We start from the raw sequence: 144,179 nt of genomic DNA on the forward strand, positions 1-144,179 counted from the left end.
ACCAAACCAAACCAAACCAAATGAAACTCAGCAGAAAGGGGCTAGAGGTCTTTTCAGGAGAGAAAATAATGAATAGTCAGGAAAGTTGCAGATTACTTTGAGATAGTCATCCCAAATGCATTAGAGGCACTATAAAAATCTGTCATAAAAGAATGGGGGTTATCTATTGCCACAGTCTGTCTGGGCACAAAATAACCAAGCCGCCACACAGCCTTGTAGATTCAAACAGCAACCTTTATTCCCGAACTCTCATGGGCACTCTACACACACTTCCCGGGAACACACTCCCTCCACCGGGCTCTGCGCACCAATTCTCCTGGAACCCCAGGAGAACTCAACAGGAACTCCAAAGTAGCAGGGGCCCAAGGCAGCAGGATCCGCCCTAATCCTGGAGCCGCCCTAATCCCAGAGCAGGGTCACCTTTCAACCATTCCCTCTGGCAAAAATGCCAGGCCTCATTCTGACTAAACTGTGGCTCTCAACAATCTATAGCCAGAAAAGTGACTGCAGTTTAAACAATACACCCTTCTTATTCAGGCCTCACAGCCATAGTTTGCAAAAGTACAACTAATAAACTAGTTGTACTTGGAATTGAATCTAGTGTCAAATAGATATACAGCCCTGAAGTTGTTTTTCTTTGTCTTTTTGTGGTACTTGGGATTGAACCCAGGGCCTCAGTATTGAACCCAGTATAGCATACTAGGCAAGTGATATACCACTGAGCAATATTCCCAGTCTTTATTTATTCCTAATGTTGAGACAGGGTCTCACTAAATTGCTCAGGCTGGACTTGAACTTGGAATCCTCCTGTCTCAACCTCCCAAGTAGTTGGGATTACAGGTGTGTGCCACTGCTCCTGGTTTCTGAGGTCTTTTATCTGCCATACTTTTTTGTTTGTTGCATTAGGCATATTGCCCTGTAAATTGTGGTGGTGATATCAGGGCTAAACAATTTAGGAGTTTTAACTTTTCAAATAAAAGATGATGCCAAAGAGTCTCTCTCTCTCTCTCTCTCTCTCTCTCTCTCTCTCTCTCTCTCTCTCTCTCTCTCTCACACACACACACACACACACACAAACACACACACACACACATACACACACACACAAAGCAGGGGGGGGGTCCTGGCCCCTTGGCTCATGCCTGTAATTCCAGCAACTCCTGAGGCACGAGGATTGCAAACTTAAGGCCAGCCTGGGCAATTTAGAGAGACCCTATTTCAAAATATAAAATAAAAATGAGGGGCTGGGGATATAGCTCAGTTGGTAAAGTGCTTGTCTCACATGCACAAGGCCCTGGATTCAATCCCCAGCACTACACACACAAAAGAAAGACTGGTAATGTATAGTGGTAAAGTGCCTCTTAGTTCAGTCCTCAATCCTACACACACACACACACACACACACACACACACAAAAGGCAAAAACTAAAAAAAGTTAATGACACAGCACATACTTCACAGGAAGGGTTGACCCATTATGTTCCATCTTCCTATATATAGGTTATCTTTTTTTTTTTAGAATTTTAATATTTATTTTTTAGTTTTCAGTGGACACAACATCTTTGTTTGTATGTGGTGCTGAGGATCGAACCCAGGCCACACGCATGCCAGGCGAGCACGCTACCGCTTGAACCACATCCCCAGCCCCTATGTGCGTTATCTTTAAAAAATTTGAAGTTGAGCTAGGTGTGGTAGTGCATGCTTGTAATCTCAGTGACTCAGGAGGCTAAAGCAGGAGAATTACAAATTGAGGCCAGCTTCAGCAACTTGGTAAGGTCCAAAGCAATTTAGCAAGACTCTATCTCAAAATAAAAAATAAAAAGGGTTGGGCTTGTAGCTCAGTGATAAAGCATCCGTAAGTTCAATTCCCAGTGCAAAAAAAAAAAAAAAACCTCAAAAGAAAACATAATGAAAAACCCATAACTGTAAACTGAGTTACAAATGTATCATTTATGGTCATTTTAAAATAAATATTATGCTTTTAAAGTTCTATTCTTTTTAGAAGTTATTGGCAAATGATAGAGTATTTGGAAACATACACATTTCCTTAAGGAATATATATACATGTTATATACATAATACATAGAATATGTAAGTTCTAGATTATGATTTCCAACATATTTTAATGCAACTGTGTCAATTTCATTGAAACATTCACAGAATTGAAAATCTTAAGCTAGACTCTACACAAAATAATCTGAAAGTAGAGCACAGTCAATAAATAATACTTTTTTCCTCCGTACAATAATGCTGCAAGAAACTATGGATTCATTCATCCAATAATTAACTTTGGCAGTCACTATTCTAGGACCTAGGGATACAGGATGAATAAGGCAAACACAGTCCCTAGGAGATTGATAAGAGCGGGCAATTAGAGCCAGACTGCATGTCTCGAATCCTCTCTTTACTAGGTGTATAATTATTGACAATTCAATGTGTCTTCATTTTGTCACCTGTAAAACAGAGATAATAATAGTATACTGAAGGGTTTGTGTGCTGATTTGTGAAGGGGCAGTGCTCAGTGAATGTAAGGTTTTAATGCAATTCTTGCCTGGCATGGTGGCACACACCTCTGATGCCAGTGACTCAGGAGACCCAAGCCAGAGGATCGCAAGTTCTAGGCCAGCCCTAGCAATTTAGTGAGACCCTAAGCAGCTTAGTACGTCCCTGTCTCAAAAAATAAAAAGATCTGGAGATGTAACTTAGTGGTAAGTACACCTGGGTTCAATTCCAAGTATAATGTGGGGAGAAATGGATGAGAATATTTGTCTGAATTTTATGGGTAAAGAAACCAAGGTTCAGGGCTGGGGATGTGGCTCAAGCAGTAGCGCGCTCGCCTGGCATGGGTGCGGCCTGGGTTCGATCCTCAGCACCACATACAAACAAAGATGTTGTGTCCGCCGAAAACTAAAAAATAAATATTAAAAATTCTCTCTCTCTCTTAAAAAAAAAAAAAGAAACCAAGGTTCAGAAAGGTTAAGTAAACTTCCTAAGTCAAATAGATAGTAGGATAGAGGTGAGACTTTGTTCTCTGTCTCAATTGACTTCAAGGCCACTATATCTGTCAAACTGAGATGGCTGTTTCGTTCCATTTCTTCTCAAGTGCATTTTCCATGACAAAATCCTGTTGGTGTGGGACAGAGTTTTTAAAAGGTTTTTATTGGAGGACTTAGAAAAAATTGGAAGAATGCATTTTATAAGTCTCCAGGGTCCCTCTTTATCTCCAATCTGTACACGGAGAAGTTTAGTTTCTGTTCCTTTTGGATAAAATAGTAGATCTCTCACATCATCAAACAAGGCATCTGAGCTGGGTGTGATGGCATGCCTGTCATCCCAGCACTCAAAGTCAGAGCCCAGGAGTTCAAGACCAGTCTGCGCAACACGATGGACTCCTGTCTCAAAGAAAGACAAAAGTAAAATGAGCCATCTGGAAGGAATTAAAAATGAGTCCTAGGAAACATGATGTAGGCAGGCCATGTTGCCTTAGAGTCAACACAATACAAATTGGTCTTTTATTGATTGGTTTTAAGTTTTTATGCTCTGGGCACTTTTCCTGGGATGAGGATATCAGGGCAAATATAATGATCTCTATCTCCTTAGTTAATAGAGTCACATGCACGAAAAAAAAAACCAACCAGAAGTTTCTCTCTAAGACTAATCAGGCCCTCTGTAGCCAGAGAAGGGGAAACAAATTACCCAGGGTCTGAATAAAGCTCTGGAGGTCTGAGAGGGAAAGAGAGCTAGACAAAGGGATGGGATACACTGTGCAGGAAGGACCTCTGTTGCCTGCAAGAACATGGAGCTCCCAGAAGGCAGGAACTGTTCTTCACTCGGATGCCTGCACCTGTGCTCAGCTAATCCCCAGGGACTACTTGCTGGCTAATTGAATGGTAAAATCCTGCATCTTCACCATGAGACTGATTCAGTAGGTCTGTGTATATTAGCATTGTGTCACTATAACGAAAGGGTTCTTATGAAATAAAGAGAGGTTTATTGTGGCTGACTGTTCTGGATTAGGCAGCCCCATTGGATTAGGCCTCAGGTGAGGGCAGCACTTCTTGGTGGAAGCAAGAGTTGCCATGTCAGCACAGTTGGGCGTGTGAGAGCAAGTGCTCACACCTGGAGCCAGGAAGCAGAGAGGAGGAGGATGGGCTGGGTCCCACACTCCTTTTGAGTGCATGTCCCTAGTGACCTAAGGAATTCCCACAAAGCCCACTTTCTATGAATCCACTGAACCTCCTAATACTGCTATCCTGGGAACCTCACATATGGACCCGTTGGGGAGCATTCATATAAACACGGCCATTTGGAATCGGGGGTGCGCATTCATGTTTTAAGAGTTCCCCAAGTGATGCTCATGTATTCCAGTTTGGAGACTGCTGGACTAAATGAATGACCTGGACCAGTGGAGATGAGAAAATTTAGATTTATGGTTTTCTGTTGAGTCTGATGACCATACTCTTTGAAACCCTCAAATGAAGTGGAATTTTCCTATTTTATTGTGAGGAGGAGGATATAATGTGAACTACCAAAATTTTATTTTAAAATAACCCTGGCAGGTAGAAAAATATTAACAGAATCTATCTGATGGGTTATAGAGATGGATATATACAATTTTTTCAATTCAGATATACCTTTGAACATTTTCTTAATAAAATGGCAAGGGAACATGAGCTTGAGCCAGGGATAAAACCTACTAATTGAATCTCAAAGAGAAATGGATATAAATATGACTGTCATTTAGTCCAACCTTCTAAGAGGAAGCAGAGGGAGGCAGGAGAGGAATTCCAGGTAGGCCAATGGTTCTGAAAAAGAAGCAGGGGACTTCACTGGCAGAGCCCAGGATGTGTGTGGAGTCAGCTGGGTTTAATTGACTTAGAAAAGGGGCTGGGGATGTGGCTCAAGCGGTATCGCGCTCACCTGGCATGCATGCGGCCTGGGTTGGATCCTCAGCACCACATATAAACAAAGATGTTGTGTCCGCCGAAAAAACTAAAAAATAAATATTAAAATACTAAAAAAAATAATTGACTTAGAAAATTGGTCTACTGTCTCTGCACATTGGTTTCCACATCTGTTAAGTTGAAGCTATTAGACATTAATGGCTTTTTTTTTTTTTTTTTGGTAGTAGGAATTGAACCCTGGGGCACTTTACCATTGAGTTATATCCCCCGCCCTTTTTAATTTTGCTTAGGGTCTTGCTAATTTGCTGAGGTTGGCTTAAGCTTGCAATCCTCCTGCCTCAGCCTCCAGAGTAGCTGGAATTAAAGGCATGTATCACTGAGCAGTAGCTATTTGAAGTATCAAACTCAAAGCCACTGTGAAGATCAAATGGTATAAATCAAATGTTTTTGATGTGATGGTGGTGGTTTGGTTTTGTTCTGTTTTTTTTTTTTTTTGTTGTTGTTGTTGTAGTTTGTTTTTTGTTTTGTTTTGTTTTGTTGTTTTTTGCAGTGCTAGGGATTGAACCCAGGGCCTGGAACCTGCTAGGCAAATTCTCTGTTATGGAGTCATACCCCAAGATACTATCATACAGTTTTTCAAAGACATAATAGCTGTGGAGTGGAGGTTGGAGATGGGGTGGCTCTCCTTGAAACTTGGTGAGCTGAGGCAGGAAGATCACAAGTTTGAGACCAGTTTTAGATGTCAGTTTTCATATGCAATCCTACTAGAATGGAGGAAAGACTGGGTGTGAAGGTGTCAAGCAATTTTCCTTTCTCAGCTCCTCTTTAATAAACACTCTTTTCCCATTGATTCAATAAGAAGACATATTTGCTGCAATCTTATTCTTGTACCTTGCATCGAGTGCAAACACCTTCCTGGCTCAAAAAAGATTCTTCAAAAATACATAGGGTAGATGAAGCCTCTTCTAGTCCAGCCCATGCACACTCAGAATATAGCTTTCATTTCCCCCTGACTTGAACACATCCAGTGAAAGAAAGGAGGGGCATCCAGAACAGGTTGGTCCTTGCTGAGATGCTCTGAATTCAGTTACATAGTAGAGTAGGGTAGGGACACGATGACAATTTTTTTTTTAATATCTATTTTTTAGTTGGACACAATATCTTTATTTATTTATTTTTATGTGGTTCTGGGGATCGAAACCCAGGGCCTCCCACATGCTAGGCAAGCATTCTACCGCTAAGCCACAACCCCAGTCCACGATGACAATTTTTATTTAACACTCTCAGTCTTTCTATCCTCTGATTATTGTCAAAGAAACTGAACTGTCACTTCTGAGTCTTGTGATCACACACACACAAAAAGGGGCAGAAATTGGTTGGAAATATTAATTTCCTTTATTCCATTTAGGAACAAAATTCTCATTAAGTTTCCCCCACCCCATTTGAACTCAGAAGTGGAGATGGTTGTCATGGAGATGTGTTTTAACATGTTTATTTGAATAGAAAAATGCAGTCAGATCCTTTTAGACAGAAAAAAAAGTTTGACTTGGTCCATTGGTTTGACACTGAAGACTCACTTTGCCACTTAGGCGTTAGGTGAATGTCTTCTGTAAATCCAATGAGCTAAAAATACAGCACCAACATTTTAAATAAAATATATTCAAATCACAGTGGAAGGAAAATGCTTAGTCAAGAATGTTATTACCTAAGATATTTTGAAATTGATAATATTTTAATATGCTTACTGTTTCTGAATAGAGCAGTTAACCAGACTGCATTTAGGTGAAAAAGTAACAGGTGCAATTTAATAATTGCCTGATAATCTTGAGAAACGTGTGTGAGTGCGTGTGCACATGCATAGTACTGGGGATTGAACCCAGGATTGCTCTACTACTGTGCCACATCCCCAGCACTTTTTATTTTTAATTTTGAGACAGAGTCTCACTTAATTGCTCAGGTTGGCCTCAAACTTATGATCTTCTTGCCTTAGCCACAGAGATTATAGGCATGGGCCACTATACCTGATGTAGAAAAAGCTTTATTTTGATTAAAATGAAATTCGGAAAGTGAATGACTCTCACAACTGGACAATGAAACCTTTTCTAAAATGCTTTCTAGTTCTTTGGTTGCAACAGAATATTCAGTATTCTTGAAATATTAAAGTTTTAGCCAAAAGACAACTGATAAATGAATTAAATTTAATTAATTAATTTTTGGTACTGCAGATTGAACACTGGGGTTCAATCCCCATCCCTTTTTTTGAGGCAAGGTCTCACTAAGTTCCTTAGGGTCTCATTTAAGTTGTTGAGGCTGGCATCAAACATGTGATCCTCCTGTCTTAGCCTCCTGAGTTACTGGGATTAGAGGCGTGCACCACCACACCCAGTGACAAATGAATTTCAATGATAGATCATTCTGAAGTTTTTGGAATGTAGCTTGGATGATGTTCAAAGAAGTGAATGACATTGCTATAATAAAACTTGTATTTTTATCCTCTGATTTACACAAGCAAGGTTTCTCAACACTTATAACTATGGAAATAGAAAATAGAGTAGAATTAAGCTGTGTATTTTGGCACATATCTATAATCCCAGAAACAGAGATGTTGAAGCAGGAGGATTGTGGAGTATATTAGGATGATCAAGAAAAGTCTTCTTTGAGCTAGGTTTGGTAGTGTAAGCCTGTAATTCCCGGGGTGCGGGAGGCTGAGGCTGGAGGATCTCGAGTTTGAAGTCAGCCTCAGCAACAAGTTGCTAAGCAACTCAGTGAGACCCTGTCTCTAAATAAAATGCAAAATAGGGCTGGAGATGTGGCTCAGTGGTAGAGCACCCCTGAGTTCAATCCCCAGTACCAAAAAAAAAAAAAAGAAAGAAAGAAAGAAAGTCTTTTGTGAACAAAATTATACCATAATAAAATTTAGGGGAAGTGAAGCAGAAATGTTGGTTCAAGGTGAAAAAGCATTAATGTAAAAATTTGGCTGTCATAGAAGAACTTGCTAATATAATTTTCTTATTTATTTATTTATCTAATTTATTTTTGGGTGCTAGGTACCAAACCTAGCACTAGGCCAGCGTTCTACCACTGTGCTACATCCTTAGCCCCTGCTCATGGGATGATGGTGGCTATCAGTTTGCAACCTTCCATATCTGTTTTTTTGTTTTTTGTTTTTTTAAATTTTTTTTAGTTGTTGATAGACTTTTATTTTATTTATGTATTTATATGTGGTGCTGAGAATCGAACCCAGTGCCTCACACATGCTAGGCAGGTGCGCTACTGCTGAGCCCCAGCCCCAGCCCCAGCCCCAGCCCCAGCCCCATATCTGTGGATTTTTGCATTCATGGATTCAAGCAACCTCAGATGGAAAATATTTTTTTTTAAAGTTTCATCTGCACTGAACACATACAGACTTTTTTTGGTCATTATCCTCTAAATAGTCTAGTACAATAAATATTTACACAGTATATACATTGTATTAGTTGGTATAAATAATCTAGAGAATTTAAAGTATAACGGAGGATGTGCATAGGTTTAATGCAAATACTATAGCATTTTATGGTTATTTTTTACTTTGAAAGTATTTAACTTTAGAAATAGAAAGTATTGGGGCTGGGGTTGTGGCTCAGCCATAGAGTGCTCATCTTGCAAGCGCGGGTCCCTGGGTTTGATTCTCAGCACCATGTAAAAAATAAATGAGTGAAATAAAGGTATTGTGTCCAACTATAAAATAAATATTAAAAAAAGAAATAATAGAAAGTATTGCTAGGCATCTTGGTGCATATCTATAGTCCCAGCAACTTGGGAGGTTGAAATAGGAGGATCTTAATTTTGAGGCCAGCCACAGAAACTTAGGAGGCTCTAAGGAACTTAGCAAGACCCTGTCTAAAATTTTTAAACATAAAAAGGATTGGGAATATAGCTCAGTATTTCAGACTTAAGCTCCTGGATTCAATACCAGGTACAAAAAAAAAAAAAGAAAAGAAAAGAAAAAATAAATAGAAAATATTTTGGAAGAAAAAAAAAGTATATGGGTTTCTATATACATGTATGAAAATACCACAGTGAATCTCATCATCATTTACAGCCTCAAGACTGGGATCCTAATTAGAATAAGATATATTTTATGCTGTATGAATATATCAAAATAGATTCTTCTGGGTTTGGGGTTGTGGCTCAGTGGTAGAGTGCTTGCCTAGCATATATAGGGCCCTGGGTTAGATCCACAGCACCACATAAAGATAAATAAATAAAATAAAGGTATTGTATCCATCTACAACTATAAAAAAATAGATTCTTCTTTCATATATAACTGAAAATAACTAAAAAAAATAACAAAAATGTATATAGGCGAATTTTTACTTTAAGACCTTCTTAAATCCTCACTTGTTCACCAATCCACAGAATAAAAAACTTTGTCAAAAATATTCAGCCACCCCTTTTCTATCAAGTTTGCTACACCTTTTATTGTTGTTGTTCTTTTTAGTTATACATGACAGTATAATGTATTTTGACATATCATACATACATGGGATACAACTTCCCATTCCTGTGGTTGTACATGATGTGGAATTGCACTGGTCTTGTATTCATATATGTTTGCTTCATCTCTTAACCAGCCAAATTGAGTTCACAAACTGAGAACTTGGCTCAACAAACTGCATTTCCTGATCCATGATTACCAGCTCAGCTACCACTTGAGATGCAAGAGACAAGTAGCACAGGAGTGGAAGGAGGAATTTTTTTTTTTTCTTGTTTCTTTTTTTTCCACTAGGAAGTGACTCCAGGGCCTTACATATGCTAGGCAGATGCTCTACCACTGAGTACACATTTCTATCATTTTATGGAAGGGACTTGAGAATCTTCGAATATTAAGGGATGACTATATAGATGACATTTACAGGAGTGATTTAAGTTTTGATTTAGAATGCCAGTGTTTATAGTGTGTCTAGAAATTATACCCCTTGCACCATTTTTTGTTTATAATGTACAATTTTAACAATGTCAAAACAGGTCATGGTTATGTGATTTTAAATTATTTTAAGAGGCACTGAGGCACAAAACTTCAAAGTTATATGTGAAAAGAATTCCTCTTCCTCCTCCTGCCTTAGTCATAGATCCTGGAAAGTGATGTATCATCTTTTCTTCTCTTTCGCCTAATACCAATTTATGCTATTTCTTAGGTAAAGCTTATATTCATATTTTCTCTTTTATCTCCCCTGCCACTGTGTTCTATGTTCAGAACTTTGTGACCTGGCATGGTGGTGCACATCTGTACTACCAGCAATTTAGGTAGGTTTTTTTTTTTTTTGTGTGTGTGTGTGTGTGTGTGGTGGGGGATTGGGGATTGAACACAAAGGGGCTTTACCACTGAGCTATTTATTTATTTATTTATTGCAGGCTGAGATCAAACCCAGGGCCTTGCACATGCTAGGCAAGCACTTTACCACTGAGCTACATCCCCAGACCCTCTTTTTACTTTTTATTTTGGGACAGAGTCTTGCTAAATTACTGAGGCTGGCCTTGAACTTGGGATCCTCCTGTCTCAGCTTCCCTGCAGCTGCTGAGATTACAAGTGTGTCCCACCATGCCTGCTCATACCAATAATTTGGGGGGCTAAAGCAGGAGGATCCCATATTCGAGGCCAGTCTCAGAAACTTAGTGAGACCCTGTCTCAAAACAAAAAATAAAAAGGACTGGGAATGTAACTCAGTGTAAAGCACTCCCAGGTTTAATCCTGGTAGCAAAATTAAAAAAAAAAAAAAAAATATATATATATATATATATATATATATATATATATATATATATATGTAAGGGTAAAAGAAATTGAAGTTAAAGCGTAAAAGTTAAAGGGTAAAAGACCGGGTGTTGTAAAAGTTTCTAAGCTGCAAGGTCTGAGTTAAAATGTAAAGGAGGTATTGTTAGGTTTCTATGCTACCTGCAAAACCTGAAATTTCTGTAGCTGTTAAGATAATGCTTAGAACCGCCCAGTAAACATTTCCCCTGATTGTCTGGTTGTTTAATAACTGAAGGGGTCTGTGTGGTTGCACGTAGGCCTTGCAGGGCCTGAACCAATCAGTTTGAATGTGTACTCTCCTTAGGAATGACCTATCACTCCAGCCTGACCTGTTCCCGCCAATGAATGAACTAATCATGTTTAGGAGTTGTTGTTCAATTTTCCTGCGCCTCATGATGATTTGTTCTGATGTATACAAAGCCCTCCGCCCTCCCCAAAAAGTGTACTTAAGCAGTGCTCAGCCCCTGCTCCGGGCTCTGGGCTGCTTTCCCTTCTTGAGTGGGCACGGAGCCCCAGCATGCTGGTTCAATAAATCCCCTTTTGCCAATTGCATGAGTGGTCACTTGGTGGTCTCTTTCTCCGACGTTTCGCGGGACCCTTACATATATATCTTTACTTCCCTTCTCTCTCTCTCTTTGTTACTAGGGATTAAAAGCAGAGGTGCTTTTCCACTGAGCTACATCCCCAGTCCTTCTTATTTTTTGTTTTGAGATGGGGGTCTCACTAAGTTACTCAGGGCCTTGCTAAATTATCGAGATTGGCTTTGAACTTGTGATCCCCTGCCTTAGGCTCCTAAGTCATTTGTGTTAACAGGAATGAGCCACCACTCCGGGCTTTCTTTTTTTTTTTTAAGGCGTGTGATACTGGGGATTAGAACCCAAGCCCTTGTGCATGCAAGGCAAGCACTAACTGAGCTATATACCCAGCCCAATTTTTTTTTTAATGTGGAAGAAATAAGTTTAGTACAAAATTCCCGTGGAATTTGAAGCATACATTTTATTCTTAAAGTCTAGCTAATGTGGAACTCCCTCTTATGTTTTTTTTTGAACAGTTTCCTGGCAGAGTTTGTATGTGTGTGTGTGTTTAGTTACTGGGGATTGAACCCAGTGGTGCTTTGCACACTGAGCTACATCCCCAGCCCTTTATTATTATTATTTTTATTTTAAGACATGATCTTGCTAAATTGCTTAGAACCTCCTTAGATTGTTGAGGTGGGCCTTGAACTTGTAATCCTTCCTTGAACTTGTAATCCTTCTGCCTCAGCCACCCAAGTACTAGCATACCTGCCCTGGCAGAGCCACTGAAACTACTTCTGAACCTGAATTCTTCATATATGATAATATATACCTGAGTCAATGAAATCCAAGGCTCTTGACAACCCTTCTGTCTTCAGGGCTGACTCAGTGTTCAATGAATGCTGTCAAATGAATACATGAGGCAAAACCAGAAAGTGGGATTAGTCTAGTTTCCAGTGATTAGTTTTTTGTTTAATTTTTTAATATTTATTTATTTATTTTAGTTTTCGGAGGACACAACATCTTTCTTTGTATGTGGTGCTGAGGATCGAACCCGGGCCGCACGCATACCTAGTGAGCGCGCTACCGCTTGAGCCACATCCCCAGCCCTCCAGTGATTAGTTTTGAGGTGGCTCACCCTCTACACCAATCCTAAATGCTTCCTTACTTATGGATTTCCTTTTACTTTAGACAATAAATTCTTTCTTGCTTGAGTCAGTTCAGTTGGATTTTCTTTTGTTTGCAGTTAAAGTGTCCTGACATAGGCTCACAATAAAAATTAACCTTAGCTGTAGAAAAATTTCAGTTACAATTTTTTAAAAATATTTTTTAGTTGTCATAAATATTTTTTAGTTTATTTTATTTATAAATATTTATAAATATTTTTTAGTTTATTTTATTGATTGATTGATTGATTGATTGTGCTGAATGGAACCCAGTGCCTCACACCCACCAGGTAAGCTCTCTACCACTGAGACATAACCCCAATCCTAGGTACAATTTAAAAAAAATTTTTTTTTTTGTAGTTGTAGATGGACAGCATGCCTTTGTTTTATTTGTTTCATTTTTATGTGGTGCTAAGGATCAAACCCAGTGCCTCACACATGCCAGGCAAGTGCTCTGCCACTGAGCTATAGCCCCAGCCCCCTAGTTACAATTTTTTATACATCATAGTTGAAGAGTTATTTTTCTTTCTTTTTTCTTTTTTCTTGTGTGTGTGTGTGAACCCAGGGATGCTCTTCCAGTGAACTTAATTTAATTAATGAATTTAATTTCGTTAAATTGCCCTGACTGGCCTTAAACTTGCAATCCTCCTGTCTCGACCTCCTGAGTAGCTGGGTTAATAAGCATGCATTACTGTAAGCAGAAAGACTAAGATTCTTTTTGCTTGACTTTTATATAATCTAAAATGAAAGTTGTTGTTGCTATAGTTGTTTTTTTATGGCAAATTCAGTAATTAGTAATTTGTACTAATGTTGAGTAAAAATTACAGGAGTTTATTATCTTGGGTTGATCCCTATTGCTGAAAGTTCAGTCTTTGTCCCCAGGCCAATCCAATAACAAGGACAGGGTTTAGAGAAAAAGAAAAAAGATGGTTTATTGCTTTGCTAGCAAAGGAGAAACACAGGGGACTACTGTCCCCAAGGCTGTGATTCTGCCCATCAGCAAGTTTTCTGTTGGTGTTGTCATTCACTTATTAATTTGGGAGACTGTCATTTCTGAGATTTTCTGGTGACATTCCCCCACAAGTCTGGATTACTTATTCCTATGGTGGGTGTGTACTCAAGGACAGATTAACTCTGTCTAGGGTGGGGAAGAAAAGTAATCTTGTTCTCTGATATTAGGGATGGAGAGATTAAGGAGGAGCAGGGAGAGAGGAAGAGAAGGAAACATGTCCATTTTAAAAATAAATTGTTGTGGTAGTGCAGCAAGGGTTATATTCAAAGCATAAAGTGTAATAAGGGAACCACTGTTACTTCTGCTGTACTAGGTCCCTACAGACTAGGCAAAAAATCCAGTGGAGTCACTCAAACTAAACTTCCATGTCACACACTGGAACAAAACAGTTTATCTGACCTTCTGAGAAATCTGAATTAGATACAGCCAACTTTTCCAGATGGGACAGTTTGTATGCACATGATAACCAAGTGCCCTCTTTCATCCTTACACAAAAGGAGTGGCCTGAAATGACCCCATAGTAACCATTTTTTTCCTATTTTCCTGTCCCCACCTTTAAAATAGCTTTAAAATAACCAATACATTTTTGTTTTTACTTCTGATTTCTTCCATCTTTTTCTGTCTAAAAAGCCTACTTAGAAGCTGGTATGCCTATAATACTAGCTACTTGGTAGGCTAAGGCTGGAGAATCTCTTGAGCCCTGGAGGTGGAAATCAGCCTGGGCAGCATAGTGAGACCCTGTTATGCTCAAATTCGGGACCCCAAAAAGACCACCAGAGACCCAAGATCAATGTAAGCAGCAAAGAGGTGTTTATTGCGAGCTAGCTCGGTCCTCCGCGCGCGCACACACAGCAACTGGTGACGCTGAGAGGCCCCAAGCCCAGGGTTTGCAGCAGTTTTATACACTCTTTGGAGAAGGCGGGGACTTCACATACATCATAGCATCTCTTAGCAAATCATCACACACCGCGGGAAAATCAAATAACAACTCTAAAACATGATTAGCACATTCACTGGCGGGAACAAGTTGGGTAAGGGTGATTGGTCAGTACAAAAGGGGTATTCATTTGAACTGATTGGCTTAAACCAACAGGAGTGTTTGTGCTGAACTACATGGTTTCTCAACACCATAAACTACTGGGAGGGTCATCTGGCATCCCAGGTATTTCCCTGTCTCATGCTGATTGGTGGCTGCTAAGGGGTTGCTATGGATCCCCACCTAGCCTGACTGGGTCAGGGACACCTGGCACAGCAGATCTCTCCTGTTATTTGTAGATAAACAACTTATCAGGGTGGGAATGTGCCTAGGAGCGCTCTGTGGGTCTTTCCAAGGACAAAGGTCATGTCCCTTCCTTGGACAGGCTTTGCTCTGAGCTAGAGGCTGGTTTTTCAACCCCACGCCAAAAAGAAAAAATAAATAAAATTGTTTGCGTGCCAAGAAAGACTTGTTGGTGGACCAGATCCATTCTTGTGATATGCTCCATTCAGGGGTCTTGCCATTTCTCTAGGTCCTACCTGGAAAGGGATATAAGCCTTCTCTGGATTTAGAACTTCCCAATTTATGTACTGTTTCTGTCTTCCTGCTGAGTCCCAATCCTGGAGCATAAACATCATAGGACAAGACGGGTCCTTGGCATATGTGACAGAAAAGAATTTCAGCATGTTCCATGCAGTAACACAGATTTATTTAGGAAAGAAAATACACACTTAAAGGAGAATATGGACTATCTCGAGGAAAAGACATCTTTGGAGTAAAGTAAGAAATTCACATTCAAAAGAAAATGCCAATGTCGCATGTCTGTAATCCCAGCAGTTTGGAAGGCTGAGGCAGTAGGATCATGGGTTCAAAGTCAGTCTCAGCAAAAGTGAGGCACTATGCAACTCGGTGAGACCCTGTCTCTAAATAAAATGCAAAATAAGGCTGGGGATGTGGCTCAGTGATCAAGTGACCCTGAATTCAATCCTTTGTACCAGAGAGAGAGAGAGAGAGAGAAATGAATGCTTGCCTTCTTGAGGGTGAAAAACTTTTAGAGTAAAACACAGATGCACATTCCAGGGAGAATGCAGGCCATCTCTAGAGGGAGAGACAGCAACCCCTTGGCATGGGGTGTTTACAGAGGGACAGTAGTTAGGGGCTGGACTAGAGGTGCAGTTAGGGTAAAGTAATGTCATTTTGCCCCAGTTTTTCTATCACTCAGGCACTGCCATCCTGTTATATTTCTTTGCAGACAAGGGTATGGGTCAAAGGCAAGGGCCAAGGCTGTGGATGTGGGCTGGGTTGCTCAGGAATTCTTGTTTTGCATTTCAAAGGTTCGTGGGCTGTTTCCAGCACTTCAACAGCTCATGTGGCCCTTCTCTTTGACTCAGTGTGTCTTTATTTTTTTATATCCTCAAATTTCTATCTTATAAACATGCATGCAGATCTCCCCCCCCCGGGAGTCATTTCCACTTAAATTCTCTTCACAGTCCCTTCTCCCTAGTTGAGGGATTTTTCCAAGTCAAGGATGTGAGAAGCAGAAAGCCCTAAACCATTCACAAACTGCCAGGTCAACTGTATTGCCTAAGTACCACATGTTTTCCACGTATCCTATAGGCCTGGTCTAAAAGTAAAAACCAAGATTAGACTTTTGGGAGAGGGTAGAGGGGTAGGAAAGACAGTGGAATGAGATGGCCATCATTACCCCAAACATGTATGAGCAAATGTAAGCACGAATGCTGTGACTCTTCTTTGTGTACAACCAGAGACATGAAAAATTGTGCTCTATATGTGTAATATGAATTGAAGTGTATTCTGGGGTCATATATAACAAATTAGAATAAATAAATTAATTTTTTAAAAAAAGAACCTGTGTCTTGGGCTAAAGAAGAACTGTTTGCAAATGCTGCATTCAAGACTGCAGCACCCACTCTTGGCGCCTCCTGTCAAACAGACTGACACATTCACTTTTGCTTGCTTTGCTCTTCTTGTCTCTAGGACCATACTGAATAAATATTGAAAATTTAAAAATAAATAAATAAAAAGAATAGACTTTTGGTTTCTTTTTTTCTGCTGTGTTATCTTGTCCTTAAGGAAATGGTCCTGTTACCAGAGTTCTAGGCCAGAGGCCAGAGAGGATCCCACAAATCAGGTCTAACCACTCACCCCAAAAACCAAACAGAGAAGGTAATAGCAAAAAACATGAAAGGAACTTTAAGCAGCAAGCTCCACCTGGAAGACAGGGGACTCACATCTTTAGTCTTGTCATCCTTGTGGAGCTGACAATGATATTGAGATTTTGTAGAAAGAGAAATGGGGGCAAAGGTGTCGGGGGAGTAGTCTGCATAGCTGGAGGGATTGCTTAGCTGCCACAGCAGGTGATCTGGACCGCTTATGATCTGTCCTCTTTATCTCCAGATTGGTCAGGCAGGCTCTGTCCCTAAAAAGAAATTTTCCGTTTGCCTGAGGGGTAACTTGCACTGAACACAAGATGTTTATCAATCAAACCTTGTTCCTAGAAACCAAGGTTCTGGGATTCTTCTGGAAGCAAAGAGATTGATGCAAAATGGAGGTAAAAAGCTAAGTCCTTTTTTTTTTTTTTTTTGATAACAGGGATTGAACCCAGGGGTGCTTAACCACTGAGCCACATTTCCCAGCTTCCCTTTAAAAAAAAAATCTTATTTAGAGACAGGGTCTTGCTAAGTTGTTTCAGGTCTTGCTAAATTGCTGACGCTGGCTTTGTACTCATGATCCTCCTGCCTCAAACTCATGAGCTGCTAGGATTACAGGCATGTACCACCAAGTCCTTAATCCTGCTTTTAGCCACCCCTCAGACATTTGCAGGCAAAAATAAAGAGTCTAAGTCCTTGTTACAATCATAAAATTTCTTAGCTGCTTCATGAAGAGGGAGGAGAATCACAGGGTGAAAAATGGGGAAATACTAACCTGCCATACAAGGAATATATCCAGAAGAGGGATTTTTGTAGTTGTTGTTTCTGATACTGAGGACTGAACTCAGGGATGCTTTACTCCTGAGTTACAGCTGTAATCCTTTTTATTATTTATTTTGAAACCAAATCTGGTTAAATCGCCTGGTCTGGCCTCCAACTTGCAATCCTCCTGCCTCAGCCTCCTAAATCCCTGGGATTACAGGCATTCACCACCAAACCCAACTGCCTTATTTTTAATTTTAACATAGGGTGTCACTAAATTGCTGAGTTTGGCTTTGAACTTAGAATCCTCAAGCCTCAGCCTCCAGAGGAGCTAAACCAGTTTCTATTGGTATGATAATAAAGTTCCCTCTGCTATAATCTTACACAAAAGGATTACCCATGAAATAATCTGATGTCAGTTAGTCAGTTATTTTCCTATAGTCTTGTTTTCCTATCCCCGCTATACTAAGAAAGTACTTTTAAAATGACCAAATTTCTTTTTGTTTTTGACTTTGTTTCTGCTTTCTTCAGCCATTTTAGATGAAATCAATCTCTTCTTGCTGAGCTCATCAGAGCACCCTTTCCCTGTCCCCTAAAACTGGGGATTGAACCCAAGGGTGATCTCTGCTAAACACAAACACAGTCCTTTTAATTTTATTTTATTGGTACTGAAGACTGGACCAGGGGCATTTCACCACTTGAGATACTCTCCAACCCTTTTTATATTTTTGTTTTGAGATAGGGCCTCATTAAGTTGCTTAGGGTCTCACTAAATTGCTGAGGGCTGGCTTCAAACATGCAATCCTCCTGCCTCAGCCTCAGGAGAGGCTAGGATCACAAGTGTGGGCCACCCCACCAGACTCAACAGATTACTATTCTACTTTACGGAGTGAAGTGATGCCAGATTCTAGAATGAAAAAATAAGCCAACTCAAATCAATCCTGGTAGCCAGGCATGGTGATGAACATTTATAATTCCAGAAATTTGGGAGGCTGAGGCAGGAGGATCCAAAGTTAGAGGCCAGCCTCAACAATTAGCAAAGCTTCAAGCAACTTATTGAAACCCTGGGGAGGTAGCTTGGTGATAGAGCCACCCTAGGTTCAATTCCCACTACTCCCCGGCAAAAAAAGGAAAGAAAGAAATTACCATTGTGTTGAGGCAGAGCCCTCATAGATGGGTTGATAATGTAAGGCTAATTATAATTTTCACAGCCTTTATTTGAAGACCAAACTTAAAAGGTTCCCAAGGGTGGGATTCCTTTTATTAATCCAACCCTAATGAGCTAAACTTGGGCAGAATAAACCCAGTATTCAGTTCCAGTTCCTTCATCCAGCTTGGGTAGTAAGAAAGCTGCATTTCTCCTGGCAGTTAACTTTGTACAGTGGAAAGATATGTCCAAACACCTCTGATTTCCAGGTAAGTCTACTAACCCAAGGCGACTTCTAGAGAGTTCTGCTATTGACTGCCATTGGGAAGATGAGAGAAGAGTGTTTGTGTTGTTTTTTAGTATTTCACATTGAAAAGAGCAAATGTGGGCATTTAACATCCTCAGCTCCTTCGTGCACCTTTGAAGTAGTTATTGTAGGAAGGGGTCCCCCTCCCCCCTTGCCTTTTCTTTTTCAATAATGGGGATTGAACCCAGGGTACTCTACTACTGACTTGCATCCCAGTCCCACTTTTTTTTAAAAAAAGTTTTTTATTTTGAGACAGGTTCTAGCTAGGTTTCTGAGGTCGGCTTCAAACTTATTATCCTTCTCCTAAACTTCCTAGATGCTGGGGTGATAGACATGTGCCACTGGTGTACCTGGCTTCTTGAAAAGATATGCAAATAGTCTGTTACTCATGCAGAATAATGGACCATACCAAATAAATAGGAGGAATGCTTATTGAGGAATGCTTATTTCTTTCCTCCCAGTTTTTTCTTTTCTTTTAAACTTTTTTCTGTTTTTGGCCTGAGAAAACAGACTTATAAAATAAATGCTGCTGCTTCTTTTCAATACTGCTAAGATATTATAGGTTAATAACTGTGTAGGTTAATAAAATTTGGGTTTAAGATGATTCACCTTTAAGAATGCACTAGGATATGTATAATATGTACATTCTACTAGCCGGCCTGGTGGCATACACCTGTAATCCCGGTGGCTTGGGAGGCTGAGACAGGAGAATCTTGAGTTCAAAGTTAGCCTCAGCAATGGCGAGGTGTTAAGCAACTCAGTGAGACCCTGTCTCTAAATAAAATACAAAATAGGGCTGGGGATGTGGCTCAGTGGCTAAGTGCCCTAGGGTTCAATCCTCAGTACAAAAAAAAAAAAAAAAGAACAATGACATACTGTGGTACTATGGTCACAAATATTACCACATCAGGCATCACCAGTCCTTCATCTACCATTTATTCTTCTCATTACACCTTTTGGTTTTTTAAATATTTTTTAAGTGCTTATAGGGAGAAAGGAGCATGAGCACACTAGGACAGATTTTTTTTTTTTTTTGCTTAGCATCTCGCCATTGCTGAGGCTATCTTTGAACTAGAGATTTTCCTGGCTTAGCCTCCCTAGCCACTGAGATTACAGGCATGCACCACTACGCCTGGCCAGATCTCCTTTCTTTTCATTTTTTCCTTTTTTTTTTTTTTTTTTTTTTAAGGTACTGGTGATTGAACTAGGACTTCACACACACTAGAAAAATACTCTACCATTTAGTTACATCTCCAGCCTTTTTTATTTTTACTTTGAGTCAGGGTCTTGTTAAATTGCCCCCACTGGCCTTGAACTTGCCATTCTCCTGCTTCCACCTCACAAGACTCTGCAATTAAAGATGTGTGTCAAGGTGCCCAGCTAGCCTTCATTCCATTATTTTCTTTTCTGAATCTTGGCATCTTAAGTCACTAGCCTTTCTCTTATCTGTCCAGAGGAGCTTCACAGAAAACAAAGAGAGAAAGATCTTCCCTTATTTGTTCAACTGTCAGCCAGCCCTTCAACTCTTGCTCAAAGCTCTCCACACTCTGCATTCTATCTTGTGCTGGTGGAGGCCATAAACAATGAGATGAAGTCAGCATGAACAGAGGTGTGTTTTCAGCTTTCCGTTACTATAATAAACAACTGAAATATCTGGGCATAGTAGTGGTGCAGAGCTGTAATCCCAGCTACTTCAAAGGTTGAAGCAGGAGGACTCCAAGGTTGAGACCAGCCTCAGCAATTTAGGGAGATCCTGTCTTAAAATAAATAAATAAAAAGGGCTAGGTATATAGCTTAATGGTACAGCATGGCTGGGTTCAGTCCCCAATATAAAAAACAAAAACAAAACCTCTCAGTAATTTACTGAGTACCTTCCAAGCACCAGGGAACCTATTTGGTGCTTTGTTATAATATTATCTTATTTATTCTTTGAATTTCATGAACTTAAACTCAGAGAGGCCAAATAATTGGCCCATGGTTAATGGAGGGATGATGTTTATAATTGAATGCTAATTATATGCTCAGCACTTTGCTTAGTCCTTCATATTGTGGTTTCATTTCAGCCTCACCACAAGTCTTTGAGGTGGATATATTTTTTTCCCTTTTACAAATAAGCCAACTAAGACTCACAGATATCAAGGGGCTTGCCCTTTATATTTTTCTTTTGAGACAGGATCTTACTAAATTGCCCATACTAGTCTTAAAATTGGGATCCTCCTATTTCATGCTCCCAAATTGCTGAAATCCCAAGCCAGTTCCAGGCTCCACCAGAATCAATTATTATTATCATCTTTGGTACTGAGAATTTAACCCAGGGGCACTTTACCACTGAACTATATCTTCAGTCCTTTTTTAATTTATTTTGATTTTGAGGGTCTTGCTAAATTGCTGAGGGCCTCCCTAAATTGTTGAGGCTAGTCTCAAACTTCCTTCCTTAATCTCCTAAATCATTGGATTATAAGGCCTTGGCCACTGCACCTGCGTTACCACTGACTGCATCCCCAGTCCTTTTAATTTTTTATTTTGAGACAGGCTGTTGCTAAGTTGCTTATGGCCTTTGCTAAATAGCTCAGGTTGGCTTCAAACTTGGGATCCTTCTGCCTCAGGCTCCAGAGTCACTACAACTACAGCAACTTTTGTCACCACCTCTGGCAGCAAAAATGTGTTAGCAAGGCCTCCAAGTGATTCTGATGCATGCTCTCATCTGACAACGCTGCACAGAATTACCTGACACATGTTATACAACGTATAGCAGAAAGAAAAGGGAAAATTTAAGCAACACTTTCTCCCCCAGAAGCCCTTCTTCCTCTTTGATGCAGTGAAGGGCTGAAGGCGCTCAGTATATGGTCTAGAACACACTCTGAGATATATTAGGAGTTTAGTCAATGGTACAAATGCTGGTGTAAAGGTTGGTGTCCTGGGTATGGGGTTTGGCCAATTCTGTGCATTGGAAGAGGAGAAGGACTGTGTGGTAGGATACAAGGCAAGCTCTACCCCTTGTCCCACCGCAGAAACAGAGCCTCCAGGAATTTAGAGAAGGTTCTTCTTCACAGTGTAGTTACCGGGTCCCTCACACTCTCTTGAGTTACAGGTACTGGCTCTCAGAACTCTGCAGTGGATTCCCAAAGGGCAGGAGGCCTGCGGAAGGAAGAGCAAGGAAGGGTCTAGGTGGAATGCAAAGACATATGGAAGCCATCTCTGCGCCCTTGCTGTAGATTTTTTTTTTTTTTAAAAAACTTTATTCTGCAGTGGGAAAATAAAGTATTGATTTTTTACTTAAGCAATATTTTCAACAACTGCATGGAAAATAGAATGGTGCGAAAGATGGAGAGTTAAGGGATTATGGTACTAGTTAGGATGGGAAATTGGAGGGCTGTGGGTAAGCTAAGAACAGAATGAAGAAAATATGGATGGGGATGTGCGGAGAGCTGCGCACAGAGACAGCTTCCATTTGAGTTGTGGGTTGGGGCCAACATCTTAGATACGGAAATCCTTGGAATCAGTAGCCATTGCTCTAAGTTCCTGAGCACAAGTAAGTGACGTCCCCCTTCTTCTTCTTTCCCAAGGCGCTCGGGCTTTGGAATATGACAAGGGTTCGAAATTACTTCTGGAACATAACTGCTATGCGCAGTGATTCGATCACTTGTTCATGGCTATGCCCCAAGCGCCCAGAAAAGTGTCTGGCACATAATAGGCGCTCACCAAAACACTGTTGAATTATGAATAAAAGAATGAACTGCATCACGCCAAGACTCCTCTCCTCATCTGTACCTGAAAGGTCGTTGAATAATGAAATCACATAGCTTCAAACTTGGCAAGCAGTATACGCTCAACAAGTTGTTATTTTTCCTTTTCCTTCACAATAGATCCTGGGCAATACAAAAAAAGGGGGTTTCTTTCTCTTGCGTCGTTTCCACCTTCTTTCGCCCCCGCAGCCCCCACTGGGTCTTGGGGAGCACGTGAGCCTGGGGAGGCGGGGTGGGGAATAGAGGGGGCGCCGGCCGGTGGCTAGAACTGAGCCGGTCTCCCCGGCTTACGTAAGAAGCGATCCCGCGCGGCCGGCCTGGGCTCGGAGACTGAGCAGGCGGAGGCGGCGCCGCCCATCGGGATCCGGGCTGGGTGTCTCTGGTGGCGCTACTTTCAGCAGAGGTGTGTTTATTTGCTTTTGGCCGAGAGGCGCGGGGCTCCGGCTCTGCGCCTGGCCCTTGGCTGGGGAGCGCATCTGCCAACCCCGGGCGGAGGTGGGCCCCTCCAATTGCGCGCGGGCGGCGGGCAGCGGCGGCGGCGGCGGCCACAGTGACTACAGAGAATGTGACAGCCTCCCGGGAGGGGCAGAGGTGCGGATACAGGCTGCCCACGTGCAGGAATCGCGCAGGGGCTCAGTCCCAGGATGCCCGGAGAGTCGGGGCGGCGGGGGCGCGCTTTGAGTCACCCGCTTATCTCGGTTTCCCTAGCTAGTCCGAGACTGGTTTGGGGATGCCCGGCCACACGACTCCCTCCTTGGACAAGGCGTGGGAGTGAGACAGCGGAAGAGATCGAGATTGGAACTGGCGGGGCCGACCTCCGCGCCCCCGAGGGCTGATTACGCTGGGCGGGGGCACTGGAGTTCTCCATAACTGCTGCCTGGGGGCGAGGAGGTGGCGGAGGGCGGGGCTGAGGGGAGGGGTTGTCTTAAAAGTCTCTCCTTTCCCCAGTAGGGGCGGCCGGAGAGTCCCCGCGTGAGCAGAGGGTGCCTGAGGCAGGGGCCAAGAAACAAAGTTCCCGGGGCTGCCTCCGGGGCCGCTGTCTGGGCTGCCTGTTGGGCCGCTCGCCGCCTCGCGAAGGCCATGGCTTCCAAACTCCTGCGCGCGGTCATCCTAGGGCCGCCTGGCTCGGGCAAGGGCACCGTGTGCCAGAGGATCGCCCAGAACTTTGGCCTCCAGCATCTCTCCAGTGGCCACTTCTTGCGGGAGAACCTCAAAGCCAACACGGGTGAGGGGCTGTGGGGGGAGGGGCGGGGGTGAGCCGAGCGGGATCGGATTAGGCGGGGGAGAGACACAGCCCGAGAGGGGCCGGGTCTTCTCGGTCCCCGGCGCCCTTCCCCCGCCCGCGTGTGGCGGTGCAGGCTCCTACGTGCAGGAAAGCATGCAGCGGCTGCCCACTGCCGCGCGGCTTAACCGCGCCCGGGGAGGAGGCACCGGCTCTGGGGAGGATAGTAGGAGGGACCCGCAGCTCCTCCTGCCTGGGTGGAAAAGCCCGTGACTACCGGGCTCAGGGAGCCAGAGCCAGGCAGCAGAAAATCTTGAGCTGCCCTTTCACGCTGCCTACTTGGGCGAAGCGGTCCCTCAGCCCCTGGGTCCCCTCGGGCCCATCCCCCAGGTCCCTAGTGAGCCGCGCGTCTCCTTCCCCAGCCGGAGCTCCCGGGGCCCAGCGCCGCCCACCTGTGGGAGTCCTGCCCCGCTGCGCGCTGGGGAGCCCAAGGCTCCGCTGGGCTTTCTACCGAGCGCCGCTTCAGCCCCTCGGCGTCGTCTTGGGCCTCGGGGCAGAGCGCTTGGTGGCTTTGAAAGGCCTATCTGTTCGCTCCCCTTAAGCTGAACTCTCCCCCACCAACTCCCTACCCCCCACCCGCCAAGCCGAGGCCTGGCCGCCAGGAGACTAGGGAGACTCGTTTTGTTAAATTACATTTTGAATCCAGCCTTCTTGGAAATGGCTTCTTGATTGCCTCCCTCGGCTGGCTTGGTGAAGCTGGGGATATAGATCACCTATCTCCTACGGTAGTCTGACAGTGGTCAGCTCATCCCTTTTGCCTTCTCCCACTCCACGTTCATACCAGTTCCAAACAAATTGGCATTAAAAGGCGAGAGGTAGTGCTGGAGGTGCTGCCAGGTACACAACCCTTCTGGGATGCATGGTGCTCATAATTAGCAACTCTCCTGGAAACGTGTTATTGCAGACGGGTCCTTGACTCTAGCCCGCAGTTCTCATCTTGTCCTAGGTGGTTATTGTCCATTACGGGCTAATTATCCAGGGATCTGCATTTCAGAAGCAGAGATTAGTGTGAAGAGGAGGGTGGAGGACAGTGCTGGGAAACAGGAGCAACGCTTAAAAGCAAGGAATTGAGAACATCTGCAAAGCAGTTTATTCATTACCTCTTAAGCAGGTTGTAAAAGCAAGCTTTTATTCCCAAGAACACTCTTCTCGCCCCCACGTTTCAGATGGAAACATTATGTTTACCAGATTACACTTTGAATTTTCTCCTGTGGATATTGTTGCCTCAAGCGGGCCTATTTTAATTTTAATACCACATTCAAATGTTTCTTATACTTTCTGTATTTGGAATGCAGTTTGGGGGGAGGGGAGTCAGAGGGTTTTTTGTGAGGCTTCTCCTTGGTGGGGAGGAGAGTGAGGGACCACAGGGTGACCCGGAGCCCATCCACAACACCCTCTAAACCTGAATTGGTGACTTATTTCCTTCTGGCATGAAGGTCCTCTCACTGTACCTCCTGGGGCTGGGCTCCTAGCCTTTCTTTTTAAAAGAGCATTTGATGGGAAATGGCTTCTTTCTGCAGGGTTTTGAAAACTTTCCACTTATATTCACCCTTCCCTCCCTTTGTTTTATACCATTTTAACTTTCCTCTCCTGAATTTTATTCTTTCAGGTATCTTCATTCTTCTACCCCCATCCTGTCTTCCCTTGGAGTAAGAAGTGACTTTGAAAAGTTGAAATTTTCTTTTTCTGGGTACCAAGTTTTTTTTTTTTTTTTTTTTTTTTTTGCATGAAACAATTAAAAAATTATCAGGAAAGAAGAGGCCAGCAATTTGTTATGGACTTGGGGCCTGTGACCTGAGATTATTTTTCACACTCAGAAGGTTTAAGTGAGGCTGGGTATAGTGGCATATACCTATAGTTGCAGCACTTGAGGCTGAGGTGGGTGGATGGCCAAGAATCCTAGAGACCCACTACCTGGTAAATAAAAAAGCATTCTGTGGGTATTTATTTTTATATCTGTTACCTGCTGTTTGCTTTTTAGCTAATTTCCTGATAGAGAAGCACAACAACAGTGTATACGTATGCTTTTGTAGTTGAAGGTTTGAAGGAGATGATGAAACACAACAAAACCCCAGGAAATAGAACCTTTGTTGGAATTTGAATTGGAAAGTAGCTCAGGCCATCTGCTGTAGCCTGGATTCAGGCACACTCCAGGCTGCATGGCTTTCTCCTTCAGCCACTCCCTGATGAAAGGCTGCTCTTCAGGAAAGGGCCACTCTGACATTGCTTCTGCCCTGGCAGAATCCGCTTTTCCTCTTGTACATGCATAACCTGTTGTTTTTGTTGCTGCTGTTGCATATAGTTATAGCAACATAATAAATGCCTAATTCATCCAGTAGATATTTACTTAGTGCCTGGAATGTGTCAGTGTTCAAGGTGCTGGGGGCAATAGATATCATTGTTTTCTTTTGCAATGCTGGCAATCTAACCCAAGACCTTTTGCATGCTAGGCAAGCTCTCTACTACTGAGCATACTTCCAGCCCAAGTATCAAGATAATCTTGTTGTGCTCCTTGTTGCCCTTTCTACCTATACCAGATTCCAGTTCCCACTCTGAAACTGGAGTCTGGCAGATTACCCAATGTACTACAGAGGGTTCAGTAAGTCTGTGTTGAAGGCATGGGACACTAACTCTGTCTACATCTTCCCCAGAAGTCAAATAGCAAGAGTCTATTCTGTTTAATTATCTCTGATCTATGGGAAAAGTTTGTATTTGAATGGATCTGAGATTAGCTTCCTGATAGCTGTCCCTTCCAGGGCTGCCCGGAGCAGTACAGGCTGAGGCTTATCAAATACCTTTTTTGGAGGCCCACCCCCAATCTTTGGCTTGTTTGAATTTTCTTTAGCACACTGAGTAAATAGAAAGGGGAGTTACCTTAGATTGCCAGGGACTGGATCTTACTCTATCACAAAGAATGTTACTTTTTTCTTTCCTTGTGTGTTTGTGTGTGCATTCAGGTAGGTGTAATGAGTACATGGACACACAGGGCTGGAACTCTATAAAATGACTACCATTAAAAATTCTAACATTTAATATAACTTCTTTTGCTGGGTCATATCTGAAGGATATGAAAATCCTTTTTCAAGTATTGGACAAATAGTGGTATTAAAAAAAGTCCCATTGTTCTATACTTGATCTGCTATCTCAAGTGCAGGGAAGCTGGCAGGTTTCCATTTGGGAGCATGTTGGACTTGATTGAGAGAAAGGATATTCAAACCTGTTTCTGCTCTTAATTAATATTAACTGCAGCTTTTACTGGAGTTTTGCAGATGGGACTAGCGTGTCCAATTAGACTATGGGCTGAGTCTCTCTGAAAAGATGACCTCGTTCAAAGGGCTTAGGGTTTTTGGGTACTCATTAAGTGTAAATGTGTGTTATGTAAGAGTGAAAATTTCTGAGGATTGGAGAATAGAAAGGTTGTATTAGACTTGAGTCAGACTTCAACAGTGCATCTAAATTAACTTGAAATGATTAACCTTTTTGCAGATCCTACAGGGTCTTGGCTCATTACAGGATCTCTGGAGCACACTATCTATATTCCATTTTTCCTTCTAGTTTGGGAAGATCTGAACAAAGCCCAGGTCCAGCAAAGATCTGACCAGTTTTAAAGCATCTCTCTAGTCCACAGGCTCACTCTACTTCAGCTTTTTATTTTTAGTTTCTTTGAGGATTTTCACAAGAATTTGGAGAGCACTATTTCTGACTTCAATAGTAAGCTTGCCTTAGCCTCTTGCACATCTGAATCTTTGTGTTCTTCCAGAATTATCATTTTGTTTAAAGCAGCCTTTTCTTTCTTGCTCTCTTTTTAAGTTTTGTTTTCTTTCTTTCTTTCTTTCTTTCTTTGGTAACGGAGATTGAACCCAAGTGCACTTAACCACTGAGCCATATCCCAGCCCTTTTTTTATTTTGAGATAGGGTCTTACTATGTTGCTTTGGTTGCTCAGTTGCTGAGGCTGGCTTCGAATTTGTGATCCTCCTGCCTCAACCTCCCAAGTCACTGGGATTACAGGCTTGCTCCACTCAGTTAGACTTTAGTTTTCTTGTGGTATAGTATTGGGGATTGAGGCCTAGGATTATTTTACCTCTGAACCACCCACCCCACCAACACACCTCAGCCCTTTTTATTTTTGGAGACAGGGTCTGACTAAATTGTATAGGCTGGCTTTGAAATTGGCGATTCTCTTGCCTCATCCTCCCAAGTCCGAAGACATTTTTTTATATCTATGTAATATTTCTTTCATTCAGCAGATATTACCTATTTACATATCCCATTGTTCCTAAGAGGTGAGAATCCATAAGGGGGTTGAGCAAGTAGAAGATAGGTACCTGTTGAATAAATAGAGTAGTATGAGAGGTGAGGTGTGTGTTATGAAGGAAATGGAATGGTAATAACTAGGGTTAGGGTGGCTGTCTTGGGTTGTGTGATTGGGGAAGGCCTCTCCAGGGGATGAATATCTCCCTTCATACCATACCATGGGATGATCTAGGAGCAGAACGTTCCAGAGAAAAAGAACAACAAGTGCAAAAGTCCTTAGGTGAGAACATGCAGAGTTTGAGAAAGAGAGAAAGAAGTCTTATGAGCAGAAGGGATACAGAAGTGAGTCAGATCAGAGACTTGAGCAAGTGTGAGATCAGGGAGAGCCTTAAGGATTCTGGTGAAGACTGAATTTTATTCTAAAGGCAGTGAAAAGCCATTGAAAGGTTTAAAGTCAGACAGTGATCCAAGTAAATTTACCTTCTCAAAGCTGACTTTTTTTTCGTGCTGTGTAGAGAAGTGACTCCAGATGAGCAAGAGTGGTACCAGGGAGCCCAGTGTAAATGGGAAGAGTGGCAAAGTCAGAAACAGAGGGAGATCCTTTTGAAGGCAGAGCCCACTGGTCCCAGTAAGTTGACTGTGAGAGGTAATGGGGAGAAAGTCTAGAGGGAGTTCCCAGGATATTGGCCTGAATATGTGCCTTGGTAAATGTACCTTAGATGGCTGTTTAGTCAATTTTGTATGGAGTGTTTGCATTATTTGCTGTTTAAGAATGCTCTTATGAATGTTATTTTATATAAATCACTAGATACATATACTTTCTTTGGAATATTTCTAACTACTGTTCTGAAAGTTTTTGAACTACAGGGGAGTAACAGAGTTTTAAGTTTAACTTAAAGATAATCCAGTCAAGTTCATTCTTTCTTTTGCTGAGCATTGAACCCAGGGCCTTGCACCTGCTAAGGAAGCACGCTCTACCCTAGAATTCTATCCTCAGCCCTTCAGGTGACTTCTTGGCAGCTTATTGGTGCTACTTTATTCATGTACTTTGGGGCTTTAAAAAAAAGAAAGAAAGAAAAAGAAATATATGGTTTTTTTTTTTTTTTTTTGCCGGAGTGGGTGGGTGGGGGTAACCTGGGATTGAATTCATATGTGCTTACTCACTGAGCCATATCTCCCGCCCTCTTTATTTTGAGACAGGTTCTCGCTTAGTTGCCAAGACTGGCGTTGAACTTGGGATCCTCCTGCCTCAGCTTCCCAAGTCTTTGGGATTACAGGCTTACATCACTGTGCCTGGCAGTTATTAAAGATTTAGGAAGCTAGAAAAGGTGGAGACAGTTGTTTGTATTCCACTTTCTGGAAAAGATACAGTTACTTTTTTGTAACTTTCTGGAATAACTACTAATACTTTTATATACAGTTTATTGTTGCAGAATGTTTTTTAGGAATACATACAAACACACCCCCCATATACAGTATGTAAATTTTGAAAATTGCTTGCTTTATTTAACACTGTGGTATTTAACATTTTCCAAAGCTGTTAAGTATTGTTCTTTAATATGAACTCAATTCCCATCTACTATATTCTAATATGATTTATTTCATTTACAAAAAGGTAAGGCATGCAAATGATAAAACTTTCAAGTACACTAGGATTAGAGTAGAAAGTTTCCCTCCCATCCCTGGCCTTTGACTCTTCTGTTCCTCTTGAACCTGTTTTTTTTTTTTTTTTTTTTTTTTACTTTTCATGGATATTCATCCAAAAAATTTGCATACATTTACTGCATATATATATATATATATATATATATATATATATAAAATGTATAGCAATGACTTTTATATAAATTAACATATTTTTTGTTTTACAATTATAAAAATATACAAATGTTAAAAAAAAACCAAAAACCCACCAAACTGTTGATTGTGGATACCTAGGGGAGGTGCGTCTTTGGGGGCGGTGCTTCTATGTTAAACTTTCTATATTTAAAATGTTTCCATAGATAATTTTTATAACTACATAATTCAATAAAGTTAACACTGGTAGAATATTATTAACTAATCTATAGGCATTATTTGGATGTCAGCAGTTTTTTCATGTTTCTGGTCCAGGACCCAATTTGGTATTGTACATTGCATTTAGTGCCATGTCCTTCTCATCTTTAATCTGAGAATTTATCAAAAAAAACCCTTGTTTTCATCTTGTATGACTTTGACCTTTTAAAAAAGTTTCTTAATTTATTTTTTTTAGAGAGAGAGAGAGAGAGAGAATTTTAATATTTATTTTTAGTTTTCGGCGGACACAACATCTTTGTTTGTATGTGGTGCTGAGGATCGAACCCGGGCCGCACACATGCCAGGCGAGCACGCTACCACTTGAGCCACATCCCCAGCCCAAGTTTCTTATTTTATATTTTCATTTTTACTTTCTTTGTAGAATGAACCATAATTTGGGTTATTTGGTGTGTTCTCATGATTACATTGAGATTGTGTTTTTTGGTAAGAATACCATGGAAGTGCTGGGCACAGTGACACATGCCTGTAATCCCAGCTATTGGGAGGCTGAGGGAAGAGGATTACAATTTTGAGTCCAGTCCGGACAATTTAATGAGACCTGGTCTCAAAGTAAAAAGTAAAAAGAACTGGGGATGTAGGTCAGTGGTAGCACTCCTGGGTTCAATCCCCAATATGGGGAAAAATACAAAAGATATCATAGAAGCAATATCCTTTCCTCAGGGTAAGGTAGCAATTTTTCCATTTGAAGGAAATACTGAGGCTGGGGATGTAGCTTAGTGGTGGAGCACTTGCCTAGTATGTTGGAGGTCCTGGGTTTGATTCTCAGCAACACATACATACACACACACACACACACACAAAAGTACAAAATTATTCTTTGTTTTATGCTTTGTGTGTGTGTGTGTAACTAGTGTTTGAACCCAGGAGTGCCCAACCACTGAGTTACACCTCAGCTCCTTGTATTATTATTATTATTTTTTTTAAGAGAGAGAGAGATAGATTTATTTATTTATTTATTTATTAGTTTTCTGCGGACACAACATCTTTGTTTGTATGTGGTGCTGAGGGTCGAACTCGGGCCGCACGCATGCCAGGCGAGCAAGCTACCGCTTGAGCCACATCCCCAGCCCCCTTGTATTATTTTTATTTTGAGAAAGTGTCTCACTGAGTTGCTTAGTGCCTCACTTTTGCTGAGGCTTGCTTTGAGTCTCCTGTCTCAGCCATCCGAGCTGCTGGGATTATAGGCGTGCTCCACAGTGCCTGGCCTGGTTGAAGTTTTGAAGACTATCCTGGCATAGACAGGTATGTAGTTAGAGAAAGAGGGGGCTCATGGAACCCTGGTCCCACACAGGTCTTCAGGCTGTATTCTGAGGTCTACTGATTTACCTGGAACCCTTGATGGGAATTGATGTACAAAGCATTCTGTACTAAATACATCTTCCATTACTTTTTTTGGGTGGGGAGGGGTGTTGCTGGGGATTAAACCCAGGGCCTTATGCATGCGAGTCAAGCACTCTATCAACTGAGCTATATCCCCAGTCCTCATTACATGTTTGAGTGCCTGGGAATAGGGGCTTGTGAGATGCAAAGTCACGATACAAAGTCAGTTCTCTACAGGAGCTGCTGAGTTTATTGGCAGAAGCAGACCAACATACAAGTAGGAAATAAAGCAATGGTGACAGCAAGATGTGCATGCTTGGGTTTGGGGGGACACAGCGAAGAGGGAGTTTACCTAGCGTTGAGGTGGAGGTATAATTGGGGATGGCTTTTTAGAGGAGCTAATCCTTGAACTGAGTAACACCATGAGCCCAGCTATCAAATGAAGGTTAGGGGGCTTTCCTGACTCCTTCGACTTGTACTCTAGAGCTATTTGTGGTGCACTAGAATTCATAGGCACACCTTACATATTATCATTTTAGTCTTCATTCATCCTAATTATACTCTCAAAGGAAAGAATTACCTTATTTGAATATTATTATTATGTTTTTTTCTGTATGGTTTTGATGTTTGAATCCAGGGCCTTGTAAAGTTCTATGTACATTGAGCTACACACCCTAGCCCTCCTCTAGCCCAAGGAAAGAGTTGTTACACCTGTAACAACCTGTCACTTTGTCAGCTCCCATTGTTTGTGCTTTCTTTTAAGGTACATATAAATATAATATTATTGTAGTCTTTGAAGGTTTTTGAATTTCTGCTTCAAACTTCCTGGAACTCAGTATGGCAAATAATCATTCATGAAACTTACATTTTGCTTCAGATTATTAGTTATAAATCCATCCATTATGAAGGGCATATTGAATGATCTATTCTTTTCAAAATCTAGCAAGTAAATGGCATTATGTTATGCTAGTATATCTGTATATTGGTCTTTGCTATGAGAGGGTTTATGAACTGGAAATTGTTTTTCTTGTAAAGTTTTAGACAGCGTGCTTTCACATTGGGTCTTATCTTACCCATGTATTTCCCTTGGTGAACTTTTTTTTTTTTTGTGAAATTGTGGATTGAATCCAGGTACTGTGGTTTGAAATTGGACATGCTTAGGTAATTGTATTACTGAGCTGCATCCCCAGCCCAACTAAAAATATATATTTTTGGCACTGGAGATTTAATCCAGGGGCACTCTACCACTGAGCCACATTCCTAGCCCTTTTTATTTTTTATTTTGAGACAGGCCTCACTAAGTCTCTGGCTTCAAATTTGTGATCCTCCTGCCTCAGCCTCCTGAGCTGGTGGGACTACAGGCACGCACCACAATGTCTGGCCAAACTAAACATTTTTTAAAGGGTTAAGTAATTAATAGAGGTTTTTAAGGATTACCCTGTGCTTTCCACTCGCTGCTCTTGATGTATAATTCTCAGGTTGGCCTTTAAGAGAGTACAAAATGTCCCATTTGTACACCTTCACCCAGTCCAGTGTAGATGGTTGATGTTTTATTTTAACACTTCGACCTCCAAGCCCTGGTAGTTCTTGTAATAAACATGTTTGGCAGCAGGCATTCCTTACTTAGCCAGAGGGATATTGAAATGATGCGAAGTTACTCTTGCTCATGATTCTGAAGAAGCTAGAAATCAACTATTTTGTAGTCCTCAGCACTTTCTTTTTGGTAACATTAACCTGTGACCCAGGCACTTAGTAATTCTTGCAGCTTGGTCATAATTAACTTGTCATGGATAAAGCATTTGGCAGGCTCTGGACTAGCTAATGTGTGCCTGCTATCTCTAACCTACATGCAAATCTACCCAGAAGTTGTTATATAATATTAAAATAAATGAACTCAGAGGTGGATAACTTGCCATTTGTCAACTAGTTACTTATTTTATTTTATTTATTTTTCAGTACCAGGGATTAGACCCAGGGGTACTTTACCACTGAGCCATATCCCCAGCACTTTTTTTTTTTTGAGACAGGATAGCTAGCTCTAAGTGTCCAAGCTTCCCTTGAACTTGTGTTCTGTGTGCCTCAGCCACCAATTAGCTTGGATTACTGGCATAAGCCTTCATGCCCTGGCTTTAACCTTTTTTTTTTTTTTTTTGGTACCAGGGACTAAACCCAGGGATGCTTAACTATTAAGCCACATCCCTAGCCCACCCTTTTAATTTTTTTTTGAGACGGGGCCTCCCTAAATTGCTTAGGGCCTTACTAAGTTTCTGCTTTTGAATTTGCCTCCTGAGTGCAGGGATTACAGGTGTGTGCCACGATGCCTGGCTAAATTTTTTTTTTTTTAATAGGGGTCTTAATCTAATTCATGGGAGAGGAGACCTCATGACCTCTCCCCTCTTCACCCACCTTGGCAGTAAAGTTCCAACCTTTGCATTGTAGGGTACACATTCAGACTGCAGCATGGTGGGAAGAGGATCATTACCACTCGGTACTGCAAGCTGAGGTTCAGAAGGCTTTTAAAGGGTAGGCTAGTGGAGTGTGAGTTTTTTTTTTTACTTCTGTCCTCAAAACATTTTTAAAAACAAATCTATTAAAAAGGAAGCATTGACACCCCCCCCCCCCAAAAAAGGACCTAAACTGTTCTAAAATAGAAACCATCTGTGGTTGTAAGGAGGTAGAAGAAGTTGCTTCTCATGATGATGGCATGAGTTTTGGAATAGTGCCTGAGCTTAGTGTCACTTCATTAGTCATTTGACAGATGTTTCTGTGCCTGCGTTAGGTTCAGAGAGGCATGCAAAAGTAAAACTTGCTCTCTGCCCTTGAGGCACTTACAACCCAGGGTGCAAATTCTAGGTTTCATTATGTTCCCAAGGGGATGTGTGTTTACATCGGCAGACACTGTTTTGAGGTACCTTTGGCTTGGAATGCTTCTCATTCTTCTGGGAATCTTAGAGTCTGTTTTCAGTCTCCTCACTTCCACGTAGCTTTTCCAAAACTGTTGCAGTTAAAGGTTGTTTTCTTTTTTGTTGTTGTTGTTTCTGGAATGAACCCAGGGGTTCTTACCCACTGAACCATATCCCCAGCCCAAGGGAAGACGAGTTAGATTATGAAGGTAGATCTCTCTGAGGAAGTGATGTTTAAGCTGATTTCTGAATGAGGGTAGGAACCAGATGTGTGAACATTTGGGGGCAGAAGGAATAACATGTAGAAAGACCTCATGAAGTTCTGAACTAACCTTTCCTTCCTGTACTGGGGATTGAACCCAGACCTTGCACATGCTAGGCAAGTGCTCTGCTGCTGAGCTATACTTCCAGCCCTTTATGTTTTGAGACTAGGTCTGGCTTAGTTAATGAGTTTGGCCTCAAATTTGTGATCCTCCTGTCTCAGCCTCCTGAGTGGCTGGGATTATAGGGCATGAGTCACTGTGAACTTTAAGTGCAGAAATGAGGAGAGGAGGTCCATAAACCCCTTTGGAGCGCTGTGCATGAGGAACAGATGGTAAGAGCCAGGCACAGTGGTGGCACACACCTGTAATCCCAGTGGCTTGCCTATAGTCCCAGTGGCTCGGGAGACTGAGGCAGGAGGATCACAAGTTCATAAGCCAGCCTAAGCAACTCAGTGAGACCCTGTCTCAAAATAAAATAAAATATAAAAAGGGGCTGCGGATGTGGCTTAGTGGTTAAGTGCCCCTGCCCCTGAGTTCAATCCCTGGTACTAAAAAAGAAAAAAAAAAAAAGGAGTCTTTTGAGGCATGGCCAGGAGTTTGGGCTTTATTAAAACTGGATGGAAATCCACTGGGTCCTTTTTCTTTTAGTGGGGGACTATTTTTAAAAAAATATATAGCAGCTTTACTGAGATATAATTTGTACACAATAAAATTTTATTCTTTAAAAATACACAGATCAGTGGGCCAGGGATATAGCTCAGCTGATAGAATGCTTGCCTTGCATGCACAAGGCCCTGGGTTTGATTTCAGCGCCACCAAAAAAAAAGAAAAGAAAAAATGCAGAGATCAATGGTATTTAGTATTTTACTATTGTAAAACCTTCACCATTATCTAATTTCAGAACATTTTTATTAACCCTGAAAGGAACCCTGTGCCTCTTAACAGTCACTCTCCGTTTGCCTTTCCAGCCTCTGACCAGTGATTGCTAAGTTATGTTTGTATGGATTTGTCTATTCTAGATATTTCATATATAAATGAAATTATGCAATATGTAACTTTTTGTGTCTTATTATCCAGGCTGGCTGTGAATTTGTAATCCTCCCGCCTCAGTTTCCTAAATTGCTGGGATTATAGGCACATACCTCAGTCCTTCTCATTGTCAAATAACATTCAGTTACTTGGATATACCATATTTGTTTATCTGTTTATTGGATGTTGGACAGTTGGATTGTTGCCTGCTAAGGACACTCATATACTAGTTTTTGTATGGATATGTGTTTATTTCTCCTGGGTGTACACCTGTGAGTTGAACTACTGAATCACTTGGTAGCTGTGTGTTTAACACTTGGAAGAACTAACGAACTTTGCCAAAGCAACTGTGCCATTTTACATTCTCACCAGCAATGATTGCTGGTTCTACTTCAGATCATAGCCAACATTTTTTTGTTAATTGTACTGGGGACTGAATCTAAGGCTTTGTATATACTAGGCAAGTGCTCTACAATTGAATGATACTCCTAGCCCTTTGAAAAGAATTTTTTTTTTTGTTAATAATTTTTATTTTTATACAGGGTCTTGCTAAGCTGCTGAGGCTGTCCTTAAATTTGCGATCCTCCTGCCTCACTCCTGAGTCTGGGATTACAGGCATGTACCCAGTGCTCAGCCCATTTTTTTATTTGTTTTTGTCTGTTATTTTGGTTTGGGCTCCTAGTCAGTATAAAGTGATATCTCACTAGTTTTGATTTACATTTCCTTAAGGACTAATGGTGTTGAACCTATTTTTCTCCATTTGTGTATCTTTGGAGACAAGTGTACTCAAATTTTAAAACAGGCTTGTTAGCCTTTTTATTGTTGAGTTCTTTATATATTTTGGATATAGGTCCCTTGGAAGGTATATCATTTTTTTTTCCATTCTGTGGATTGTTTTTCATTTTCTTGGTGGTACCCTGGGAAGCACAAGTTTTTGATTTTGATGAAATCAGGTAAGCCAGTGTTTTTCTTTTGCTGCATATGCTTTTGGTGTTGTACTGAGAACTGTTTCCTGATCTCAGATGAAGCCATTGTTTAAAATACTCGATTGACATCTGATTCACATTTTGAATATCATTCAGATTACTGGAAATTGCATTGGAAGTTTCCAGGGACAACAATTAAGAGTCTGTCATAGTATGAGCAGTCAGGGATAGACTTGAAACTTCATTGAGCATTTGTAAGATCAGTGTATTCTAACAGCATTTTGCTCACAGGGATAAGAAATGGTCTCCATCTTTAAAAAATTTATAAGGCAAAATATGCACTTACTTCTTTATATAAGCCAGATGTGATGGTTGCTAGAAATTGAAAAAAATTTTTGTGAAAACAGTAAGAGGAATTACTTAAACAGCTTCTTTCTTTTTTTTTATAATTTTTTTAGTTGTTGATGGACCTTTATTTTATTTAAGGCAAGTGCTCTGCCACTGAGCCACAACCCCAGTCTCTCTTGCTTTCTTTCTTCTTCACTAATGTAATACTTTTTCCCTCCCCTTCAGAGGAGTGGGGGGGGACACTGGGGATTGAATGCAGGGGCACTTTACCATTGAGTTACAATTCCTTTTTAATTTTATCAGCCATTTTTTATTATTTTGAGACAGGGCCCAGGTTGCTTAGGGCCTTTGCTAAATTGCTGAGATTGGCCTCCAATTTATGATCCTCTTGCCTCAGCCTCCAGAGTCTGGGATTATAGGCATGTGCCACAGTTCCTGGCTGAATGATTTTTAGGTGAAAAATCTCTCTCTCTCTCTCTTGGGGGGGGCGGGTACCAGGGATTGAACTCTCAGGGGCACTTGGCCACTAAGCCACATCCCCAGCCCTATTCTTTTTTAAAAAATATTTATTATTTAGTCATTGGTAGATACAACATCTTTATTTTATTTTTATGTGGTGCTGAGGATGGAATCCAGTGCCTCACACATGCTAGGTGAGTGCTCTACCTCTGAGCCACAACCCCAGCCCTGCCAGCCCTATTTTGTATTTTATTTAGAGACAGGTCTTATTGAAGTGCTTAGTGCCTCACTTTTACTGAGGCTGGTTTTGAACTCACATCCACCTGCCTCAGCCTGTGGGGCCGTTGGGATTACAGGCGTGTGCCACCGTGCCCAGTTTAGGTGAGAGATCTTCATGGGAATAGCCAATGTTCTTTGCACGGCAGATATAAAATATTGGTTGCATATATGAGTATAGTTTCTCAGTTTTTTAAAATGACAACTATAAGCTCCATCTCAGGACATAATTTAGTTTTTTTCAAAAGATGAATTAATTTTTGACTTAACACTAATGGCAGTGACTTAGTTTTAAAAATATTAAGTCTTAGCTGTCAATGGTTGGCATATGCCTGTAATCCCAGTTACTCAGGAAGCTGATACAAGATGATCACAAGTTCAGGCCCCCCAAAAGCTAGGGATGCATGTAGCTCCATAGTAGAGCATTTGTGGGTTCAATCCTCAGTAATCTCCCCAATTACCCACTCCCCAACACACATAAACTCTCTAGCTTGAATCAGGTGCAAGATCTCAGTTTCCACTGAACTCAAGAATTTGTCTTAGTTTTTCAAAGTTCTTAGGGACTAAACACTGCTGGTGTAGACTAAGGCCATGTGGGGCCTGTGGATCCTGAGAAGTGACCCCTTGGTGGTCCTTCCCTACTGCCTCCCCTTGACTAAGGTTTGGGTTCATCTTCAACTAGGCAAAGTGGATTCCCAGGTAGATTCCAGGACCAAGCCAACTCCTTGAAACTGTCATCAATAAACTGCCATCGATTTGTCCAACTTTAGTCGCACGAGGTCACATAAATTAAATCCATTAGCTCTTTAGATAATTGAAAATGGTTTCAAGGCACCACTTTGCCAGTTTAAGGTGCCTTTTTCCCCACCACGAAAAGCAGACTTAGTTCCATGCACTCTTGGTCCCATGGTTACATTTCTATATTCTTTTTCAGAACTAGTCACCATGACCCCACCAGGATGGCCCCCCAAAACTGGCTCGCTGTACATGTTGTAAATTTGCTCTCCATTTTCTACTTTTTCTAAATCACTACATTATTTGGATAGTATTTCTGAATGTTGTCCTGTAGTGCACATTAACTCAGTCTTATAAAAGCCTATGATAGGGCTGGGGATGTGGCTCAAGTGGTAGCGCGCTCGCCTGGCATGCATGCGGCCCGGATTCCATCCTCAGCACCACATACAAAGATGTTATGTCCACCGAAAACTAAAAAATATTAAAATTCTCTCTCTCTAGGAAAAAAAAAAAGCCTATGATACCTAAGAGTACATGCTGGAGTCACCTCAAAACCTAAGTATAGATAGTGTCAACTCTGGGCTACTCCTAGAACCTGTAGTTCTATCCTTTGAATCAGGAGTCAGAAACCATTTCCCTTGGCCACGCTGAGGCTTAAGATGGCATGTGGAATTGATGGCGGGAACTGCTGGGAGCATGGAGGAATTATCACTTAGCCTAAATATTGCTGGAGGTTGATCAGCAGTGAACAATTCATCACTACATTTGTCCAAATTGTCTTCGATTATAGTTTATTTGGGTTGTTTCCCACATAGTTGTTTTCTAAATCTCAAACTGTATTGATTTATGCTCAGTGTCTCCGTGATGCAAATGATGCAAAGCTCCCAGCTTAGTGTGGTTTTCAGAATGTAGACTCTGGAGCCAGGTGGCTCAATTTGGAGTCTGAAAATCAGTTCGCCCTATCTCCATGACCTTGGGCAAGGCAGCCAACCTTTTTGTGTTTTCTCACTTAAATGATGGTTATGGCAGAGATACCTCATAGGTTTTCCTAATGAGTATTAAACAAGATAAAGTGTGTTGGCAGGTTTGAGACTAGAGTGAGGCAAGAGAGGCACTGTCCCCCAGTGACAGATCTAAGGGGACACAAAAATCTCAGCAATCAAGATAAATAGTAGCTTAATGCAATAAAATGAACAAAATGTCAGAAATTAATAAATTTTGTTTATTTTTCGTACTGGGGATTCAGACTGGGTCTCACTAAGTTGCCCTGATTGGCCTGGAATTTGCTCTCCTCCTGCCTAAGCCTCTCAAGTAGCTGGAATTACAGGTGTGTGCCATCATGTCTGACTTTTTATTTCAAGATGGGTCTGATATCTTTCCATTTTCTTTTTGGTGGTTCTGGGAATTGAACCCAGGGGCTTGTGCATGTGAGGCAAGCACTCTACTGAGCTATATTCCTGTCCCGGGTCTGCTATCTTTCCCAGACTGGAGTGGGATATTAGTCATAGGTGTGATCCCACAACTGAACACAGACACCAGATTGGCATTAGCACACGAGGCAGCCTGAAACTTCCAGACTTAAGCAATCCTGCCTCCTCAGACTGCAGTTGCTGGGACAATGGGTGTGTGTCACTGTACCAGGCTCAGAATGCCAAATTTTTTAAGATCAGATCCAGCCAGGTATCCTGGGCACACCTGTGATTCCAGCTACTTGAGAGGCTGAAGCAGGAAGATTACAAATTCAAGGCCAGCCTCTGCAATTTAGTGAGACCCTGTCTCAAAAAGGACTGGAGATATAGGTCAGCGGTAAAGCACTCCTGAGTTCAATTCCCCAGTACTGTAAACATAAATAAAGACCAGATCCAACAGAATTGGGATTAGAGTGAGATGAGAGAGTGAGTTGGGCATAGAATTTTCTTTCTTCTTCTTCTTCTTCCTCCTCCTCCTCCTCCTCTTCTTCCTCCTCCTCTCCTCCTCCTCCTCCTCCTCCTCCTCCTCCTCCTCCTTCTTCTTGTTATAGATGGACAGCATGCCTTTATTTTATGTGCTTATTTTTTTATGCATTGCTAAAGATTGAACCCAGTGCCTCACACATGCTAGACAAGCGCTCTGCCACTGAGCTACAGCCTCAGCCCTTTTTTTCTTTTACTTTAAAAATACTGTTCTAGACAGGTGTGGTAGGCACACCTATGGTCCCAGGTACTCTGGAGACTGAGGCAGGAGGATCATTTGAGCCCAGGAGCTCAAGGCCAGCCTGGGCAACTAGAAAAAAAGCAATAAAATTATTTTAATTAGTGTTTTGTTTCAGGTTTGTTTTTGTAAGTCATTCTACCCTGTATCTCATGTTAGTCCTGCTAGTCCGCAGGTTACTCTGTTAGTGTTTGTTATGAGTAATCAATTTATATTTGTTTTTTTTTGGGGGGGGGGGAGGAAATGAATTTTGATAGCCTCCTAAGATCTCCTGCCCACCAACCCCAGATACATATTTCTGTTAGATTGTCTCAGAAAACAGATCCATATTTCATTATCCAGGATCAGTTTTAGGATATTGGAGGGTGTATTCTTCCTTGTTTTCTACTAGAGGTGTTTTCAATGTCATATTTCAAACACTGCAGGAGCACAAACTCCAGAAAATAAAAAATATGTGCACTAGCTGGGTAGAGCAGAGGAGCCAAACCCAGCAGCACCAAACACTTCTTCGGTAGCTGGGATTGTGAAAGACAAGCCAGAGATGGTGGCGAGCCCCAGCTGGAACTGCTGGTGGTGGCACGAAGTGTTCTAAGTGACAGGAGCCAGGAACTCACTGGGGCTGGCAGTGGTGTTTCTAGAAGTTAAATTATGAGGATAGAATCTTTCTGTAATTCTGGTTCTGCTGTTTGCTTTTAGTTACATCTTAAGTCTCTTTCATCTTTAGTAGCCAATGAAAGGTTAAAAGAGCCGGGTGTAGTGGTACACCCCTGTAATCCCAGCAGTTTGGGAGACTGAGACAGGAGTATTATAAATTTGAGGCCAGCCTTAGCATCTCGGTGAGGCCGTAAACAGCTTATTGAGATCTTGTCACAAAATAAGAAATAAAAGGGGATGTAGCTCAGTGGTAAAACATCCCTGGTATCCAGAACAAAAAAAAACAAGACAAAAACAAAAAAGAAAAGAAACAGAAATAAAAAGAAAACTTAAAGCTGTTTCCTAGATGGTCAAAGTGTCACATCAAAGAGGTAAAACTGCTCTCTGTTTACGCATCTACCAAGGCAGCTCCCTGTAAGGAGTCATCCATATTGTAGTGGTCCCATCTTCTCTCTCTCTCTCTCTCTCTCTCTTGCTTTTCTTTGGCCTACAAATTTACATAATGTTGCTGTCTGCACAAAATCATTGATACAGTTGCTCTTAAAAAGTCAGATAGGGCTGGAGTTGTAGCTCAGTGGTAGAGTGCAACAAAAAAGTCATATAGCTGGGCACAGTGGTGCACACCTGTATTCACATTTACTGGGGAGGCTGAGGTAGGAGGACCACAAGTTCGAGGCTAGCCCAGGCAACTTAGTAAGCTTCTGTATCAAAGAAATAAAAAGGGCTGTGAATATGGCTCAGTGCTGGAGTGCCCTGGGTTCAATCCCCAATACTGGGGAAAAAATATATAAATTGAATATTGCTCTGCTTTTAAAATACATGGGGCTGAATAGACTAATGATCCCCATAGAAGTAATCATCTGATTTGATTATGTTTAAATTTACTTGACGATGATGACATTTTGTTTTTAAGTTGCAAAGTAGTGGAATCTAATTATATACTTGAAGTGGAATGAATTTAAAACATAACTGCTTTTTAGACTTCGGTCAGTCATTGCTGTCTTGTTATGGTACGGTGGTCATACTGTAGTGGACGCATGATCTTTAGAGACTCCAGGTTTCTTTTTGTTTGTAATAAACATGGGAGGGATGTCAAGAGAATGTCACCTCTCTGGGTGGGGTGGCACATGCCTATAATGCTAGTGGCTCTGGAGGCTGAGGTAGAAGGATTATGAATTCAAAGCCAGCCTCAGCAACTTAGCAAGACCCTGTCTCAAAATAAAATTTTTTTAAAAAGGGCTGGGGATGTGGCTCAGTTGTTTAAGCACCCCTAGGTTCAATCCCTGGTACCAAAAAAAAAAAAAGAGAGAGAGAATGTCACCTTCCTAATCCAGCCTGCAGAGAGCAGCTGTGGCCACTGTGAACTACACACCTGCTTTGCTTTCCTCCTTCCATTTGGCAGGTGAAGAAAGTGTGAACATTTTGAAGTTACTCTAAAATTGCTATAGCTGGTGGAGCATTCAGTTTCATCTGTGCTGTGTGGAATAGCAACATGGATCAGAGAAGCAGCAGAGGAGACCTGGCTATGGAATACGATTAATATTTGCAATCAAGTGGCTGGTACTTTGTAGGCAGTTTGTTTTATTAGGGAAGCACCCTCAGATATATAAAAATCCATCAGAATTGAAATAACTGGGAATAGATTTTCCTACCCAGCGAACTGTCTGGCAGAGTTTAATGTTTCCTATTGGGCAGTGTTCCAGCTCATCTTTACATTAGTTAGTGAAGCAAGACTTCCAGAGTTACAGGATGAAATCCAGTGCTGTCTTTTTCCTTCCTCTCTAGTTCTACTCCTGAGTCAGCTTGGACAGAGTTTTCGAGAGCCTTTCAAACCACAATCCTGGTCAAGTGTGTTGAGTCATCATAATACGCGTCATGCTGTGTTGCATTATATAGTCACAGGAATAGATGTGTCCTCACAGTGGGGGTGGTTGGTGACCCTGTGAAGTCTGCGATGCTTCCTTATCACAAATATCTTTCTTACGTAATCCATTGTGTCACGTCATCTTATAAGACACCTATAAAAACTTAAATTGGGCAATTCTGTTGGTATCCATTATGTAGGACAATGGGACAGAAACGGGGTATTAGCTCTCCCCAAGTTCACCAGTACTCTCTGAACCCTGAAGCTGGGGATACAAAGCTGTCCATGCCACCACCTGCAGTGTGACTCTGGCATGTTCATCTGGAATTCCCTTCTGCTTTTTCATCATTGCTTGTAATGCAAGGTTTCCTTTTTCTGCATGGCTTCCTCCTGTGTTAGAGACTACCCTTATTCTTCCTCTCCCAAAGAATTTATGATGATGAAGTTGTACTGAAGGTTTGGGGTGCTGAGGGTCAGAGTGGGTCATGAGCCACATCTTGGCATGGCCTAGCAGACTTCACTGTGTTAGGACCAGTGCTTCCCTACACACTCTGCAGCCACTGCCTGTCTTCCCCCAGCTTCCACCTCAGCCTGTTGCCTTCCTGATTGCCCTTCTGGGGACTGTTTCCATCTTTAAATCTTCCAATATCTGCTATTTTCTTACCCAGTTTCTCTTTTCATTATGAACCCTCCCCCCCCGCCAATAAACCCTAATTCTATTTTTTTTTTTTTTGTACCGAAGACTGAACCCAGGAACACTTAACCACTGAGCCACATTCCCAGCCCTTTATTTTGGTTTTGTTTTTGTGGTGCTGGAGATTGAACCCAGGGCCTTGTGCATGCGAGGCAAGCACTCTCCCTACTGAGCTATATCCCCAACCCTTTTTATTTTTTGAGACAGGATCTGGCTAAATTGCTTAGGGTCTTACTATATTGCTGAAGCTGACCTTGAACTTGTGCTCTTCTTGACTCAGCTACCAGTCACTGGGATTATAGGCTAGTGCCACCAGGCTCAGTCCTAATCCTATCTTTGCCAACCAAAATTGCCTTCCTTGCCCAGAACAAAGCAAAAGCAAAAGTTTTTTTTTTTTTTTTCAAACCTGATTAAAATTGTAGATAGTTTATTTTTCCCTGAGTCTAAGAAAGAAAAGATCATTATAGAATTTAATTTTCTTTTGGCTAGGCCAGGTCTTCATATGTTAGGGTTTATTATTTTTTTCCTGCTTCATATATTTTACTCTTTTCTCTTTTGTTCTTTTCCCTTTATTCATTTATTCCATTTCAAAACTGTTGATGGGATATTTTGCCCATGATGCTTTAAGTCACTTAGCTGAACAAATCCTGCCCTTCAGGTGTTTTCAGTTTAGAAAAGAAGAGTACACAGTTGAAGAATGGATGAATTCCAGCTTGGGCAGAAGTGGAAGAGACTAATGGCTTGAGGAAGTTAGGGAAGGCCTTGGAGGCCGGGCCAGAGAAGCCAGTTGCTCTAGGGCATGTGTTGAAAGAATACAGACTCTGGGTTGGAAGTTTGTCATCCCAGCTACCACAGAGACAGACGGCTGGGACTGGGACAGAAGAATTTCAGATTCCACAAGTGAGACCTGTCTCAAAAAATAAAAAGGGCTGGGGATGTGGTTCAGTGGTGGGGTACCCTGAGGTTCAATCCCCAGTACCATGGTTGTTGGGTGGGGAGAGATGAACAAATTAAAACTCTTAATCCCATCGCTTGGGAAGACATCCAGCTAAGTTACTCAAACATTTTCTATCTCCATTTCTGCAACTACAGACTAAGAATAACAATGGTACTTCCTTATTGGGTTGTTGTAAGAATTAAATGAAACAGTGCATATTAGGGATTAGAGAAAGGCTTGGCACCACAGTTTATTTCTAAATGTGCCCCGCAGGAGGAATTAGCTTAACCCTGTACTTAAGTATATACATACTTATATACATACATAACTTATACATTATATATACATAAATAAAACACAATATATAAAATAGATATATTTTAAAATTTATTATTTTTTCTCTTTTTGTGTACAAAACACTTAAGAAAAAATGGGCTTCACCACAGTCTAACAATTACTTGTCCATTACTTAAGTGATTGGTGACAGTTGCCCTTAATATTAATATTGTCACTGTTCTTGCTGAGGGCTCGGAAGATGGTGGCATGTTGACCCCTTCACTGTGCCATTGGACTGCTGGCCGCTGAGGAGCCCTGTGGGAAGTGAGGTAGCCTCAGCTCTCCCCATCCCTACCCCTCTTTGGGAGGCTGGTGCTGGACACATTTTTGGTCCTCTTGCTACAGTTCTCCACCAGAGCATTGCCAGAAAGTTCAGGGAAGGGAGGGAGAAGAGGAGAGAGAGAAAGGCTGTGTCATGGGCGGCAGCAGCCATCCATCCTGTCTGAGCAGATGGCACTGGAGGAGAACAGCGCTGGCTCCTCTCGTGCTGATCGGCAGCCAAGATCCTGCTCAGGGAGGCAGCCCCAAGGTGCAGGGGGCATCTGCTCCACACGCTGGGCCTTCTGCGACAGAGAGGAATGGCTTTTTGTGATGTTTTAAAAGTGAAATTTCTCCCTGTTCTCTGAGTGGGGCTGGTCATTGGGCTGTGATCAGATTACAGGGAGGCTATTCTGTGGTTTTTGCAGGGGAAAATCTAGGGAGCCCAGGAGATTTGAAGTGTAATCCTATTCCTTAGAGCTGCCAGGGCCTGGTATAGTGGATACCGCGGCCAATTTGCAGACTGTGTTCCTGAAAAAGATGGTTAAATACTCTGGGTCTGAAATTCAAAACTTCTACATTTTGGCAAACCATTCAGATTACTTGCCTTTTCCCTATTTGTTTCTTTGCCCAACTTCTGCTGCCTCTATCCCAATCTGCCTTTCTTTCCCCTGTTGATTACGTAAGGCAGTGTGTGGTGCTAAGCCAGGTGTTCATGGTGTGTTTATAAGTGCTTGTGTTCTGATTCTGGGCCAAGAAAATACTCCTGACATAGGACATCTACAATTTGTTCATTTAGGAAACTCCAATATCTTTTCATGATTTGGTCTCAAAATGAGATTACTGCACTATTTTATTCTTTGAATGAATAATTGACCTGCTAGTGGGATGAAGAAGCTTGGGATAAAGAATCTGCTCAATATCCTTGGTGCTTGGATATTGGATCACCTTCCTTCTCAGTCAAGCCAGCTCCTCCCCTGCTCACAATCATGGCTGTTGTCCATGCATCTTTGCACCTTGGCAATTATAGGAACATACTCACTGCCAGCACATTTTTGGACCCAGAATACAAAATTAAAGTAAGTGAATGTAAATATCCAGTGTGACTAAAGAGAAAAGACACCTAATGAAGCACTGGTCCTTAACTCCTCTAGGCAGGTGGTTCAGGCCTGAGTTCTGGTCCTGACTACTCAGGACACCCAGATGGGTATAATGATCAGTGCTTTGACCACCCATGAAAGCCAGGACTCTGCTTAGCCTTTAATGTCCCTCTATTCACCGCAGGTGGAACCCCAGTGGATAAAAAACAGCTGGTGTAGTTTGATGCATACAGGGGGCCAGTCTTCTGCCTTCACATGAGACCTCAAGGCCAGGTTTAGGAAATTGAAATTCACACTAAGGCCCTTCTACCCAGCTCTCTCATGAAGATGTGTAAACTTGAGGCTGTGATTTAGTAAAGCCCAGGGTGTGAGCAGTGAGTTGGAAGCAGAGTTGTGCTCCAAGTCTTCTCCCATCCTAGTCTGGTGACCATTCCTCACTTCATATCTGCTCTTTGCCTCATTATAAAGCCATTTTGATGTTAAAAAGCATTTTTCTTTGAAAAGGTGCCGATGTTGAAAGATAACTCACAACACAAATTCTTAAGATTAGTTATAAAGAGTTGCACATTAAATCTTTACATAAATTTGGGCTCAGAGGATAAAAAATAATTTTTTTCCCTTATTTTTTAACCAATTTTGAAATGGGGGATAAATGATTACACACATCAAAGATCTGGACAATGTTTGAATGTCCTAGGGGGATAATCAATTACACAGCAGGTTTAAATAGCTTTCAGAATAATTTTCAAGTTATTAAAAATTAAACACCAAGAATCATTTTTCCCACCATGAGCTACAGTGGAGCAAAATGGTAATGGGGAGGTATGGGGCCTGTGGTCAGTGTCTTGATCTCATGGAGATCTTAGTCTCATTATGAACAAAAGTGAATAATCAAAAGTCTCGGTGGTTTCAAATATCCTAAATTGTTTTGTAAGATGTACTTATACCTTTGTCGCTTTCTTTAGAAAAAGCTTACAAGTCTCTGTTGATTTGTGGTTTATTAGGAAACTCTTAGGATAGATCTTTTCTGTCACAGGCAGCCAGAAGAGACAGCTTGAAGAAAGGCAGCTGTGTTTTTGGTGTTCTTGCCTAGTATAACTCTCACGTGGGGCAACTCCATGTTAGTTTGAAAATGGCAAGTTGCTTCCCCTAACACTAAACTTCCTGTTCTGTTAGAGAATACTTTGGAGTCTTAATCACCAATCTTGACTCCTGTGCATTTTGTGGGTGTTTAAGAATGTCAGATAGCTTTTTAGGAAGAGCAAGCACCTACTTGTAGGGACGGATCCTCTCTTGTTTAGAGGTCAGGCTTGATACCCAAACGCAATGAGTGGTAATGATCTTTCTAAATCAGTTTGAGTCGACTGAAGCAGTCCTTGTGAGAATCACTGCCCAGTATGTGCTGACTGTCCATTTGTGTAGTCTACTCAGGTAATAGGATGCTTTGCTTAATTCAGTAACCTGTTTTCCTCAGTTACTCCAGACTTGTTCAAGAATTAGACTACAATGTAACATTTAAAGAAAATATTGCAGGTAATGTTTGATTCTTAGAAGGCTTTTTGGAGCCTTAATTGTCTTAAGTCATGACTAGCCCACAGGTCTATGGAACCATACAGTGGATATGGCAAGGGGTGTGCTAAGAAGAAATTTCACTTAGTAATTTGAGGGCCCTATGAATGGGTGGAGAGTTCAGAGATTTCAAGTAGAGTGGCTCTTATTGATTGTTAAAATAAGGTAGTCTCTGGCCTCAGGGGTTTGTGATCAACCCTATACAACAAGAGTGACATGTCAGGTATAGGTACAAGGCCTCCCAGGTGGTTGTACAGAGGTGACCTGTTGGGAGCACTTGACTGATAGGTTTATGGGGATTGCAGCCAGTTCTGTCCTGGCCACTGAGCTGTGTTGCTTGGCACAGAGTCAAGTCTACCTGGAAGAACAGCATCTTCTGGACACGGGCGAGGACACAGCAGACCTGTCCAGCAGGATGCCCTAGGCCTTCTCTGCCCTAGGGGAATCATCAGGGAAAGCTTCTTAGATGTTTTTCAGTCTTGGCCTTAGAGAACAAGTGACACTGTGCAATAGGAAATGGGAGACTGAGTGGATGTGGGTGAGTGGGAGGATGCATGCCCGTGAGGGGCTGGTGCATGTGCTACTTGAAGGGTGGTTCTTTGGTCAACTTTTTTTGCCAGCTCTTTAAAAGTCCAACCCCAGGCCTGAAAGCTTTCCTGAGGCCTGAGGTCAGATCATGTTCCTGCTCGGAGCACACTTGCATCTAGCCCTGCCTCTCTTCTTCTCTTGTCTTTCCTGAGTCTGTAGCAGGCTCGACTGTGTGTTTGGTACAGACTGGGTCAAAGGTTGTCCATAAAGGAACTGATGGGAGATGAGGTTTGAGAATAGTTCTGGGCTGATCCCAAGAGAGTCTGAATGCCATGCCTAGGAAGGAGTATGTCCTTCTGTAGGCCATGGAACCCATTGGTGTTCGGGGGAAAGAAGTGATTTTTGTGCCAACTTGTGTTTTGGGAAGGTCCCTGTTGGAGATTTGTGGACAGGGACTAGGGGAAGGAGAAGCTCTTGAAGGGAGTAGAGTAGGCTGACTAGGAGGTGCAGGATTGCAGGGTACTTAGTTTGCCAGGACACAGCTGCCAGGAGCATGTGCTGTAAGTTTCTTATTTATTAAGCCAGAAATCAGCACCGAGTGGAAGTGAGGTGGTTACCCAGAAGAGGATGGAGATTTCCCCACAGGGCACATTACCACCAGTAATATCAGTTCACACAGAAGCTCACTGCTCACTGCACCCTGTCTATTCCATACAGGTGTTTGCTTTTCAGTCTCCTAGAAGGCACTCGCACCTTGGGAGTGCTTCTGTCCAGGGACGCACTCATACCCCTGGGGATGCAGAGTAAATTAAAAAAATGCTCTGCCAACCTGCTTGACTTCAAGTTCAGCTCTACAGTTACAGAGTAACTTTGGGCAAGCTACTTAACCTCTGTGTGCTTCAGTTTCTTCCTCTATGAGGTGGGGAATGAGTAACATTGACCTGACCCATACTTGTGAGGATTAAATGACTTCATGTATGTAAACTGCCTAAAACAACTGTTGGCACATAGGAGAAATTCTTATTATCTCTATGCCCTTGAATGGAATTTGCAAAGCAGCATCGTTCCAAGTCCTGGATACATATGAATAATGTACAACTATTGAGACAACCCTAGGTGGTATTATTCCATATAGACAAGGAAACTGAGGCAAAATCTTCATGGAGGCAAAAAATATATAATATGACCCAAATCTTTAACTTTTATGTGGCAGTTCTGGGGTCTGTGTCTGGCTCTAAAATATATGGGTTTTGTTTGTTTGTTTGATACCAGGGATTGAACTCAGGGACTCTTTACCACAGAGCTATACCCTTAGCCTTTTTAATTTTTATTTTGAGACAAGGTCTCACAAAATTGCTGAAGGCCTTGCTAAGCTGGTGAGGCTGGCCTCAAACTTGCAATCCTGCCTCAGCCTCCGTGGTCACCAGGATTAAAGGTGTATGCCAGTACAGCAGCCAAAATGTATGTTCTTGGCCACTACTCTAGATTTAGAATTTTCTTCATAATTACCAGTAGTAAGTGTCAGGGAGTGTTTTAAAACTGCCTTTTTTGGTGTGAAGAAAAAGAGACTGGCTTTGAGCAAGGCCAATTAGAGTTGTGGCTCTTGAACAACTAAAATGACTCATTTGGGTAAGTGCCAAAATGCCGTAAATTCAAAAGTTTCTTCTGTAATTTCTACTTCTAAAGGACTTTGACATCTCTGTGTGTGTGTTTTGTACTGGGAATTGAACACAAGGGCACTTTACCACTAAATTACATCCCCAGTTCTTTCTATTTTGTTTTTGAAACAGGGTCCCCAAAGTTGCTGAGAGAATCACCAAGTTGCTTCGACTGACCTCGAACTTGTGAACCTCCTACCTCAGTCTCCTGAGTTGCTGCAATCATAGGCATGCACCCACATGCATAGCTGACATCTTTTTTTACATGTGTGCTGGGGATTGAACTCAGGGGTACTCGACCATTGAGCCACATCCCCAGCCTTATTTTGTATTTTAATTACAGACAGAGTCTCAAAATTGAGTTGCTTAGTGCCTCACTGTTGCTGTTGCTGAGGCTGGCTTTGAACCCACAATCTTCCTGCCTCAGCCTCCAGAGCTGCTGGGATTACATGCGTGCACTACCATGCCCAGCCTGACATCTATTTTTTAAACCAAGATTTTTAAAAGCATTTTTTCTTACTAGGAGAGATTCATCAGAGTGATATCAAGGGTAAACAGCTTATAGGTTGAAATTTTTCTTTGGAAAAAATTTTTTTACAAGCAGTTTCTTCAGTGGCAAAATTTTATTCTTGCATACTGGGGAATAAAGAACTTGTAGTTTATAATCATAAAGTTGCAGTTCATTGTTGATCAGGCCTTTTTGTGTGTGTGTGTGTGTGTGTGTGTGTTTTGACATGATCACCCATTTTTGGAGAAGGGTGGTACTGAGGAAACAGTTTTTCTTAATTCCATTCCTTCCATAAAGTCTGATAGAGTAGGGCCACCTTGTGTGAGGGAATTGGGCTTTTTTACAGGGGTCTTTCACTCTTAGCATGTTCTAGCTTCAACAATGCAAAGAACATGGAGTAATTATCTGTTTCTGGTGACTTAGGCATCTTGGGAATTTGCTGTTTTGTGAACAGTGGTCCAGCTCTGTTGTCTGTATCCAATTTGCCCTCACTTGATCAGAACAAAAAGAGGATATGGGTATGTATGTGTGTGGTTTAAAGGATAGCAGTTGTGTATCTACCACCCAGCCAAGAAATAAAACATCACCAGTACCTTTGAAACCCCATGTCCTTTCTCCATCTCCCCACCCAGGCCAACCATCTTGCATCTTGTGCCAATTGTTATCTTGCTTTACCATATACTTTGTCACATGTGGGTATCCCTCAACATTAATTTTGTCTATTCTAGAATTTTATATGAGTGGGTATATATTTTTGTCTGTTTGTTTGTTTTTGGTATATTGGGGTGCTTAATCACTGAGCAACATTTCCAGCCCTTTTTTAATATTTTATTTAGAGAAAGGGTCTCACTAAGTTGCTTTGGGCCTCATTAAGTTGCTGAGGCTGGCCTCAAACTTATGATCCTTCTGCCTCAGCCTCCTAAGCTGCTGGAATTATAGACTGTGCCATTTCACCTGGCAAATGGGCATATTTTTTAGGCAAAAAAAAAAAAAAAGAATTGAATCTTCATTTTTTAAAAAACTGGTTGGGTCAGTAAAGGATAGGGGAATGTTACTATATTTTGACTTTGTTCTGAAAGTAGGTCAGATTGTCAATTTTTGGCACCTGCTAGAGCCATCAAAAACTGATAACAACTTCTGATACTCCCTTTGTGGTTCCCTGACCTTAACAAAATGTGCCATAGCAGGGCATACAGTAGTTGCTTAGTGTGTGTGTATGTGTGTGTGTGTGTATTTTAAACCTAGGATTGAACCACTGAGCCACATTCCCAGCCCTTTTTAAAACATTTTTTTAAATTTTGAGTCAGGTCTCTCTGAGTTGCTTAGGGTCTTGCTAAGTTGCTGAGGCTGGCTTTGAACTTGCTATCCTCCTACCTCATCCTCCTGAGTTGCTGGGATTGTGCCACAGCACCCCCAGCTCAGCAGATTTTTTTTTTAAATGAATGACTCAATTGTAATAGTAAGGCCAATGAATTTCGTTTGTCATGATGGCATCCTTGTAATTGTTTTCGATATCTCTTTGCAGTGGTACTGAAAATGAAGTACTAGCTGGGGAAGATATATTCCAATGTAACGTTTTAATTTAACTCAGACATTAATAGTTGTAGTGTTTGTAAATGGATCTAGTTGTTCTGTTATGAGTAGCTACCTACCTTAGTGGTAACTCCCCAGTTAACCTGGTCCTCTGGGGAGTTGAATAGAATTGGAAGGAATGGTCGGTCTTTATATGCATATTGCATATCTGCTTTTATCAGACCCTCTTCACCCTGCATCAGAGACAGCAATGCACAGAGCAGACACGATTCCTACTGTATGATGGGAGACTGACATGAAAAATAAAATGCAGTGCTTCAGATGGAGGACAAGTTGCTTTAGGGCTTGCTCAAGGGAACCTGAAGAGGAAGGAATGGCTCTGGCCCTGGAGAGTGGAGGGTGGAGGCCTGTGGCAAGAGGAAATAGCCCTGCGATGTACTCAGGGACAGGTCTTGGAAGCCACTGCATGGACTGTGGAATGCTTTTAAAGCAGGAGTGTGATGCAATCAGATGTACAAGTGAGACTACTCTGACTGCAGGGTAGAAACAGGTCTTGAGTTGTGGGGGAAGGGGAAGGGGAAAGGAAGGTTATGTTAAAAGGAAGCCACTGAATACTAAATCTTTTGAAGCTTAGCCTGAAGTGGGAAAACGACTTGCGACATATAAAATGGGCAGAATGACATTTAGGATTCCAACAGCCTGATTAGGAGCCCTGTTTTTGAAACAAATTGAACTCGTGTGTGCTTAATCCTCAGGTCTATTTGGCTCCTTGATGAGCTTCTTGAGGATGCTCTCATTTGCACCTGCAGTGCCTTGCATGGTGCCTGGCACACAGTGCTTGTACAGAACTGTTTGGACATGTGATGTGTTCGGAGGAGTTTTGCCTGTGGTTTTGAGTGGCAGCAACTTGGGAGGGAGACAGTGGTCTGGAGTGACATGGGAGCTCCCAGGGGGTGCTGGCAAGATGATAGCTGATTCTGGCTTGTGATATTCCTTGGTTTTTATGCCACAAAACACTCATCACCGTTGTCTTTGTGCTGGTAATTTCTGGGTTAGTTATTGAAAAATATAAAGGGAGAAATAAATATTCAAACAAAATTTAAAAACCTCGCTTAAATGTTAATAGCATTTGATCCCAAGAGGCTTCCATTCTAGTTAATGTATTTTGCCTGATTACTATGGACTTGTTTGAGGTTTTGATCCCTACCTTTAGTAAAACAAATCTTTGAGTGATTAGGGTCAAGACACTGAGGGAGCCTGGGTGGCCTTCTGTAACTGTGGACTGATATTGTAGGGGCATAGTGCTTCAGTGGTCATACCTTCATTTAGTTTGTGACTAATAATAACCTATTTCTGTATCATAAGGTATTTACATGAAACTTGACTGGCAATATAGAGCCCCTCTGCAACTTAATTGTGATAAGTACTGGTTATTTTTTCTACCTAACACAGTAAAATTCCATCAAATTTTGCTATTGAGATTTTGGTGGGTTGGCAGTTCCAGTGTTTAGGCTCGAAGCTTTGGGACAGACCTTATACTACATTGGTATAGGGCCTGATAACTTAACAGGTAGCACCTGAATGAGTATTTAGGAGGATTCAGAGAGTATTTAAACCATAAAACTGGGCTGGGGATGTGGCTCAAGTGGTAGCGCGCTTGCCTGGCATGCGTGCGGCCCGGGTTCGATCCTCAGCACCACATACAAACAAAGATGTTGTGTCCGCTGAAAAGTAAATATTGAAATTCTCTCGCTCTTAAAAAAAAAAAAAAAAAACATAAAACTAACCATACCAAAAAAAAAAAAAAAACCAAACTAACCATACCCCATATTCTCTAGTTGTGTAGTTTACCATATATGAACAGTGGACCCCCATTTCATGACGGTAACCAGCCGTGAATTTTGGATCCTTCTGTATTTCTGTTTGGAAGTTATTTGGTGTCTATTTGGGCCTCTGTGGAGTTCAATGGAATTGGAAGGAATGGCCTACAGCCATGAATTTCATGCCACCTAAGTGTGTGCGTGCGGGTATATGATAATTCTTATGCTTTTCCTAAAGAAATGACACCTACTTATTGGCTCTTTCAGTTATTTAGAAAGAGGTGTTTTCTTTTTTAACCAGTCTTAGGAGAATTTTAATAAGTGTGCATCCAGGATCCTACCCTTCAACAGGTGACAGTATTTTATTTTATTTTATTTTATTTTTTTTTTTTTATTTATTTTTTAGTTTTCGGCGGACACAACATCTTTGTATGTGGTGCTGAGGATCGAACCCGGGCCACATGCATGCCAGGCAAGCGCGCTACCACTTGAGCCACATCCCCAGCCCCCAGTATTTTATTTTTAATTTTTTTTTTTTAATTAATTTTTAATTTTTTTTTTTAATTTTTTTTTTTATCACCTCTGTGCTAGTGATTGTTTAGCCTTGGAATGTGAATATCACACAGGTATTGTATTCACATTAAAGCCTGTACCTGGACATTCACTGGAGCATTATTCATTATAGCCAAAAAGTAGAAGGGCTCAGAGTGTAGCTTAGTGGTAGCATTTTTACCCGACATCATGAGGCCCTTCATTTGATCCCAAGTACCATTAAGGAAAAAACAGTAAAAACAACCCAATGTGCATTAACTAATGTTATCTATAAACATAAAGTGTGGCATAGCCATGTTTTTGGACTATTATTCAGCAAAAAAAAGGAATGAGCTACTAATACTAGCCCAACATGGGCTGGTATGTATGAACTTTGAAGATATTATGCTAAGTGAAGGAATCCAGAAACAAAAGACTATGTATTATATGATTCTATTTATAAGAAATGCTCACAATAGACAAATAAAGGTAGAAAGTAAATTAGTAGTTTTAGAGGAAGGTGCATGCTGGAGGAAGGGCAAAGGGGAGTGACTGCTAATGAGTAGGGAGTTTTTTTTCCCCAGTGCGTGAAAATGTTCTGAAATTAGGGAACAAAGATGTTACACAGCATTGAGAATATATTAAAAGTCACTAAGCTGTACATTTTAAAATGGAAACATTATGGTTTGTGAAAAAAGCTGTCAAAAATACAAATATTGCATCCTATCTGAAGGTGAATATCTTATCACAATTCAAGGAAATAACACCTATAAAGTACCTAAAGCATAGTGTCTGGGACATAGTGTGTGCTAAGTTAATGGTGGTTATTGTTGCTTTTAGTCCAGATAATACTGTCTCAATTTCAGTAAGCTGGAACTTTTGTCCACAGCTACATCTTGAGAATATTACCTGTTACACAGAATGTAATCAACAATACTTTTGAACGAAGGTGACTCCTTAACATTCCAGTTCAGCTACTTTCTCCTTTACAGCAGTCTTGGGGTCCCGCTTCTCGCAGCGTGTTACTGAATGTGCATAACTGAATGGCCTTGCTCTAAGCTGCTTGTCCAGTGGTAGCAACTGAGTGATTAGAATCCTTTACTGAATATATTTCAGAGCTTAACTTGGGAGTAGTAAAGGCTCTACCAAAATTAAATCACCTTGACCCTACTTTTACCAAAAAGGGTCAAGGTGATAAAAGGTAATATATATGATATAATTCTGCTTTGTGTTGTTGTAAGAACTTAATTAGCCTGTGAGAATGTGATTCTTAAATGTTCATGATCAGTTCCCTGGAGGACTTAATTTTTGTTAAAAAAAAAAAAAACATTCAGTTCTGAGAAATATGTAGATTTCAACTGATAATTTGCCCTGCCAAAGTCAAGCCACAGTTTCTACATATACGGAATTGTTATTTTAAATTAAGATAGAAGGGGGCTGGAGATGTGGCTCAAGCGGTAGTGTGCTCGCCTGGCGTGCGTGCGGCCAGGGTTCGATCCTCAGCACCACATACAAAGATGTTCTGTCCGCCATAAACTAAAAAAAAAAAAAAAAAATTAAAATTCATGATAGAAGCAGTTTCTCCTCGGAAAGTGGTTTTTTAAAGGTTCACATCCATTTATGAGCTTGGCATCCCACTAATGCTGAGTTGCTTTTACAACTGCGTCATCAACGTGCCATCTGCTTATTGAGGCTCATGGAAGGAAATAAACCTGTTTGTGTTACACATCGTGCAGCATCTTTTTGAGGGCCAGTGGAAATTTTTCCCTTTGGTCTTTCTAAGAATGGTTATGCTTCTCAGCATCTTTCAGTCTTCGTATACCATGTGGTTGATCATCTGTCTTTGTTACCATAAACTGTTGGGAGGCCTGAGGTCCAGTGTGTGTCTCACCTCTGAGAAGTCTTGGACATCTTTTTATTTTTTTATTTTTTTATTTTTAATTTTTTATTGTGGGTTGTTCAAAACATTACAAATTTCTTGACATATCATATTCCACACTTTGATTCAAGTGGGTTATGAACTCCCACCTTCACCCCATACACAGATTGCAGAATCACATCAGTTACACATCCATTGATTTACATATTGCCATACTAGTGTCTGTTGTGCTCCGCTGCCTTTCCCATCCTCCACCCTCCCCCCTCCGCACCTCTCCCCTCCCCTCCTCTCTCTCTACCCCCTCCACTGTATAACCCTGAGGGTCTCCTTCCATTACCATGCAATTTCCCTTCTCTCTCCCTTTCCCTCCCACCTCTCATCCCTGTTTAATGTTAATCTTCTTCTCCTGCTCTTCGTCCCTACTCTGATCTTAGTTACTCTCGTTATATCAAAGAATACATTTGGCATTTGTTTTTTAGGGATTGGCTAGCTTCACTTAGCATAATCTGCTCTAATGCCATCCATTTCCCTGTAAATTCTATGATTTTGTCATTTTTTAATGCAGAGTAATACTCCATTGTGTATAAATGCCACATTTTTTTTATCCATTCGTCTATTGAAGGGCATCTAGGTTGGTTCCACAGTCTTGCTATTGTGAACTGTGCTGCTATGAACATCGATGTAGCAGTGTCCCTGTAGCATGCTCTTTTTAGGTCTTTAGGGAATAGACCGAGAAGGGGAATAGCTGGGTCAAATGGTGGCTCCATTCCCAGCTTTCCAAGAAATCTCCATACTGCTTTCCAAATTGGCTGCACCAATCTGCAGTCCCACCAGCAATGTACAAGTGTACCCTTTTCCCCACATCCTCGCCAGCACTTGTTGTTGTTTGACTTCATAATGGCTGCCAATCTTACTGGAGTGAGATGGTATCTTAGGGTGGTTTTGATTTGCATTTCTCTGACAGCTAGAGATGTTGAGCATTTTTTCATGTACTTGTTGATTGACTGTATGTCCTCCTCTGAGAAGTGTCTGTTCAGGTCCTTGGCCCATTTGTTGATTGGGTTGTTTGTTCTCTTATTGTCTAATTTTTTGAGTTCTTTGTATACTCTGGATATTAGGGCTCTATCTGAAGTGTGAGGAGTAAAGATTTGTTCCCAGGGTGTAGGCTCCCTATTTACCTCTCTTATTGTTTCTTTTGCTGAGAAAAAACTTTTTAGTTTGAGTAAGTCCCATTTGTTGATTCTAGTTATTAACTTTTGTGCTATGGGTGTCCTATTAAGGAATTTGGAGCCCGACCCCACCGACTGTAGATCGTAGCCAACTTTTTCTTCTATCAGACGGCGCGTCTCTGATTTGATATCAAGCTCCTTGATCCATTTTGAATTCACTTTTGTGCATGGCGAGAGAAAGGGATTCAGTTTCATTTTGTTGCATATGGATTTCCAGTTTTCCCAGCACCATTGGTTGAAGATGCTATCCTTCCTCCATTGCATGCTTTTAGCCCCTTTATCAAATATAAGATAGTTGTAGTTTTGTGGATTGGTTTCTGTGTCCTCTATTCTGTACCATTGGTCCACCCGCCTGTTTTGGTACCAGTACCATGCTGTTTTTGTTACTATTGCTCTGTAGTATAGTTTGAAGTCTGGTATCATTATACCGCCTGATTCAAACTTCCTGCTTAGCATTGTTTTTGCTATTCTGGGTCTTTTATTTTTCCATATGAATTTCATGATTGCTTTCTCTATTTCTACAAGAAATGCCGTTGGGATTTTGATTGGCATTGCATTAAACCTATAGAGAACTTTTGGTAATATCGCCATTTTGATGATGTTAGTTCTGCCTATCCATGAACAGGGTATATTTTTCCATCTTCTAAGATCTTCTGTTTCTCTCTTTAGGGTTCTGTAGTTTTCATTGTATAAGTCTTTCACCTCTTTTGTTAGGTTGATTCCCAAGTATTTTAATTTTTTTGAAGATATTGTGAATGGAGTGGTTGTCCTCACTTCCATTTCAGAGGATTTGTCGCTGATATACAGGAATGCCTTTGATTTATGCGTGTTGATTTTATATCCTGCCACTTTGCTGAATTCGTTTATTAGCTCTAATAGTTTCTTTGTAGAGCCTTTTGGGTCTGCTAGGTATAGAATCATATCATCTGCAAATAGTGATAATTTAAGTTCTTCTTTTCCTATTTTTATGCCTTTAATTTCTTTCGTCTGTCTAATTGCTCTGGCCAGTGTTTCGAGAACTATGTTGAACAGAAGCGGAGAGAGAGGGCATCCCTGTCTTGTTCCAGATTTTAGAGGGAATGCCTTCAGTTTTTCTCCATTCAGAATGATGCTAGCCTGAGGCTTAGCATAGATTGCTTTTACAATATTGAGGTATGTTCCTGTTATCCCTAGTTTTTCTAGAGTTTTGAACATAAAGGGATGCTGTACTTTGTCGAATGCTTTTTCCGCATCTATCGAGATGATCATATGGTTCTTATTTTTAAGTCTATTGATGTGGTGAATAACATTTATTGATTTCCGTATATTGAACCATCCTTGCATCCCAGGGATGAATCCTACTTGATCATGGTGTACAATTTTTTTGATATGTTTTTGTATCCGATTCGCCAGAATTTTATTGAGGATTTTTGCATCTAGGTTCATTAGAGATATTGGTCTGTAGTTTTCTTTCTTTGAAGTGTCTTTGTCTGGTTTAGGTATCAGGGTGATGTTGGCCTCATAGAATGAATTTGGAAGTTCTCCCTCTTTTTCTATTTCCTGAAGTAGCTTGAAAAGTATTGGTATTAGTTCTTCTTTAAAGGTTTTGTAAAATTCTGCTGTATACCCATCCGGTCCTGGGCTTTTCTTAGTTGGTAGTCTCTTTATGGTTTCTTCTATTTCCTCAATTGATATTGGTCTGTTTAGGTTTTCTATATCCTCCTGACTCAATCTGGGCAGATCATATGACTTAAGAAATTTATCTATGCCTTCACTATCTTCTAATTTATTGGAGTATAAGGATTCAAAATAGTTTTTGATTATCTTCTGTATTTCTGAAGTGTCTGTTGTGATATTGCCTTTTTCATCCCGTATGCTAGTAATTTGAGTTCTCTCTCTTCTTCTCTTCGCTAGCATGGCTAAGGGTCTGTCGATTTTGTTTATTTTTTCAAAGAACCAACTTTTAGTTTTGTCAATTTTTTCAATTGTTTCTTTTGTTTCGATTTCATTAATTTCAGCTCTGATTTTAATTATTTCTTGCCTTCTACTTCTTTTGCTGTTGTTTTGCTCTTCTTTTTCAAGGATTTTGAGATGAAGTATGAGATCATTTATTTGTTGGCTTTTTCTTTTTTTAAGGAATGAACTCCAAGCAATGAATTTTCCTCTTAGAACTGCTTTCAATGTGTCCCATAGATTCCGATATGTTGTGTCTGTGTTTTCATTTATCTCTAAGAATTTTTTAATTTCCTCCTTGATGTCTTCTATAACCCATTGATCATTCAGTAACCTATTGTTCATTCTCCAAGTGATGTTTTCTTTTTCCTTCCTTCTTTTATCGTTGATTTTCAGTTTCATTCCATTATGATCAGATAAGATGCATGGTATTATCTCTACTCCTTTATATTGTCTAAGAGTTGCCCTGTGACATAATATATGATCTATTTTTGAGAAGGATCCATGTGCTGCTGAGAAAAAAGTGTAACTGCTTGATGTTGGGTGGTATACTCTATATATGTCAATTAGGTCTAGGTTATTAATTGTGTTATTGAGTTCTATAGTTTCCGTATTCAACTTTTGTTTGGAAGATCTGTCCAGTGGCAAGAGAGGTGTGTTGAAGTCTCCCATGATTATGGTATGGTGGTCTATTAGACTCTTGAACTTGAGAAGAGTTTGTTTGATGAACATAGCTGCACCATTGTTTGGGGCATAAATATTTATGATTGTTATGTCTTGTTGGTGTATGGTTCCCTTAAGCAGTATGTAGTGTCCCTCTTTATCCCTTTTGATTAACTTTGGCTTGAAATCTATTTTATTTGATATGAGTATGGACACTCCTGCTTGTTTCCGAAGTCCATATGAGTGATGATTTTTCGCAACCTTTCACCTTCAGCCTATGTATGTCTTTTCCTATCAAATGCGTCTCCTGTAGGCAGCATATTGTTGGGTCTTGTTTTGTGATCCATTCTACTAGCCTGTGTCTCTTAATTGGTGAGTTTAAGCCATTAACATTTAGGGTTATTATTGAGATATGGGTTGTTCTTCCAGCCATATTTGTTTATTTCTGTTACTAAACATGGTTTGTTTTCCTCTTTGATTATTTTCCCCCCCTTTACTGTCCTACCTCCCACTGTTGGTTTTCATTGTTATTTTCCATTTCCTCTTCCTGTAATGCTTTGGCGAGGATGTTTTGAAGAGATGGTTTTCTAGATGCGAATTCTTTAAACTTTTGTTTATCGTGGAAGGTTTTAATTTCATCTTCCATCCTGAAGCTTAATTTCGCTGGATACACAATTCTTGGTTGGAACCCATTTTCTTTCAGTGTTTGAAATATGTTATTCCAGGATCTTCTAGCTTTCAGAGTCTGTGTTGAAAGATCAGCTGTTATCCTGATTGGCTTACCCCTAAATGTAATCTGCTTCCTTTCTCTTGTAGCTTTTAAAATTCTCCCCTTATTCTGTATGTTGGGCATCTTCATTATAATGTGTCTAGGTGTGGATCTCTTATGATTTTGCACATTCGGCGTCCTGTAGGCTTCTAGGATTTGGGATTTCTCTCATTCTTCAAGTCTGGGAAGTTTTCTCGTATTATTTCATTGAATAGACTGCTCATTCCTTTGGTTTGGAGCTCTGTACCTTCCTGTATCCCAATGACTCTTAAGTTTGGTCTCTTAATGTTATCCCATATTTCTTGGATGTTCTGCTCATGGTTTCTTAACAGTCTTGCTGAGCTGTCTATGTTCTTTTCCAGTTGAAATACTTTGTCTTCATTATCTTCTAAGTGTTCTACTCTGCTGGTAGTATTCTCCATTGAGTTTTTAAGTTGGTTTATTGCTTCCTGCATTTCTAGGATTTCTGATTGCTTGTTTTTTATAACCTCTATCTCCCTGTATAGTTGATCCTTTGCTTCCTGGATTTGTTTGCGTAATTCATTGTCGAAGTGATCTTTCATTGTCTGATTTTGCTGTCTAATGTCTTCCTTGATACTCCAGATCATCTGAAGCATGTATATCCTGAATTCTTTATCTGACATTCCATCTGCTGCCGCTGTTACCTCTTCTAAAGTTGTGTTGACCTGCATTGCTTGTGGTTCTTTCTTTCCTTGTCTTTTCATACTGCTTGCGTATCTTTCCTGCAGGCGCGGGCGGCGGCTCTGCTCTCTCCTTATTCCAATTGGGGTGTCGTGGCTACCACGCCGGCAGGTCACTGGGCCTGTACTGGGCGCTGGCGGCGGCTCTGTTCTGCCCCTACTCCAATTGGGGTGACGAGTGTACCACGCCGGCAGGCCACCGGGCCTGATCCACCGGTCGGTTGCAGGTTTGCCTACCCTGCAGGCACGGGCGGCGGCTCTACTCTGCCCCTACTCCAAATGGGGTGACGTGTCTGTCGTACCGGCAGGCCACTGGGCCTGTCCCGCTGGTCGGTCGCAGATCTGCCCACCTTTCGGGCACTGGTGGAGGCTCTGCTCTGCCCCTACTCCAATTGGGGTGTCGTGACTACCCCGCCTGCAGGACGCTGGGCCTGTTCCTGGCACGGGCGGCGACTCTGCTCTGCCCCTACTCCAATTAGGGTGGTGTGTGTACCACGCCGGCAGGCTCCTGGGCCTGATCCGCTGGTCTGTTGAAGGTCTGCCTACCTTGGAGGCGCGGGCAGCGGATCTGCCCTGCCCCTCCTACCACGCCTGCGGACCCCTGGGCCTGATCTGCAGGTTGGTCACAGGTCTGCTCACCCTGCGGGCACGGGTAGGCGGTTCCACTCCGCCCCCACTCCAATTGGGGTCACGTGGCCACCACACCGGCAGGGCCTGATCCGGGCGTGGGAGAAGGATCTGCTCTGCCCCTACTCCAGTTGGGGTGACGTGTGTACCACACTTGCAGGCCAGTGGGCCTGACCCGCCAGGCTGTCACAGGTCTGTTTACCTTGCAAGTGCGAACGGTGGCTCTGCCCTGCCCCTCCTACCACGCCCATGTACCACTGGGTCGCGGGTCTGCCCACCTTGCGGGTGCGGGTGGCGGCTCCGTTCCGCCCCCTCTCCAATTGGGGTCACGGCGGTCACCACGCTGGCGAGCCGCTGGGCCTGCTCCGGGCGCTGGCGGCGGCCCGGCTCCTCCCCTCTGGCTCGATGACAAATTGAGGAGACTCGGGTGTCTGTGCCTCACCCCCCCTACCAGGAGACCAACTGTTTATGTCGCCGCTGGTATTGATGAAGTTCTCTCCTCCGCCGCTTTCTGCTGACATCAGATCTCTGCCATGTTGGTATCCTATGCGAATGGCAGCATTTTGTTCCCCTTGCCGGGCAACCAAAGCAACGGGTGAGTCCTGACCGGCCCTCAGCAGGACCCGGACCGAGAAGCAGTTTCTGCAGGCTCCTAGCCCCGGGCCAGGGAAGTTCCGGGAGCCGGAACTCGGCCGCTCCGTGCTCGGTGTAAGCTCCTATAAGTGTAGGCTCAAAGAAGCAGTCCCCGCGGGCTCAGTTCCGGGAGCCGGAACTCGGCCGCTTAGTGCTTGGTGTATGCTCTGATAGGAGCAGGGTCCAAGAAGCAGCCTCTGCAGGCTCTGCAGCCCTGGGCCAGGGCGGTTCCGGGAGCCGGAATTCGGCCGCCCCGCGCTCGTTGTTCGCCCCGAACTTGGACATCTTTTAAACCTTCTTGTACCACCCTCTCTCTTCACTCCAACTTTGTTTTCTACTCTTTTTTTTTATCTTGGCCAATTCATATTTTTTCTTCTTCTCCTTTTTCTGGCTGTGCCTATTTCTAAGAGTTGCTTTTTCTAATTTGTTAGAAGACAAATGGGTTAAATTAAGCAACAATACTGCCATTATTGAAGCCAAGATTTAAAAAAAAAAAACTATAGCAATTACCTTCAACTTTCCCTCCATATCAGGGTGGGTGAGAGAGAAGGTGAAATTGTCAGAATTCAAAAGCTCTTTCTTCCTCTAGAAGCCTTCTTAGTGTCTCTTTAACTATCTTTTAACAGAAGTTGGCGAAATGGCAAGGCAGTACCTGGAGAAAGGTCTTTTGGTTCCAGATCACGTGATCACACGCCTAATGGTGTCAGAGCTGGAGCTCAGGAGCGGCCAACACTGGCTACTGGATGGTGAGTGGGCTGTGGGGTGAGCTGGATTTCCTGGTTGTGGTTTCCTTACATTGGAAAGTGCTATTTTTCCCTCTAAACTCTCTTGTCATGTATTCAGTGTTAGGATTTGGCAGCATAGAAACTCACCGTGGTGAATCCTCTTAATTCTCCGTTTCCAGACCACCGTCATGAGAGCCCTGAGTTGAAGTAACCTTTCATGGGATTGTTGGTATTGTTCCAGTTTCCATGGTGCCCTGTTTCCATGACTCAGTCACCTTAAGTATATCTCATCTTAAATTCGAGGTTCTTTCATTTACCAGGGACTACACAAATCACAACCATGAGTCACTAGTTTTCACCTGGTGGATTAACAGAACATCTGCAAACCTTTTACTGTTGAGCTGTCACATGGACAGCCTTTGGGGAGCAGTTTAGCGATGTGTATACTTTTCCATCTGGCACTTCTATTCTGTATTTCTTCCTAAAGAGGAATCTTCAAGCTTGTTTATTTCAGCATGATTGGTAAATAGTAACAAACTGTCCCTGCTCTTAAGGGGCTTATATCCCAGGAGGGGAGTCAGTTGTATAAAGAAGTACAAAGAATTAGTTCCTAAGCAAATCATATGGATGAGTTACTAGATGTCCTCAGGTAGCTGAATGAGTTGGGAAAGCAGATTTAATTTTTTTTTTTTTTTTGCAGAGAGTCAATGTGTACAATTTAAGAGGGGCATGACTATGCTTAGTATTCTCCTAAACCTATCAGCAGAATAAGTCAGGAGGCTAACCTTTGATTCTGTACAAAAAGGGTGAGACTGGGAATTTCTCATCATAGTGATTACTGAAGAGTTATTAAATAAGGGGTACAACATTATCAGATCAGATCTCTCTCCTGTCATGCAGTGCAGGAGAGATGGAGTGCTGGGGCAGGAGGGAGAGTGGCAACTAGAAGCCAGAGAAGACATCCTTATAATCACTGGACTAATGGATATTCTAGGCCTGAGTTTAAGCAATGGCAGTAGGATGGAAAGGAAGCACCACATGGCTGAATAGACTGAGGAGGGAGGATGGACAGGAGTCATGGGTGGTATAGTGTGCTATGACTCTGGGACGTTTTCCATTGTCATCCAAGGCTTTTTGAGGCTTTTGGCTATCATCATAAAAGTCATTTATGTAGATTCTGTGCCTTTAACTTACTAAGGCAAGCTCCCCAGTACTTTCTGGGTGAGCATTTGGCACAGCTGATGAATTCTATCTTTGCCATCACCTCACGGTCATTTCCATAGTTTCAATTCTTTGTTCGGCTTTTCGTCTTGCAACTGAACTTGTGTGGTTTTAGTGAATTTAAAGATCTAAGTTAAGAGAGGATCACCTATGATCACCTTTCCTTTGGAGATGATCATAGCGCATGGGCCCTCGTATCAGTCTGCGCAATTTGAATCCCAGCTCTGCCTCTTCCTGGTTGTGTTTGACCTTGGGCAGGTCACCTCACCTCTGTACATCAGATTCCTCATGGAAAATGGATGAGGAAAGACTTTTCATAAGGATCAAGTGAGTGAATATATGTTAAGTGCTTAGAAGAGTACTTGCCATGCAGTTCATGCCTTGAAATTTTCTTCATTTTTATCATTTGTGCTGGCTGGTGTGCAGGTCCAGAATTTTGGTGGGGGATTTGGGGGGGGTGTGACTACTTGAAGTATTAATCTCAAAAACAGTTCTAAAAATATTTAGCTGTTCAGAGTCAAAGTCAAGTTACAGCCATGGAATGTTCTGCATCTCCTTTCAGTGCTTGCTTTTGCCATCATCGTGCCTCTCGGGGTGAATAACTGAAGTTCTTTTACGTCGCAGTCCTGTTTTTAGTAGAGTGCGTCAGTCTCCCAACTGATTTAGTTTGCATCTTTCTCCTTGAAAACCCATCTGGTCACTTTCAGTTGTGATTTTTCTTTAAAGCTCTGGAAGCCATCCATTTGGCCAAGGGAGGAGTGTGAAGAATGGCTGGTTCCTGTGTTCAGCTTGAAACTCCTTCTGTTACAGGGCATGTGGTCGTGCGCCGCAGAGGACGTGCCTGTTGAGTGTGCTAAAGGTGATTGAATGTGGAAAGGTCAAGGAAGGAATTCTGGGTGGTGGGTGACTCATCATCTGGTCCATATGGCTGGAGAGGCATTGTGCTAACGGTGGGTGGGAGGAGGAGAGTGGAAGCAGGCCAAGGGAACACCGCGCCTGGGAGTTGGGGGGTGCTCCGGGTTTGGACAGCTCTGGCCTTGCTAAAAAGCTCAGCACTGCCATGTCTTCACAGTAGTTGGAGAAGAAATACTCTATTGTTTTGTGTATGGGGGAGAGGTGAAGGAGCAGGAGAAGGAGGAGGAGGATTTTTCCCCTTGAGGATTGTAATATACAAATGACCCTTGCAATTTTGTTATAAGATCCTTTTTTCCTCTTCTATGAATAAGGTGTTTACTTCTGACCAGGTGCTCCCAAGGCAAAATGATAACTAGGGAACCATCAGGTATTTAAAACTAAATACTGGGCGGGAGTTATAGCTCAGTGGTAGAACCCTTACCCAGCATGCGTGAGGCCCTGAGTTCATCCCTCAGCACCACACAAAAGTAACATGAAGTAAAACACGTGTGAATGTGGAAAGGTTTTCACTTATTTTAAAAAGTGCCATCAGTGAGCTCAGTGGCTCATGTCTGTAATACTAGCAAGTTAGGAGGCAGAGGCAGGAGGATTTTAAGCTCAAGGCTAGCCTCAGCAATGTAATAAGGCCCCAGGCAATTTGGTAAGACTCTTTCAAAAATAAATAATAGAAAAGGCTGGAGGTGTAGCACAGTAGTAAAACACCTGGGTTCAATTGCTGTGGGGAAAAAAAAAGTGGGGACATTGAGGTCAGGTCAGTGGGGAAATATATTTTAAAGGTCTTCATTTCTTAACTTGACTGTCAATCAGTGCATTTAAAGAGGAACTTTCAGGTTCTCCCATTTAGCCCTAATTTTTTAGGTGAAGGTATCAAAATATTTTAAACTTGGTATATTAGTACATTTTCATTGCTGTGACAAAATACCTAAGCTGTGTAACTTATAAAAAGAAAAGGTTTAGTTAAGTTGAAGTTTTGAAGGTCCAAGAGCATGGTACTGGCCACCATGGTTACATCATCATATCATGGCAGGAGCACATGTGAGAGGGAGATCCCATTGTGAGACTGGAAGCCAGAGAGTGGGGTCAGTCTTATTTTTTTATTCTTCACAAGTCACTCTCATGGGAATCAACTGGAGTCTGAAGAGAACACATTAATCTCTTCTAAGGGCAGCATTCCCAACCACCTCATTAATCTCTTCTAAGGGCAGCATTCCCAACCACTTTCCACTAGGTTTCACCTTTAGAAGGTGCCATCCCCTCCCACATTGCCACATTGGGGAAGCAAGCTTAAATCCGTGAACCTCTGGGGGACACGAATAACCATGTCCGGATCATAGCATTTGGTTTCATGGAGAGCAGCTTTAAAATTGGGAAATTAAAGTGGAATATAAGTCTTTAATTGGAGATAAAGATAACTTCAGAATGATAGTCATCATTTGGTCTGTAGTTGTATTTGGACTATGTTCTATTTTTTTTCTTCTTTTGTCTGACCAGTATTGAACACTAACTGATGCTTTCTGAAGGAAATTAAAATTTCTTTTTATTTTAATGCAGAAGCTAACACTGCTTAAATATGTGCGGTGATGTGGGTTTGTTTTTTTTTTTTCCCTTACCATCTGAGAGTTAAAGATCTTATCAGATATTCCAGGGTATGTGCTCACTTAGAGCTCTTTGTCTCCTGGAAGGAGGTCTCTGTCCAGAATGTAAACTACAGATGAGGAGCTAGGAGTTTTGCCCTGATCTTGCAAATGTGTTTTACCATACTAGACTGATGCATAACTGCTCTGACCTTATTTCCTCCTATTTTTCTTTGTGAAGCCGACCTCTGGAGAGTGTCATATCCCACTGGGCAGCATATGTCTACTTGAAAAAAAAAAAAAGCAAAAAACCCAACAATATATTCTGAATTGCATCTCTTAGGAATGCCAAGGGCAATATTTTTCTGTTGTCCTTGTGGATGCAGGTTATGTTTCAAGAATAAAATGTATAATAGAAGTGTTTGGAAGGTCACTGAAAGGTTCTCTTGGAGTGAAAAGTGAGCCAGGTGTGGTAGTGCATGCCTGTAATCCCAGTGGAAACTGTGTCAGGAGGATTGCAAGTTCAAGGCCACCCTCAGCAATTTAGTGAGGTCCTAAGCAACTGAGCGAGACCCTGTCTCAAAAAGAGCTGGGGATGTGGCTCAGTGATTGAATGCCCTTGGGTTCAATCCCTTGCATAAAACAAACAGCAACAACAATCAAAAAAAGAAATAGAACTGTGCATGGTGGCACGTTTATAATCCCAATCTATTCAGGAGGCTGAAACAGGAGGATGGCAAGTTTGAGGTCAGCTTTAGCACCTTTGGGAGACCCTGTTGCAAAGTTAAAAATGAGAAAAGAAAATGAGAGGGACTTTGTAGCTCAGTGGTATGCTTAGCATGCTCAAAGCCCTAACTTCTATCCCCAGCACTACAAATATATACATACATACATACATACATAGAAAATAATCATCCTGCTGTATGTGTGTATGAGGGTCCTAGATATTTTTTTTTCTCTCTCTTCAGTACTAAGAATTGCTACCACTGAACTGCATTTCTAGTCCTTTTATGTTTTTTATTTTGAGACAGGGTCTTATTTGTTCTTTGGGTACTGGGTGTCTAACCACTTAGCCACATCTCCATCCTTTTTTTATTTTTTATTTTGAGACAGGATCTTGCTAAGTTGTTGACGATGGCTTTGAACTTGTGATCCTCCTGCCTCAGTCTCCCAAGTTGCTGGGAGGACAGGTGGGCGACACCATGCCCGGTTGTCCCAGATATATTTCTAAAGTGAATAAAGCATGGGTCTGACTGGCTTTGCACTGACTGACAGTGAAGGAAAAAGGAGAGATCTGTTGGAAAGGAGTAGAAGCTGACTAAGTTCCTCCAGACACACAGGAAGGGTGGAAGATGTGTATTCAGCCAACCATGGTTAGGCGAAGTGACATCTGTGTTCTGGGAGGTAAATGGAATGATTTTACAAGCAAGGAGTGACATTTTTGGTCAAAATGACCACATGAAAAAAGATGGGTGTGTTTCGATTAGTCTTAGTGCCACATTTCCAAGAACCTCACCCATGCCCCCAAGACAATGTAAATATATATCTGATGATTTTTTCTGCATCCAAAATTGAGCAGAGTGCTTACCTAGTATGTACAAGGGTATTTATTCACTGTTAAAAAGGTTTATATCTAGCTACTGATTCCATTGAAGCTATTATAATTCCCTTATTCATGATTGCAAGTGCTCATGTGAATTTCCATTTTGTGTGTGGTACTGAGAATGAAATCCAGGGGTTCTCTAGTACTGAGCTATATCTCCTGCTGGGAGCCATTAGCCAAGTAGGTATGACAATTTCCTTACCAGCGTACCCCATGTTGCAGTGACATTGAATGTACGTGACCTTGCTCAAGGACCAAGGCAGATTAGGGTGTTCCCGGTTTTAAGATAATCGTGTTTAGGGCGTTCCCAGTTTAGGTTCCAGGTTTAAGGTTTAAGATTATTCCTGCTGGGAATAGGGCGTATCCTGCTGCCTGAGTTCCCCTTGAGTTCTCACGGGATTTAGACAATATATTTTGGAGATAGAAGCCCAGTGGAGGTGGAATTGGGCAGAGAACGTGGATTTGGGCAGAGAACGTGGATTTGGGAAGAGAACGTGGATTTCCCCAGAACGTGATTGTAGACGGCTGGTGTGAGTTCAGGAATAAAGAGTTGCTGTTTGAATCTACAAGCTGTGTGGTGGCTCGTGATTGTGTGCCCAGCCAGACTGCGGCATTTGGTGGCCCGTACGGGGAACTTCTGAAGCTTAAAGGTAAGTGAAATTGCTCGCCCCTGAGGAAGAGCGAAAGAATGGGTGACCAATTCAAAAAACAATGTGTTATTGTTTTGATTTATCTTGTTTTTGTTTCAAGCTGCCTATCCCTAGAAATTTCTCAGGCAAACTGGAAAAAATGGTTGACTAAAGGTTTGAAGTTTGTCGGCCCTGAGGAAGAGAAAATTGATACAACGATTTTTTATTCCGTTTTTGTTTCATTCAGTTTCGGCTTTGTTTTGTGCTATCTTATTGGGTTGTGTTATCTTTATAGTAGATTAGAAATTAGTAAAAAACAAACCGAAAAGATGTTAAAGTAAATTGTTAGAGGTTCAGACCATGGAGAAAGACATTTTAGATCAAGCAAAAGAGAAGGTCTCTCGAGCTAGTCAGACAGAGGAAGAAAATTTAAAGGAAAAGGGGTTGTTAGGAAAAAGGCCACAACAGGAGGCTGTTACTAACTCCGTTTTATCACAAGAGGGTGTAATTCAACCAACAGCCCCACCGATGGAGACAGCTGAGTGGCCCTCAAACCACGTAGTTGATAAATGGGATCCTGAGACAGGACCTCAAAGATTAGCATGCCCTGTACTTGAACAGGCAGGAGGGCAGCGAATTCACCGTGCTTTAGATTTTAAAACAGTGAAGCAGTTAAAGGAGGCTGTAACAACCTATGGTCCCCAAGCTCCCTTCACGGTAAGCATGGTCGAGTCCATTACTAACTTGGACATGACGCCAGCAGATTGGGCTAGCATGTGTAAATCTGTACTAAATGGAGGACAATATTTGTTATGGAAGGTTGCCAATGAGGAATTTTGCACGGAGACAGCTAGGCGAAATGCAGCAGCCGGTTACCCTCAAAGAAATCTAGATATGTTGTTAGGAAAAGGACCTTATGAGGGTCAACGGCAACAAATTGAATATGATCCTGCTATATATGCACAAATTGCTGCAGACGCAGTTAGGGCATGGAAGACTTTACAAGGACATGGAGATTTACAAGGTCAGCTATCTAAGGTAATACAGAGAGCTAATGAACCTTACGCTGACTTTGTAGATAGGCTAATTCAAACGGCTGCCAAAATTTTTGGGGATACAGAACAAGCAATGCCATTAATAAAACAACTGGCTTGTGACCAAGCAAATCGTTGCTGCAGAGAGGTTATTAGACCAGGGAGACATGAAGATTTAAACACATATATTAAATTATGTAGAGATATTAATGAACAAGGGCAAGTCTTGGCAGCTTCAGTACAACAGGCTTTAGATGCCAGGCCAAAAACATGCTATGATTGTGAACAAACAGGACATTTTAAAAGGAATTGCCCCATAGGAGGAGGGTTTAACAAAAGTAGGTATCAAAGGAATAGAATACCGGGTATTTGCCCACGATGCCGTAGAGGGAGACATTGGGCTAATGAATGCCGTTCTCAAACCACCATTGAGGGTACTCCTTTATCAAAAAATGGACAACGACCAGGTATTTATCCACGATATCGTGGAGAAAGGCATCAGGCTCCATTGCCAAAAAACGGACAGGGGGGCCCAATGCTCCGGGGCCCACAACCACAAATATACGGGGTAGTGGAGGAACCCAGCAACATCATCAGGCTAGTGCCCAGGACACATTGTCCATTAAATCCCTCATCAGACAAACCCGAGGGAGTGCAGGGTTGGACATCTGTGCCTCTGCTAGAGCAGTATTAACTCCAGAGATGGGAGTTCAAATCATTCCCACAGGAGTAAAAGGACCTCTTCCCCAAGGAACAGTAGGCTTATTATTGGGACGTAGTTCATCTACATTAAAAGGACTTATGATAAGTCCTGGGGTAATTGATCCCGATTATGTAGGTGAAATAAAAATTATAGCTAGTTCTCCAAGAGGTATATCAGTAATTTCACCTGGAGATAGAATAGCACAGTTGTTAATAATACCCAGCCTACATAATAAATTTCCTAGTCATAGTGTAGAAAGAGGTTCCAGGGGATTAGGCTCCACAGGTGTAGATTGGGCTATGTTGTCTTTAAATTTAGATTCTCGCCCAATGCTAAAACTAAATATTCAAGGTCATGAGTTTAATGGACTACTGGACACAGGAGCTGACCTTAGCATCATATCTCGTCAAGAATGGCCAAAACATTGGCCATTACAACAAGCCACTCAAACGCTTCGAGGCCTAGGAGTGGTGACTAATCCCCATAGAAGTTCTATGATATTAGATTGGAAGGATCCTGAAGGATGTGAAGGAACTATAGAGCCATATGTATTGGATCATCTTCCTATAAATTTATGGGGACGAGATGTCCTAGATCAATTAGGTTTGACGTTAACAAATAACATCAATCCTAATGCGCCCACTACTAGGGCTAGACAAGGCTTTAGGAAAGAAAAAAGATTAGGAAAACAAGGGCAAGGTATAGCAGCACCAGTACATATAGATCAAGGAACAGACAGACATGGGTTGGATTTTCAGAAAGGGCCACTGAGACAATCAAAATTACTTGGAAATCAGAAAGACCAGTGTGGGTTCCTCAGTGGCCCCTGACTAAAGAAAAGATACAAGTAGCCCATGATCTGGTCAAACAACAATTAGCGGAAGGACATATACAACCTTCCATATCTCCCCATAATACTCCCATTTTTGTCATCAAAAAGAAATCTGGTAAATGGAGATTATTGCAAGATTTAAGAGCCATTAATAATGAGATGGTTGTTATGGGACCTGCTCAATCAGGGATTCCTCAATTGTCTGCTTTGCCAAAAACCTGGCATGTTTTAGCTATAGATATTAAAGATTGTTTTTTTTCAATTCCAATTCATCCCGAGGATAGTCCACGTTTTGCATTTACTATCCCTGCATTAAATCATGAAGGTCCTGATCAGAGATATGAATGGAAAGTACTCCCTCAAGGGATGGCTAACAGTCCAACTATGTGTCAAATATATGTTAACAAAGCAATCCAGCCACTTAGAAATCAAAATCCTGAACTACAAATATTTCACTATATGGATGATGTATTATTGGCACATAAAGATAAAAACATATTGCTGGAATGTTATGCCACACTTACAAACTTATTAAAAAATTATAATCTAGAGATAGCAATAGATAAAGTACAATTAAATTTTCCAATTAATTATTTAGGAGTTCTATTATCCTCAACCATGGTCCGTCCACCAAAAATTCAAATACGAGTAGATCAACTCAAATCACTTAACGACTTTCAAAAGTTATTGGGAGACATAAATTGGATAAGGCCTTATCTAGGTATACCAACAGGAGAGTTGGGACCTTTATTTGATATTCTAAAAGGTCCATCAGATCCAAATTCACCCCGCATGTTAACTCCTAAAGCAAGAAAGGCATTAAAAATTATTGAAACATATATGGAAAATATACATTTGGATAGAATTGATATAAGTTTGCCTTTATTATTTATTGTACTACCAACAAAAAATATTCCTACAGGAGTATTTTGGCAAGAAGGTCCATTATTGTGGATACATTTATCTTATTCTCCTAACACTATTCTTACTAGGTATCCTGAGGCTGTAGGACAATTAATACTCAAAGGAATAAAAGCAGCGAAGGGAGTGTTTGGAATTTCTCCCAATAAAATTATTACTCCATATACTATGGATCAAATTGATGAGTTAGCTAATGAGTTAAATACTTGGGCAATAATCATGTGTAAATCTAATGTTTCATTTGATAATCATTTACCATCTAATCCTTTGTTGTCTTTTTGGTCTAAGCATCCTGTAGTTTTTCCTAAAATGACAAGAAAAACACCTATCATGAATGCTCCAAATATATTCACTGATGGGTCAAATAATGGTACAGCAGCAGTAGTTACCCCTGATCAAACTTTTACATTTTTAGTACCCAAACAATCAGCTCAAAAGGTAGAGCTTAATGCAGTTTTACAAGCTTTTTTGATGTTTAAAGATTCTGTATTTAATTTATTTTCTGATAGTCAGTATGTAGTTAATGCTATAGTATCTCTTGAAGATGCTGGTAGGATTTCCCCTTCTTCTACTGTTTTCTCTTTGTTTTCCACTATACAAAGTCTAATCTGGGACAGAAAAGATCCATTCTTTATAGGACATATTAGGGCACATACAGGATTGCCTGGAGCCCTTAGTTTGGGCAATGATTTAGCAGATAAAACTACACATGACATACATATTTTCTCTACATTTGAAGAAGCTACAAATTTTCATAAAAGGTTTCATGTTAATGCTAATACTTTACAAAAGCGTTTTAAAATAACTAAGGAACAAGCCAGACATATAATAAAACAATGTCAAAATTGTGTGACATTTTTACCACAAGTTAATCTTGGAGTCAATCCTAGAGGACTGATACCTAACCATATTTGGCAGATGGACGTCACACACTTGCCAGAATTTGGAAAATTAAAATATTTACACGTTACAGTCGATACTTCTTCTGGATTTTTGATGGGCTCCCTTCATGCCGGAGAAAAAACTAAAGATGTTATAGCTCATTGCTTACAAAATTTTGCCACTGTGGGCGTTCCTAAACAGTTAAAAACCGATAATGGTCCTGGCTATACCTCTACCTCTTTTAAACAATTTTGCTCATCATTTGGTATTACTCATATAACAGGAATCCCATACAATCCACAGGGACAAGGCATAGTTGAAAGAGCTCATCAAACTATTAAAACATACTTATTAAAGCAAAAAGAGGGAATTGGAAGGGGGTATGTATCCCCCAAAGATAAACTTAAAATAACGCTTTTTACTCTAAACTTTTTAAATTTGGATTCATCAGGACTTAGTGCTGCGGAAAGGCATATGTATCCAAAAAATGTACATAAGCCTAAAGTACTTTGGAAAGATATTCTAACAGGACAATGGAAAGGTCCTGACCCAGTGATTGTCTGGAGTCGGGGGTCTGTTTGTGTTTTTCCACAGGGAGAACAGCAGCCCATTTGGATTCCAGAGAGATTAACTAAAACAGTTTCTACAGATCGAAAAGAAGATGATTTGACTCAAATCCATAACAGCTGATATCCAGAACTCCAGCTTGGCCATTCTTACATCTGCGACAGTGATTAACCAGTGATGCAATTTTTATTTCCTTGCCAGCGCACCCCATGTTAGTTGTGGTAGTGCTGGCATATCTTTGCTGATGGTGTCACCAGTGATGCAATTTTTCCCAAGGAGCCGTCAATTGGCTTGGTGTCGTGGCATTTCTGTATCCTCCTCCCTTCTGCTAGTGATGGTCTAAAATTTGGGGGCCAATGGCTTATGCTGGACCGGTAGTCAGTGACGGGTATGATCCAATTGCAGTGGTATCAACCTAAGACAGGAGGCTGACGCCTAAAGGTCAGTTTTCCGATGACGGGTAAGAACCATATGTTGAATTGGACAACCTACCAGGCACGGTCCATAAGCCACATTAACCTCACTCCCCCACTGGCACCAAGGCCAAATTTGGGGGCCAACAGAGGTGAGGCAAAGAACCTCACCCCCCCACTGGTGCATAGACCTATCCACAAGTATGGCTGTATGCTGGACCGGTAGTCAGTGACGGGTATGATTCAATTGCAGTGGTATCAACCTAAGACAGGAGGCTGACGCCTAAAGGTCAGTTTTCCGATGACGGGTAAGAACCATATGTTGAATTGGACAACCTACCAGGCACGGTCCTTAAGCCACATTGCTTGTTGTTTAATTAATCAGAAGGGGGGAGATGCTGGGAGCCATTAGCCAAGTAGGTATGACAATTTCCTTGCCAGCGTACCCCATGTTGCAGTGACATTGAATGTACGTGACCTTGCTCAAGGACCAAGGCAGATTAGGGTGTTCCCGGTTTTAAGATAATCGTGTTTAGGGCGTTCCCAGTTTAGGTTCCAGGTTTAAGGTTTAAGATTATTCCTGCTGGGAATAGGGCGTATCCTGCTGCCTGAGTTCCCCTTGAGTTCTCACGGGATTTAGACAATATATTTTGGAGATAGAAGCCCAGTGGAGGTGGATTTGGGCAGAGAACGTGGATTTGGGAAGAGAACGTGGATTTCCCCAGAACGTGATTGTAGACGGCTGGTGTGAGTTCAGGAATAAAGAGTTGCTGTTTGAATCTACAAGCTGTGTGGTGGCTCGTGATTGTGTGCCCAGCCAGACTGCGGCATCTCCAGTCCTTTTGTATTTTGAGACAGGGACTTGCTACGTTTCCGAGGCTGTCCTTGAATTTGTAATCCTCCTGCTTTAGCCTCCCAAATCACTGGGATTACATGCATATACCACTATTCCCAGCATGTGTGAATTTCTCTTGGTGCTAAGTACTCATAATTCTTTGCACAACAAAATATTGTTTAGGCACCAACTCAGTGCAATGAAGTGTCTGGACACCACAGTGGAACAATAAAGATAGTGAACAGGGCATGGTTCCCTGGAGTTCAGTATCTAGTGGTGATTCAGCCTTTGTCCTGCCTTAGGCAGTAAGGGATATCTTTAATTTTTTTAAAATTTAAATCCAAACCATAGAAACTCATATTTTATCCTGTGACTTTTTCTGTGGCCAGCACCCTTGATGGCAGGATGAGCTCAGAGTAGCTGACTGAAAAACATGGTAAAGTCTTGGATCTCTTCTTTTCATTTGGTATGGTTTTTCTCCTGAGATCCTGCCCTCCATGTCCACTTCTAGAGGCTTTCCTCTGATTGAGCTGTCTATATACGCTCTTACTATAGTATTGGACAATGGTGACTTGGTTTATTTTGTGTGTTTTCAGAGAATTAACCAGATTTTAATCTTAAAAGGCATTAAGAGACCAGTCTCAGTGGTACATGCCTGTCATCTGAGCAATGTAGTGAGGTTCTAAGCAATTTAGGGAGACTCTGTCTCAAAATAAAAAATATAAAGAGTAGGGGATATAGCTCAGTGGTAAAGCATCCTGGCAATTCCCAATAAACCACACCCCCACCACCACCAACAACAACAAAAAGCAAAACAAAGCAAGAAAAAGGCATTAAGGACCATATGGAAAACATATTCATGCAGATATTTGAACACACCCTAGAAGAACTTGTTTCAGGGATCAAAAAACAAATAGAGTGCATTTTTGTGCATCCCGATGAGCTAGGCATTGGTTAGTCCCAGGAAGGAATAGCACATTTCCTGTCCTCACAGTGCAGGAGGCCTGTGCTGTGTAAAATCTGGGGACGTGAGTGAAAGTATTAAAAGGTGACATGGAGGGGGCTGGGGTTGTGGCTCAGTGGTAGAGCGCTTGCCTAGCATGTGAGAGGCCCTGGGTTTGATCCTCAGCACCACATTAAAAAAAAAAAAAGAAAGAAAGAAAGGCATTATGTCCAAATAAATATTTTTTTTTTTAAAAAAAGGGTGACATGGGAGTATGCAGCGAACTCTTCTTTTAAACACAGCTATTAATTAAGAAGGCTTCCTGGAGAAAGTGACACTAAGCCATGTTTCGAAGATGGAAATAAAGCACATTTTAGACAGGCAATGTGCACAACAAACTACAGAGGCTTAAAACAGCGTTGCTTATTCTGGAAACCCCAGGTTAACCACTGGCTAATACTGGAGCCAAAAATATGAGCGCATGAGGCTGGAAAAGTTGGTGAGGGCAAAGTTAAACACTTCTTGAAATTCAAAAACAGGCAGTTGAATAGTGTCAAAGTTAATATTAAAAACTAAGTTGGAAGGAAGTTAAAAATTTTTAAACTTATGTGTTTGACAGCATAAATAACTTATTTTTTAACTTTCTTTCCAATTAACATTTTAAAAATTAACTTTTTTTTCAGAAAAAAAAATTAAGTTTAGATATACTTTAGACATTAGGTCATGGTTCCTCTGTACTGGCCATGTCTTGTCCAACACTTTCAGAAGTTCGCAACCCCTGTTACTTAATTAGGAGCCTACAAAGTAAGGCACAGGATGACAATTGTCTTCCACATCTAAGTTTAGACGTTAGGAGAGCCTGCTCCCCTAATTTATGGAACAAGTATCTTGGGAATTTGATTAATTAATGGGCTGCAAAGCTGCATCGGAGGCAAACCTTGCTAGTTTAATCATTTTGCACAAGTTCAATGCTGAGAAAACATGAATGTGGTAGAAGAATCATGGATTAGTGGAACACCCAAATGGTCAGTTGTAATGGACTAACTATGTTGTCCTGAGCAAGCCAAGTTACCTTTCTTGGGTTCTTTCCCCATATCCATAAAATAGGTCTATTTTTGATGTAAGTTTTCAAGGATTGGCCAACAAGTATGAAACTTAGAGTTCTGGAACATAGATCATCAAAGGGAAGATCTGTGTTACTATTTATTGTAATTGGCTTAAGCTTGATACTGATAGATATTAGAAGGTAAAATTCCAATTATAAACAGAAATGTAAAACATTATTTTTTAAAATAGTTTTTTAGTTGTCGATGGATCTTTATTTGTTTTCATGAGGTGCTGAGATCAAACCCAGTGCCTCATGTGTGCTAGGCAAGCGCTCTACCACTAATGCACAACCCCAGCCCTTGAAAACATTTTTCTAATATGAAAGTTATTATATTCACCCATCACTAAGTACTCTGGACCAATGCATTACAAATAGAACCACTCATCTTCCATTAAGTCTTCTCTATAAAAATAAATTATACAAAACAATATAAAAGAGTTGATATGGAGACATTGGAGAGATGAACAGCTTGATTCAGGCTGAAAGGAAAATTAGATGGGGGAACATGCAGGTAGTTTAACTTCATTTTCCCTGTTGCTTTTATAAAAATAATGTGTGATCACAATGAAATCCTTAATCCACATGGAAAAATGCAAAGAATGAAAATTTATTACTTGAAACCCTACCAGCCAGAAATAACCTGGGTTAGTAATGGAAAACCGTCCATCGAAAGTTGGTATCAGACTATACACACTCAAAGGCATTTAATTTGACTCAAACTTAACAACAATGACAAAACCAAGTGAACCTGAAGAAATTATTACTAAACTTCAGATGAATCTTTATCACCACAGAAGTTCTTCTGGGAGTACTTTAAGATTAGGAATGCCATGAGAGAATGACATTTGTTTAATAATTTCAAATCTAGGCAGGAGGTATCATCTATAATAAATAGCAGGGGCTTATTACACTTTCTATCACCTCCTCTTCCTGTGTCTCCTTCAGAATTTTTCATCAGCTTTTGCTGTTAAAATTTATTGTGATTATTTTATTTTCTGATAAATTCCCCAGTTTTGTCGTCTGTTTTAAAAATTTAAATGAATTCTGTGCATTAGTTCTCTTACCCATCTTGTTCATTTTATTTTGATTATTTTCTTGGTCACCTCTCTGAATGCACTATTGAATCATACACTTTAAATGAGTTGATTTGTACAGTATGGGCTTTAATCTGACTGAAGGTGTACTAGTGTTTAACGTGATTTTTCCATTCATTATTTGGTTAGTTGAATTTTGTTGGATACTTTCCCTGTTTCCCTTCCTCTTTCCCTCCACACACCATGAGGTGCTGTATTTCATGAGTTTTCTAGTTTGGGAATGTCTGTTCAACAGCCCAGCTAGCTGACTGGGATATTCTTGTGTGGTCCAGAGTCTGTAGGAACTTTATGGCCACTCACCGGTGCTTGCTTTTCTGACCTGGGTTCTTGGTGTGAGGCCCAAAGCCAGTCTGACTCCTCTTTGTTGAAGGTGAACCCTACCCCTCAACCCCGCCCCCTCCCCAATATAGACTTTCTGAAGAATTATTTCTTTGTTCTTTTTTTTTGGGGGGGGAGGTGAGTGGGCAGGGCATACTGGGGATTGAACCGAGGGATGCTTAACTGCTGAGCCACATTACCAACTCTTTTTATATTTTATTTTGAGATGGGATTCACTAAGCTGCTTAGGGTCTCACTAAGTTGCTCATTCTGGTTTTGAATTCATGATTCTCTTGCTTCAGCTTCCCAGACTGCTGGGATTACAGGTGTTGCGCCACCACACCCAGTTTCTTCATTCTTGATATAAATAGACTATCACAATGTTGGTTGTTTTCATTTACTTTTCTCCAATATATGGTGTGTTCTTTGCTTTCAGGGAAGTTTTCCATTTGCTCAATTTTTCTGTTCTATTTCCCAGTTATGTTGATTATTATTAGTTTCAATACTAAACTGCATATTCTTTGTCTTTTATATACTTCAAGTTTTTCATTCTCCTTTGTCTTGAGGCATGCTTAGATCTTTTATCTTGCAAGAATTTATTTATTTATTTATTTTGTACTGAGGATTGAACCCAGGGCCACTTAACCACTGAGCCACATCCCCAGCCCTTTAAAAAATATATATATTTTACTTAGAGACAGGGTCTCACCGAGTTGCTTAGGGCCTTGCTAAGTTCCTGCAGCTGGCTTTGAACTTATGATCCTCCTGCCTTGACCTCCTGAGCCTCTGAGATCTTTTATCTTGAGAGCAGGAAAGAAGAAAGCTTATATTCTGTAACTACTTCATAAGGTCTCTGCCTACGTGTGCCATACACTGCTGTGGGCCTCCCTCTCCCATCTGCTCTGCTTTCAGATTTCCATGTGGACTGCTGAATTCAGACCACCAGCCAGATCCTCCTCAGAGCATCTTTCTTGTACTCTTCCATCTTCCCATGCAACTCTATGCTGGTGTCTCAGTCATGTGACATCACATTAATCAACACCTCTCCCCATTCTCTCACCCCTCAAGTGGACCCAGGAAGGCAGAGACTGTCTTGTTCATGGCTGTATTGCCAGTTCCTGCAACAGTGCTTGGCACATGGGAAAGCCTATGGTCCACTTATAGAAAGATCTCACCTGCAGCCAATAACAGAGTCCAGGAAGGGAATATTCAGCCTGTTATTTTCACTGGGGCAGAAATATGGGCCTGTATCAATCATCTGCAAATTCCTTCTGTCTTAATTGAGATAGAATGGGACCATTCCCTGCCTCCTAGTTTTTTTGTTTTTTGTTTTTAGTAGAGACTTATGTTCAAAGGACAAGCAAGCAGAATTCTTAAGCCAGAGCCTTTATTCAAGGTGTTTGCAGAGAATAGCTCCTTCTTCAGTTAATTGTGCATCTTCCCTTATGGGGAAAAGGGTGCAGTGACATTAGTATAACTGGCTTAAGAATACGGACTGTAAGGTGGTCATTTCATCTCTAATCCTCATAGCAATGCCAGGGGATCCCGAGTTCCTACAAAAAAGATTTCATCCTTTATTTCTTAAAGCCACTTTGAAGAGGCAAACTTGTGGTTTGAAAAATCAAAGTTTCTTGGATATCTGCCTTCTGTTTTTTATCAGCTAATCACTAAGTGATTGTGGCATATTTAGCCTTTTTTTTTTTTTTTTTTTTTGAGGGAGGGGGTTGTATATTTAGGCTTTTAGGTCACTTTTTCTTTTTTACCCCTAGTATTGGAGATTTGTACCTGGGGGCACTATACCACTGTGAAACAGCTCCTAACCCCCCCTTTATATATATATATATATATATAATATTTTGAAATAAGGTCTCACTAAGTTGCCCAGACTGACTTTGAACCTATAATCAATCCTCCTTGCCTCAGTTTGCGGAGTCACTGGGATTACAGTTGTATGCCACTGTGCCGGGTTTAAAGTGGTTTCTATTAACCTGTAAGCTCCTTGAGGGTAGGATCTACTTATTACAAATCTCTTACATATCCTAAAGTTTCAAAGCCTAGAGTAGGTTCATATGTCCCATAAAGCTTTCAACAAACAAGAGGTGAGACCTGGAGTGTTCCAAACAGTGGGGACCATGGAGCTTATTCTTTTTACCATTTGTTCATAAAAACTGGATGAAATGGAATATGGAGGTTTTAGATTCAGATATGAGAAAATAATCATGTAAATAGATGAGGTCATGATAAGATAGGAGAGAGAAAAGTCCTTAGGAACAGGCTTTGGAGGCAATGAATTTCAAGGATTCTGGGTTGGTGTGAATAGTTTGAACTTTTGGCCCAGAAAAGACTGGAGAAGAATAACCACCTGTTTTTCAACTTTAATCCATTGTTTGGTGATTAATGGTGATGAACACTGGCTTGCATTTGTAACTGGGTTCTTGCTTTCACAACAGCTGGGAAGAGATGGGTGGTCGGAAACAGCCCTTTGGCTGCAGACCTTAATGGAGACAGGAAGGGGGGGGGGGATGATATTATCTGGTCTTTTCACAAGCTGCCAACTCCAGGCGGATGTTGGATGGTGCCCTTCAGGACTTTCCATTTGTTTCCACCAGGCGGATGGCCTGCTTTGCTGCCTGGGAATGTGGCAGTGGATTCTGGCTCTGCACCTCCCCATGGAGTGAATGCAGTCTCAAATTAGAAAAACAGATGCGTCCTACTTCCATTCCCCTCACTGCCTGAGCTCGTTGCTGTGGCACCTCCTGCTTTAGTGACCCTTCCTCAGATTTTTGGCACTTGCTGGAAGGAGCAAGTGCCAAGGCCCAGTGGTCAGCACTGCTGGGAACACAGTACCAGTCGGGAATTTAGCAACATCTTACTGCACCAAGTAAATCTTTGGGGAATCTATAAAACAGAAATTGTAAGCTCTATAATTAGCAGTTGTGCGACAGATTCAGTAGAAATTTCAACTATGTGAAATGTCAGCTTTCAACCTGGATTGGCTGTTGGAATGAATGGGCCAGAACAGCCTTTCTAGGCAGATGAGGGGATGAAGGATAGGGACAGCTTTATGTGGGGGCCTGAGGCACATATTCCACGATCCTGATGAAGACATGCCCTGGAGCAGCCCCATCTGTGCAGCTAAAGGGCGGAAGGAAGGCAAACATCTTTGTTTTACTTTAGCTGTTGACTTTTCCACTTCTTGGACAATTGATGGGATGTATTTACTTGGAATAAGCTATCTCATTAGGGAAGCTAGAATACTGCTACTCAGTCCTATAGAAGGCCTTTGAGGAGTCCTTTTAAGAAATATAAAAGCATACCCAAACTTTCTAATTCTCTCAATGGAAAAATTATAAATGCTGCCACCTGTTGACAAAATTCGAGTGTGCATCTGGTTCACTTGGCCATTCATCCCTGCCCACAGGGGATCTCACTGTGTCCTGGGCACTGCCCCAGTGCTCCCCCTTCTCATAGGGGCTACAAGCCAACATGTCTAGAGCAATACATGCCCATAGCTAGAGTAGCAGCTGGATAATGACACTGTGCTCAACTGGTTTAAAAAGTGTGGGTTTCTCTGCATCTTTTCTGAGTTTCTGCTTTTGGCAGCTGATTGATGTGACTATCACTTGTGAACTACTTTGGTGGTTTGTTGAGTCCAACTCAAAACACAATATATCAACATAGAAGATGCAAAAGCCACCGTGCCATACCGAATCCATAATTTAAGACACTCTTTCATATTGTAGACCCTGAGGCTTTAAAGATAGAATCTAGGCTGAGTACTCTTTATGTTTTAAGAATCTCACAGACAGATAATTTCTGCCTCCCATTTTTGGAGCCCTTGCCCTTATGCCCAACCAAAGTGATGGAGCTCCACTTCCAGAACTGTGACACCCCAGACCTGTAACAGCACCCTAAACCTCAGTGAGAGTTCCATCCTATTCCCAGGGCTCTGTGACCAACTCAGAGTCCAGGACACTCCACCTGCCCTGAAATGATGCTATTCAAATTCTGTCACTTCTAACTGCCTTTTGACGCTGATGCCTGGTCATGAACAAAAAGGTGAGCCATCCCTCAGTGATTGATTTCCCCTCCTCACTGTGCCCTCTGGAATCCTCTTTCCTTAAATATTTCCCCACCCCCTCTCCAGGGACCCGTGCTCTCCAGTGCTCTACTCTGTACCATCTGCCTAAAGAAGACCTGGGTCTCCCCTTAGGAAGCTTCTTTCTTTTTTGTCTCTTCTGCTACTAAGAAGGCTCATTCTGCTACATTAAGATATCCTGTTGCCTGATGGTGGTGATGATGCTGTTTTGTCTCCCCAGTGCCTCTTTTTGTCCTTGTATAAAAGCTCAAATTTATCTCTATCCACCCTGTCTCTTTTGGTTATCAGCCCTGCTATTTTTTATTTGTCTTTTTTTTTAACCTTTAATCCCACTTTGCCTTCATTTTCCACTAATATTGGCTTGCTGCCCCATGTGCCTTCTCCCTCCCCATGTCGTTTGCCCAAACCCAAGCCACCATTCTGCAATTGGCACTTACTAATGCACTTATTTCTCAGAACAACTTTTTTTTTCATTTTCCATTTATTTATATATTTATTTGCTACATTTTTTATTGGTGCATTGTAATTGTACATATGAATGGGATTTGTTACGTTATTTGTACATGCACACAATGCACAATATATAGTATATTTTGGCCAATATCATTCCCCACTGCTTCTTCCCTCCCTTCCGACCTCCCACCCTTTGGTCTCCTTCCCCCACTGATCTCTCTTTGATTTTCATGAGATCCCTCCAGCTTTCCTTTTTCCTTTCTAGCTTCCACACATAAGAGAAAACATATGACCCCCAACCTTGTGAGTTTGGCTTATTTCACTTAATATGATGATCTCTAATTCCATCCATTTTCCTGCAAATGATATAATTTCTTTTGTCTTTATGGTTGAATAAAACTCCATGTGTGTATATCCCACATTTTCTTTATCCATTCATCATTGATGGATACCCCAGCTGGTTTCCATACTTTGGCTACTGTGAATTGTGCTGCTATAAACATGGGTATGCATGTATCACTATAGTGTGATGATTTTAATTTTTCAGGATAAGTACCGAGGAGTGGGATAGCTGGGTCATATGTTGATTCCATGCCTAGTCTTTTTGGGAACCTGCATTCTGATTTGATTTCCATAGTGGTTGTACCAATTTACCAGTCCCACCAACAGTGTAAAAGTGTTCCTTTTCCTTCACATCCTCTCCAGCATTTATTATTATTTGTATTCTTCATGACTGACATTTTGACTGGTATGAAATGAAATTTCAGTGTAGTTTTGATTTGTATTTTCCTAATTGCTGATGTTGAACATTTTTTCATACATTTGTTGGACATTGATGTTTCTTCTTTTGAGAAGTGACTGTTTAATTCGTTCGCATATTTACTTATTGACTTATTTGATTTTTTTTGGTGTGAAGTGTTTTGAGTTCTTCATATATTCTAGATATTAATCCTCTGTTCACAATAACTTTTTGAGTTGGGTGTCATCATCCTCATTTTGCAGGCACTGAGAGGTCAAGTTGGTAGAGTCCTCATAGTGAGCAAGTGGCATGGCTGGATGTCCTGGGCAGTTAAGCTTATCTGTTCAGCTACATTCCCTAATCATGTGTTCCAGGTCAGGCACTGTAGCATCCATGCATTATGACTGGAAACAAGTTAGATGTGAGAACGTCTAGTGTGTGTGTATGCGTGTGTGTGTGTGTGTGTATGTGGGGGGGCGGGGGGCGAGGGGAAGGTCTGGCTTGTTGTTGCCTCCAGCACTGGACTAGGCAGTTCCTGGAAATCATGCAGGATTTGGGCTTCCCAAGCCATTTTGTAAGCTAACTACTATAATCATCAGGATTGGCCATTTCTCCTTATCTGAGAATCTGCTTCTCACAGTCTGCGGTTCTCTATTCAGGAGGAAGATACCATGGTGAATACATGGTATATGATGGTGGAGACCCATAGCAGTTGTCAAATCTAAATCTGACCCTGGCTTTTACAATTTTGAAATAAGGATAATGCCCACCTTACAGAATTATGACTTTTGAGATAATAGCTATCAATTCATTTCTTCATTCAGCGCCTACTATGTGTCAGGCACTGTTAGCCACAAAGGATATACTAGCAAATAAAAACTTTAAAAGTTCTGATCTCATTTAGGTTACATTCTGGTAGGAGTAGAAACACAAAGTAAATTTTGTATCATATGACAAATGATTAATGAATACTATGAAGAAAAGAGGAAAAATAATAGAAGGTAAGTAGAGGTGTTAGATGGAGTCAGAGGCACAGTTGACAGGGCAGTTGGAGAATCTGTCACTGGGGAGGTACCATTTAAGCCAAGATTTAACAGCTGAGAACATGTGGATAGCAGAGCAAGCATGAACTATAAATATCTCAGGTGGGAGCATGCTTGCCTGTTTGAGAACAGTAGGACATCAGTGTGGCTGATATGGAGATGGACAACAAAGCACAGTCGCTTGGGCAGGACCCTGATGGGTAGGCCTTTCTCTTCACAAAACGTACGTGCCACATCAAGGATGCCCAATAAATGGTAGTTGGGACCATATGGATCCCACAGTGATGTTGTATTCTTTTGGTAGAAGAAAGAGACAGTTTAGGAATTTTCAACAGCAGCATATTAGAATAGAAAGAGCACTTAAACAATTTCAAATGTACCTTTCTGTTAAATAGAAGGTGGTGGTTTCTGTTCTACCCAAATCACAGGACTGATATGAAGTAAGAGAAATACATTTATAAGCAGAAGATCACAATATAACTAAAGGCTGTTTGCTAAATTATTGAATCATGGACTTGAAGGCAATTTAGTCTACTTTCTCCCAAAGCAGACTTGTCTGTGTGAATGTGTCTAAACATGGAGTGTTTACTAATGGAAAAAAATGCAAAGCTCTGGAACTTTCTTGATTTGGATGTTTGATCATAGTGCAGCATGCATGTGCCTGGGCTCCTTGGAAGTTACGTCACATTGTTGCCTCAAGGTTCCTGGGTGGGACTAAGTCTTTGTGCAGTCTAGAGATTCAAATAAATAAAGGTTTGTTGTGATAAGGTATGAAATTAGGTCAAGAAAGTAGATTAAGAAGCTTTCCTGTTAAAAAACCTGGTAAGTTATGGATGAAAGGGACTAATAGAAAACCACTGGGAGGGAAGAGAATGGAAGTAGCAGCTATGCCATGCCCAGGCGGGGCTCCCTTGCAAGTGGGTGGGAACCAGAACATGGAGTCCATGTGACCAGTAACTACAAGTGTGGAACTGTAATTGTGGCAGAGAGCACAGAGCACTGATGACTCCCAGAACTCTTAGAAAATCTCAGAAAAGGAATCAAATAGGTGAGTTGGTGGATGGGGACCTTTCCCTCTGCCACTTTTTGGAGCTTCTAGGAGAATTGCTGTCCTGAGCAGCAGCAGCCACTTCTGAGCACTCACTGTGGGCTGGTCAACCTTTCACAGGATGCAGTCAATCCCCAACATTACCATTGGTTATGGTCTTTGTGAGACCACCACCACCTCCTCCCATTCCTCCTCCATTGACCATATTTAGAGATAAGATCTTTAAAGAGGTAATTAAGTCAAAATGAGATCATTAGGTTGGACCCCATTCCAATATGACTGGTGCTCTTATGAGAAAATCTGGACACAGATACATACATACAGAGGGAAGAGGACCATGCAAAGACACAGGAAATGACAGCCTCTGTGCAAGTCAAGGAGAGAGGCCTCAGAAGAAACTAACTCTGCCCACACTTTGGGCCCAGACTTCTAGCTTCCAGATTGTAGCAAAATTTCTACTATCCAAGCCATCCTTTCTGTGGCATACTTTATTGTGGTAGCTCTAGCAAACTGAAACACCCTTGTTTTACGTCTGAGGACACAAAGGATCAGAGAGAGGATGAAACTTGCTGAATTCTCTGTTAGGACTAGGTAGAGCTGTCACTCATATTTCATACCAAGGCTCATATGAGTCTGATATAAAGCTGCTTCCCCTTACCTTGGAAACAGTCACAGGCACGCTGATCTTTGACTTCTGGTCCACTGTTCTCACTACCAAGGCCCCTCCCCTGCCATGCTGCTTTCTTTTGAGGTAATGCATTCACAAGTACCTGTGTTTCTTCAGACAGGAATGGCCTGAACAGGACTAAGCTAGCTGAGCCTTAGCAAATCTGGAGACTTTTGTCTGTTTGGGACCTTCCTTTCCAGTTCTCATCTTCCCACCATCCTGTTCTTATTCTTCAAAGTTATTTGTACCTTCTTAGAAATATAGTCAAACTTGCCAGAAATGGGCTTGATAACAATCACTAATATCATACTCTTGCTGAGAAGTTTGGTGGTTCTTAAATCAATCCAGGGTAGCTATTAAAATTGCCTAAACAACTTTTTAAAAAAAAAATACCTAAGTTTTTATCTCAGTTTGAGATTTCCACTCTAGGAAGGCTTGGGACAGAATCTGAACATTCACAATCATTTTTTTTTTCTTTTAAATCTTCTTGGTGATTTTGATATCCCATCAGATAGAACCCTTGAAGATCTGATATGTCTTGTTTTATCTACTCCCAGGTTTTTGTATTTCCCATTGTTCAGTAGCAGATCTGAATGTCATTGCTCAATAGGTAGGCACTACTTAACATATTTTTGAATTCTAGGTCAGTTAAGTTCTGCTTATTTTGTACCTCATTGTGTTTTCCTCCTCCAGAGGGCCCCAGAGGTCAGAGACAATTGGGAGCTGAGCAGGACAACGACTCATCACGCAAGAAAGACAGTCAGATTTGAGTTTTTCTTTGTTGAAGGGATGATTCATGCTGTATTTTTAGTTCCCCTATTCTTTCCTGATGCCTCATTTTCAGCTCTCGGACTTTCTAAAGGATAAAGAACACTGTTTTCTAGTCAGGGTAGTAGCTAGTTTGTTCAGAACATAGGGCTGGGACTAAGGTTGAGAAGGGTCGTCTTTAAAATTCTTTGTATATACTTAACAGTAAAAAGTTGAGTTTGCCTTAAATGATTGATACATGACTAATTAGGTATAAATTATGTACACATACAGTATCACCAAATGTGTTGTATTTCCTATCAAATATATCCCTCAAAATAGAATGAATGAAATATTGCAATACGTGAGGTCATTTTGGATACCTTTATTTTAGGAAATGTGTTTCCTTGATTGGGCCAGGGTTTGGGAAGAGTGTAGAGATGATCTTGTTTGTTTTTGATGGACATCTTTCAAGCTCCAGTTGTTGTCTTGATGTTTTAGCGGTAAGTGGATTACCTGGAGAAAGAAGAAAGCGTGACCTAGTGTGGATAGCTCATAGGCAGTGAGGAAGGCTCTGAGGGACAGTGGAAAGAGTTTGCAGCAGTAGCTGACAAAACAGCAGGTTCCCAAAGCAGGGGCATGGGACAGCCTTTGTGTGGCGTCTGTCACATGCAGCCCTATAAACAAACACTCTGAAATCAACTTGGATTCCTACCACATTTTAAGTTGTCATCTTTTTTGAGGGTGGGGGTGGCTACCAGAGATTGAACTCAGGGGCACTCAGCCACTGAGTCATACCCTCTGTCCTATTCTTGTGTGATGAGAGTCGCTGTCCTGCTCAGCTCCCAAGTTTTTATTTAGAGACAGGGTCTCACTGAGTTGCTTAGCACCTCTTTGTTGCTGAGGCTGGCTTTGAACTTGCAATTCTCCTGTCTCAGCCTCTCAAACTGCTGGGATTACAGGCATGCGCCACCATGCCTGGCTTAAGTTGTCATCTTGATAACTTTCCAATGATGGAAAGATCCATGGAAATGGTATCCTCATTTGAAATGATTTAGCATTACTCAATATAAAAAGAGAATAAAATTATGGCATTTGCAGGTAAATTGATGGAATTGGAGAAAATCCTGCTAAGCAAAGTAAACCAGTCCTCCCCAAACCAAAGGCCAATTGTTCTCTTTGATATGTGGATGCTGATCCATAATGGGGGAGTGGCCTGGTGTAACGGTGGTCCCTTCACCTTCTGAATGTAGCCCTCATTGCTCTAAGGCTTTTTTTTTTTTTAAGTTGTAGATGGACACATACCTTTTGTTTATTTTTTTAATGTGGTGCTGATTATAAAATCCAGTGCCTCACACATGCTAGGTAGCATGCGAGCGCTCTACCACTGAGCCACAACCCCAGCCACTAAGGCTTTTTTTTAAGTTTTTTTTTCTCTTTCTTCTCCCCTGTCCCCCTCCCTAACAAGATTAGGGAGACAGTGATATCTTTTCTTCCCCTAATTAATTGCCCTTGAACACATCCATTACAGGGAGGAGATGCCTGCTGAGGATCTGGGAAATGAGTCCTCCCAAATCAACAAGCGAATTCTAACACCATCTGGGCACCCCGGGACCCCCTACCAGAGCATACCTGAAATGTAAACCCCTTGTCCCTCCTGATTGAGAGAGTCACAATCTTTGGGACAGGAGTCCTTGTGTTTCTCCTTTGCTAGCAAACCTTTTTTCCCCCCTCAAAACCGTGTCCTTATTATTAAATTGGCATTGATTGGCATTGGGGTCAGAGAATGAGCTTTTGGTTACAATAGGGAGAATGGAGGAACTGTGATTGGCCTGGGGCAGGGGTGGGGTCAGGAAAGATGGTGGAATGAGATGGACATCATTACTCTAGGCACATGTAGAGTTGCACTAACAGTGCAACTCTACATTATGTACAACCAGAAAAATGAAAAGTTGTGCTCCATTTGTGTACAATGAATTGAAATGCATTCTGCTGTCATGTATAACTACTTAGAACAAATTTTTTAAAATGCAAATATATAATAATAATTCTATATAAAATTAAAAGAAATTTCCTCTTTGGATGTTGATTTTTTTCTTTCTTTCTTTTTTTAAACTGGGGATTGAATTTACATCCTCAGTTGTTTTTATTTTTTATTTTGAGACCGGGGTCTCTCTAAGTTGCTGAGGCTGGCCTTTGAACTTGCGATGCTTCTGCCTCAGCCTCTAAATTGCTGGGATTACAGATGTGCATCACTGTGCCTGGCTAGATGTCGGACCTCTTACTATGTTTCCTTCCAGCTCTCTATCCATCTGGTTCTTTTACCTAACTAGGATGTAAAGACTTTTAAGAAGTGACATTAGATACAGAAAGGTTTTTGCTAGAGCAGACAAACTGTTAACTGCAGAACTGGGGCAAAGCACTTGCCTAGCATGCGTGAGGCACTGGGTTCGATCCTCAGCATCACATAAAAATTAACAAATAAAATAAAGGCACTCCAAAAAGTAAAAAAAATAATTAAAAAAAGGTAACTAATGAGCAGTCCTACCCCAGGCAAATCTGTAGTTACAATCCCAAGGAGGCAGCAGCAACAATGTAATTCGGGATCATGTGACATAACTCACCCAGAATTTGAAGAAGTCATGACTGTGAGCCCAAATTTTAGTTTTGTTGCTTATTTACCAACATTTACAAAGTTAGGAAGAATTTATAACTTTGGGGGAGTATCCCCAATAGCTTTTCTTTTTTGTGTACTGGGGGGGCACTACCAGGCACTACCAGGCACTACCAGGGCCTCTCACATGTTAGGCAAGTGCTCTACCACTGATTTCCATTCCCAGTTCCAAATGGTTTAAAATACTATTTTTTTTCAAAATAACAGCTTAAATTGTGTATTATTATTTAAAAACATTTCCCAGCTCTATTGAGGAATACATGACTAATAAAATGTAAGTAATAGCTAAGGTGTACAATGGATTGTTTTCCTATGTTTATACATTGTGAAGCTTAATAATTAACCTGGAATAGGTATGATTTTCATGCTTGGTGAGAACATTTAAAATGACCCTCACTCTCATAAGCTGGGTGCAGTGGCATGTCTGTTGTCCCAGATACTTGTGAGGCTATGGCAGAAGAATCACTTGAGTCCCAGAATCTGAGGCCAGCCTGTCCAGCACAGTTAAGAGTTTCATTTCTTAAGAATAAATAAATAAGCCGGGCCTGTGGCACACCTGTAATCCAGCGACTCGGAGGCTGAGGCAGGAGAATCTCGAATTCAAAGCCAGCCTCAGTGAAAGTGAGGTGCTAAACAACTCTGAGACCTTGTCTCTGATAATACAAAATTGGGCTGGCGGTGTGGCTCAGTGGTCGAATGCCCCTGAGTTCAATCACCAGTACCCCTCCCCCACCCCCCCCAAAAAGAATAAATGAATAAAAAAATAAAAGGATTCAGCATATTTCAGGTACACAATAGGGAAGTGTTGACTACATCACCATGCTTTAGATTAAAGTGTTTACCTTGGTTAAAGTGCAGATGCAGGTGAAGGTTAGTAAGGATCCTACTTTCACTGATGCCTTAAAATATAAGTATATAATTATTTGTGGTAACTTAAGAATAATGTACAAGTAGGCTGTTAGAGCTGATAGGACACAACATAACTACTTGTCATTTCTCTTCTTCAACAAAGAGAAAATGGAGTGCTATAACTTGCCTGAGGTCACACTGGTAGTTAAGAGCAATGCTGGGACTTGACCAAACTAGACCAAATTTCCTGAAAGTATCAAGTAAAATCACTGTTTAATGATTTCTAGTTTAGTGCACTTTCTACTTTTGTCAGTCATGTGACTCCTTATATAGCCATGAGGTTATTAACTGAAGTGTTTTCTTCTAATATTAAACTTATGGGTGTAGATATAATTCTTTCTTTCTTTCTTTCTTTCTTTCTTTCTTTCTTTCTTTCTTTCTTTCTTTCTTTCTTTCTTTCTTTCTTTCTTTTTTTATTTGGTGGTGTTGGGGATTGAACCCAGGGCCTTGTGAATGTGAGGCACTACCAATTGAGCTATATCCCCAGCCCTCTTTTTTTTGTTGTTGTTGTTTTAAATATATAAATTCTTGGTTGAAGCTCCTTTTTGGATTATTTGTAGATTTGATTGTTAAGTCATTGAAAATGTTTGAAGGACCAACTGGGTCATGTCTTGCATTTGTTGTGTTTTCAACATTTAGGTTTTCCAAGGACAATAGTACAGGCTGAAGCCCTCGACAAAATCTGTGACCTGGATCTAGTGATCAGTTTGAACATTCCATTTGAAACACTTAAAGATCGTCTCAGTCGACGTTGGATTCACCCTCCTAGTGGAAGAGTCTATAATTTGGACTTCAACCCACCTCATGTGCATGTAAGAATATACAAAGTGCTTTCACAATCTGGCAAGAAAAAGGCAAAATTTTCCAGTTAAAAAGTGAATAGAGGACATGAATACACTGTTAAAAAACACTACATGAGTCTGGTACAGTGGTACCTGCCTGTAATCCCAGTGGCTTGGGAGGCTGAGGCAGGAGGATTGCAAGTTTGAGACTAGGCTTGGCAGCTTAGTGAGACCATGTCTCAAAATAAAAAAATAACAAGGGCTGAGGATATATCTCAGTGGTAAAGCACCCCTGGGTAAATTCCTAGTACCACAGGATGGTGGGTAGGGGGTACTCAAATTCAGTAGCAGACTAAGGGAAACTTAAGTAACAAATAGAATGTCACTTTAGATCCACTGGACTCAGAAAATTTTTAAAAATACAGCATCTATGCTGATGGGGATCAGGGAAAAACAACACTCTCTTTTTCTGTTTGATAAAGTATAATAGACTCTTTAAAAGTCTTTTTAAAACAGGTAAAGTCATATATAGGGTGAAATTTTGTTTGTAATGACCAAAAAAATCAAAGAATGTTCATCTATAGGGAACTAGTCCAATAAATTGATATGACATCCATATCAGCTAAGAATAAAAAGAATAATCAATAAAAATAAATTAATTAGATCCCTAGGACTGCCCCCCCCCAAAAAAAAGGACAAAAGAGTACTTAGTAGCACAATGCTTTTTGATAGGAAGAAATTTCCTGAAATTATCATTGAACAAGAAAATCACACAGAATGGCCTCCTTTTTGCAAAACAGTGTCCACATCTTTATGTGTATCTGAGTGTGTAGATATGCTGTCAGTGAAAGGCCAGGGAGTAAGTTTTGAAGGAAATATCCTACATTGGCAAAGAGGCTGGGGTGGACAGGATAAGGGAGTGGGGTCACAGCTCATGTGTGTGAGGGTAGGGGAGAAGCGTTTAAGGAATGGAAAGATTGCCCATAAAAACTCAGTATAATAATTATATGGTATAAAAGTAGGCAGCTGTAATGATACTGTAACACATTTGTTTAGGGTAATTCCTCCCCCCCCACCCGTTTTTTGTACTGAGAATTGAACCCAAGGACACTTTACCACTGAGCTACATCTCCACTTGGTCCTTTTTAATTTTTTACTTGGAGACTGCAATCCTCCTTTCGCAGGCCCCTGAGTCTATGGGATCACAGGTGTGAACCACCATACCTGGCATAATGGTTCTTTTTTTGATGTAGACTTTTTTTTTCCTGCCCTGTACTGGGAATTGAACCAATGGCCATAGGCATGCTAGACAAAGGATTACCACTGAGCTACACCCCCAGCCCCTGATATAAACCATTTCTAATTTATCTTTATGTTAAAAACTGACTTCCTGATACAGATTGAACTAATGCATTAATCTAGTCTAATAACACTGAACTCCTATTCTTGGTTGGTAGGTAGTATTTCTTGTCATTATCCAAAGTATTCTCCAAAGGTGGAAAAAGCAGCATTATGTCTTACTGGGTTAATTTTTGTGGAAAAGCCTTGACTTGAATATAAATGGAAATAGTAATTACTACAGAAAATCACTTCCAGGGTTAATGATGCCGCCCCCACTTCTGGCTGGTAATAGTAATATCCCAAATGAAATCTGATCGTTTAGGTTAAGCAATAAACTCCTTTTGAAGTTTTCTTCAAAAAGTGTAAATAGTTCTGTAATACCTTCCTTAGAGCCCCTTTTTATTTATTCACTCATTCATTCATTTTAGAGACACTGTCTAGCTATATAGCCCAGGCTATTCCCAGTCTCCCAAGTAACCTGGACTGCAGGCATGTGCTGCCTCGCCAGGCTAGATCCTTTTTTCGTTTTAACTCTAACAGGCTACAATTAGGAAAATAAACAGTGGGAAGAAAAAAAAAAGGAGTTCTGACATAGATAGGAAGTCCACTGAAGTCCACCACAACACCTGACATCTTAACTTTGTCCAGATCTACTAGTGCAGATTCTATAAAAAATGAGAAGCTTTATTACTGAGTTACTTTCCCAGACTATTATAGTGGTATTCCCAGATAACAAAGTGCTAACCTGGCCAACTCTACCAACCCTCTTCCCAGGAAGGAGGGATGCTATTGCCCTAGTGTCATCCTGGTCTTTCTGGGAGTAGTATTGTATTTACTGGAACCCTTCTATGAATTTTGAGCATTGTGGTTACATGTGAAATAAAGAAGAGAGAAATCTAGGTGATGCACAGACTGGTCCCATCCCCAGCTCTCCTGTCATGTCAGTTAACTACCATGGAATACACATGTAATAATTATGTGGTTCACCGATAAATCACACATGTATGTCATGTCCCCGAGACCCTGAGCTGTAATGGAATTTTAGTGTGTTTCAAATTTATGACCAGTTTCTGATTATTCATTTGAGTTGCCTGAGCCTTTTGGTTCTGCTCCAGCTGCCTTTGACAGATTTATTTCCTGCGACTTTCCCCTGATGAATGGTAGCTACGGACATGAGAGGCAACATTCCAATGTGTCCATTTTGTTCCATGTAAATAGGTGTGCCTCCTAGGGAGATTAAAAGATACGAAAAATCAGTGTTTGTTTAAATTACAATTTTTCAGTTCTAAGAATGCTGTCCCTGATTTGGGTCATGATTATTTTAATATACTTTTAGATATGTCATTATTTGATCTTGTAAAATAAACCAAGATAAATTTCAGAGAGGCTCCATAGTAATTTGAAAGCTGGCAGAGATGTCATCTTACAGATTAGAATTTTTCCTAAACAATCAGGTTGGTTATTTAAAACGTTTTATTTTCCAGATTAAGAACTCAAGCTTTAGGGACTGGGGATGCAGCTTAGTGGTAGAGCACTTACTTACTTAGCATGTGTGAGGCACTGGGTTCAATTCTCAGCACCACATATAAATAAATAAAATAAAGGTCCATTGACAACTTAAAAAAAAACACTCAGGCTTTAGAAAATGAGGCAGTTTTAGGAATATTTAAATATTTAAAAGGCCAGAGTGACATTGTCCAAAGGTTTTTTTGTTGGGGAGGTTGCTTGGAATTTAAATTGAATTGGAAGTCTCATTTATCAATAATAGTGGACCATATTTGGAAGGATATGACAATTAAAAAAGATTCAATGCCAACTCTCAGAAAATAATGTCAACACACTGTGCAACCACTAGCTCTTATTCAACTCCCTTCACAGTGCCCACTGTCTCCCAGCTGTACTTACTCATAGGAGAGTACATGGGTTTGCACAGGAAAGTTCTGACCTGTGGATTGGTCTAATGGTTCATCGTACTAACTGGTTTCTCTGGTGGTTTCAGGGAATTGATGACATCACAGGTGAGCCACTCCTCCAGCAGGAGGATGATAAGCCTGAAGCGGTTGCTGCCAAGCTAAGACGGTATAAAGATGCAGCCAAACCAGTCATTGAACTATACAAGTAAGTGTGCTTTATTTTCATGGCAAAGGATCAACTAAAAAGTATTTGGAGACTACTGGGAAGGACATTGTACTGAGGCAGGGAAATGTTTCCTGAGCTGGATAAAGGTCTATTGTCTCCCTTGAAAGTGGATGAAATGCTGGAATTGTACCTGGGAATCCAGGAGTCTAGGACTTTTTTTTTTTTTAATCTTGGAACTGTTTATAAAATAAGAATCCCTCCACATAAGTATGTGATCTGGACAGAAGATTAAGCATAGATGTGTTTGTAAGGTATTTAACAAAGAAAAGTCAAAACCAGGAATTTGGGTTTGCAAATTCAAATGGCCACCAGGGCCAGACAGGTTTTATGTATGAGTCTTAAGGATGAGGATGTAGCTCACTGATAGATTGCTTGCCTTGTGTGGGTGAGGGCCTCAGTTCTATCCTGAGCACTGGGGAGATGTGCTAAACCATGTAGTTAAACTGTACAGCACCTAGACTGATCATCATCACCACGGGGACACACAGGCACAGTGTGACATTTTTGAGGAGAAGCAGAAATATGACTCTGTTTGGAAGAAAAACATCTCAGCTTTAATCTTTCAACAAATTAAAAAATTTTAAGCGACATGCAAGACAAACAGATATGCTGGCTATTTGGGGGATAGCAGTTTACAGCTTCTGCTATAACCAACTTCTCACCTTGTAGATCCCCCAGTTCCCCATTTAGCAAACCTTTAGATTTGATATTCTGATCATTGTAAGATTCATATTGTGGTCCACGTCTGATTTTTATAAGTATCACAGGTTTTAGAATATCAAAGATTGACAGTGATCTGCTTTTGAAAAGTCTATTTGAGGCAAATTTGGGATTGTGCCTGTCACATTATCCTTTTTTTTAGGGCAAAACACAAGGTGGCATCATGCAAGCAGGCCAGAATTGCAAAAGCCAGTGGCCTTGTTTAGCTGTGCCCAAGAGAGGCCTCCCGAATTTGAAGCTGGGAAGTTTTGACAGTGTGACGTGTGATAGAGACCACAAAATCATGCTTTTTTTTTGTATCCCAGACTTTATCTGTGCTAATGCTGTGTTAAAAGAAACCAAAAATGCCTTTGTGTCTGTTGGACTTTGTTTTTCAGGAGTCGAGGAGTGCTCCACCAATTTTCTGGGACGGAGACGAACAAAATCTGGCCTTATGTTTACACACTGTTCTCCAACAAGATCATACCTATTCAGTCCAAAGAAGCCTACTGAGCCTGTCCCATGGAAGAACCAAGAAGATGTGGTCGTTCATTCAATCGTGTGTGTAACATTGATGCCATGTCCAAATTAGAAGTCAGCTGAGATAGCTTACAGCATCTTTTCTGTGTAAATGGTGAACTGATAGGAAAACTAGTAAATAGAAAGGGCTCATGAAGAGGCCCTCCTCTGTCTTTCAAAAGAAGGCAACTCTGGACCTGTCAAGCCCTTCACAAGCAAGCCAGTGCAGGCTGGATTTCAGGTGTCTAACCTACACTCTAGTTGGGTTTGGACAGCCAAGTTGTTGCTTTAATAGCCTCTTTTTGCATGTGATGACAGTGGTCTCTGGTTCTCCCCACCCTTCCAAGGTATTGAAACACAGAACCAGTAAACACGAGAATGCAGAGGACTCTAGTCTTGGCTTTGCCACAGTTCTCTGCTTTGTGCCCCCTCGTAACAGTAGAATTGAAGCTTATTGCTCTCAGTGGTTGCTTCTCTTGAGTGACTGTGTTCACAATTCATTTTTTTTTCCTGCTAAGAGTAACGCCTTTCAGCCATGCTCCATGGTGTCCCTCCTTTGCAGATATCCTGGAATGAAAGGATTTGTTTTCTTACATCTGTTTTCTCTCATCTTAGGATATTAAATAGAGGCTATTAAATAATACAGATAGTTGCTGCATTTATCCCTCTTAAATTTGTTTTTTTATGAACTGAGAGCTAGGGGTTACATTGAATCTCTTCATGCATCATGAACTGAGCCATGCAGAGGGTCTTATTTAAATGCTGGTCTGATTCTCATGGGCTTGTTCTGCTCATTTTATTGTGAAAAAAAATTAGAACCTCCCCCACTGAATCTTTTGGAATCCTCAAAAATTAATCTATAGAAATGTTGGAAGATCATATTTTGTGTATAGAGGAAATAAGACCATATGGAATTACTGGACTAATAGAATAGTTAAGCTTTTTATTCAAGACAACAAAATGAATTTTGAATATGCTGCTAAATATTGATGGTGACAGTGTTTTTTCTTCTGTGAGTGATCCAAGCCGATTTATAAATAGTCTTTAAAGGGAACAGAGCCTTGTGGGGTTGAGGAAAATATTGCACTAGCTGTATCTAGATTAAGTTTGACAGCTTTACAACCCCCCATCCCCCCATTCCAAAGATGCAGTCTATGGGGTGGCCATATAGCCTAGAAATAAAGATCTTAATATTTTGCTATTCCTTGTATCAATAAGTCCTTTGTTAAAAGACTTTCCTGGTTTCCAGACTTGGTGGCCACCTTGTATAATTCTTGCTCTTTTTTGGAAAGAACAATGAAGTTTATTCCTGCTGCCTTAAAAATATGTATCCTTCCTTCATGCACCATGCCTGTCCCCAGGGAGTGTCCTTTACTATTCCTGGGAATGACTTCTGGCTAAACCTTCATACTGGTGAGGAGAAAAAAAGAAGCCAATTCCAGCACTTTACTGGTGTTGAAACACACCATTTACTTTCTAAAGGTATCCCGTGAATCCCCAGTCAGCTCACTACCTATGTGCTAATAAACCCATCTTCCTTACATATTTCCCTTTGTCCCTTCATATGAATATTCCTTGGCTATCTTAGTGGAAATACAGACCAGTGTCCTCATCTTCTCGATCACAGAAAAAACAAGATTGTTTACTTTCTCTCCAATGCAATTGCCTAGTTCAGGTCTGTGAAATGTTGAGTGCATTATTATGTTGACTCTGAGCACTTTATAAGAGTTGCATTTGGGGCTGATGATGGGGAAGGGGTGAAAATCAGACATGTAGATAAAGCCCAGGTTTCCTGGGGAACCAGTTATAGAGAAAAACACATCCAATATGGAGAAAACTGCACAATTTAAACTGGTGTTTCCATGGAGATGGTTTCTACAAACTAGGAAAAGGAAAAGTAGAGTTCAGGTTGTTATGGATAACTCAGAAGAGGAAAGTGTGTGCGTTTTTGAAGTACGGTGATCTCCAAACTCCTTTTTTCACTTCCTCCCTAATGTCGGCATTGCCTTTAGAATTTTAGGGTAGTGGAAATGGTGAGATCCCTGATTGTGTACTCTGCTCCTCCATCCTTCTCTCTTTCCTCCCTCTCAGCTAAATATGCAGTTATAGCTGTTATCCAGTCTCTCTCAGTAAGCCTCCACAGTGCTTGCTGTTGGAGAGCTTGCCCAGTACCTGCAGGTCCTTTTGCTAGATGAGATTTACAAGACATTAACACATTTTCCACAGACTTGGAAAAGACAAAGCTTGTTTCGTGTTCAATGGCCTTTTAAACAACAACAACAAAATCATTTCTGGTTTTATTCAATAAATGCACTAGTTTTCTTATGATTTTATAAAATCAAAGTTGGGTTGAAACTATTTTGACAACAGTAAAATTAAAGGGACATCTTTTCTTGGTTTTCCTTCCAATGCCATACCTGTAGTTCCTTCACATTGGAGCTGAGATTAGTTTGGATGGTCTTTCAGATTCTGACCTGACCCCACATTCTGTGGTTCTACCCAGCTCTTAAGTTCAGTTTGCTTTCCATCATCCTAATGGACTTCCCACTTACTGGAAAATTAAAACTGCTTTTGTGCTTATTTTCCAACACAAAGGCAGACTTATTGTAGGTACCATTTATTGAAGTTCTGCTGAGTGAAATGTGCATTTTATAGGATGTTTACAAACATCTCATGAATCTTTCTAGCACTCTTTGAGCTAGATCTGATCCCTCTTTTATAAACAAAGAAGGTAAGCATCAGGGAATTGAAGCATCTTGCCCAGGTTCCCCTGCCATTGAACAGTGTAGCCGGGACTCAAACCCAGGTTTTCCTGACTTCAAAGTCTGACATTTTCCCTGGATGTTAGCTACCTATGTCTTGCCTGCAAGCAACCCAGAGCCTTGAGCCTGCTTTGTTCTGCTTGTGGCCTTATATCAGAAGCTGTAGAATTCATTACAGTAACTGCATACTGGAGGAGTGTCCGAGCCCTTGGGCCTCCCCTCTGAATTCTGTTCTACAAATAAAAGATGGTTAAAGCAGGCTGGTGGGCAGAGGAGGCAGCCTCATGGTCCTCATCCTGGCTTTTGGTGTCCAATGTGTTGTGACCTTAAGGAGCCTTTACCCCCTGAGATCTCCCTGGCCACGGTTCCTACACACAGGCCTGAGCTCCTTGGGCTCTCCAGACATGCTCTTCTTAATCAAAACAAATCCTTCCTTCGTTCCTGCCCTCAAACAAGGCCTTGATGGTAAATAATCATTCTGAAAGTGCTTTAAGGAAACAATAGTGATCCAGCACCCAACACAGGGCAACTCTTGACTTTTTTGTACCATCATCCCTGTGTTGCTCCGAATGCAAATTCACGCCTTTGCCTGCCATCCACTTCTCATGCAGTGACTGTGGCAGTAACCAGGGGAGATTTACATCCTGCCCTGTCCTCCTTTCCTGGAGATCACTCCCTTGGCCACTCTCAGCACTGTAGCTCAAAAGAGCGCCTGTGTCATGCAAGGCCTACCCCTGTGTTTAGTAGGGAGAGGAAAAGGTAAAAATAGCGGTGGGAGAGGGTGACTTCTTAGAGGTGCTGTGTAGTATTCAGACAGTGTAATTTCAGGTAGAAAAGATGCCTGCACAAACCCATACATAAGGGTTTTTTTTTTTTGTAAAATTTAGTTCACCAGAACCAGAGTTCAATATTTGACTTTAGTTATTTGTCTAAGGAGTTTAAGCCCCTGGGGACTTTTGCTAATCATAAAGACTTGTGTATTTCCAAGTGTGTTGGGGTATAGGCGCTCTCAGCAGTTTCTCCGTGCTAAGTGCATTACATGCAATATCCAAGGAAATCCTCAACAGTTACCCAATGTGACAGATGTTATCTTGATTATTTTGTCTTGTTGTACTTAAAGAGTGAGACATGTGCTTACCTGTACTTATAGGGATTTATTGGGAAATTCCGAAGGGTCTTTTCTGTACATCTCCCTAATTTAAATTCCCCATTCTCTTGAGTAGGTAAACCAATGCATATGCCCTCGCCTAGAAACTTTTTTCTCTTCTGGTGCTCTCATGCTGAGACAGGAAAATTGTACTCAGTGGGTCATGGCGGTAGTTGCACACTGTATATGCAGAGGGCATATGTCTCTGTACTCTGCTGGGTTATAGGATCTCAGGAGGCATTCATATCCACCAGATGAATTTCATTTGTTTACCTTTCATTTAACTGACCGTGTCTTTTCTTGCTGCAGGTATATGCGAGAGAGGCAATTCATAAGGTCAAGTCCCGTTCATAGTTAGGAGTTGCTTTCTTTTTTCCCTCCAGTTTTAGTAACTCCTGGACTATTTGGTGTCTCCAGAGAAGAACCCAATATGGACACATTCTTTTGATATGAGAATGTGGTCTGGTCATAATTGTCATTCTTTTCCATATATAACAGACCCAGCCTGGTTTCCAGATGAAACGTGCAGTGTGAGAGTTGGGAAACCATGAGGCTATATTTTAATTATGAAAGAAAATCTGCTTTCTGTATTTGAGACATACTAAAAGTAAATTGCTCATAAATGCCATACCTTATCTTTCTTGTACCAAATTGCACAATTCTTGCCAGAATAAATGCCATTATCAGTATGCTTCAGGATATTCCTCAATTTGATCGTTGTGTGTATGTGTGTGGTGTGTGCGAGAGAGATAGGAGAAAACACTTCCAAAAAGGCACCGTCCTGCATACAGACTCCTTCCTCTGGTAACAATTAGGCTCTTCGAGGAAGTTCAGTGTCATTCTTTAAATGAAAGGTTTCCTGTTTAAAACTTTTCAAAGGAGCAGCCCACCTTGAAGATTCTCCCTGGGGAACAAACTATTTTGTATTTAACTTAGAAAAGAGTAGAGGAATGAAAAATGAACTCTTTATTTATGCTCCAAGGAATATTAGGGCTCAGAGGACTTTTCTAGTTTTACAAGAATTTGTACTACTGATTTTTATATATTCCTGTTTTTGAGATGAACAGATATCTGGAGAGACTGTTGAGTTATAATGGCATTTCACTGTGATCCCTCTCAAGCTCAAGCCTGTTTTTAACCCGGCGACAACGACCTGTCTCTTCCGTTTACCGTCCTGTGAAATGTCAGCTCGGAGTTTCCCAGAAGTCGTGTGTTTACGATGAGAGTGCTTCTCCTTGATGTGACAGCTGTTCCCCCTGGATGTTGGTGTATGTGCTCAGTTCAGAGCAGCTAACCCTGTGTTCTGTTCCGTATATGCTCTCCTAACTGTTGATTGTACTATTGATTTTTTTTTTGTTGTTATCTTGCTTGAAGATTGATTCATACTTTTTAATTTGATAGAAATAAAGTTTTTTTTTTCTGCTTATAACTGGTCAGTTCCTTTAATATTCGTATAGCTGTTCACACTTGACAATATTGGTTTTCACAAATGGCTTTCTTTATGCCACTCTGCAACCACTACATATTATCAACAGTAATCTTCAATTTGTTGATGAGGAAATTAAGGAACACAGTTGGTGGCAAGCAAGGTCCTAAACCAAGAGCTATAATCCCCAGTCCCATTTTATTTTTCTACTACACCATATATAAGTTCCTTGTTCGTCCAGCACTTTATTCATTACAAATTTTAGTGTCTATCTTCAGTTTTATTCTTAAAGCAATTGCACGATGTGAGCAGATTCTAACCCTTTAACAGATTAGGAGACTGGATCAGATTATGTCTTTCAGGTCAGAGCCTCTGGGGCTACTCGGTAGAAGGGATATCGGAGCAGGTTTGTTCAGTGGGGGAGCTGGAGTCACAGAAGAATAGCAAAGATCTGCTGGAGGAGCCTAAGTTAGGGAGGGAAGGGGGGAGAAATGCACTGACCTTTCCCCACCCTGGCAGATCTTCCCATTAGCTGAACCCAGCCAGAAGCCAGCTGACAGCGGAGTCTGAGAAACTCAAGTTCTAGACTTCCACACCCCTGAAAAGGGGAGCTAGATATGATGGCAGCATGGCTGTTGTATTAAAATGCACACATTCATTCCCTCCTGTTTTGGGAGGATTTTACATTCCTGCACTGTTGGCTTCATGCTTGGACATGTAATTTGCTTTGGCCATTGAAATATGCACTGAAATTGTGTCACTTCTAAGCAGAAAACTTATTTTGTAATTTAAACTTTAAGCTTGCAAATTCTTCTGGGGGTGGGGGAGGGAGGTACCAGGGATTGAACCCAGAGCCACATCCCCAGCCTGTTTATTTATTTTTTATTTTAAGATAGGGTCTCCCTAAGTTGCTTAGGGCCTCACTAAGTTGCTGAAGCTGGTGTTGAACTTGTAATTTTCCTGCTTTAGTCTCCCAAGCTGGTGCACCTGGCAAGCTGGTAGATTGTTACAGACCCATTTGCGACTTCCAGATTCAATAAGAAGCAAGTAGCAACTAGGATTTTGGTGACTAGATATCTATGAGATGCAGGGTTAGGATATGTAGAGTTAACAGGTGGGAAGATTTTCCAACTCTGACAAAAACAAAGGAATACAGAGCTATTTTAGAATTCTGTGTAATTTATCAGCACTACCTATTTAAATCACTTGAATTTCCCCCAACCCTGTGTTCAAATGGCAGTAGTAATTCCCATATTAACATCAGTCGCTGAATAGTCACATCCAATGATGAAGTGAAAACCATACACATATATGCATAAATAATGAAAGATAATAGTTACAGTTATTGACAGTTTACTCAAGCCAGACAATAGGCCAGTCATTGTGTAGGAGCTATCTATGATGAACCCTAGACTCAGAGAAATTATTTTCTGTAGACTGCCTACCCAATAAGTGGTAGAATGAAGACTTAACTAACTCCTCTGCTCACTCATGATTAGCCTGCTGTTCTTCCTCATTCTGACTCATTTCCCAGGACCCCAAGGGATCATAATTGAAGCAGCTTTGACATTTGGTAGCCCTTGGTCAGGCCTGTAAGGAGTGGGGTGGGGAGCCTTGCCACTTGGAGGTGAGTAGGAATTGAGCAGTCTTGTGGCTAGCTGTTCTCCTAGCCATTATCCTGAGGCCAGTCCTTTTAACAAGCCTGAGAAGCATCCCATGGAAATATTCAGTCTCTTATTCCATCAGGAGTTAATACCCTGCATTTCTCCATTAAGAGTCATGTACCTTGAGAGAGAGTATGATTTCCTTAACAAAAGGAAATCAGGGATACAGAAAGGAATAGTCCATATCCAGATTAGTGAGGACAGACTCAACACTATCTTAACAGTAATGGCCCACATGCACTGACCACTGTCATGTATATCAACCATCCTGCCACACTGACCATCTCAGAACATACTGACCACCTTGGACTCATCCGTTATATGCGTCCACCACAATATGGAGGCTTATCAGTTCAACAGAATCAGAGAGGGAGGTTGGCTGAAGTTGCCTAGAGACTAAAAGAACCATCTTCTATATTTGATCTGTATAACAAACTCTTTTTCCATGATGCCAATAAAAAGAACAATTATCTAGTGTTCTTGTGATATAAAAGTTTATAATGTTGGTATTTATAAATTCAGAGTAGATAATGAGCATTCTGAAGACAATGATGGGTGCTTTAATTTGAATCTTTCTATGCATCTCCCAAAACCCAAGCAGATCAACAAAGAGCAAATAAAATTACAATTAACTCATATCTACCACAGTACCAGGAAATAGAATACTGCAAACTCCCATTTCATTTGAGTGGGGAAAAAAAATACCTGAAACCAGTAGGACTAGCTATGGAGCCCATGTAGAAGTGGAGAGTACTACAGGAATTATTTGGGAAAAAGAGAATATAGTAGGTCCCAGAGAATAATATCCTAAATGGAGAAATACTAAGAACAGTATTTCTGCCATGGTGACTTAGAGTCACTTGCTACTGTGGAAGCAAAGGAGTTTAAATATCTGTTTAAATAGTTTTTCTTTCTTTTTTTTTTAAATTTAATTGATTTTTTTTAAATACATGACACTGGAATGCATTACAATTCTTATTGACATATAGAGCACAATTTTTCATATCTTTGTATATAAAGTATGTTCATGCCATTCATGTCTTTATACATGTACTTTTTTTTTGCATTCCAATTCTTATTACACATATATACCACAAATTTTAATACCTCTGTTTGTATATAAGTAGGTTGACACCCAATTCGTGTCTTCATACATTTACTTTGGATAATGAGGTCCATCACATTCCACCATCCTTGCTAATCCCCTGCCTCCTCTCTTTCCCTCCCACCCCTCTTCCCTATCCACAATTCATCTATTTTAAATAGTTTTTTATTGTTGATGTTTTTTTCTTTTTTCTTTTTCTTTCTTTTTGTTGTTGTTGGTACTGGAGATGAACTCAGGGGTTCTTTACCACAAAGCCACATTGCCAGTCCTTTTGAGACAGGTTCTTGCCAAGTTTCTTAGGGCCTCATTAAATTGCTGACGCTGGGCTTGAACTTCCTCCTGCCTCAGCCTCCTGAGTCACTGGGATTACATGTGTGAATTACCACACCTGACTAATAGGTAAGTCTTGAGAGGTCACTGCTTTGGGGAGAGAACAAGGTAACTTGAAAGGAATAGTAATCTCTTGGAGATTTGTTGATTAAGAGGGAAGAAGAATTTAGTATAAATTAAAGAGTCCTATAGAAATAAGTTTCATGAAAACTGACATACATTAAACTCTCCTTCATTCCCCTCCCTCCACTGCCTAGAAAAAGATGCTATTTGTTAAGAAATGCATTTCAGTGGATCAAATGAAGAGGGTGCTCTTGACCTAAGAAATCTAGTGAGCTACTTGATCCTTCTTCCAACCCCATCTGTAGAAATACTTGGCTCTGGATAATTCAACCCTTTGAAAATGAACACAACAGGCCTAAATCCACAAAAAATTACTTTAAAAAGGAGAAAAATTGAGAACCAAAATTCTTCAACTGATAAAAAACACTCAAGATGTGAAATGAGAGTTCACTGAGCACAGGAAAGTGAAGGAAGACAATGATCCTGAAAATTCAATTGTAAGATAAACAGTACAGATTCAATAGAATGTGCAAAGGAAACATGGAAAATGGAATGAAAATTTCCCAGAGAGTGAAGATAAAATGAAGAAAAAGTGGGAAAACAATAACTATAGAAGACAACTATTATGATCTAACAAAGTTACAATAAAATTCCCTAAATAAGAAAAGCAAAATATAGGGATGCATGCCTATAATCTCATCTGCTCAGGGGCTGAGGCAGGAGGATGGTAAGTTCAAGGCCAGTCTGGGCAACTTAGCTAGGCTGTGCTCAAAGTAAAGAGAAAAGGACGAGTTCATGGGTAGAGTACTTGCCTAGCATGCACAAGGCCTTGGGTTCCATCTTCAATATGGCAATATAAATAACTCAAGACTAACATTCAAATCTATAATTCAGTACAGCTTACAAAAGATATATTTAAAAATCCTGAACCTAAATATTGAAAGAGTATATTATGGAACTCTGAAAATTAACTTAGAATGATCAACTATAAGATACTCTTGTATGTGCAGGAAAATTCCTTGGTCTTCCAGGCAAAAGGACCAAGTGATTGAATATACAAATCAAAACATCAATGGAGCAATACTTTCAAGAACAGGCAGTGTGGGCAAAGGATTTTATATCTAGCTAAGTTGGTCCTCAATTTTCAAAGATATATATATAGATAAATAATCTTAAAATGCAAGATTTGAGGTGTTTTCCTTTTTGTGGGGAGGGTTATTGGAAATTTAATCCACACTATACCACTGAGTTCTGTCTGTAGTCTTTTTTAATTTTTTTTTTTTTTAAATTTTGAGACACTCTCACTAAGTTGCCCTGGCTGGCCTGAAACTTGTGATCTTCCTGCCTCAGCCTCCCAGTAGCTGGGATGACAGATATGTGCCATCATGTCTGGTGAGGTATCTTTTAATTAATAGTCCTTACTTAGGAATCTGTCAATACTGATGACCAGTCTTATCCAAATAACAGCACAATGGAGAAAACACAGCAAGGAACTGTGGTGAGTATGTGCTTTATTTAATTGAAGAGACTAAAATGCAGGTAGTAATAAGAATTGTGAGAACAGTACACAAATGTTGTATTCCAAAAATAGAAATAACACAATTAAAACATTGAAGAAGAGAGAGAGACAATGGAGAGCAGAATAAGCTACTTACATAGGGAATAAATAGAAATTGAGGGATGTTATTCAGGGCTGACAAACCAACTGGAAACCTAAGTAAAAACAAGCATATAGGGGCATTGTATATAATATTAATAAAAATATATAACTTCCTTAATATCAAAATCAATTAAAAAAGTGATACATAAATGTACCAAATGCAATATGTACAATAAATATAAAATAAAACAGTGTAACAGAGTTAAGACCAAGCACCTCAGCTCTATCAATTAATGTGAATGGGCTTGGATCACCTATTAAAATAAAACTTTTTCAGATTGTCTTTCAAAACAAGATCCATATCTACAGTCACATCTACAAATAATTCTGAAAGATAGGCAAAGTATACAAAGAAAATGTAAACAGTAAGAAAACAGGGTTGTCAACCTGATATGAAAATATATTTCAGGTCCCCAAAGTGCTGACATAAAGCAGCATGCTTTGCACAATCCAAAATGAGAATATAACAAATATAAATATCTATACACTAGCACAAACATCTGTCCAGTGTCAAACTTAAAACTGTAGGCATCTTTCTATGAATTCATGCCCTGGTTTTATCTAGATACAGAAATTATCATGTTTTTAAGAGATTAATAAAGACTCAAATGGTCAATATTTTTTAGACTTATACATCTTTTCCCCAACTTAATATTTAGAATTCTTTTCATCTACAGAACATATGAAAGAGTACGACACCTAGGGCTTTTCAACCAGGATACTGCTCTTTTTTTCTCCCTGCATTTTCTTTCTCTCTTCATCCTTTCCTTCTCTTTTATGAGCAAAACTTTTCAACCAAAGTTACAAACACCAAGCTGGGCGCCATGGCCCTCACCTGTAATCCCAGCAGCTCGGGAGGCTGAGACAAGAGGATTGCGAGTTCAAAGCCAGCTTTGGCAACTGCGAGGCTCTAAGCAACTAAATGAGACCCTGTCTCTAATAAAATACAAAATTGGGCTGTGGGATGTGGTTCAGTGATTGAGTGACCCTAAGTTCAATCCCTGGTTCCCACCCCCCAAAAAAAGTTACAAACACCGTGACACTTTCTATAGGGTGTCTAAGTCTCTGCTCAACATTATAATTTTAGCCAGGAAAATCTAGAGTCCAAGGAATTCTCCAGTCCCAGACAAAATTAAGATTGCACTTCTAAATATTTTATATGCATTTCTTATTAATTCTCTATATAATAACAATGCCATTTTCTCAGTCAAGAAAAATGAGCATAAAATAATTACATATTATCATCCAACCAGGTCATATTTACATTTTCCTAATTGTCTCAAAATATATTCTGACTACTCCTACATGTGTACATATAAAAACACATCTGCCCTAGAAGTTGTTTTGCCTTTTATAATTGAAAAACAAGTGATCTGTCAGGTGATATGTTGAGAAGTTACAAATATCCTATTCCCCTAATAGCCTTCATTCAAAGGTTTTGGTGTCTGCTAATGATTGCCTGAATGATTAAGTGGAGAGTTGTGAAATGGTCTTTTTCTAACTACACAATTTCTTCTACATTGATTAGATATCCTTCTATAAAGAAGAGCTTCCCTTCCTCCACTTGCAGGGCTGAGAACTGGTGTCACTATGGAGTAATTGATTTTCAGTTTTTAGTGTGTCATAATCCATTTATATAACTATTCTTTTTTGCTTAGATATAATTCATGTATCCTGAAATTCCGCTTATTAAAGTGCACCATTCAGTGGTCTTTAGTATGTTCACAAGAGGATGCAATCATCACTACTAATTAATTTTAGAACATTTTCATGACCCCAAAAAGAAACTCTGTACCTATTTATCTGTTACTCTCAACCCCTCTTTCCTGTCCCCATCCAATGGCAACCATGAAATCTTTTTTCTGTCTATGGATTTTCCTGTTGTGGGCATTTCATATACATGTCATAAGTGACCTTTTGTTTTTTTTGTTTTTGTTTTTTAATATCAAATTTTATTTTATTTATTTATTTTTATGTGGTGCTGAGAATCAAACCCAGGGCCTTGCACATGCCAGGTGAGTGCTCTACTGCTGAGCCACAATCACAGCCCCTAATAAGTGACCTTTTGTGAGTGGCTCTTTTTAACTTTATACAATATTTTCCAGGTTCATTTGTGTTGTAGCATGAATCAGTATTTTTTTATGTTAATGGTTGAATAACATTTTATTGTATGGTCCTACTACATTTTGACCACCCAATCATTAATTAATAGACACTTGAGTTGTTTCCACTTTTTGATTCTGTTGGTATGAATAATTAGTGTACAGTTTTTGTGTGGACATATGTTCTAGTTTCTCTCAGGAATATCTCTAACAGTAGAAATGCTGGGTCCACATGATAACCCTAAATTTAACTTTTTGGGGAACTACCAAACTGTTTTTCTAAGCACCTATGCCATTTTACAATCTCACTGGCAAGGAAAGAGGGGTTCAATACTTGCCAACACTTGTTATTGTCCATCTTTTTTATTATAGCCATGCCAGCAGATATGAAGTGGTGTCTCATAATGTTGATTTACATTGCCCTAAAGATATTGGACATCTTTTCATGTGTCATTATTGACCAAATTTTGAGCAAATGTCTATTTCAACTCTATGTCCCTTCTTAAATTGGATTGTCTTTCAATTGTTGAAGAGTTCTTATAGGCACTTAAGCAAGACTGTTTTGGCTCTTCCAGGTCCCTTCCATTTCCATATGAATTTTAGGAGACACTTGTAAATTTCTGCAAAATAGACACCTAAGATTTTGATAAGAATGATATTAAACATATAGGCCCATTTGGGGTATGTGAACATTTTAACAATATTAAGCCTTCCAATCCATGACATGTGATATCATCCCATTTACTAACTTAGTTCGTCTTTTACAGCTTTCATTTTGAATTTTTCAGTGTGAAAGTCGAAATACTTTTAAAAAATGCATTTCTAAGTATTTTATCCTTTTCATGCTATTATAAATGGAATCACTTTCTTTTCTTAAAAAGAAATTTTAAGTTGTAGATAGACACATATCTTAAAATCTTCTTTCCCGTTAACATTAATATATTTGTCATTTGCTTTATCCTGGTGCTACTCCCCATCCTGGATATGAACCAATTCATTGTATTCTTCAGAAATCAGGGAGTCTACCTGTTTAAAAAAATTGCTAGTGACTGGGCACGGTGGTGCAAGCCTGTAATCCCAGCAGCTCAGAAAACTGAGGCAGGAGGATCACTGGTTCAAAGCAAGCCTCAGAAATTTAGTGAGGCCCTAAGCAACTTAGTGAGACCCTGTCTCAAAAAAAAAAAAAAATTTTTTTTAAAGGGTTGGGGAGGTTGCTCAGTGGTTAAGCACCCCTGGGTTCAATCCCTAGAAAAACAACAACAAAAATTGCTGGTTCAGTAGTGTGCTTAGTGGCCTGGTGACTTAGCTGGTGCTATCTCCTTGTCGTCTTAAAGACCAGTCGCATGTGGCTGACTGAAAGTTGGCTATTGAATTTTTATGTCCCATTTATTCCATCTTCCTTGAATTAAAATTAAGATATTAATAAAACACAACATCAACATCTTTTACTATATAGACCTAAATTTTATGTACTTTGTATATCTAAGCAGTTAAAAGAACAGTGATTGACTTAGAGGAGAATATCAATGTATATGTAATAGAATACTGATATCCATAACTTGCAAAGAGTTCCTACGAATCAATAAAAGAGAAATTCAATGGAAAAAGTAGGAAAAAAGATACGATCCAAGACAGATAATTTACAAAAGGAGCACAAATGGTAAGTGAGAGATTTCTAAACCTTCCAATTAGAGAAGTATAAATAAAATTAAGAATTAAAAAATCATTTTAACTATCAGAGTCTCAAAAATTAAAGACTAATATATCCATAACTGTGAGATTGTGAAGCAAAGGAAGAATGTCATATACTGGCACAGGACAGGTCACTTGATAAAGTCATTTTGGAGGGCCAAGTACCAGTATGTAGCAAAAATTTTAAAAATCACAGGTCCTTTGATCCTATAATTTCACTTCAAGGAATTTTTCCTACATACCCTATCCTTGTATACATAAGGATATCACTTGAAGTCTTGGTCAAACAGCAAGAACTGGAAGCAATCTAAGTATCTGATGATAAGAATATGGTTAAGTAATTAATAATTAACCACAGTCCAACCATATAAGTAATACTACACAGTGTAATTGTTTCCAGATGTACAATATAATGAAAAATATAAGCAATGTGTACATTATAGTACAATTTATGTAAAAAGTATTGTGTGTGTATGTGTATATATAATAATTTTGTAACTCAGTTCTATAAAATAAGTAGAAATTTACATTACACAGCATGTCCATATTTCAAACACTTTTGCTCTAGCTATCTAAGACTTTTTAGTAAAATGACAGTTCAACCTATTTGAATATCCATCATAAGTTCTAACACATGGTAGATGTTCAGTATCTACTAGTATAAGAAAAAAATAATACTATATGAATGAGAATAAGCCATAGTAAAATAAGGACTTTGGAATAAAATAAGCCTTGACTATAGATCTGCTGTGACAATAGATCTTGAAATGGGGTATAAAGCATGTTTCTAGAACAGACTTGTCCAATAGAACTTTCTGCAATGTTCTATAACTGTCTTGTCCAAAAAGTAGCTTCCACGTAGCTATCGAGCTCTTGAAATGTGGCTATTTCAGCTGAGGTACTCGATATTTAATGATTCAAATTAATTTTTATTTATTAATTTTACCTTGCAATGGTCACATGTGTCTAGTGTATAGTGTTTTGAACTATATAGCTCTAGAAGTTTTGATTTCTCTCACATATTTTGCACATGACTGCAGAAAGGGAGCAGGCCCTATAAAATGTGTGAAAAGTTCATTACACAAGGGTAGTATTAGAGTCATTGGAGTTAGCTATAGTCAGTGCCCTGGCTCATCTGGAAGGTGTACCAGGCTGGATGAGGCAACATCATGTTGTAAGGCAACATCAGCAGATTCACAGAGAGTGAGGAACTGTAACTCATTGGTAGGATAACAGGTGGCCCCTGAGGCTGGTCAACCAGAAGGCAACTAACTGCAAAGCTCTTTAGGGGAAAACTTGTGGCTGAGGGGCTGAGTGAACTGCCAGCCGGGCAGGACCACCTCCCTAGTCACCCAGTGGTTATGGATCCCTGGGCTCATAAAGTTTATGTGAAGGAAATAGAAAGCACGAAGACTGTGGAATTCTAGGAGAGTGTATTGACTTAATGCACATCACAGCTTCCCCCAACTCTGTCCAAAAGGATTCCCAAACTTGTGATCCTCCTGCCTCAGCCTCCTGAGTCCTTGGGATTATTGATGTGAGCCACTGTGCTCAGCTTCTGATGGTTTAGACTGAGATAATATTTTGTGTTGGAAGGATGGTCCCCTTCCTTGTCTGTTTCCCTATTGAATGGGTCCCTTCCAGAACCCCTTTTCTCTGAAGATGTGGAGTTTAGCACACTGTATATTGTAGCTAGTTATAAGAATCTGGATAGGTGCAGTCCTGTGCCAGCTAGAATCTGGAGGTGATCTACCAACATGTGCCCATTGTTTGTGCCTACTGCTCCTCCCAGCAAGAAATGCAGTCTTGGACTTCTTTCTTAAAGAGCTGAGTCTGCGACTGACTTGACTGATGGAATGTGCAGGAAGTAGTTTAAGGACATCTTTGGGCTATGCTTTAAGAAAGCCTGGGGGCATTGGCTTCTTCCTTCTGGAACCTATCACTATGTTGTGAGGAAGTTCATGCCACCACGTGGAGAAGAATCAAGCTCTTAGCTCACTCCCACTTGACAGGCAGGCCATCTTGTTAAGTGTATGGGTGACATTCCTCAAAGTGCCTTGAAGTTCCTAGAAGCAGAACTCCAAGCCCCCCAGTAACCTCATCTGACACTACGTGGAAATGAGCTGCCTCCTCTAAGCCCTGCCCAAATTGCAAAACTGTCAACGAGTATGTGATTGTGGTTATTTTAAGCTCTTAAGCTTTGGTTTATTGGGCAGCAGTAGGCAATTGAAACAAGTTGTTTGGAAGCCCTGAGACATTTTACTGGAGCAGTTATCCCTCTTCTCACACCCAGTACTGCCACTTGTTATGACTGGGGAGCTTTAGTAGGTATTGCTCTTTAATTTAGCCAACCTGGAGAACTTCAGCTTGAAAAATCCACTTAACATGGAGACTACTCTTCATCATTCCCAGCATTGCTAATCATCCTGTTGGCACCCCCAATGGGACAACTGAAACATGAAGCAACACTATTCCAGTGACTCCAGAGGAGTTTGGGATGCCTTTAGATTATCCAGTTTGGTTTATATTCAGGAATTTTCTGTAAGGGTGTGGAAGTAACAGGGCCACTCAGGCATACTAGGAGAGTCACATTTAAATCATGAAGTTTGAAGAATGTGATCTTTGTCAAAGATTCAAACCTTTTCATTTCTCTTTTAAAAGGCATACACCCATTTATTTATTCATTGAGAAAAAGATGCTTTTTAATCTGTCATTTTCTCTGTAAATGGACATAGTATTATAACAAGCTACTACTTATTGAGCCCATTTGATCCTTTACGTGTGATAGTAAAACTTATCACAATTTTGAGGTAGTACTGTTTACCATTTTCATTTTACAGATGGAGAAACTGAGACAGAGAAGGTAAGCAAGTTGGGTGAGGTTGCACAGTTACTAAGCAGCAGAACCACAATTTTCCTGGCTCTGCCTTGCAGGGAAGTCTAGGCTTCTCTCCCATCATACACATACATCATGTACAAATACACACACACAAATACTATGTCTCATTGATTTTGAGGACTGTCCTTTGAATCCTTTTGTACCTAGGTTTGTAAAAACAATGGCATGAGCAGAATTAATATTTTTTCCTTCTTTTTTCTCCTTGCCCAGTAAGCCAGACATACAAATAAGTAGGTTTATTTGATTTGAATTTTTGACATTTGAAAAGAAATTCCACATTGCTAATACTCATGAATGTGCCTCAGGGTCCTTGAGCATTTCCACTCTTTGGAAGATCTTTTCTCAGGCTGCATTCTTTTCCCATGGCTCTAGGGATTGGCTCTCCACTGGATCTGCCTGGAGCATGTTGTAACTGTGGGAGCCAGAGGCTCCCAGCCTTGTTTCAGCTCTGAGTTGGAGGAATGCCATGAAGTCACATGATGTTTGGACAAAAAGGGCAAGTCAAAGAATGTCCCTCTCATCTTTTCCTAACCAGTGAAGTCAAAAGGGTTCAGCAGCTGGGTCCCTCTAGGAGCAGATCAAATCCTCTGGATGTGCTAAGAAAATGGAAGTCAAGGTAAGTCTAAGCCAGGCCTCCTGGAGCTATTAACACTTAGCTGTATTTTAAAATAAGTTAGTGAGGACACGCAGGGAAATATGGTAGGAGAAGCTGGAAGGGAATTTGTAAGCCATCTGTTTCTTTTCTGAAGTCCTCTTTGTTTTTGGAAATGCAGGTGGCGGGGTGATTAAAATAGTAAGTCAGGAGGAGAAGGGACATAACCAATTTCACAGGTAGTTTGGATAATCAACACTAGATACCAAGTATTTTTACCCCCTTACCTTGAGGCATAACCACAAAATCAGAGGGAAATGCTTGTCTAGGGTATTAGTTGGTGTTATATCACCACTATTCTTCTTCTTCTTTTTTTTTCTTTTTGTACCAGGGATTGAACAAAGGGATATTTAACCAGTAAGCCACACCCCCAGCCCATTTTTCTTTTTAATTTTTTATTTTAAGATAGGGTCTTTCCAGGCATGGTGGCACATACCTGCAATCCTATCTGCTCGGGAGGCTGAGGCTCAGCAAAAAGCAAGGTGCTAAGCAACTCAATGAGATCCTGTTTCTAAATAAACTAGAAATTGGGCTGGGGATATGGCTCAGTGGTTGAGTTCCCCTGAGTTTAATCTCCATTACCCCCCCCCCCCCCGCCCAAAAAAAAGATAAGTTGCTTAGGGCCTTGTTAAGTTGCAGAGGCTGGCTTTGAACTTTCAATCCTCTTGCCTCAGCCTCCTGAGCCATGGGATTACATTGCACCACCATGCCTGTCTATAACCACTATTCTTGAGTAGCTTTGTTAAGGAAATAATTTGTTCTAAAGGCCTATTATTTTACTCTGGATGCCATAGAGAGCAATGGTTGGTAGTAAAAGAAAATTCAGCTTATCTCTGAGTTTTGTGTTCTTAGCCACAGAAATTGGAGTAATACAACAGTTCACCTATTTAACAATTCTATGTTGTTTCTAGTTTTTAACTATCACAAATAAAGCTGCTATAAACATTCATGTATAGGTTTTTATGTGAATGTGTTTTCATTTTTCTGGGATAAGTTCCCAAGGGTGCAGTTGCTGAATCCTGTGGTAGTTGTGTGCTCAGCTTTTATTAGAGACTCTTTTTTCAGACTGGCTATACTGTTTCAATTCCTACCAGTAATGTATGAGTGATCCAGTTTCTGTCTCTGCAAGTTTGCCAGCATTTGGGGGCTATTACTGTTTTTCAATTTAGTCATTCTGATAGGTGTATATCTAATTGAGGTTCTAATTTGTATTTCCCTAGTGGCTAATGATGCTGAATTTTTTTCATAAGCTTTTGTGCCATCCGTGTATCCTCTTCAGTGAAATATCTGCTCATGTTTTTTGCACATTTTCTAATTGGAGTTTTTATTACATAGTGTGTGTGTGTGTGTGTATATATATATATATATATATATATATATATATATATATACACATATACACACACACACACACACAAAGTCCTTTGTTGGATATGTGGTTTCTAAGTTTTTTTTTTTGCCCAGTCTGTAACTTGTAACTTGTTTCTTTGTCCTCTTGACAGGGCCTTTCACAGAACAGATACAATTTTGATAAGGTCTAACATATCTGTTTTTTCTCCTTGTGGACTGTGCTTTTGGCGAGAAGTCTAAGAACTCTTTGTATACTTCTAGAAGATTTCTTCTGTTTCTTTCTAAAACTTTTGTAGTCTTACTGTTTATAGTTAAGTCCACAATCCATTTTGACTTGATTTTTGTATAAGGTGTGAGGTTTAGGTTGGGATTATTTATTTATTTTGCCTTTGGATGTCCAATATACTAGGATCCTTTGTTGAAAAAGCTATCTTTCTTCTATTGAATTGTTTTCAAACCTTTGTCAAAAATTAGTTGGGCATATTTCTCAGGCTGTATTTCTGGGTTCCTTATTCTGTTGCATTAATCTTTGTGTCTATCCCTCTGTGAATCCCACACTGTTTTGATAAATGAAACTTTACTGTAGGACTTAGTATTGGGTAGAGTGATTCTACTTCATGTTCTATACATACAAAACTGCCCCCTTTGGGGGCTGATGATATAGCTTAGTTAGTAGAGTGATTGCCTTGCATACACAAGTCCTGGGTTCAATCCCCAACATCTCTCCCTCTCTCTCTCTCTCTCTCTCTCACACACACACACACACACACAAACACACACACACATACACACACACAAAGCCAAAACTGCTCCATTTTTCTCAACCACTTGAAGGTAAGTTAAATGCACTATGCCCCTTTAGTCTGAAATAGCTTAGTGTGTCTTCTAAAAATAGGAATATTTTATTAAATAACCACAGGGTAGTTATAAACTTTAACAAGTTTATCATTAATAAACATCTATTCTACCATCCATACTTAATTTTTTAAATTAGCCTAGTTAATGTATGAAGACTAACTTTGGAGACGAACTTTGGAGACTTAAAAAATAAAACACAACTCCAATACAGAGTCCAGTCTAGGGTCAGGTATTGTATGTAGTTGCCATGTCTCTTCAGCCTTCTTTGAAGTAGAACATATCCACAATCATTATCTTTTATGACATCAATACTTTTGAACACTATAGCATCCCCTCCTTTTTCTTTTTGTTTTTTTTTTCCTGGTCCTGGGAATTAAGCCCAGGGGCACTCCACCACTGAGCTTCATCTCTAGACATTTTTATTTTGAGACAAGGTCTTGCTAAGATGCCCAGGATGGCCTTAAACTTGAGATCCTCCTGCTTCAGGCTCCTGAGTAGCTGGAATTACAAGCATAGGCCACAGCATCCAGTCACCCTCCACCCCATCCCTTATAATAGTATAGTCCTCATTTTGGGTTTATCTGATGTTTCCTCATGATTATTAGATTGATATTGTTCTTTTTTTTAAACAGCTGTTGTTTTCTTTTATTATTATTATTTTTAGTTGTAGATGGACAACTATTTTCTTTTCAGATTGATTTTATTTTTTAAATATATGACAGTAGAAAGCATTACCATTCTTATTACACATATAGAGCACAATTGTTCATATCTCTGTTTGTATATAAAGTATGTTCACACCAATTCATGTCTTCATACATGTACTTTGGATAATGATGTCTATCACATTCCACCATCATTGCTAATCACCTGCCTCCATCCTTCCCCTCCCACCCCTCTGTCTTATCTAGAGTTCGTCTATTCATCCCATGCTCCCCCTCCCTACCCCATTATGGGTCAGTCACCTTATATCCAAGAAAACATTCGGCATTTGTTCTTTTGGGGGATTATTTTCTTAGCATTATTTTCTCCAACGCCATCCATTTACCTGCAAATGCTATAATTTTATTCTCTTTTATCGCTGAGTCATATTCCATTGTGTATATATGCCACATTTAAAAAAATCATTCATCTACTGAGGGGCATCTAGGTTGGTTCCACAGTTTAGCTATTGTGAATTGTGCTGCTATAAACATTGATGTGGCTGTGTCCCTATAGTATGCTGTTTTTAAGTCCTTTGGGTATAGAATGAGGAGAGGGATAGCTGGGTCAAATGGTGGTTCCATTCCTGGTTTTCCAAGGAATCTCCATACTGCTTTCCACATTGGCTGCACCAATTTGCAGTCCCACCAGCAATGTATGAGTGTGCATTTATTGTTGTTTGTCTTGATAATAGCTGCCATTCTTACTGGAGTGAGATGATACCTCAGAGGAGTTTTGATTTGCATTTCTCTAATTGCGAGAGATGATGAACATTTTTTTCATATATTTGTTGATTGATTGTACATCCTCTTCTGAGAAGTGTCTGTTCATGTCCTTGGCCCATTTATTGATTGGGTTATTTGTTATTTTGGTGCTTGGATAACTATTTTCATGTGGTGCTGAGACTCGAACCCAGTGCTTCACACATGTTAGGCAAGCACTCCTACCACTGAGCTGTAACCCCAGCCCAGGAGGTTGTTCTTTTTTGGCCAGAATTCTCCATAGGCAACATGTCTTTCTGAATGTATTACATCTGGGCACATTCAGTTTTCATCTGCCTCCGTTGGTGATTTTAAATTTGACCACCTAGTGAAGCTCTTGTCTGATAATCAATTGTTTGGACCTATAAAAATGGCAATTATATGATTTGACCCAACATTTAACTTTTTAAAAACATTTGTTCTTTTTAGGCTGGGATTGTGGCTCAGTAGTAGAGTGCTTGCCTAGCATGTGTGAGGCACTGGTTTCCACCCTCAGCACCACATAAAAGTAAATAAAGATGATTTTTTTTTCTTTTTAGATATACATGACAGTAGAATGTATTTTGACATATATACATGGAGTATAGCTTTTTATTCTAGTAGTTGTACATGATGTGGAGTTACTCTGATCATGTATTCATATATGAACATAGGAAAGTTATGTCTGATTCAGTCTACTGTCTTTCCTATCCCCATCCCTTATCCCTTCACTTCATTCCCCTTTAATCCAATGAATTTCTATTCTCCCCCCCCCCCCCCAGTTATTGTATGTTAGTATCCACATATTCAAGAGAACATTTGGCCTTTGGATTTTGAGGACTGGCTTATTTTCACTTAGCATGATAATCTCCAATTCCGTGCATTTACCATCAAATGCCATAATTTCATTATTCTTTACGGCTGAGTAACATTCCATTTTTTTTTTGTGTGTGTGTGTGTGTGTATCACATTTTCTTTATCCATTCATCTGTTGAAGGGTACCTAGGTTAGTTTCATAGTTTAGCTATTGTGAATTGAGCTGCTATAAACATTGATGTGGCTGCATCACTATAGTATGCTGATTTTAATTCTTTTGGATATATACCCAGGAGTGGGATAACTGGGTCAAATGGTGGTTCCATTTCCAGTGTTCTAAGGAATCTTTACACTGCTTTCCATAGTGGCGCACCAATCTGCAATCCACCAGCAGTGTATGAGTGTGCCTTTTCCCCCACATCCTTGCCAACATTTATTGTTATTTGTATTCTTGATAATTGGCATTCTTCCTGGAATAAGATGAAATCTCAGTGGAGTTTTAATTTGTATTTCTCTAATTACAGGAGACATTTAACTGTTATGGAGGTTTTTAGATATGTAATTTGCTCTCTTGTGCAGTTTACCAATCTGTGAGGTTAAGTATTAATTGTTTCACTTCCCTGAAAATACCATTGGCATATGAAAAACACTCCCCAAATACTAGCTATTATTATTGCAGCCTGGCAGTGTCGTCGTTTTGATACCCCTCCCGCCCCCCCGCAGTCCTTCCCAAATAGGAGCCGAATCTCAGCAGAGATAAGTAGTGTTCATGGCGTGGGTGGCGCCTCAGCTCTGCTATTTCGGTTTTCCCATCTGGAAAATAGGGAATACCTCTCACCTCACAGGGTTGCTAAGAGGTTTAATGGTATGTATGTAAAAGTGGCTGGACATATGTTCTCAAAAAATCATGGATAATTCGTAATTTGTTATTTGAAGAAAACAGGAATATCTATCAGTTCCCGCCCCCCCCCCCCTCCTTATTTCTAACATGTTCATTCATTCTGAGATAGTAGTAAGCTGTGAAAAAGACGGGGGAGGCGGGGGGGGGGAGAGAGAGAGAGAGAGAGAGAGAGAGAGAGAGAGAGATCATTTAGCCCTGTGTGATCTCTCTGGACAGAGCTTCGATTTCATCGTATGTGGTAAGGGAATAAAAATTAGTGCACACTCCACAGGTTTACTGTGATAATTAACGATGCCTGACTGTACTTGGGCACTGAGTGAAGGGCTTGTGACTTCAGCCTGCACCTGTTCAGTGCTCGCAGGCCGAGCGGCGCAGCGCGACCCGCCGCCCGCCCCGCCGCCTCCTGCGGGTTCGGTTTTCCCCTCCGCAAGCTCCTCCCCCCCACTGGCCGCGTCCACCCGGGCGGCGGCCGGGCACCTGGCAGACGCGCGGCTGCGGTGACAGAGAGCGGTGACCCTCGGGCCGAGGCGGCGGCAGTGGGGGAGGGGCGCGGGCGCACCGATGGGCGCGACTGAGAAAAGAGGCAAGAAGAGCCGGAGGCTGTTTTCGTCGCTGCGGCAGTGGAAGGCGACCCGGAGGCTCTGGAGGACGCGCTGGGCTGGCGAGGCGGCGCTGGGTGAGTGTGGGCGCGGTCGGCGGGGACCTGTTACCCGCCTGCGCCGGCCTCCAGCTGCTGGGCGCCGCCGTGGCTCGGCGCTAGGGCAGTGGGCAGTGTTAGCGGCCCTGGATCCGCAGGTAGGTGGCGGGGCCTGGATGCCCGGCCCGGGCGACCCCCCAAGTCGACCCTCGGTCGGCTGCGGGGACAAGACCACTCAGGAGCTCCATGGGGGACCTCGGTGAAGCGCAGGGTCGGTTCCAGCACCTCTCCCCCACGCGCCTAGACCTTCCTGTCTGTCCGTTTGGCTTTGCACAGAGGGAATGCAGGCCAGGCGACGCGATCTTTCTCAGGTTTGCATCCCCGTAGCCGGTCCCCCCACACCTGGCCTGGAGCCTGCAATGCAGTATCGTCGAGGGACTTCATCCGAAAGCAAGGTCCTCCCCATCTGGACTCAACCTACCCATTTTCTAACCCGTCTGCGGACACTCCCGGGTTACCTCCTAAACTCTAGCCACGATAAACTACTTTCCAAGCACACTTCATCCTGTCCTCACTAGGGCCTTAATTCACTTCCGCCTAGTCACTGACTCACTCCATCCATTCATTCCACAATTTGTATGGAGTCCCTCTCTCTGCTGGGGCCCGAAGGGAACAAAATATCAAGCCTCCTCCTTGTGGAACTGCTTCTAGAGATGGCGGTCATTCCACACCTAAAACAAACACACCCCTCATCTCGCAGGGCTGTGGGTAATTGGGAGGAATGAAGCTGGGAGAGGGAAAGGAAGGTGCACAGGAAGCCCCCCTAAAGCAGGGCCATCCAGTGGAGACCTGAGCCTGACTGGGTTCTTCTGGCAGGCAGCCAGAGGAGTGCTTGCTTGCCTCGGGGAATAACTTGTGGAGTGGTTTCCTGGAGCCCAGCAAGGGGAAGGGGGGACACAAGACTGGACTCAGTGCCCCAGCAGGCCAGGGGAAGGTGTGGGGAGTTTATTCTAAGTGAGCTGGGGAGTGATCAAGCAAGGAAATTACATGCTGGCTGGCTCTGACTTCTCTCTTTCTGCAATGGTCTTGCTCTCATTGCTCAGCCTGGCTGCTTCCTAATCCTCTGCCAAGACTAGTCAGATGTCATCATCTCCCTGAAGCTTTTCCTGAGGTTCCTGCCACCTGTAACCTCTCTTTAGAATTTCATCACCTGTAGGGCATTTGTCACTTCATCTGGTATTTTGGCTGTCAAAAGCGCATTCATCTTTTCTTCTCCCACTAGGCTAAGTGCAGGGCTTGGCACTTTGTAGACACCTGCACAGCATTGGCTTGTGTGTGGGGAGATAGGGGGAATTTTGTCTGTTTTCATCATTCAAAGATGCTTGCTCTGAGAGGCTGACATGCCTTGATTTCTAAAATGGCTGACCTGATCTAGGGCAGAAACCAGATGGCACCTGGGTCCTGTCACTGATGGAGTCACCTCCACCCCTTTGTTCTGAGGATTGAATGCATGAATGAATCCAATGAATTAAAGTTTATAAGGTGCTGGCACATGGTAAGCATTATAAGAATAAATTTGACAAAGACCAGTAATAGTTACCTTTCAAATATTTATTTATTGCACTGGAAACAAACTTTTCTGGTAGTGTAGTTAGGGAGATTCTGTAGGTTGAAATTGTCATCTTGCTTGACTTTCAAGGTATGTGTTCCTACTTTTAGACAGTTTGCCAGTAAAATTTCCTCCTGTCGTCAAGAGCTGTTGCTATCCTAGGGCTGAAGGCTGAGAACTCCTTTTCTTTAACTTGGTTGAGATTGGGGATTGCAACAGGTATTCCTTGAAAGGCAATTGCATACAGAGTGTGGTTCCAGGAATTGTATGAATGTTTACAAAAGAGGAGTAAAGGATATTGCCACTATAGTAACGAGTTAGAATAATTGTTCCAGTTTTTAAATTTATGAACCAAGTCTATACTACATGCACAGCATCCTCTACTCTCTGTTTCTCTGTTCCTGTCCTAGGAGTTCACCCATTGCTTCCAAGTACAGTTCTTAGGTGGGATTTTATCTGTTCCCTATATTTTTCTACTATTTATTTCTCTTCCTTTCCCCAATACACTCTGTGGATAAGGCCATTATAATATCTTCTATTATAAGATACTTTATAGAGTAGTTCAACTACAAGATCTTTCTCAGATCTTGATAATACCCCTGGAAGGAGAGAGGGCAGATGTTACTTATTTGCCTCATTTTATAACCCGAGGAAGGTGAATCTAGAGACACTGAGTGGCATGTAGGCAGTCACGTGACTGGTGAGTATCTGGCTCAGGCCTGACTACCTGTGAATTACCCTATCACATCTCCCTGAGCAAAATAAATATATTTTAGTGTCTATATTCATGGAGGGCCAAAGTAAAATTAATATATATTGTGTAGTGAAAGAAATCTATATCCTAATTATATTTGATATTTTCAAGAGTGGTCTGAATTTCTTACGATGATATCAATATCACTTTGGGCTTCCAGAATCATAGCTTTGATGTTAGACTGGGATTATAATATGACACTAACATGTGGCACACTAATAAGCTGTGTGATCTTAGCCAGGATACTTGTTATGGTTTAGATATGAAGTATCCCCCAAAGACTCATGTGTTGATGGCATGCATGGTCCCCAATGCAACATTGTTCAGAGGTGGAGACTTTGGAAATTGATTATAGTATCACCCTGTCTTCCACAGAAAATTTTAATTAAGCTTCTCCAGAAGTCTTCACCATAATTGATCTTATCAGCACAAGAATCTCTACAGAAGAGTTCAGTGTCGTTAAACTACTTATTTCCTGTTGCTCTATCTTACTTGGCTTTGCTTGGAAGCGATCAGCACTCCAGGTGCTGAACACCCCTTTACCAGTTTTTTTTTTTAGTTGTAGATAGACACAATACCTTTATTATTTTATTATTTTTATGTGGTGCTGAGGATGAACCCAGGGCCTCACATGTCCTAGGCAAGTGCTCTACCACTGAGCCACAACCCAGCCCCCTTTACTAGTTTTTCACAAACATTTATGGACTATTTAATATAAATAACAACATATATAATAGAAGCGTGCTTGCAAATGCAGAGTGTGATAAGAAAAACATTCTTTTAACTAGGTCTCTGGTCTTGGTCTGGAGATTCACAGAGGTGTTTACATTTCAAAGAGAAGAAGTTACTAATTGGGCTCCATGGTAACAGCTAGCAGGGGGAGAAAAGTAAAAGGAGAGCTTCTCAGGCACTGTCCTTGAAGGGTTAACTTGCCCAGAACAGTGAAAGAAAATGCTGCTTTTGTGTGATCTTCTGCAGACTGTGAGCTTCTGACCCACTCCTCTTACGTGCTGGGTATAAAGTTCCAAAACTGCCTGAATTCGGATGGACGGAGTTCAGGGGATCGATTGATTACAGTGAAAGCTCTGCCCTCTGAATCTGGCTATAGCCAAATAAATCTGCTTCCGGTTCCTATTTGGTGTCTTGCCTGTCTATTCTCCGCAACTGGATCACAAGGGCTATGACCTCATGAATGGCTTAATCCATTGAGGGATTCATAGCTGATGGCATTATTGGGAGGTGATAAAAACTGCAGGAGGTGGGGCATATTTGGAGGGAATTGGTCCTTGGGGGTGTGTCTTTGGGGACTACATCTTATCCGGAACACGCACTCCTCTCCGCTTCCTGGACTATGAGGTGAGCAGCTTTGCTCTGCAACACCTTGGCACCAGGACATACTGCTTTGCCTGATCACAGGCCTAGAAGGAATGGAGCCAGCTGACTATGGACTAGAACCTCTGAAACAATGAGCTAAAATAAATCTTTCCTCCTTTAAGTTGTTTGTCAGGTATTTGGGTCACAGTGACAAAAAGTTAACATAGTACTTAATCTTTTAAAAACTTAATTATCATCTATAAAACGGAGATGAAAATTTGTATGTCATATTACTATGATGATTAAATGAGTTCCTAACACATAGAGACTCACAAAAGGCTGGTTGTTATTTTTATGTATTTGAGTCCAGGTCTTTGACAATATGATCGCTCCCCAAATCAGTGAGCAATGGGAAAGATCATAGCTGGAGGATATTTGGGGACAGCTAAATCTTTTGGGCAAAGCAAAAGTTCTTCTGCACCAGCATCCTTCTTTCTCTCATCTTCCACCCCTCACAACACAGAGGCTGAAGGTAAGAAAGACCATGGCTTCTAGGGACTCTTGGCATCTTTTCATCCTAATGCTGTATCCTGTACAGAGTAGATATTCAATAAATATGTTCAGAATGAATGAATTATTTCACTCCTGTATAGCTCGAACCAGAATGAGTCTGAACATTTGTGACTATAGCTATAATATTAATACCTAGAAGGACAATTACTGGATCAGAGGACATATTCTTTTTCTTCTTAAGTTTGGGATATTAACAAGTAAATATCCATATGTTCATGCTATTTTAGTTCTTATCAGCAATGTATGAGATTCATGATTTCATTCCTAGACTTTTAAAAAAAAATCTATGGGTGCTTTATAATTATACATAATAGTGGGATTCATTATACCATATTTGTACATGCACATAACATAATTTGATCAATTAATTCCCCAGTACCTTCCCTTTTCTTCCCCTCTTCCCTCCCCGTGATCTGGTTTGTTCCACTCTACTGCTCTCCATTCTATAATTATTATTTTAATTACTTCATTATCACAATATATTTACATATATGAACCATTGTGTTATATTTGTACGTGGACATAGCATAATTTGGTAGATTTCATTCCTGAGTACTTCCCCATGCTTTCTCTTCCCCCTCCCCTTTTTGAGCCCTTTCTTCTACTCTATTCGTCTCTCTTCTTTTTTTCATGAGATCCCCCTCTTTTAATTCACATTTTTCTCTCTTTCTCTAGCGTCTGCATGTGAGAGAAAAATTCTACCCTTAACTTTCTGAGTCTGGTTTATTTCACTTAGCATGATGTTCTCCAGTTCCATCTATTTATCTGTTGCTAGATTTTTTTAATGCTTGCCAATCTGATGGGTGTGGAATGTATACTTATTTTAAGTTGATTTCCTTGATGAATAATGAAGTTGGGTGTCTTTTCTTGTCTCTTTACCTGAATATTGGCCATGCTTATGAGAACCTCTATGAAAAGCTTGTTCATATCTTTTCCTAATCTTTTACTTGGTAGTTTTTTTTCTGTAAGTATTTTCTTTTAATTTTTATTTGTTTAAATTTCAAAACAATCCACTTATGGGCGTTTCCATGATATCAGTTATATGAAAGCACAAATAAATTACTTTACAAGGTACCATTAAGCTTGTCTTCAGTAGTTTTTCTTATTTATTTATAGGACTTCTTTACATATTCTAGATGCTAGTCGTTTATTTGATTTAGATGTCAAAACAGCTTAAAAAGGGCTGGGGATGTGGCTCAAGCGGTAGCGCGCTTGCCTGGCATGCTGCGGCCCGGGTTCGATCCTCAGCACCACATACAAATTTTGTTGTGTCCCCCGAAAACTAAAAAATAAATATTAAAATTCTCTCTTTCTTTCTCTCTCTCTCTCTCTTTAAAAAAAAAAAAAACAGCTTAAAAAATCTACCATGTAAGTAGTTCTGAATGGGAATAGGCAAGCTGTGCTGGGTGGAATTAGCCCTTCAAATGCATCTGTTCTTTCCAGAGAATGCTATTTTAGTCAAATATCAAAGCTTTTACAGAAAAGGGAGTGAACAGAGAGTGAAAATACTTTGTGATCAGTAGACTTTGCTAGTCCTAGAAATATTGTTGATAATTGACCCTGAATTCCTCCCAGGAGAAATCACCTTATCCAGACCCTCCTGGGGCAAGGAGTCCTGGCCTGAGCTATGATCAGCCCTGGGAAAACACAGCTGGAACTAGAGTCAGGCTGCATCAGCAGGAAGTACTTTCTAGGACAGGTTAGTTGGAGAGGAGCACAGAACCCTTGCCCGGTAATTGGTGGGTTTGTCTCTTATTGTCATTTTCTGAAAACCTATTCCTAAAAACAAATCACATTAAATGAAGACAATCATACCTATCCAGCTTATTCCCAAGGTTATTGAAAAGATCAGGTGAGGTCATAAATATGAAAAGACTGTGTAAAAACAAGATATGTTAGCTAACCAGTCTTTTGCCCGAGTGGGAAAATCCAATGGACCTACAATATTAGGTCTGATTCCTTCTCCTGTGTTCCTTTCTGCAGACAGGTACACGATTGTAGAGCCATGGTTCTCTGACCATGTTCTCTAGACCAACAGCATCAACATCACCCTTGAACTTGTTAAAAATGCAAATTCTCAGCACTTACCTCAGAACTACCAAACTGGAAACTCTGGGGACAGGGCTCAGAAACCTGTGTCTTGACAAGTGATTCTGATGCACATGGAAGTTTGAGAACCTGTGACCTGCCGAATGAGCAAGGGCTTTCAAGCCAGCAAATGTGGGCTTAACTCAGTTCTTCTGTTTGCTAACTGTGTACTGAATATGTTATCAGACCCTCCTGGACTCCCAAGCTTTCACCAATAAAAGGAAAATAATGGGATGATTTCCTTCCCCTCCCTGGTCTTGGCAAGTGACCTTGACTCTTTTTACTTCATTTTTTTCCTCATCTAGAAAACTGGGACGGGCAAGAGTTAACTTGTTTCCACTCTTATTGTATGACAGCCACAGTCTGAAACAGTGCATGTTTTTATTTTATTTTTTATTCTTACAGTAATCCCTACTTTATAAATGAGGAAAGGTAGAGCAGAGAGAACCTTTCTTTTATTTCCAAAGTTACACAGCTAGTACCCTGGAATTCAAATCCAGGTAGCCTGCTGTGAGCATCCTTAAAGATACTCTTTGACCGATAAGTTCTTGATAAATGTATGACAATGGCAATAGAAAATCACTTGGCAGGTAGGAGGTGCTTCATATATCACTTTCCTTCCCCTTGCCTGGTAGTTTGAAGTCACAGGACTTTAACTGGTCTGACTTTCTTTCTTTCTTTCTTTCAATAATTGTTTTAGTTGGAGATGGACACAACACCTTTATTTTATTTATTTATTTTTATGTGGTGCTAAGGATTGAACCCAGTGTCTCACATGTGCTAGGCAAGGCTCTACCACTGAGCTACAACCCCAGCCCTAACCAGCTTTTCTTATAGCGGTGTTGCTCTCTTCTGTGGCTAATTCCCTAATCATACACCTCCACCCCACCCCCAACACATCAGCAGTTTTTCTCTCTTTGCCTCACCTCTTTATGGTCATTTAGGTGCTCTGAGCAAACCAGAGCCCTGGCTGGACTGAGGAAGAGCAGGTGGGATGGAGGAGGGGAAGCCACCCTCCTTCACCTCACCCTGGCATGTTTAGGGAATGAATGATGAAGCTAGAAGAGGCTCCAGCCTCATCAGAAAGACATTTGGTCTGTCTAGTAAGGGATGTATCTTCTGGGTCTCTCTTTGCTTACCTGTCCACTAAGCAAGAAATAAAAGTGCCACAAAAGTTTCAAAGGAATTATAGAAGTGTTTTTAATTTAATTTTATTTTTCTGTGCCAGTCTTTCTTCAGAGTAAAAGTTGCAGCTTAGAGATTTAACCCCCAATATTACAGCAGGGTTGTTTCCCACCCCACCCCCCCCTTTTTTTAAATGCCAGGACAATAAGAATCCTTATTCCCTTTGAGTTCAGAGTCTCACTCTGTTGTTCTTGAAAATTCTCTTCGATCTGCTCTCAAGATGGCCTCGCCTACTGGGCATGACTCACCAGTCTAGTGACTCAGGAGTGGCATCTAACAAGAGAAGGAATGTGCAGAGCTGTGGAGGGACTTAGTGGCCAGTAGAGCCTGCCTGAATCCTCTCAATGCAGTTATTGAGACAGAACATCAAGCCCAGCCGTGCCTGCTTATAGTGGTCCTTGGTTTCATTATTCCAATTTATTTGAAGGTTGGGGTCTGCCAGAGAGTTGCTTTGTTGTGGAAAACTCCAAAATTTAAGGCTGTTAATTGTCCCTCCATGAGGTGTGGCCTCGGGGATTACTGTGGGGCAGTGCAAGACTTGTGAGTATTCATCTGATGCTGGAAGGAATGGCCAGGGAATCAGGGGACTAAAGCTTTGGTGTGGTGTCAGGAGGGGAAACAAAGGCTTTTTATTTAATGATACCTTCAAAATGCTTCAACTTAATATTTTTAAAATTTCTTTTTTCTTTTTTTTTTTTTTTAGCTGTAGATGGACACAATATTTATTTGTGTATTTTTATGTAATACCAGGGATTGAACCCTGTGCCTCACGTGCATGCTAGGCAAGCACTCCCACCACTGAGCCACAACCCTGGCCTCTCAACTTAATATTAAAAAAAAAATCAAGGATTAATAGACACATGTACCAAATATACCAAAATGAACCTGAACATGGAGCTCACTGTACAATTTTTTTGACTTTTCTGAAGACTTGAAACTTTCCAACAATGTTGCGTAAGATGCAGGTACCCCCTAGCAATGACCACACTTAAAAAAAAAATAGATGAAGAATATAGAATGGCAGCCCTCCTTCCCTTCTCCCACTTTCTTACTACTCCCAGTCTTCATCTCCCCACCCCCACCCTGGAGCAGCTTGTTTGATTAAAAGGGGCCTAGAGTGAGACAGGTCAGTGGTTAGCTACTCCTTTATGCCAAGGGCTATATATCCCTTTGATATGTATATCCTCTCATAATAACCATACAAACTAGTTATTATTTTTCATATTTTATGAGGAGACTGAGACTCAGAGGGCTAAACTTGACCCAGGTTAAAGGTAACAATCTTAAAATAATTATGGAGCCCTACTTTGTGCGTCAAACTTCCTGCCACATACTTTACATGTTTTAACTCATTTGAACCTCTACTGTCCCTAGGGGATATGTACCATTTTTATCTTCATCTTACAGATCAGGAATGGAAACTTGGAGAGGTGCAAAAATTTGTCCCAACTATCCTTAGTGGTCAGTAAATGGCAGAACTTGCTAGCCTTTTCAGAGCCCTTGCCCCACTATTCAGCCCAGGTCTGGACATCCCTTTGCCTAACTCAGTAAGTTAGCACACCTTGTGGAAACCTCTTGACCTGAGACCACAAGCTTCTGAGGACAGAGAATTTTTTTTTGGCTCTGTGTCATTCTTATTTGTTCAGAGCAGTACCTGGCACTAAGAATACTATTGAATGAAATGGTGCATAAATTCCTCAGCCTTCTCAGCTCTGAAATGTGCTTCTACTGGTAACTTTTTGACTGTTCTGAACTTAGTTTTTGAAGGCAGAGATGCCCGTATCTTTGATGTGATGTATAGGCCAGTGCCTCATTCGGTGGCCAGTGAGGAGTTATAAGGAAGGCACGTGTATTAGGAGCTTTCTATCACTGTAACAAAATCCCTGAGATGACTTATAAAGAAAAAATGTTTATTTTTAGCTCACTGTTTTGGAGGTTCCAGTCCATGACTGGCTTTATTTTGGGGGGCTTATGGTGAGGCAGCACATCATGGCAGGTGCATGTGGTAGAGCAAAACTGTTCAATTCATGACCAGGGAGCAAAGAAAAAGACAAAGGGTTGGGGTCCCACAGTGCCCTTTGAGGCTATACCCCTCAATGACTTAAAGATCTCCCTCTAGGTTCCAAGTCTTAAAGGTTCTACCACCTTGGGGACAAAGCCTTTAACACATTGGAGGACACTCAAGATCAAAATTATAGCAGCATATTCCTGATTGGTCTTAAGTTGTCAAACAAGAGCAAAAAGGCATTACTGTCAAGGAAAGATGGAAACCGGAAAAACAAAACACAAAAGAAAACAAAAACAACCTTAAAATTTTCCAAACTTCCAGGGAGTCTTCAAATTTTAGCAGCTAGAAATCACCCCCAGGGAGCACTAGTGGTCATGAAGTCTTTCACTCCATAGCCTTCTTTGACTCTTGGCTGCATAATAAGTAGCTGAACACTGGCAATTAGTCCTCTTAAATGTACCCAAGCAGTTGGTAATTATACCTTGCATTTATAGAGTGCTTAGTTTACAAAGTACTGCATCTGTTCTCTCTTTTAATCTTGCAAACAACCTGGTATATATCCAGGGCAGGTATGATTAGCCCATTTTACACACGAGGAAACTGATGGTAGAGAGGCTAAATCATCTGCCTTACACACTCAGTTAATAATTGGTAGGCAGAGAGAGAGGTCTTCAACCTCTTCTCTTGACTCCTAGTCCAGGAAATTTTCTGTGTCAATATTGTATTTAACCCAGCAATTCTGTGGATGAGAGCAACAGATAGATATATTTCTTTTTGTTGTTTTTCTTCCAGCTTAGTTAGGTTTTAGATTGGGTCAGTTAATCCTTATGGGTATCAGTTTACCAATCTGAATAATGGAGAACAAACACCAGATATCAGTGAGGGCATATGGAGTAGAGGAAGTTGTCATGGTTTGAACTTAAACAAGAAAACAACAACAACAATAAAAAGAATTCTGAGTGAAGATGTTTGGAAGACTGATGATCCTGACCTATTTTCCATAAGTTAAAAGTCACCTCACTTGGCTTCCTTATCTAAAATGGCACCTCTGTAACCTGATTACCATGCTTCATTTTTCTTTACAGCATTTACTGCCATTTATTATATGACTCTGTTTGCCCATTGCATGTCTGAATCCTCCCACCAGAATGTAATAGTCATGGGAGCAGGCATTTGGTTTGTTTTTGTACTTGGAAACCCTAACAGGTAGAATAGTGCCTGGCACAAATAATCATTTGTTGAGTGAATGATCAAAGAGTGAATTAATGATTCCAAGTTGCATAAGGATATGAAGTAAGCTTGAATTGAATGATGGGAAGATTTGCCTGAAATTTCCTTGCCCTTCCACTGAGGGATCTCTTGGTATGGCTTCCTCATACCTATTCCTGGCTGAGCCACCCAATGGCTTACAACCAACCAAAGTCTCCTTGACTGTCTACTTACACCTGGGGGGAATGAATTCAGTAATCTGTGTCCATGCACCAGATCCTTGTATTGCACCCTATGCTTTTGTTTCAGAACAGCTGGGAGCACTTGTGAGTACTGGGGACCGGTCTCAGTGCACTGTTGTATCCTCACTGCCTAGCATGGTTCTTGAACCACATCGGTAAAAAATGTTGTTGAAGAGATGAATGAAGCAATGAATGAATATGTAAGAGGAAACAAAACACAGGGCTCCTAATCCCCTTTAAAAATGCAGTTACTGTTTGAAAAGAAGCCCAGCACAAGGCATAGACATTGCCCTTTCAATGTGAACCAAATCTCTCCTGAGGCAAGGAGGCGCTAAACAATTGGTTCCTTACCCTGAGGGAAGGAAAGGCAAGTCTGGCTCCGGATCCGGTTCCATGCCATGTTTTGGAAGTTGTGTTTATGTCTGCCTTCATCCCCATCCTTTCCGCTCTAGCATAAGCAAAATTATAACCCCGCACACTGACTTGCATGCAATTATCATAGCCTGGGTGCTCCTCCGCTGAGGGACTTCGCCCCCGAGACCGCTGACTGTCTGTGAATGACAAATCAAAAGTCAGGGTTGCAGAATCAGCTGGACTTTTCTGCTTATTGGCAGCAGAGGGAGGAAGCAGAGAATGAAAGATTCTGAAAATAAAGGTAAGGGGCCAACTGCAGAGGGGAGGCTAAAAGATGCTAGGGATGAGATGTCACTCCGTGAATATGTTTAAGTTGTATTACTGGCTGATTTAACATTACTATGTATATATTATTCAAAAATTCTAGTTATATAATAAGTGTGTCTGTCTTAAATGACTTTTGGTTTCCAAATATTGTGTCATTCAATTTACCATTTTTGTAGTCCTAAATATAACTACAGTTTTTTTTTTTTTTTTTTTTAAATTCTGTATTTGATCTTGGCTAGCACATATTTCCATTTCACAGATTTCCTTATAATAGCTTTCAGAATCTTGATAATTGTATTTTGGGATGTTCCTAATAGTTAATCATTAAAAGGTAGGTTTTCAACGCATTATTGGAATATCTAAAATAGTTGGGACTTAAACAATTTGTATTTTCAAGAAAAAATGTTGATGGAGAATCCCTCAGCGTACATTCATCTTTTCAGAGGGCCCAGTGGGGAGCCATCTGACCTTCAGAACTGTTTATCTTGCTAAGAGATATACGAATGCAAACTCCACCCCCAACCTCCCCACCACCCCAACCAAACAAGGAACCCCCCAAACTAAAACAGAAACAACCCCCAGACCTCCTCAAATCAAAGAGCAACATCATTCTGTTTGAGGAATGGGAGAGGAGAGAAACGTGTTTAAATGAAAACTCAGGAAAGGAAAGATCTCATTGAAAACGAGGTAACCAAATTTCAAGTTCAACAACAAGAATTCTGGAGCATTCTGGGGTTTTAAATTCTGAAGCTCTTAAAATTTCTGCCGCAGTTGGGGGAGGAGCAATGGACCCCTGGGTCTCAGGAGGCTACACGTGGTCCCACGTTCTTCCTTCCTTCTTCCTGCCTCCTGCATTGGTCGCCCTCCTGGTCCTCGTGCGCTGGGAAGGCTCAGAGGGACCGCGCGCCTTGGGGACGGCGCTCCGGTGGCCGCCATCTCCGCGCCGCGGTGCACTGCCCCTGCTTCCGGAGCACTAATTTTAGGGTTCTCCAGCCCGCCCTTCATCCCGCCTGCTGTCTGTGTGTCTCCCAGGAGCTGCTGCGCAGCAGTTTGCACCCCACCCTCTGCTGGCGCGCTCTGATTTAAGGAGGCCCCAGCGCTTTGCCCTTGGGCTTTGGGGGCTTGCGTGTGCCCTAGGAGGCACGCAGCGCTCAGGGCAGGTCACATGCTGCTTCTTCGCCGCTAGTGCGTCTCACGACCCTCCCGAGCCTGGGTTAGGTTTTCTGGGAGATCATTGCCATAGCTCAGGGTCCAAGCCTTCTTGTGCTCTGGACCACCAGGCTTGGCCTTCAGTTCCCTGGAGTCTGCCTCTGTTTGTGGCTTGTTATAGGATTCCTTCCTTGTAACAGCATCCACAGACAGACAGACCGACCATACAGGCACACACAATAAGAAGGAGGAATATAAAACAAAATAACAAAAACAAACCTCACACAACCTGATGCCAGTGGATAGACTGACATTTTAAGCTACCATACTGTTTGTAATGACGGTTCTTAAGCAATCCCACTTTCTATAACTGAGGCTTTAAAAGTGCCCGGGGTTGCTAGTGTTAGTAGCATTAATATCTCATAGGCTCTGGATCATTCACGTCCACGTATTGACCTATGTGGTTTTGATGTTTTAAATTTTAATTAAGCAGCCTTAGTGGGGAAGAAAACAGCTGTCCATGAGCCTGGTAAATGCAGAGAGGAACTATTCACTCCTGTGTCTAAGCCAGCCAGTCTCTCATGGACAAACAATGCCTGTGCATGTGTAATCAAAGTAAAACTAACTCTGAGAAGAACGGTGGCTTTTCCTGTGTTATTTGCAGTGGCTGGAGAAAGGGTTAATGAAAAGAAAAAAAAATTTGCTTATTTGCCAAGTCATGCTAGGCCGTGGACTTGAGTTAGAAAAAATTAAACCTGCCTAAATTGGAGGTTCAGGCTGAGGTCAGTATTCACCATTGTTTAGAATCAAAATACTCCTGTTTTCTCAGTGTAGCAGCATGTTTTAGGCTTCAGATCCCCAGTCCTATCTGAGGGGAGTATTTAGAATGTTTGTTTCACTTTGGGTTGAAAACAGCCTTGGGCAGGGAGTTAGAATAGTCAGGTTCTGGCTTGTTCATTTATCACTCTTGGTGACCTAGGACAAGACCCTTTATTTCCTTGGGTCTCAGTTTCTTTATCTCTAATATGCAGAGATGTTAGACTGCAATAGTGTTTTTTTTTTTTTTTTTATTGTGGGGGATTAGTTCAGTAAATCTTAAGCAACATTTTAGATGAAACAATAGAAAATGTCAGAAACTGTTGCACATGGCAAGAGTTACCGTTGTTCTCTGTAATTTATTTCTGTTTTAAATATTTATGTTCATGTATTTAGGTATGTTGGCTGTATTCTGACATAAGATCTATTTTTAACTGAGTTCCAGTCAAAACAGTTGGAAGAATACTGACATACATGATCACTTATTAATTTGGTTTTCAAAGTTTGTGAAATGCAGTTTTATATGCATATTTATGTCTATCTCTCTCTCTCTCTATCCATCCTTCTATCTATCTATCTATCTATCTATCTATCTATCTGTCTGTCTGTCTGTCTGTCTATCTATCTATCCATCCATCCACCCACCCATCCATCTACTGAGATTCTTCCAAGTCCATTTCTGGAAAGAATCTCTTAAGAGCTGGGAGACGGATATGTGCTGTTGAACCTAGCTGAGTATGTGATGTGAAGTGGTGTGTATGTGCAGGTGGGTTTTGAGGAGAAAATGTGACCATGGCAACCAGACCATGAGAGCTATTTGTGGGTACCAATGCACCAGTTGGTGACCTGAATATAAAACAAATACACAAAAATTTAGAGTCTTTATTGCTGAAAAGGACAGCAGAAAAACTACTAAAATGTACTAATTGTTCAGAAGTTAACTCTCCCTGTAAAAACCGAACAAGACTACTAGGTGAAATTTAAAGAGGTTGACGGGGCGAAAAAATGATTAGAATAGGGCTGGGGCTGTAGCTTAGTGGTAGAGTGCTTGCCTCACACGTGTGAGGCAGAGGGTTCTATCCTCAGCACCACATAAAAAAATAAATAAATAAAGACTTTTTTTGTGTGTGTGTGTGTGTCCATCTACAACTAAAAAAAATATTAAAAAATGATCAGGATATTGGTAGACAGAAGTTGCATTTTTATAATTCACTGTCACGTTACTGGTGTTCAGTAAAATGTTTCAGAATTTGAAAATTCAAAACTGCCTACTTTTCCCTCTTTTTAATATATCTTAGGATAGTCCAGTGAGATTTTTGTCTGTTTGGTTTTTGTTTTGTGTACCGGGGATTGAACCCAGGGGTGCTTAACTACTGAGTCATATTCCCAGCCGTTTATTTTTTTTTTTATTTTGAGATGGGGTCTCGCTGAGTTGCTTAGGACCTTGCTAAGTTCCTAAGACTGCCTTTGGATTTGTGATCCTCATTCTTCAGCCTCCCAAGCTGCTGTTGCTGGGATTACAGGTGTGTGCCACTGCGCCTGGCCTAGTGAGTTTTTTTGTTTTGTTTTTAATTCAAAAGACATTGTATAACACACACCAGCCTATCTCAGTAGCTTTGCAAGCCAGGAAAAAAAAAAGTAGGACACATCTTAAGAAGAAAATAGTGAAATTATTTAATGAGTAGATATCAGCAAACATGACAGCTAATTATAATAATAACCATACTTCTATTTAATGAACAACTAGTACACAAAAAGCTCTCTGTGAGGTAATTTACATATTGTCACAATACTGGAAGGTAGGTGGTGCTTTACATGTAAAGAAATTGATTAAGATTTTATTCAGGCACACATAGCTAGTAAGAGGTAGAGCCAGAATTCAAACTCAAGTCTTTTTAATCAAAAACCATTCACATGGGGGTTGGGGATGTGGCTCAAGCGGTAGCGCATTTGCCTGGCATGCGTGCGGCCCGGGTTTGATCCTCAGCACCACACACAAAGATGTTGTGTCCGCCGAAAACTAAAAAATAAATATTAAAATTCTCACTCTCTCTCTCTCTTTAAAAAAAAACAAAAACCATTCACATGGCAAGCACGGGCTTGAAAATAAGAAACATTGTAAAATTGTGGGTTTTAATAACATTGTCAACATCATTCATTATTGGAATTAATTTACTATTATAAAAAGGGAAATGTGAACCTTAGAAAATGATCGCTTTTAACTAATATGCCAGATTGTGTTTATTTGAAAAACAGACATTTTAACTCTAGACATTGAGCTCCAGATTTTTCGATGTGTTCTTTGAGTATTTTATGAAACAAGTATTAGAAATAGAAGTAGAAAGGAGAGGAAAATGTGAAAAGTTGGATGGAATTTTTTTTTTTTGTCTACAAGAAGTCAGAGAAGATAGCTCTCTTTCAATGTTTCTGTTATTTTTTTACATTTTGTTTCTAAAGAACAATATAATATTCTGTAAGCAAATTAACACATGTGTAACATTTTAATGTGGCAAAGCTAGGATTTGAGCCTTATCTATGACTCATGAAAGAATTTTCATGGAAGTTATTACAAAATCTATTGGAAACTGAATAGACTCAGATCCAGACTTTTAGGCCCTACATATTAAAAAAAAATATATAGTATCCAGCTCTTAATCTGTAATTAAGAATAAAATAAGCATAAGAAAACCCCAAAATATTGTGATTTCTTTTTTTCTTAACTACCATGATTTTTGACTTTTAGAGAAAATTCACATTCTTTCAAGGATTTTTGTCAGTGGGTTTTTATTTTTTAATTTTTTTTAAGTACCAGGGATTGAACTCAGGGGCACTAAACCACTGAGCCACATCTCCAGTCCTTTTTTTTTTTTAATTTTTAGTTGTCAATAGACTTTATTTATTTATTTATATGTGATGGTGAGAATTGAACCCTGTTCCTCATGCATGTGAGGCAACTGCTCTGCCACTGAGCCACAACTCCAGATCCCCAGTCCTATTTTGTATTTCTGTTTAGAAACAGGGTCTCACTGAGTTGCTTAGCACCTTGCTGTTGTTGAGGCTGATTTTGAACTTGTGATCCTCCTGCCTCAGCCTCCCCAGCTGCTGGGATTATATGTGTGTGCCATTGTACCTGGCTCAGTGCTGCTTTTGACTGGATGGGTGGCGAAATGATATTTTAATGGTGATCTGCACCTGGTTGAAGAATTTCTCAGGGTTTCAGGACTAGCATGTGGTAGAGTTGTGATTAGAGATTTGTCTATGCCATTGCTTCTCATTGGGAATGGACACACAGGAGATTTGCAAGTACTTTTTTAATAGTCACCTGATTGAGGGGCTCTGGTAATATCCATGGGCAGAAACCAGAAATACCACATGTCCTGCAGTGTCTGGACTGTTCCAATCAATGGCAGATTAGCTGATGTCCTCTGCAACTTTCAAATGTTTTGTTGAAGAAGTAGGTAAAAACCCTCATGCTTTTCTGAGCCTAGAACATAAATTGGCTTTTCATACGTACTGAAATCTCCAAGCTATGTAAATCTAAGGAAGATTGTATTTCTCAAGTTCAGAAAATCATTTCCCCAAAAGCAATATCACTTTTGTTTGAGACCCCAGTACAATATACCTGTTTCATTCTATCTACATACAGCTGCAAGTATTTTATTTATTATGTCTTTTCACATAGTTCTACCTGAGCTTTTGCATATTGAAATACACATTGTTTTATTATAAATGATTTATGTCACTTCCCCTTTACATTGCAGCTGAAACATTTTATGTATACAATATATATTTTTTTCCTGTTTTGTTTAATTTTGTGTTAGGTAGATTGATGTCATCTAAAGATATTCAAGGGAGAGACAAAATGTTCCTATATTTCTATATATCTGTGTTGCTCAGTGAAGAGTAAAAGGACTTGGTTTTGCTCCCCTTCCTCTTTCAAAGGAGTCTGAGCTTCCTCTTTCAGAGGAGTCTGAGCTTCCTCATTCAAAGGAGTCTGAGAATTATATATTCAGTACTGTAATTCTGGCACTTCAAAAAATATTATGACAGGGCTGGGGATATAGCTCAGTTGGTAGAGTGCTTATCCTGCATGCACAAGGCCCTCATTCAATCTCCAGTACCACCAAACCAAACCAAACAACAACAACAAAAAACAAACCAAAAAAAAAAAACAAAAAAAAACCCAAACTTATAACAGTTCACAACAGTGGGATTGATTGACCCATAACTACCCTCTTCAGAGGGCAAAGACACTAGGGTTTAAGTGTTACAAATTTGCTAAGAAGTAATGTTACTGCTCATTGTTTTTATTTTATTTTATTTTTTTATGTTACTATAATGAACACTTCAAATTTCATTTTTGAATTGTTCCTGAATATAGAAATAAAACTCATTTTCATATGTCAACTTTATTTCAGTGACCAGTTGGTTTTCTGTAAATAATGACAATTTCATTTTCTCTTTTCCTATCTTCTTTTTTGTTTTTTCCTTGTCTTATTTCACGAGCTAGGATCTCTCTTAAGTTGTTATGTTCTGTTAACATTGTCCAGATATACTTTATTGGAAGGGATATATTAGAGCCAGGTTGAATTTAGTAAGTGCTATATATTGAGCCTTTTTAGTACCTATTCTGTTAAATTTTTTAGATTCTTTTTTTTTTAAAGAGAGAGAGAGAGAGAGAGAGAGAGAGAGAGAGAATTTTAATATTTATGTTTTAGTTTTTTGTCGGACACAACATCTTTGTATGTGGTGCTGAGGATCCAACCTGGGCCACACGTATGCCAGGCGAGCGCGCTACCGCTTGAGCCACATCCCCAGCCCCATGTTTTTTAGATTCTAAATATTTTTTTATCATTTCTGAAATTACATTTTCTCCTATTTTTGTGTACTTCATAATATTGCGTGACTGGTATTATATAGTTCCTATTTTCCACCTCATTTGTCATATTCATGGAGATTTGGTTCCACATTTTATGTATGCCAATTATTTCAATTTTGTTAATTTTATAGTACAGATCTCTCATATCATCACTGATTTCTTTTTTCTCATTCTGTTGGTTCCTAAGAGAAGTGGTGATTGTGAGTATCCTTATCCTGTTCTTGATCTCAGGGGAAAAGCCATCAACTTTTCCCACTGTTAACTACAATATTTCTTAGGGGATTCATATAGACACCTTTTATTAGATTAAGAAAGTTGTATTTTTAGTCTGCTCAGTTTTTACTAAGAATTGATGCTGAGTTTTAGCAAATATTTTCTTTCTGATCATATGTTCCATTTTATTTTGTTGATAGTATGTTGAATTATATTGATTTTTTTGAGTGTTAAGCCAACTTTGTACTTCTGGAACAAACTCAACCTAAGTTGTCATGTTGTCCTTTTTGTGTATTGCTGGATTTGACTTGCTAGTATTTTATTGAGGAACATCTTTGTTCAGGAAAGAGACTAACTTGTGATTTTCCTTTACTGTAGCACCCTTGTTAGGATTTGGCATATCGGTATGCTGACTTAATGAAATGAGTTAGGAAGTACTTGTTCTTTTTTTTTTTTTTTTTTTAAATATTTATTTATTTATTTTTCGGTGGACACAACATCTTTGTTTGTATGTGGTGCTGAGGATCGAACCCGGGCTGCACGCATGCCAGGCGAGCGCGCTACCACTTGAGCCACATCCCCAGCACCAGTACTTGTTCTTTTTCTGTTCCCAAGAAGAGTTCTGTAAAAGTTAAATTATTACTCAAATGTCTAAAAAAATTCACACTGTCTAGAAAAAAGCGATTTGGGTCTGGAAATGTTTTTGTGGATTCAATTGCTTTAAGAGGTATACAGTTGTTCAAATTTTCTATTTCTTTTTGTGTTTTAACAAGGTGTGTTTTTCTAGAAATTTGTTCATTTTTTCCTGATATAAGTTTTTTAAAATAATATCCTCATAATTATTTAAATATTTATAGTTATTGTGGTAGTGTATCTATTTTTCATTCCTAATATTGATTTTTTTAAACTGGTAATTCTCACTTATTTTGATTCATATTGCTGAAGTTTTATGAACACTAGTAATCATTTCAGTTTTTGACTTTGTTGTTTTTTGTATTTTACATTTATTTTGTATCTCATGAGTTCCTGCTTTTATCTTTATTATTTTCTTCTATGCACTTTGGTTGTAATTTCAGAATTTTTTTTTTTAGTTTCTTGACATGGAAGTTTATATCTTTGATTTTCAGCCTTTGTTTTTAAAAATATTTTCATTTGAGGCTATAAATTTTCTTTTAAGCATAGTGTTTGTGTATCTTGAGAGTATTATGTCATATTTTATATTATTTAGTTTAAAAGATTTCACAATTTCCATTATGATTAATTTTTTTAATTAAAAATGTAGTCCTTAACTTCTAAGTATTTTGGATGTTTCTAGTTTTTTTGTTATTATTATTGATTTATAATAATTGTTATTGATTTCTGACTTACTTTCACTGTAGTGAGAGAACATACTTTGGATGACTTCAGTTCTTTTGAGGTCCTGCATATGATCGATTTTTATATATGCATATTGTGTTTTTACTTTTAAATACTGTGCATACTAAGATTGTTTGGTTCCACATTTTATGTATGCCAATTATTTCAGTTTTGTTAATTTTATTGTACAGATCTCCTATATCCTTATTAATTTCTTTTTTCTCATTCTGTTGGTTCCTAAGAGAAGTAAAATGCCTGTGTTGTGATTTTTGATTTTCCTATTTCTCCTTTTATGATTGTCAATATATTTTTTATTTAACCTTGAGGTTACGTTATTAAATGCATATTATATAATTTTTTTTTGATGGTACTGGGGTTGAACCCAAGGACACTCTACTATTGAGCCACATCCCCAGCCCATTTTAATTTTTATCTTGAGACTAGTTCTCCCTGGGATTACAGGTGTGCACCATTGCACCATTGCACCTGGCTCATATCATGTAAATTTACAATTGTTATATTTAATTACAAAATGTCTCTCTACTAATTCTTCTTTTGATATTGTAGATATACCAGGTTTCTTTGGGTTAATTGATATTTTATTTTATTTATTTATATATATTTTTAGATGAACAGAATGCCTTTATTTTACTTGTTTATTTTCATGTGGTGCTGAGGATTGAACCTAGTGCCTCATGCATGCGAAGCAAGCGCTCTGCCACTGAGCTATAGCCCCAGCCCAATATTTTATACTTCAATTTTTTTGTTCCCTTTTATTTAATCTGTATCTTTTATAAGCAGCATATAAATGAGTTTTTAAAAATACAGTCCAGCAATTTTGTCTTTAGTTTGAAAATTGATATATAAAGATCTGTAGCAACAATGTTAGTTATTGCATATTTCCTATTTGTATCCCATCTGTCTTACTTACCTTTTTTTTCCTTTCATTTTTTTTTGCTTTCTTTTGGATTAATCAAGCATTATTTTTAACTTTTCCTTTTTCTTCTCTACTAGCATAGTAGTTACACATTTGTTTTCATCTTACTTTGCGTGTGTGTGTGTACGCGTGTACATGCTAGTGTTATTTTTATTTAATCATATTCCAGACAATGTTAGGATCTTAGAACACTTTAACTCCACTTACTGTTTTCTCTCCCATCTGCATCCTACCTTCTGCCTTTTGTGTTATTTTTGTAATTCATTTTAATTATATACATAGTTAAGCTTCCATGAGAGACTAAAATTGTTGTTTTATATTCTGTATTCATTTGAATCTGTGTTCCCTTAGATTTACTTACATATTTACTCTAGTCACTGTTTTTCATTTCTTCCTTAATTCCTATATGTTTTATTTCTGCATAAAAAACAGAGTAAAACAAAGAAAGGAAAAAAAAAAAGAAAATCCAAACTGGATAAAACAAAACTTCCTTTAGTAGTTCTTGTACTTGTAATAAGTACATACCAGATAGAAAAGAATGCTGTCAATTTTAGTGACCTGGCATGAACTAATTTTGCCTTTTCTTTTTACAGAGTAGTTTCAGTAAGTACGGAGAATTCTGGGGAGAAACTAGAAGTAGTGATGCACTCCTATTGTCCAGACTATTAGGGAGGCTAAAGCAGATCAGCCTGGGCAACATAACAGGACCCTATTTAAAAAAAAAAAAAAATCTGGGGAAGCAGATTCCCCCCCCCCCCCCACTTTTAAATTTTTATTCCATCCTCTTCTGGCTTCTATCCTTTCTTGAAAAAGTTGACTGTCAGTCTTATTGTCACCATTTGATTTTACATTTTTTCCCTTTGGCTGCTTTTAAGACTTTTCTCTATGTATTTGGTTTTCAACAGCTTCCTAGGTTTTCCTTGTATTTACCTTGCCTGGGGTTTTCAGCTCTGTATAACTTGATGTTTTTGTGATTCTCATAATTCTCTACTACCACCTCTTCGTATATTGTTTTGCTCCATCCTGTCCTCTTTTTCTTGGGCTGCAATTACTTTTGTGTTAGAACTTTTTCACCCTGTCAATATATTCCTTACTTTATTTTCTGTACTCTTATCAACTTTTTCACTTTTTCCCCTAGCCTTAGAGTTCACATAGCTCACATAGCTGTCAAATCTGTTGTCAGACAACGTGTTGATTTCTTAATTTCACTTTGTGTTTTTTAATTCTATTTTTTATTAGATTCCTTAAAAATAAGTTTCCCATGTTGTCATCTGTTTTATTGAATATATAAATCATAGTCATTTTTAAAACCACATTTAAAAACTCTAATGTATTGGTCACTTGTGAGTCTTTATATCTATATCTATCTATATCTATCTATCTATCTATCTATCTATCTATCTATCTATCTATATATATATATATAGTGGTTCTGGGGATTGAACCCAGGACCATGTGCATGCAAGGCAAGTACTCTATCAATAGCCCCTCTTTTCTGTTTTACTTTTTTTTAATATATATATATAGTTGGACACAATACCTTTATTTTATTGATTGATTTATTTTTATAAATTTTATGTGGTGCTGAGGATTGAAGCCAGTGCCCCACATGTGCTAGGAGAGTGCTCCTAGCTCCATCTTTTCCGTTTTTCTTTTTGGCTTCTTCCTTCTTATGCCTTGGAATGCTTAATTAAATGTCCAACCATGTGTATGGAGATGTTCTGATGATGGCATCTCCCTGCTGAGGGTATTTATCTTGTTCTTTTCTAGCAGTAGAGAAAGTACTATTCTTTGCCTAGCAGATTAATTGCTCTCCTGTTACTTCAAGCAGATCTTTTTTGATTTTGTCTGGCTTTTCTAATTGCCTCAGCAGAACTTTACTCTTCTATAGTCACTTCAGTTCAACTAAGCACTGAGTCTAATTGAGGCTTTTTTTTTTTTGCAGACTTTTAAGGATTTGGTCCTCTTGTGTTTTCTCCCAATCCTATGCCCTCAGGAAAATGACTGAGAGCCACAACCTCTTCCTCCTGTTAAGCTCTAAACTCCAATTTTTGTGTTTTTAGTACTGTTGAGTCTGCTGAAAACTACTCTGTAAAATGTTCATTCTCTTTTCAGCTTCCTTCTCCTTGCCCCTTGCAGGGGAGTCAGTAATGCCTCAAGGAGAAAACTTGTGACAGGCCCACTTCTCTGAGTCATTCTAGGATCTAGAATGGACTTTTCGGCCCTGAAATCCACCTTTTTTTTTTTGGCACGGTGGACTTAATCCAGGATTTAAACCACTGAGCCACATTCCCAGCCCATTTTTTATTTTGAGTTAGGGTCTCACTAAGTTGGTTAGGGCCTCACTAAGTTGCTGAGGCTGGCTTTGAACTTGCAATCCTCCTGCCTAAGCCTTCTGAGCTGGTGGGATACAAGCATGTACCATCCTGCCCGACTCTACTCTTTGTCTCTGCATCTGTAAGAGAATGTTGAAGTTCTGCAGGCTTCTCTGACTCTTAG

At 40.5% G+C, this 144,179-nt stretch overlaps 2 protein-coding genes across 15 annotated transcripts in view; both read left to right on the forward strand.

Moving 5' to 3' along the window:
• The first annotated feature begins 22,762 nt into the window (after positions 1-22,762).
• On the forward strand, positions 22,763-102,499 carry Ak4 (adenylate kinase 4). 8 transcript variants are annotated; one of them, XM_058581549.1, is made up of 6 exons: positions 22,763-22,903; positions 23,449-23,725; positions 63,612-63,731; positions 92,321-92,493; positions 95,804-95,922; positions 97,041-102,499. In XM_058581549.1, exons 2-6 carry the CDS (start codon positions 23,581-23,583, stop codon positions 97,153-97,155), a joined length of 672 nt encoding a protein of 223 aa, XP_058437532.1. In that variant the 5' UTR covers positions 22,763-22,903; positions 23,449-23,580; the 3' UTR covers positions 97,156-102,499. The 8 variants fall into 8 exon arrangements, with proteins under 8 accessions (XP_058437532.1, XP_058437538.1, XP_058437534.1 ...); XM_058581551.1 differs by having other exon boundaries at positions 22,777-22,903; positions 23,452-23,725; XM_058581552.1 differs by lacking the exon at positions 22,763-22,903 and adding an exon at positions 22,925-23,091 and having other exon boundaries at positions 63,615-63,731.
• A 12,083-nt stretch (positions 102,500-114,582) lies between these two features.
• Positions 114,583-144,179, forward strand: part of Dnajc6 (DnaJ heat shock protein family (Hsp40) member C6) — a 168,619-nt gene continuing 139,022 nt past the window's right edge. For 2 of the 7 annotated variants that reach the window (XM_046451148.2, XM_046451149.2), the window contains exon 1: positions 132,097-132,304. Coding sequence is in view for 2 of the 7 variants with exons in the window: in XM_046451147.2 (XP_046307103.1) it covers positions 120,592-120,706 (115 nt within the window). In the remaining 5 variants the exon portion in view is untranslated. Of the gene's footprint in view, positions 114,628-120,525; positions 120,707-132,095; positions 132,305-144,179 lie in introns of those variants that run through there. The other 5 variants (XM_058581561.1, XM_046451147.2, XM_046451150.2 and 2 more) reach the window with 5 other exon arrangements.

The sequence above is a fragment of the Marmota monax genome, unplaced genomic scaffold, assembly GCF_021218885.2.
Source record: "Marmota monax isolate L192 unplaced genomic scaffold, Marmota_monax_Labrador192_F-V1.1 WCK01_AAM20220418_F8-fsc00023, whole genome shotgun sequence".
Taxonomy (NCBI): Eukaryota; Metazoa; Chordata; class Mammalia; order Rodentia; family Sciuridae; genus Marmota; species Marmota monax.

What these genes read in the sequence shown, in the direction of transcription:
- Ak4 (XM_058581548.1), top strand. Translation starts at nt 70,013, where the DNA reads ATGGAGAAAGACATTTTAGATCAAGCAAAAGAGAAGGTCTCTCGAGCT.